The sequence below is a fragment of the Lissotriton helveticus genome, chromosome 1_1 (genome assembly GCF_964261635.1).
Source record: "Lissotriton helveticus chromosome 1_1, aLisHel1.1, whole genome shotgun sequence".
Classification (NCBI taxonomy): Eukaryota; Metazoa; Chordata; class Amphibia; order Caudata; family Salamandridae; genus Lissotriton; species Lissotriton helveticus.
Window position 1 is genome coordinate 2060389309 of NC_136057.1, and position 144179 is coordinate 2060533487.

Genomic DNA, 144179 nt, shown 5'->3' on the forward strand with positions numbered 1-144179 from the left:
TTAATTTTACACCAGTAGCCATATTGTTAATTATTCCCGCAAACCGCCTGCATAAGAGGCAGCAGTTTCTCTCAGATCTTTGTTTAGTAACACGGAATAGCCTTCTCTCACTCCCTCAAGATTGTTCCAGCCATTCTATTCCAAATATGACTTTCCGTAAGTTTTATCACTTCCTGTTCAGTACCTATGATTATTTTGTGACGCATATTAGAGAGCTTCTAAGCTGCCTGACTGCATTCTGCTCCTTCCATATCTTTGAAAGCAGTTTGTGATGTATCCAATCTAATTTTCTAGCCTGTTTTCTCCATGGCTAATAGTCCAGCCAATCACTCATACTGCTGCATTGTGTTGATTGTAATTCTGTTGTTGACTGGTCTAGTCTTGCTTTCATGGGGTCCACTTACTTTACTGTGCCTCCGTTCCACTGATTCCCATGTTTCCCTTACCTTTTCACCTTTGGGTAGAGATTAATATGCCTTGGTATGCTAAACCTGACACAGGGACACCAGGGTGTTGTATATCTTCTCGTCATTGTTTGCACAGACATATGCCATGGTGACACAAATGACAGAAAATTTAGATTTTTCACAGCCTGCTGGGCAGAAAATCTGGATTTTATTAAAGACACGGAGGCTAACATTATGCAAATTCTCCTTTATTGCCGCCACAGCTCAGCAGTAACAATGAAGAGAATAGAGAACTTATGAACATTCTAACAAAAGGTATATAGCACGTGAGCACACAGCCATCTTCCTTCTTTGTCCAATGCTGCGAAACAAAGGATAAGGCCAAGAAGAATTCCAGACGCCAAACATAACATCTTCATCTTCATAAAAACAGGAGGTGAAATTCTTTATTCTGAAAGAGGAAGTAATATAAAGGTGTTAAAATATAACCCCATGGGAGGGGCGTATAGAGGAGGGATAATATTAGCCTCCGTGTCTTTAATAAAATCCAGATTTTCTGCCCAGCAGGCTGTGAAAAATCTAAATTTTATGGCATGACACGGAGGCCAACATTATGCAAGTTCAAAGTGAATTGAGAACATTATCAATCACATTATTAATAGGTCTAAAATAACATTTTTTAAACATAGTCTCATTAGACCAATCTGCGGCTCTTAAAATATCTTGGAGCCCTCCACCAAGCATAAAAGCTTTAGAAGCTGAAGCACCTCTGAGAGAGTGAGCACCAAAAATCGAAGTGTCAACACCACATTCACTCATCACTTCTTTCACCCATCTTGCGAGAGTAGGAGAGGAAACTGGTTTGTAAGGAGATATATGGGAGATCAGGAGTTGTGTCTCAGAACCCCTCAAGTTAACAGTCCTTCTTTCATATTCCTTAAGACATTTAACAACACACAATCTTTCATTTTCGGGAAAGAAAGGATAGAAGATAGAAGAAGACATAGTTTTAGTCCTTTTTTTGAGATAAAAACAAACTCCCTCAGGTTGAAAGGCTCTGTTTGAAATGTCTAAGGCTTTAACGTCTGAAGTCCGCCTGAAGGAGACTAAACAAAGCAAAACAGTAATTTTATAAGAAATACGTTTGAGAGAAAGGACATCGTTCTCTCCCCATGAAGAGATAAGATACAAGATGTTCCTCACGTCCCACAAGGCTGAATATTTAGGAGTTGGAGGATTGAGAACACGCATGCTTCTCATAATTTTTTTGGTCAAGAGATTTTGACCAACAGAAACACCGTCGACTAAGGAGTGACCCGCAGCAATCGCTGACCTATAAACATTAACAGTTCTATAACTGAGGCCAGAAGCGAAAAGTTCTGAGAGGAAATTAATCACTTGAACTAAATCAACTGAAACGGGATCGTGATGTCGTTGGAAACACCAGCGAACCCATTTGTTCCATGCCAATCGATATGCCTTCCTTGTCCCAGGAGCCCAGGATTCGGATATGAGTCGGAAAGCATTGTGCGAAAGGCCAGGGATTTGCCATTGTCGCCTGAAATCTTCCAGGCCGTCATTACCAAGATGCCTCGTTCTAGGAGGGGGTGAGATTCGTCCTGAGGGCCCAGGAGAAGACGGTTGAAAGATGGGATCAGTATTGGGAAGTCTATTGCCATCTCCAAGATGAGGGGAAACCATGCTTGAGACCTCCAGAGGGGGGCTACCACTATCATACTCTGAAGGTATCTGCGAGCGTGTAGGAGGAGGCGCGGGAGCATTACAAATGGCGGGAAGGCATATGGCTTTAAGTTCTGCCAATTCTGGAGGAAGGCATCCACTCCGGATGCCTGAGGGTCCGGCCTCCAGCTGAAATATTTCGTTAACTGGGTGTTCAGCCTGTCTGCAAATAGGTCTGTCCCGAAGGGGCCCCATTGTTCCTGAATGCTCAAGAAAATCTTTCTGTTCAGTCTCCAATTGCTGGAATCCTTGAAATTCCTGGAGAACCAGTCTGCCACACCATTGTTCAAACCGGGAATGTGTTCTGCCGTGACTGACAGTCCCTTGTTCAGGCAATAATCCCAGAAAAACTTCGCTATTTCTGTCAGACCTTTCGAATGCGGTCCTCCTAGTTTGTTCACGTACCTCACCGCAGAGACATTGTCCATGCGAAGCAATATAGAGCATCTCATAGTTTTTTGTGTAAAGCTTCGAATCGCAAAGGAACCAGCTAACAGTTCCAGGCAATTGATGTGCATGCTCTTCTCCCCACGTGTCCAGCGCCCCCCTGTCGACAGGTTGGCGCACGTTGCCCCCCAACCTTCTAGACTCGCATCCGACTCTATTATCATGTCTGGGGATTCGCCGAAGATCGCTTTCCCGTTCCATGCTTCCGCATTCTTCAGCCACCAAGAAAGTTCTTCCCTCGAGTCTACGTCCAGAGTGGTTAATTGAGTATAGGATTGTGACGCCCTCAGAGTCTTCGCTTTGAGTCTCTGAAGAGCCCTGTAATGAAGAGGGCCGGGGAAGATCGCTTGAATGGTCGAAGAAAGGAGACCCAGGATTCTCGCTAAAAGTCTTAAGGGAAATGAATCTAGTGAGAGAATCTTTTTTAACTCTTTCCTGAGTTTCTTTATCTTTTCCTTTGGTAATTTTAACTCTCCTGACAGCGTGTTCACCATGAAACCCAGGAATTGTGTCTCCTGTGAAGGAACAATGCAAGACTTCTTTGTATTTATGACAAATCCCAGATATTCTAGGAGCCGGATGGTAAGATCCGTGTGTCGAGAAATGGTCGACTTGGTCTGAGCCATAATGAGGATATCGTCTAGGTAGATTATGAGCCTCACACCCCGTTCCCTTAACCAAGCTACCACTGGGCGTAATACTTTGGTGAAACACCAAGGAGCTGAGGATAGGCCGAAAGGGAGACTGGAAAACTCCCAGAGTTTTCCCTCCCAAGTGAACTGCAGGAATTTCCTGTGAGGGGGCCAAATAGGGATGGTCAGGTAAGCGTCCTTTAGATCCAGGCGCGTCAGCCAGTCGCCCTTCCTTAATATGTCTCTGAGTAGGTGAATTCCCTCCATTTTGAAATGGTGGTAGGACACCCATCCATTTAAGCTTTTTAAATTTATCACGGGTCTCTGGGTTTTGTCCTTTTTTTTTCCACTAGGAAAATATTGCTTATGAAGCCTTTTCGAGTGCTTTTTCTTATCGCCCCTTTGGCGAGGAGGTCTTGAACCTCTTGAGAGACAAGTTTCTCCTGATCTTGAGAGAATACAATCTCTCGTGGGTGTTTTAATTGAAAGGGAATGCCCTGGAAGTCTATTTTGTACCCTCTTACAGTTTGTAAAACCCATGGGTCCTGAGTAACTAGTTTCCAATTGCCAGAGAAAAGGGCTAGTCTGCCGCCCACCTTTACAGGGGTATCTAAATGGTCTCCCATTATAGTTACCTGTTGAGAAGGTCTTGTTTCTTCTATCGCCACGGTTAAATCTTCCTCGGCCACGTTGTCTCTGGGGGTAGAAGGATTGATTCCCATAGAACGAAGATTGTTGATATCTTCCTCCTCGTCCGAAAAAGGGTCTTGAAGATGATTGTGTACGGCCGGGGAATCGACCCCCGCATTCTCCCGGCCCGTCCAAAAACTCTGTCCTGGAAGACCTTTTTAATCTCGCGTTGGGATTTCTGGATTGAACTAAAGGCTCCCACGTATTTGGCCATGTCACGAATGAACTCTTCTCCAAAAAGAAGTCCTTGCGAGCTAGGTCCCGCCTCTTTATTAGCTAACTCAATGAGTTTGGGGTCAATTTTTAGAAGCATACTCTTCCTTCGCTCATTAGATATAGCGGTATTGGCATTGCCCAAAAGGCAGATTGATCTTTGGACCCATTCTCGTAATTCTTTGGGGTCAACGGGAATACCTCCCACGTAAGCATTCTCTGCCAGTTCAAATATTTTGGTCAAGGGACCAACAATGTCTAGAAGGCGGTCTTGGCATGACCTTAACCCCTTGTCCAAGCCTTTTCTTGGGTCTTTTGCCCCTTTCGCTATAAATGCAACCACCTTTGGGTCTAGTTCAGGAGTGAAGGTGATTTTATCTGGAAGTGCGGGTCGAGGGCATTCTGATCTTAGTCTTGCTCTGACTTCTTTTGGGATTTCCCTTCTTAACCAAAAGGATATATAATCTGCGACGTGTTGGGATGGTATCCATTCTGGAGAAAGTGGATGTTTAATTAGTAAGGGGTCAAACATATTATCTCCAAACGGGTCAGTGATACCCATCTTAGATCCTGATGCCTTGTTTGCCTCCTCCGAGTCTCCCATTGACTCGTTTTCCCGGACCTCAATGTCCGAATCAAAGGTAGAAGAGCAGGAGAGTTCTATCTCCGCGTCATGATGTTCGTCGCTATCCACTTGAATAGGGAAGTCAGGACCTATTTCTTGTCTTTCTGTGGTGTCCGAGACACCGTTCTGGTCTCCGCCCTGATGGCGAGTTTGAGCCGGTTTAGATGATGCCTTATGTTTCTTAGATGCCAGGGTAGATTGTTCTCCTGCGGCTCTTTTCTTTGGGGCCTTAACCGCCCCTTCTTTAGCGCCTAAGGAGCGAGCACCACTAGTGGAGGGCCATGTCTCAGTAAGCATTTCAAAATTTTTATTGATTGTGTCCATAAACTTTTTATTGATGGTCTCATTGAACGAGCTCATGGCTTTATCCATGGCTTTAGCGACCATTGATTCTAATTTTGAATCCAGTGAGGCATCAGAGTTAGTAGACATACTTTAATTAAATGTAGGTTCAGCAATTGGTTAAAAAACGGTCCTACCTCTAGTGCGTTCGGTCGTACGTCGAGTAAGCTCACTTTCTCCTTAATCTGTTAATTTCCCCCTTTTTTTTATTTTTTTTTTTTTTATTGTTAATTAATGGTTCATAATATGGGGAAAAAACGAGCTTAGATAAATAGGTTCGCGATGAAAACGGTGCCGAGCCAACTGCCGAAAGCTTGTGGGTAGCCGTGACAACGACGTAAAAGTCGTGTCGGCAAAGGTCCTTTCCTCTAATGGACGTCCCCTCCGCGGCGCGTGTCAGAGCGGCGCCGCGGAGGGGAGAGAAAGCCGAAAGGAGCGAAGAATGAGTCGGGGATCACAACCCCAAATATGCAGCCGCGAGAGAGCAGGTAAGGGGGGGGGGGAGGCGGTTCAACGCGCCTGTCGGGTCGCGAGCGGGTTACTAGCGGCCCGCGGCAAGGTCCAGGAGAGAACGCAGGTAAGCGTTCGCGTTCAAAAGACGCGAGCGCTGAGGCACGGTGTACGATAATCCAAAAGACACTCCGGGGAGGGAAATAACAGACGGTGCCAAAGGTGTCAAGTGAGAAAAAAATACAGGCTCGGTAGGGCGGAGAGAGCCCTAAAGAGGGGATATAAGGACAGATACAGGACACATAGACCAAGAGTATGGTATAAATCAGGCACTCAATAACAATAGTTCACAAAAGGCGCATAGTAGGGTCAAGTGGACCCAAATATGCTAATAGCATAACAGAAATATAGGTATCAGTAAGCACGAGTAAAGGGAGTACTTATCTGAGTGAGCAGCAGCAACAAAGAAGGAAGATGGCTGTGTGCTCACGTGCTATATACCTTTTGTTAGAATGTTCATAAGTTCTCTATTCTCTTCATTGTTACTGCTGAGCTGTGGCGGCAATAAAGGAGAATTTGCATAATGTTGGCCTCCGTGTCATGCCATAAAATCCAGAATGTTGTTGTATAATATACTTTGCTTAACATTTGAAAATGCCTTTAAAATAGAATGTTACAAAGCTTTGGGGATTTGTCGAATTAATATAGTTTTTTTTGTTTGTTCTGCTATTTTAAATGACATGGGGGGGGCAAGATTTTAATTTATAAGCCACTTACTTCTGATGGATAATTCTAAACGTATATTTCTTAGCTTGATAATATTCCTCAGGGGCCAGACAGGATACGGAAACTTTTCATAACAAGGCTCCCGTGTGCCTCTATGTTGTGTGGTGCGGCTTATAGTAGACTTTGTGCCACCCCAGAAGTGACAGAGTGCGCAGAGAGCGGCTGATAAGTTGCATGATTGTTTTACCACTCACAATTCCCCCTTCCTAAACGGATTTTTGCATAACTCATATTCAGCAAGGCAGCAGGCGGACTTTGTGCATGGTTGAAAGGGTTGGTAGTGCGTGCACCCCCCTTTTTATGCAGTAAATCACTGGGGCATGTGTCAATGTGTGCATGATTATATTCTTGTTTCAGGCACAAGCCTAACCTTGCTTACACCCAGTTTTGCCAGTCACTGTCTTTGTTAGAACAGATTCACAATTGCTTTGTTAACCTTCCTGCTTTCTCAAATTTGCTTGAAAATGCACCAGTTGCCCACTATTTTTAGGTCTCGGCCTGCGATGGCTGCCCACATGCGCAGTCTCACTGGCGAGATTTAATGAGATTGAGTATTTTCACTAGCGAGGTTAAGCCCTGCCCCTCTTTTCCATTGGCTGGCGTCACCGTTCATGCTAAACGGTGGACAGCCATTGGAAAAGAGGTCCTAATGACATACTCTTTTATCTTTTGAAGCCGTCCCACATGGACTAGCTTCCTTGACTTACTGCTGTAGTAAAAGCTTTCTTATCTTCTTTAAGGGTTCAAACAGATGGCCCCATAAAGAAGATAATGAACCTTTAACGTCTCGCTGAGGCCGTCCGAATGGTACGGCTCTAAAACAGAAAACTCGGCGTCATGGCGAAGACAGACTGTCGGGCCTCTTGTCCGTTGCTCCACCTCTAGGTTTTACAGAAACTGGGGAGACGTTGAAATCCGATTAATGGGCGATGTTGTTCTTTGGATGAAGCTATCTTAGGCAAAACGTGTCCTGCTCTGGGCAGCTGCCCGTGTGCTATGTACTGGGGCTCTGGCTGCTGAGGTGCAGCAGCTCTTGAGAGCCATGTGAATAAAACATGCTGACCGCGGGGCGTGCGTGTGCCCGCCTGTACAGCGTGTATTCACTGGGAGGCGGAGGCTGTGGCTGCACAGGCGGTGTGTGTCTGGTAGGGTTGTGCTGTTGGCTGTGAGGAGGAGCGCCCAGGCCTGGCCTCGTCAGCGGCAGCCGGAAGGATCGCAGCGCGAGCTGCTGCAGTACCTCTTTCAGCTCCCACCGGCATCCGCACGCATCGCTAAAGCGGAGCCAATGTAGCGCTGGGCCTGGGGAGGGGACACAACAAGATGGTGGGTAGGTGGCTAACGGCTGAAAAGGGGCCCATGGCGCTTCAATCAATCAATCAGTCATTTGTTAAGCGCACTACATACCCGTGAGGGTCTCAAGCCACTGGAGGGGAGGTGGGCGCCGCTACTGATCGAACAGCCAGGCCTTTAGTATCCTCCTGAAGGTCAGCAGGTCTTGGGTCTGTCGTAGGCTCAGTGGGAGGCTTCTGCCTAATGCCCTCGGGTGTTCGTAGTCGCCCCAAGGATTTCCCTTGCACATACAGTCTGTTGCGCCCTGGATGTAGTGCGGGTGTGTGTCAGTTTACTGGGCTGTGGGGTTGCCTGCCCTCTGGCTGGAGGGGTGCTTACTGGGCATGGATGGACTGTTTGTACGTGTCTGCTTATCCCCTGGTCTGCCTGTGTCCATTTATGAATGTCTCGCTTTTGTTTCCCATTTCAGATTTGTCGTTGCTGCAGGAAGATCTGCAAGAGGATCTGGACGGATGTGAGTACTCTGTTTGTTGTGACAATGCTGTGTGTTTTGGGGTGAAGGCTGTGATTTCATCTACCTCGACACCCTTTTTGCTTTCCTCCGTTTACTTCCTCTCTGGAACCCTGACTGGTGTGCAATTACACTGGGGAACTCTTCTCTCCACTTAGATTAAAGGTCTTCCTGCACCCCCCGGCTTGTTTGACGAGGCAAGCATTGCTCCTATCCTGTCAAAGTTAAAACAGTTGTACTTTGACATAGACGTAGTGGTGAAGCGTGACATTTGAATAGTGTTTAACAACACTGTTGGATGGGTATTTGTGTGTCCGGTAAGGCTGTGCTGTTGGATGTGAGGAGGAGCGCCCAGGCCCGACCTCGTCAGCGGCAGCTGGAAGGAGCGCAGCGCGAGCGGCCGCAGCACCTCTTTCAGCTCCCGCCGGCATCCGCACACAGTACTGAAGTGGAGACAATGTAGCGCCGGGCCTGGGGAGGGGACACAACAAGATGGCGGGTAGGTGGCTGATGGCTGGAAAGGAGGCCTCATGGCGCTTCTGCCTCATGCCCTCGGGTGTTCGTAGTCGCCCCAATGATTTCCCTTGCACATACAGACTCTGTTGCGCCCTGGCTGTAGTGCGGGTGTATGTCACTTTATTGGGCTGGGCTGGGTTGCCTGCCCTCTGGCTGGAGGGGTGCTTACTGGGCATGGATGGACTGTTTGTACGTGTCTGCTTACCCCCTGGTCTGCCTGTGTCCATTTATGAGTGTCTCTCTTTTGTTTCCCATTTCAGATTTGTCGTTGCTGCAGGAAGATCTGCAAGAGGATCTGGACGGATGTGAGTACTCTGTTTGTTGTGACAATGCTGTGTGTTTTGGGGTGAAGGCTGTGATTTCATCTACCTCAACACCCATTTTGCTTTCCTCCGTTTACTTCCTCTCTGGAACCCTGACTGGTGTGCAATGACACCGGGGAACTCTTCTCTCCACTTAGATTAAAGGTCTTCCTGCACCTCCCGGCTCGTTTGACGAGGCAAGCACTGCTCCTATCCTGTCAAAGTTAAAACGGTTGTACTTTGACATAGACATACTGGTGCAGTGTGACATTTGAATAGTGTTTAACAACACTGTTGGATGGCTATTTGTCACAATTGTTTACTTTTTTTTGTTAAATACTAGTGTCCGACCCCCTTTTCTAATTATACTTAATACTTTTGCTACTTTTTTTTAACTAATGTAATTTCGTTGCTGCTAGCCCGTGTTCTCCATCCTCCGTGGGTTGTGCCTTTAGCAGACAGTGTTTGTTGCTTTACATAGTCTGTTACCGCATTTTCTTTTTGCTCTATACTGCGCTTCAAACATCGCTGTTAACCAATTTTCACTTTGTCAATGTATGTTGGTTTTTGTAAAACTTTATTGTTTGGGACTAACAGTTACCTTACCCCTTTCCATGGCACCCCACTGAGAACAAATGCTCTTTTCATCCGGTTATAGCAGTTGTGTAAGTCTAAATGAGAAGAGTTAATATAACACCCAGGATAATGTGCTGCATGGCTAAATACTTTAACGTTTCCTAAAGGTGAGACCGTTGCATTGCAAATGCTTGTTTCAAAATGTTCTCGGGGGGGGGACCCTCCCCCCCACTTCCCCCGGGCGTGCTCGCGCGCATTACCATGTCGCAAGATGAACATTGTCTAAAAGGTGTGTCACCAACATGAAAAGTTTGGAAAGCTGTGCCCTAGAGCAACAGTGATTCAGTCACTGTGACTCTGTCACTGAGGTCACATGAACCTTGAGCAGGTTAGGGTGGTGCGAACGGTGTGACCGCACTGGGTACCTACTTCGGGTGGGTGCGTAATGTTTGCAAGTATTTTATGGTTAAAGAAAACGTGCTGCCTCCTTCCTGGCCTCCAGCAATTTTCAGAAACAATAAAAATGTCATGATAACTTCGGTGATTAATGTTCTTCCTAGAGAGAGATCAGAGATTTGTCTAGTGGAAGGGCTGACTCCTGGAAAGTAGCACAGAGGGTTAATGTGCCTGCTGCAAAGAACATGTACCATGCAGATCCCAAAGTGCACTGCTTTAATGGGGGGACCATGATGAATGGTAATTTAATGTCAGCAAGGGTGTGGAATTTATTAAAATATCTACTTGTCCATGGGGCAGGTTGCTTCATAAATCTACTTGTCCTGTAACAAAATCCACTTGTCCCTTTGGTGCTATGTAGTGTGGCAACACATTATGGCGGCAATCTCATTATATAAGAGCTCCTATATAGCCTCTCTGACTGTGCCAGGGCTCATACCATAGTAGTGTTTGAATACTAGCAATCACTTTATATTGCCACGTTTCGGCAAATCTACGTACTGGGACTGAAGGTAGTGGTAAGCAATAGTTCCAGGGTTGGAATGCCCTTTTGAGTCTGTGCAAACCTACTAACTTGCATGTTTTAAGGGTTTTCACCAACTCTTCTCTAATATTTTCCAATACTGAGAAATGTTGGAAATGTACTCCTGATAATGGAAGACGTAAACCTTCTTCTAGAGTTGGGAAAAAAGTTGTTGGAGGGAAAATGAACTTGCATATTTGCTCATGCTAAAATGCAGTTCACAAATATTTTCTAGGAGTACAATTTCTTGCTCTAATTCTGTAAACTCTTGTGAATTTACGAAAGCCATATAGCTGCACTTAATGCAAGGACATATACCAACGTTACACTTTTGAGACTTTCTTTAATAATTGGGATCCTAGTATGGTCTGGCGTTAACCATGACCTTTTGGGTTTATTAAAATTCTCTCTCTGTATCGTCTGCCTTCACTGTGAGTGAAAGCATTCTGCTGTTTCACAAGGAGCAAATCGGCACTCAAAGTAGTTTTGTTCAGTGCCAATAACTAATGTGACTGTGCTTTTTTTTTTTTTTTTTTTAAAGACGTTTATTAAATATTCCAGTTGTACACAGCGTCTTGCACACAACCCTGAGGCTGGCCGCTATTTATCATATGCAATTATCACGACAGTAATGCAATGTTAACGACCATCCCCGCTGAGTCGCAGATCGTGGATACATCATTTGGATACATTCGGATAGTAACATTCACAGACCTAGCCCGTCTTATTTTATATTAAACAACCATAACTCGTCTCTATCAAAAGTAGGATTAAAGCATTCAATGTCAACATCCTATAGGGTTATACAGCACAAGCATTTGCAAATGGGTCCCAAGTACATCTATCATACTATGGAAACATTTCCTATCAGAAGCTATACCCCCCGCCTTGTGTGGCCCCCTCTGCGCCTCCTTCCGTCCAGCACGACATACCTCGTAATTCCATCTACGAACCCCCCCAGGTGCATTCCAAGTCACACACGCTATATCGCATTTTCCTTAACCACTTCTCAGCATACGTATTCCCAAAGAAACCCCCCTCCGTGCCCCAAAACACATAGAAGGCCATAACAGAGCAAAGTCACTGTAACATCCTCTCTACGGGTCATCATCAGGTTCTAGTAGTTCCTCCGGGGGCTCACATAAGTTCCCTCGATATTCGTTCCAGTTATTCCATATTCTCGACCATTTCTTAGGGCACCCTCTATGCACATATACTGCCTTTTCCGCTACCATTGCAGAATCCATATCATTACACCACCGCGTACATGAGGGTTTCACACCAGATCCCCATCTCCTAGCAATGTTACGCTTTGCAATGGCCATACCCAGTGTTGCCCAGAGTTGTAATCCCTTGTTCATATCAGTAGGTGACCAGATATTCAGTATACAACACTTTGGTTCATTCTGCAACACAACCCCCGTTGCCTCCGATATCTCAAACAAAACCTCCTCCCAATATGATTGTATTTTGGGGCAATCCCATAGGGTATGAAAGAAGGTCCCTGGGGATCCACAACCTCTGAGGCAAGTAGGTTCCAGGGTGCGCCCTAGCTTGTGTAGTAGAGTACGTGAATAATACACTCTATGTAGTATTTTTAATTGTACCAGTTTCAGTCGCGAAGGTATGGTGGTCTCTCTGGGCGATGCCAGTGCATGTAACCAATCCTCATCCGCTATGTCTCCCAGATCCACCTCCCATCGACTGCGCAGGACCACCGTGGGGTCAGGGAGATTATTGACGAGCTTCCGATATGTAAGGGAGATCGCCTTCTTATCCAAGTGGTCAGTGAGGAGTCTATCCTCTAGGGGGGAGGATGCGGCAAGAATTGTACCAGATGGGATTGCCCCCTGCAGGGCATGTTTGATTTGTGTATATCGAAAGTGTTCATAGTCTCCCATTCCATACTGCTCTTGTAGGGCTGGGAATGAAATAATCTCCCCTCTTATCCATAGATCTCCAATTGTCGAGATGCCAATTAGATCCCATTGCCTGAAACCTTTCGAATTCGACAGCGTGCCAAGTTTGCGGGTATCCCAGAGTGGCGTGGCTAGCGTAAGGACTCCCTCCCACCCTAGAGCTCTCTGCGCAGTGTGCCAGATCTTGATTGTGTGAGCCGTAGGGCCCGTGAGTGTGTGCCGGCGTTTGTCTGAGTATAGCGCCTTCATAAGTTTGTCTGGGGGGAGGACGGTCCTGTCAAGAGCGTAGGCCGGATCTTGTTGCGGGGCATGTAACCACTGATTCACCACCATAAGCTGTGCTGCCCAGTAATATAATTTGACGTTCAGCAAGGCAATGCCCCCATCGTACCAACTACGTGTCAATTTAGCCTGTGCTATACGGGCTGGTTTACCGTCCCATAGGAGCGCGGTGATCTCCGCATCAACCGACTTGAGGTAAGTGAGAGGGACCGGAAATGGGGTGTTTTGTAATACATAGAGGAGTCTAGGAAGTGAGAGCATTTTAAAGAGGGCCGCCCTGCCCAGTAAAGTCAAAGGAAGGGAGCGCCAGTGCTTCACATCCGACTTTAGCCTCTGTAGAGGTTTCAGTAGGTTTTCTTCCATAAAGACTGTGTCCTGTGGGGTGACGTATATACCGAGATATTTAAACCCTCTGGTCACCGTTTGCAAGGGGCAACCATGGGGTAACATGGGCGTTGAACCGCGCAGGACATACAAGAGCGACTTGGCCCAGTTAATTGTATATCCCGAGACTTCTCCATAGGTCGTAAGTATGGCCATTAGTGTCGTTAGGGACGGGGTTGGTGACATTAAATACAGCAGCACGTCATCAGCATAAAGGGAGATGCGGTCTTCCCAGCCCTCTCCCCACGAGATGCCCCGGATCTGTGGATCCATACGGATTTTCACCGCCAGTGGCTCTAGTAGGAGGGCGAATAATAGCGGGGACAGGGGGCATCCCTGGCGGGTGCCGCGACCCAATGTGATCACGCGTGACGTGTGCCCATTCGCAATGATCTGTGCCAGGGGTGCTGTATAAAGGAGCCTAACCCAGCCACAGAATTTAGGGCCAAAGCCCATTTTCCTGAGCACCGCAAAGAGGAACGGCCACTCCACCAGATCGAACGCCATGGTTGCGTCTAATGAGAGAATTGCGGCATCCTCCCTGATTGAGGGAATGCGGTGCAGTATCCCATTTAGTCGTCGCAAATTAAGGGAGGTGTTTCGCCCTGGTATAAAGCCTGATTGGTCTGGATGGACAAGTGTTGTGAGGTGAGGTTGCAGACACAGAGCCAGGAGTTTCGCTAGCACTTTAGCATCTGCGTTCATCAGCGAGATCGGCCGGTATGAGGATGTCAGGTCAGGTGGTTTACCCGGCTTGTGTATAGTGACAATAGTGGCCAACCTCTGATCCGGCGAGAGGGAGCCCCGTTCCAAGCAGTCTGCATACATGGGAAGCATATGTTGGGTAAGGGTTGACGACATCGTCTTATACAGTTCGATTGGTAGGCCGTTAGGTCCCATTGCCTTCCCAGTGTTTAGGGCTGCTAGGGCCACACCCAGCTCTTCCCCCGTTAGGTCATCTTCTAGTAACTGTGCGTCTTCCTGCGAGAGTGTGGAGAGAGGAATGTCATGTAGGAAGTGTGTGCATTCGTCTTCTGATACTTCCGCACGTGCTGTGTACACTGATTCATAGTAAGAAGCGAGTTCCTCCACTATTTCAGGGGGAGAGGTTGTGTGCGTGCCATCTGAAAGTGTTAAGGCGGCTATCCATCTACTCGCCCTTTCCTTCCTCTCAATCCATGCAAGCATTTTCCCCGTCTTATCTCCTAATTCATAGACCCTGTGTAACGTATCAGTCAACCTTGACTTTGTCATGTCCTCTGCATACGCTCTGAATTCCTGAGATGCTAACGTCAGTGTGTGTGCTGTGTCCTCCGTGGGGTCAGAGGCGTGTGCCAACTCCGCGGTCTGGACCGCTGTTTCGAGCGACTCAATGGTTGCCCTCTGTGCTATTTTATCCCTAGTGATAGTGGAGATAGCTTGTCCCCGGATCACTGTTTTGTATGCCTCCCATAGTACCGACGGTGAGTCGACCGAGCCCACATTGTCTTCGAAGTAATTCGAGGTAGCCGTTTTTAGCGCTTTAGCAATGGTACGATTTTTAAGATACCCAGGATAGACCGGGTAAATCCGTTGTCGTCTGGTGGGGTGTACTGTGTAGGTGAGTAGCACTGGGGAGTGGTCAGATATCCCCCGCGGTAAGTGTTCAATGGATGCAATCTTTTCTGGGGGGACGGCTAGTGTCAGTAAGTAATCTAACCGGGAAAGACTATAATGTACTCCCGAAAGAAATGTGTAATGTCGATCCCGGGGATGTTTGAGTCTCCATACATCTAACAGACCCAAGGCAACTAAGAATTCTCGGAACAGGTGGTCCGCTCTGGTAGCCTCTCGAGGAGGCTGTCGATCCATGGCAGCGTCTAGCACCGCATTGAAGTCGCCTCCAATAATTAATTCCCCTTCCGGGAGTCCTAGCAGTAGGTTACCCAGGTCTCGGAAGGCCCCTTGATGCAACGCCGGGGGGGATGTATACCGTCAGTATATTATATGGCCGTCCCTCCCATTGGCAACTGATCGCAGCAAAGCGTCCCTGGTCGTCAGCCCATGTGTGCTTGATAAGTAGGGGTGCATTTTTGGAAACCAGGATACCAACCCCACGTGAACCAGAGGAGAATTCTGCGTGAGTGACCATTTTAAACCCCCAGCGGTTAAGGGCCTTACAGGCTGTACCCACCAGATGAGTCTCCTGGAGCAATACTATTGTCGGTGCCTTTCTCTTAAGAAATTGGAGGACCAAACCCCGTTTAATTTTGTGGCCCAGCCCATTGACATTCCAGGAGATGATAGTAAGCGGGGGAGCAACCAGTGATTGTGAGTGGTGGCGAGGCGTTAAAAGGTTTTGGTCAACCATGGCTGTAGGTGCTCCTGTGTGTCAGTGGCGCTGAATATAGCATTCGGACCGGGGTCCAACAAAAGTGCGTATGGGAAGCTTTGTCTGTGGTGATGAAGAGTGCCTGGCCTTGCTTAGAGGCAATACAGAGAGTGTTCTGCGCTTGTGTGTAGAGCTAGCCTAGATAGGAACCTGAGACTATTGGAACATTGGGACCCAATTACTGAACAATCATTTTTTACTAAGTGCCGGGGCGTCAATGCCCCCGAATAAGACACTCGGACCAGGGTCCAACACCATCTATCATATCGTGTATTGCACTGAGCGGTTCCAAACCCCTCCCCCTGTCTAGCTAGATGGTCCATGAAGAATACTAGGCTCACTAGGAAGCCTCGTCTGTGGCGGCGTTGAAGACCCAGCAGTGTGTACTGGTGCCAGAGTAAGTGCCCTGTGGTCGTGTGTACAGATAACCCTAGGAAAAACATGAGACTCAAAAGGGAACAATAGAACTTTGCAAACAATCCCCCCTGCCCACCCCCCCTCCCTGCCTCCCTGCTATACGGACACATAACCGCCCGCTTCCCCAACTTAGCAGAGTGCCTACTCCCATTTCCCCCCAATGTACTTGCTTGCGGGGTAAGTGTTCCGTGGTACGAGTGACCCCATCAGTCACAGTCTGCTCTTCTCGTTCATAGTCCAACGGCAGCCCTTTCACCTCTCGTTGCCACCGATGGATCTCACTGTGCCAGTAAGAAACTCATATTTCAAGACATCGTTCGTCGGCATCCGGTCCCTCTTCCAGCTCCTTGCCACGATTTTCCCCGGTCGATGCTGGTGAAGTTTCTGCATTCTCGAACCGTTGGTTTCGTTGGCCTCTGCCCGTGCGTCTAGTTTCTTCCACCCGACGCCAACCGTCCAGCCAGTCCCACGCCGCCTCCGGGGTATCAAAAAAATAAGCTTTATGGTTATCCACGACCCTCAGTTTCGCCGGGAACAGCATCGAATAGGGCAATTCCTTTGCTCGCAAGGCCTTTTTAACCTCCATGAAGGTTTTGCGGCGCCGGGCCACCTCGGCAGTATAGTCAGGAAAGAAGGCCAACGTGGAGTTTTGTATTTTGATGGGTGGGGTATTCCGAGCCGCTTGGAGAATGACATCCCTGTCCCGGAAATTAAATAGCCTGGCCAGGACAGGCCTTGGTGCTGCTCCCGGTTTCGGTGTTCCACCTGGGACCCTGTGTGCCCTCTCCACTGAGAAGAAGTTCGATAGACCTTTTGGTCTCAGTTCAGTCTTGATAAGGTCTTCTATGTAAAGGTCCATCGCCTGTTTGCCTTCCGATTCCGGTAGTCCAAGGATACGGACATTGTTACGCCTAGCCCGCCCCTCCTGATCGTCCAGCTTGTCCTGCAGTTTCTTAGTGACCGCCTCCATTCGTTCCATGGCCAGCTGTAGTTCGGAGGTGTCCTCAACCAGGGATTTCGTGACCACCTCAACCTGCGCCACCCTCTCGGTCATCTTGTGAAGGTCTGCCCACAGTAAGCCGACATCCGAGGAGATGGCCCCCACTGTAGTTTGGACATTAGTGAGCGTCCTCATTAAGTCCTCGAGTGTCACCTTTGTTCCTCCGTCACCTTCGGGGCCCTTGCCCATGGACGAGCGCCCTTCTGGGTGTTGCGAGGGGGTCTTCTCGAACGCGAATTTGTCCAGTTTCGACTGAGCAGCGTTGTGGCGCGTTCCTTTTCCCGCCATTCCGCCGTTCCCTCGTGGGCCGTCAGGCGTGTCCGCTCCGGCTAGTGCCTCGATAGTGTCTTGGCCCCCTGAGGTTCGGGCGTGCAATTAGGGCGGGCCGTCGAGGAGGCAGGCCCGGTCAGGTGTCAGGGGTAGGCTCTGAGAATGGCTCAGCTGGAGGGATCCCCCAATTCCGAGGTCGGCCAATGTAGTGAACAGTGACAAAACGGGGTGAGACGAGGCTCGGGCAGATGGGAACCCCAATGCCGAGCGTCTCGTGATTTGCAGGCCTCTATGCCACAGCGTTCTCACAGTCACCCCGGGCGACCAATGTCTCTGGGGGATGAGGGTGCACACAGTGGCCAGTACTCGCTCTCCACGTGGTGGGAAATCCTCTCTGGGCCAATGCACCCCTTCAAAGCTGTATCAAGTCCGTAGTGTGGGTAGGTGCCCGTGCCACAGTGCCTATACGTCGGCGGCCCCGGTCTGGGGCGTATCGTTACCTGCTCGTCCTCAGGCACAAGCCCGGAAAGCCGTCCCCTCACCTGCGCGGTCCCTGGACTAGCAGCAGTGCGGGCGAGGTCGGCGCCGCAGGAGGGGCGGCACGCCTGGCAGCAAATGGTCGGGGTCGCCCCAGCACCGTGGCAATGGAGGTCTCACCTCCCTCCGGTAGTACAGGCGGTGGCAGGTGTGGCGACGGGTGGATCGGGTGCAGGCTCCAAGCCACAGCGGCAGCCTCACCCGTCGTCACTGACGTCGTCGATTCCCCCGCCTCAGGGTGTTCTCCACCGGCCCCCTCGATCACAACCAAGCCAAGGGAGGGGGGGGTGTGGGGGAGCCGCCGACCCACCTCAGGAGCGCGCCAACACCGGTGTTCTCGTCCGTCGTCCGAAGCAGGATATTTCCTCCGGGCGATGGTCGGAGTCGCGATGCGGGAACTTCCGGTCCGGTCACCCGGCGGCCTTTCGCTTCCGGCTGGATAGTGCTTCAGGACAGGCCGGTGCAGCCACGATGTGAGCAGGCCGCAGGCAGGCACTTCACCGCGGGGCTGATGCCGGTGTCGGATCAACACCGGGATTTCGGCGGGGGATGCCGCTTGGAGTCCTTTCGCGTAAGCAATCGCCTGAGCAGCAGAGATCACGGATTAATGAGAGGATACAGAGATGGGGTCTCGTTTACCACAGAGCTCCTCTGCTAGGCAGCCATTCCAGTCGTCTCCTAGCCACGCCCCCCCGACTGTGCTTTTTTGAGCCCAAAATATTTTTTTATTTTTGCCAATATTTGTTATAATGGTTAGGGCCCGGCAGCTCTCACATCGATGAGGTTTTACAAAAACCGTGCCAAAACAAGTCACACATTGCCAAAACTAAAAAGCTGACTACCAATTTCAGAGCTAGTGGCTTTGCCAATGCTGCTTTGTTTTTAGGTTTCCCATAATCTTATTGAAACTGGTTACATTGATTTTACAATATGAATGTTTGGGAAATACTAGCATGCATCAACACATTTTACTAAATGATGCTGCAAAGAAATGGTACCTGAAATTTTAAAGTAGTTTTGCAAAAAAAATGTTTTCCTACTTTCATTTTTTTAGAAACGAAACATTGTATATTGAAAGCAAAGAATCAATCTTGCTTTCATGCTTCTGCAAATATTTGCATTCTGGCAGCATTATGTATAGCCTCATATTGCTAAACTTTGAAACCATGTGTACACATTTTTTTTTACTGCAACCACTGTCAGTAGTGCAGTCAGAATTTATATTTACTTAGAGCGCTCACCCTAATAATAAAGGCTTTAAATTAATGAACCATAAATACAAATTTGAACAGCATTAACATATGCACACAAATATTAACTTAACTGTAGGCAGTGCCCTTCCCTGACCCTTAATGTGGTACTGCAAACTGGCAGCCAAAGGGTTTGTGCTTCCGGGTTGAGCCTACTTGTCCCAAGGACAAAATACACATTAAAACTTGTTGCCCTTGACCCCAAACAATATGTCCTGGGCGTCGGGCTATATGAATTCCACATCCCTGTGTCAGCTGTAGATGATGGATCCCTGAACAGTGTCATGTATGTGCATGTTTGCATTGTGCTGAGGGGATTACAAGGTAATTGTTCACACAGCTCTCTGATGGATGTAACATGCGGTTTTTCTGAGTCCCCAGATAGATCATGCAGTCTGTGTGTTCTCTTTTGTACTGCCAGTCACCGATGTATTGAACTGTGTAGCCTTGGACCATGTCATGTATGTGCATGTAACTTGCATGATAGAGGTAACTATTAGCGACGATACTACGTGTATCTGGGACCTGTTTCAAGTGCTCGTCATCCACGTCCCCCCACCTCTCTCCCCCCGCACTCAGGGACGGCAATCTGAGGGATAGCCCCGGGCGCCACAAGTCTAGCTACGCCTCTGCTTCTAACAATGACTTATCCATACCCTCTTACCTGGTTTTGGCAGCAAAATCCTTGGGGCAGCAGGAGAGAAGGCCGACACCGCCAAGAGTCACCAGATTCAGAACTACTCGCACAGCCGCCCCGGGACTGCATTTCCCGGCGGGCCAAGCGGCGGCGCGTCCTCCCACACCTCAACAGCGCCAGGAGGCGCAGTTAAACAGCACGGCCCCGGCAGAGCGGGGGGGCCCTCTTACCTGGTTTTGGCAGCAAAATGCTTGGGGCAGCAGGAGAGAAGGCCGACACCGCCAAGAGTCACCAGAGGCAGAACTACTCGCACCGCCGCCCCGGGACTGCATTTCCCGGCGGGCCAAGCGGCGGCGCGTCCTCCCACACCTCAACAGCACCAGGAGGCGCATTTAAACAGCGCGGCCCCCGCCTCGCGGGACACGAGCGGGATGCCGGGCGAAGCCCGGGCAAAGGGCGGGCCCTCTGTTGCCCTCAGAGGCCTGAAGAGACTGGGCTGGGCCATAGACTTTGGTCTTTTAACGAAGGACTGTTTGTACTGAAGTGAGACTTTATATTTTAACTCTTGGTATATGTGTTAGGTGCGCAGAAAGTTTTAAGATTGTTCCATTACATTAGCCTTCATTGTGAGTGTAGCAATAAGCCGACTCGATGTCTAGAGGTAAAACTGACAAAACTGCTTCTGGGTAGGGTACTATGGATAACTACTTGGGTAAAACAGTAAATCAGATTAACAACGATCGAAGGGCCTCTCTAGGTCGTGGGAGCCCTCCATTATTACAGGAAGAGGTGCCTCTCCCAGTGGTGGACACAGCTATGTCCAATAACTCAGTTATTAGTGATAGGGATACTATAACGGCTATAGTTTAGGTGCATGCAGAGAGGCAGGAAGATCAGTCAGATACCTCTATTGAGCAAATAGAGCAGGTACGGCTAGCACCGAGACCTGTAAGAAACTTCAGAAAAGTACAATTGAAACGTGGGGGAGGCATAGCAAAAAAAGAGCTGACACAGCTGAATTAGCCAGTAATCACTCTGCCACGGGTCCCTGTCTATCTGAGGGAAATAATGAGGGTGGTATTAAAACACATTTTGAGCAACTTGCCCTACTGATTAGTCCCTTAGAAAGTAAAATTGAGGGAAAAATGGAAGAGCTGATAAGACCTTTGATAAGTAAGCTGGATACTTTGGCTTTAGAGGTCGATAGACTAGGCAGACTGTTTTCAGCACACCTGGCATCAGCCTCGCCTGCCAGACCTAAGGCAGTGGAAATGGGGCAGGGACTTAGGAGAGAGATGGTACAGCAGACTTGTCAGCAAGTTTCTGTAGTGGAAAACGCTCCATCTGAACCCCCATCAAAAATTGATCTGACTACACAGCCCACAGCAGATCTCGATGGTAGATCTGATCTTAGACAAATAAGGAAAAGTCACTATGTTAATCTTCCACCCGATTGTGCACCCTATGTGCTGTTTTGACTAATTTCCCAACTACTGATGACCATTCTGACCAGTCCCATGGGGAATCCCATGAATCATTAAAAAATAAAACAGTTGCTTGGTTGAATACAAATTGTGGATTTCCAATCGCGTACACCGATCAAATACTATCAGTTAGAAGGGTAAATTGGATTGGCCCATCTAGAAAGACAAATAGTGGGGTTTGCATTGTTGTTAATTTTAAACATCCCCAACATGTGGCCACAGTATTATTAAGAGCATCCTCATTAGTGTATAATGTGAATAGTATATGTGTTCGTCCACTTGGATACTTTTACACTCATTTGATTAAAGCTCCGCCTAACTACAGGAATTTTAGGCCACTGATCCAAACCCAGGCTCCGGCTCCGACAGCACCATATCTATATAATGTTGCTAACCATAGTAGGAATGGGTTTATTGTGGAAACACAGAATAGATATGATTTGCTTTCAGGCCTTGAGGCATGTGATTGACGTGAGGAGTTTGAGGGCCAGGAAAATGTAAGATCAGATGAAGTGAGCCATATGGAAATTGCACAGATGAAAACAAGTGGAAATAATGTAATTTCTTGAAACATTGCGGGACTGGGTACAAAGACGGTGGATTATAACTGGATCAGGTATATTAACAGGTTTCAGATCATTTGCCTACAGGAGACCTGGTCAGTGGATTGTGACCTCTTTCTTGAAGGGTACAAGGCCTTCTATGTTCCTGCAACAGCATCCAGCAGGGGTAGACCTAAGGGGGGCCTGGTCACGTGTATTTCTGTTGCACTCTCCTGTAAAATACGCAGAGTTTTAACAGGCAATTCAGGAATTATTGGTTTAGTATTGAATGGAGATAACTGTTTGGCTGGTTTGGTGAATTTTTATAATGCTGTCAACCTATACTCAGTTTCTAGCCCAATATCAGCACTAAATGTATTTATCAGTACTTCAATGAAGGAATGTCTCCATAACCTCATGATTATGGGCGATTTTAATGTCCATTCTTGCGGTGACCCTCTGCTGAAAAGCATCACGGATTTGCATTGTGACCGCGCCGAGGGCTTGCATTTGGAACATACGGCAGAGGGGGAAGTTTTTAACGATTTACTGAATGACTTAGACTTATCGTTAACTATGACATTGAGGGACCCTTTAAAGTGTTTTGAGATCCCAACCTTTAAGGGTCATGGGAGGGGTACCTTCATTGATTATGTCTTACTCTCTCTGTCAATGCAGTCTTTTGTGGACTCTTTCACTATTGAACATAGTGAATTTAGTGTTCATAACCCACTGACTGTACACCTGAAGGGACCCTGGATGGCTAAGGAAGGTCGGAATTGTATTGCAGGCAGGTTGAGCTCAACTGATGGGAGACGGCGTCTTAAATGGTCTATGATTACCCCAGACTTGTTGTATAAAAACATCAAGGACAATTGCATAAAGGAAATTGTAAATTGCACTTAAGTAGGGTCTGACCCGAGCCAGGTCCTTAGTGCTTTTCAGAGTCTATCGGACAAGGTGTCCCAGATGATGTTAGTTCCAGCAATGAATACAGAGATCAGGGGACCAAGATGGTTTAATCATGACTGTTCTGAGGCGGCACGCAATCTAAGGTTAGCCCAGGCAGCTAATCCCAGAATAAAGGAGAATGTTCAACAGTGCCGGAAAGAATACAAATCTGTTATCGCAATACGCAAGGAATTTTTAAGAGAAGAGGCATGGGGTGAGATTCTTGACCCCTCTATCCTGAAGTGTAGCTCTAGATTCTGGGCGATAGTAAAGAGACCTTTCCTGGTGCAGGACCCCGGGGATGGTCTGGAATGCTGCATAACAAAGGAGGAGTGGGAAACACATTTTAAACAATTGCATTGCTGTACGACGAATGATAATTGTAATATTTCTCCTTGCAAAAGTGGAGATATTATCAGGTTTGATAGAGGTGAGATCACTGAGGGTATAGTGGGACTTACAGCCGGGAAAGCTCCTGGCCCTGATGGGATCCCTCCAGATTTATACAAGTCTGAACCTAGTTTTTGGGGCACCCATATTAGAGTCGGTCTTTAACGCAGCTGCTAAAATTGGCTGCCCACAATCATGGGGGCTCTCCACGATTGTCCCAGTTTTTAAGAAGGGGGACAAGGGCAGCCCACTTTGTTATAGACCTATTTCATTAATTGACTCTATGGTTAAAATAGTGGGCAGAATTCTACTGCAGAGACTTTCTGACTGGGCGCTGGAAAACAATATCATGTCTATCTCTCAGTATGGCTTCTGCAGTGGTCGCTCCACTATTACGCAGTGCCTCAACCTCTTTTTAATATTAAGCAAGTACACTGTTGTTCAAAGGGGTACTGTCCACCTTGCCTTCATGGACCTGTCATCTGCTTTCGACTGTGTAAACAGGGGAAAGCTGTGGCAGTCCATGAGGGATAAGAGTGTTGACAGTGGGATTGTCAACTTCCTTGTCGATTTACACAGCAACACTAGTGCTGATGTTAGGTATTCCCAAGATCTGTGCATAACTAGTAACTTTGCCATCAGAAAGAGGGTGCGTCAAGGATGCATTCTCGCCCCCTTTCTTTTTAATTTTTGTATTAATGAGCTTGATAATGTATTGCAGAATGTGAAGGCTGACTGTCCCAGAGTTGGCAGGCGGGGTATTCCTGTTCTTTTATACGCAGATGATGCGGTTCTAATTTCTAGAACCGAGAGGGGACTTCAAGCTTTACTAAATGCTTTTAAAATGTTCATGACGGACAGAGACCTCCTGGTCAATAACTCTAAATCTTTCGTCATGCAAGTTGGCCAACAACCAAGAAGGAACTTCTTATTTAAAATAGATGATGTAGCAATCCCCATCGCTAAATCATTCTCGTATCTTGGGGTACTTTTTGATAACAAACTCAGTTGGGGTCCCCAGCTTGATAAAAAGAAAAGTGAACTGGTAAGGGTGAATGCCTCTATCTTCAACTTTGCATCAACACTGGGGAAAAAACCTAATAATGCCATGATGAAACTGTACAATGCAAAATCAGTGGCAACTGCCGTTTATGGTAGTGAATTATGGGGCTATGTGCCCGGTGAGCAGCTGCAGATTGCCGAAAACTCTTTTATGAAACGCCTCCTGTGTGTCCCAGCAGGTACATCTAATTTTGTAGTACATGAAGAGTTAGGGGCGCAATATTTAGGTGACAATTTTTCTTTACGCCCGCTGACCTGTTGGCTAAAATTGTGGCTGAATCAGGATATACCATTGACACACTTGATCGTGAGAGATTATCTGTCTCAGGATAAGGCAATGGGTACCCCTTGGTTAAAATATTTGAAATCTAGTTTTACCAGGCTTGGCCGTTTGGATTTGTTTGAACACCCGAGCAGGATTGTAAAGGGCGATGTAGAGGTAATCAAGCAAGACTTCCTTATGGACAGAAAGGTTAAAAGAGGAGGAGAAGAGCTCCTGAAACCTAGTGTAAGAAAATTTGTTATGCTAAAAACATGTGAAACGATGGAGCCCTACTTGATGGGCTCACTGACAACCCAGGAAAAGTTCCTGTTAACAAGGATTAGGTTAAATCTCTTCCATCATCTGCTGATTAGACCAAAAAATGATATTTTTAATAAATCTGCTGTATCCTGTGGCTGCGACGGAAAGTCTATATGCTGCATTTTATATTTTTATATAAATTTTATGAATACCCGCGCTAACGCTATCTGGCAGATCTTTTAAGGAAACTCAATTTTAATCAGATCAGACGAGCACTAATGTACCTGCAACTTTTACATAGTGACAGCATTCTCCAAGTTTCTGAATTTTTTAAATTGTCTGTTAAATTGAGAAATTGTTTGGACCAGTGATGGTCCTTGCTGACTGAATTGTCTTATAATGAACCTATATGTATGGAATATGCTTTATTTTTTGCACTCCTGCACTTTATTCATCATGTTTTAAAACTATTGTGTTTTAAATTGCTAATATTGTGTATGTACTTTTGTGGTTTGAATCAAAACCGAAATAAAGTCTCTATTGAATTGACTTATCCATATTTTCTGTACACTCTTTGTCTAATACATTATACAACTTCTTTTGGAGTCAGTGGAAATAACCTAGTTACGAATGTATTTTATTAATGAAACAGTAATTCTTTCAAACATCCTTTTACTCTCACCAATACAGGAAAGAACGTAATACTTTCAGATAGAATTAAGCTAATATCTACGCTCTAGGAAACAACTCTTAACATATGAAGGTCTGCAGCTAAGGACAGCATTGTGTTACAAATCACGGGACAGGAGTACGTGAACACATCCCCTAATATTCTGAGCCCTGCATTTATTTAGTAAAGGAATTAATACATTCTAAAGAAATCCTACTCTATACTTTTTCAAAGAATAACACATTTTTCCTTGTAGTTTTAATTTCTGCAGTAAGAAAGACAAAATGACACACATTACATGTAATGTATATTCATTTCATTTAGTCCTCACTATGTTTTTATTTGTCTAACTAAAATAGTGCATATTATGGTGCCTTGCACATTTCTCATATTATACACTAATTTTATTAACTTTAGTAGTTATCGTTTTTCAAACATTTGTATTTATTTCACACCAACAGGTGGATTTCATCAAGCAGATTTTATTACAAAAAAAATGCTCCATCAGTGTCACTCATAGACGTAGAATGTCACTCATAATTACACTGAAATGATGAAAGTGTCACACATATGCAATCTGAAACCTTGGTAGCTAAGTGACCCCTTCAGCCCTGCCAAGTATCACGCATCAGGTGTGACGCTAACGCATTTCAGTATGGTGATCCGCATCACCGCACTGAAATACATAGTCACGCATAATAGCGCCTCCTGAACTGTCAAGGAGGCTTGCTAGTAATCATAAGTAATGCAAGCTGGAGAAGTGGTAGCAATCCCTGCACGCTGCTCCCAGCACCTGGGTCAGAGTCTGCCGCTCTAGCTGCTACTCTAGTTATAATGTATCAATAATATTGGGATTCACATGACGCCCCATGACACAGCCTGTGCGCCCTAGGATATTCAATACATTTGGTTACTATTGAGACAGAAGAGACTGCAATTGGGGTCGGTACTAGTTTGTGGCACACACTTTAATAGGCGCCACGGGACGGGACTTCTGGCAGTTTGGGGGTTGAATACAGTTTTGGCAAGCTTTCTTAAGGCAGCGCTTCTCGAACTGCGTTGTGCTGCAAAAATGTAGATTAAAATGAGCCTACAGCTGAGTGACCCCCCACAACCACCCAACCAGCCCCCACCCCCACACCAACGGCTGCGATGCCGGACGGACCGGCTCAGCCCAGAGTATGCCTGCGCCAGTGACTCTTCACGAAGCTGCTGAGCTCAAAATCGATGCAGTCTGGTGTTTACTGCCGGAGTCGTTGTGGCCACGATGTATGAATTTTGCGTGCCCCTCACCTCAAAGCAAAGTAAGTGCTTGAACTGTCACTCTGTTGGAGCTAAAAAAACAACCTTTAAATGAAAAGTGCCAGTGCACGCTGGCCATACTGTGGTGGTGGTCCAACAAATTAATTTCAGCACGGGCAGTGGCATCACTTAGGAAGTCTGCCCGTGAGATCTGGTGCCCTGTTGCTGGCTGTGTAGGCCTGGGCAGGTACTAGCGGCGCGCCGACCGGGGAGGACACCACTCAGCTGCTCTTTAATCAATTTTATAAGAGTTGAGCACTACTACTACTAAAGTCTATTGGCTGATAAGATCAGTGTTGGGGGCCCCACACATCCTGTAGGCTCGTGCCGGGTCCCATGAGCGACATAGACAGCGACCTGGAATACAGAAATGCATTGATTCTTCCTTTTACAATGATCATTTAATGGCAGTTTCTTGCCCGTTAAGCTCCCAAGTTTTTCAGTTTTTCTGTGTCTGGTACTGCGCTGGACTGCTAGCTACCTAGTTCGGCCTCGGCCCCTGTTGGATCTCCCTTGTCAACCTGCTGGAGGTGCGCCTTGCAGGGGGTTCCGGCGGCAGCTGAAAATGTTTTTGAAACCTTTTCCCTCTTTTTATATCTGGAGGCCCTGCTGGTTGCCGTCTGTTGGGGACTCCGTACCGGTGTGCCTGATGTGCGCAGAGAGGTGAGGGGGCATGGGTTCAGACTCCGCTGTGCTGCCCGCAGCAGAGAGCAGGGAGGGGAGAGCGTTTTTGTTGTGGGCAGAGTGTGTTTCTTATTTGTTCGGTGCTTGGTTTAGGCTTTAGTGCTGGTTTTGTGAAAAGTAGACGTAATGGCAGTTGTTTTGCCAAGGCAGCAAGTGATGCTATGGTGTACTTTTTGGGGATGTTTACATGGCACCACCATTACAGTTCTGAATCCCCTGTTATGTTGTGAATTGTTTAATTCTTCTATCATGCATTAATTGAAAAACACACGCACCTCTATTAATACCATATTGCTGGTAATTACAATGTTAGTCATGTTAAACGTTTCATTGCCAGAACTTTGCTTGCCCATCCATATAGCTGCACTGTACAACTGCATATGCCCAGATACTTTGAGCTGCTCAATTGTTAAGACTTTTTGGAAGCTGTTCTTCCTATGATTGCATTCCATTGGATCCTTCAGTCCTTTCAGGGGTCTCATAGGGCGTGTATTCAGAGGCACAAAACCAGTGGCAGCAATAAAGCTTTCTCACACCCCTCTGCTTCTCTCATAACACCTGAATCTGGGGCCAGCCTCCAAGCAGCACGCCCATGCATGTATCCTTCTCACACCACCTCCTTCCATCACAACCCATGAACTTGGTGCCTGGCTACAGCAAAACACAGCCTCCAGACAGCCCCCTAAAAAAGGACACTAGTTAAGTACCCTTCAATTTCTGGTTCTTTGCGCAGTTTGAAGGTTTGTTTAGAGTTTCACGTTGCACAAATGAGTGCAATTTCTGCTATTTATATGCTTCCACCGTCTTCAATGCTTGATTTTACTTGCCAGAAAGTGTCACTCATAGTTGTTGAATGTCACTCATAATTACACTGAAATTATGAAAATGTCACACATAGGCAATCTTAAACCTTGGCAGCTATGAAGTAAACAATTACAGAAAAGCTATGTTCAAAATTAATAAAGACGATTTTACGTAAAGTTGTATCATCTTAAAAAGTGGATAAGTGGACGGTATTTGTCGTTGGGAAAACTGGCAAACATAGCTTGGTGTCACTAAATTAGAGCATTAGAAAACTCGATTACGTTCGTCTTCTAGACCGCAGCAGTTGCTTTATCTGTAGCTAAAAACTAACGTATTTGTGGATTGGCCATGAAGCGCTGGTGCTAAGATTGCGGATTAATCTATGGCGTATTTCCCTCCAACCGGGAGCGTTCAGAAGTGCGCCACCATTTTAGCTCTTCTCTAGGGGTCTAGCTAACTAAAGATTTCTATTTTACTGGATCTGACCTACCGTCCTCTTTCTATTTCAACGTAAGACTTACTTGTCTGCCTACTCTTTTACGTCAAAGGCTAATACGGATAGCGATTGGGCAGTACACATCTCGTCCGTTTCTGTGCCGCGTCGCGAGATTGGTTCACGTCGTCTCGTCGGAATGTGTAGGGCGGCTAGCATCCGCCATTTTATTCCTTTCTTCGCAACGCAGTGAGAGAGGAAGGAGCTTAGCTGCTATGTCTGACTATTCCACCGTTCCACCACCCAACGCCAACTCCGCCGGACCTCCAGGGGGAGTTAATGACGCCTTCAAGGACGCGCTCCAGCGGGCTCGCCAGGTGTGTTGGTTAGTGGGGGCTGTTAGCGCACGGAAACGTGTTCGCGGCCCTGCCAAAGGGCTGTAGATGGGGAGAAGAGGGAATACAATACGCATGTGCGCTGAAACGGCTGGTGTAGATCGCGAAGGCTACCAGGCGGCCTGTATCGCTGTGTGGCGAGCCGGGCCCTTCTGCGTGTATACTTAAGAAGGGAATAAGCCGCAGTACGGCGTCATGCCTCCAATGGGTTTGGAGAAGTGTGCTGATTCGTCCACGATTCTTTATGTACGATGTCCTTATTTTTAGTAGGCCCTTGCCTAATACGCATAGACCTTTTTCCTAGACCCTGCGTTGTCGTTTTGGGCGGGGTCTGGTTTTTGCTCACTCCGCGTGTCTTTCTCTACGTAATTGTGCTTCAAATCCGGACCTTTTTTGGCGTAGATGGACACGTACAATATACTTTTCGGCTGATTTTAGGGGTAGATTATTCGTTTTGAAGTAAGCTGGAGGTGGGTTAACAAGGACTTACTTGAATGGCCCTTCTCCTGTTCTGAACATATTGCAGCAAGTTGACATATTTCTAGTAATATCTGAATGAAAAACGACTGTCTTGATTTGACTCAGCGTGTACATGTCTTCCTATTGACCGCAAACGTTCGAGTACTGATCGGTGTTACTTTTGTTTCCTTTATTGATGGTGGAAACCGTTCCCTTGGGATGGTCAACTTCCCACAGTAGTAAACGATAGCTAAATGAACGCCTAGTGATCCACGCCCACCCGGTTCATTTATTTTGCCCTCAACTGTTTTTACTGTGGTTGGATGCAACATGATTGGCTTATACCAGTTGGTGGCGTGAATTTAAATGATAACCCTCTACACATATGTATCTAGCGAGTGTGTTACCAGCTTAATCTAGGTCAGATCTGTACAGGGAACGTTTGCTTATGATCTTACCCATAGTTACTTAACGCTTTTTAATGTTCATTTGGATGTACTCGCCTCCCCCAATGAGCTACCTTGGCTATATAGTTTTCCTTTCTCCTGCTTTGTTCTTGTATCTTACATCTGTACTAAAGGGCATGTTATCAAGACAGGCTATAAAATTATAGCCGCTTTAGCGGCAGGAAACTGCCGCTAAAACGGCGCTAATGGGCTTGATAATATGCTCTATGGAATTCCAATTGAAGCCCATGCTAGATGTGAAGGACATCTAACATGGGCTTCAATTGGAATTCCATAGAGCATATTATCAAGCCCATTAGCCGCGTTTTCTGCCGCTAAAGCGATCATTTTATCGCCTGTCTTGATAATATGCCTCTAAGTTCGGTGTATCTTAGAAAAGCGGCACACGTTCACTTTGAGAGATGTGTCCTGTCTCCCGTTCAGTCAGCTCAACTTTGTTTTTCGCTTTCTATTAGATTGCAGCAAAAATTGGTGGTGATACCGGAAGTACTCCCACTGTGAATTCCAACGATTATGGCTACGGCGGACAGAAGCGCCCCCTTGATGATGGAGGTACACATTGAAACACGTTGTTGAAAGGGGGTGGGTAAGCTTAGCGATCACAATTTCGTTCTACGTAGTTTTAACTGGAACTCTTCCATTAAAATAAGGATATGGTCATTAAAAAGACACTTAGCGATACCTTTTCTTCAACATTGTTTGGTATAATTTTCCTAATTATTGACTTCATCCCTTTTGTTGCCAACGTAAACTGCGTTTATGATGTATTTCCAATTGTCACTATTTTTTAACCCGTCCTTTATAGAATATGTACTGTACTTCAGTTCATTGGGGTAGTTGTCTCTCAGTAAAATCTCCCATTTCGTTTCGCAGATCAACCCGAGCCCAAGAAAGTTGCACCTCAAAATGATTGTAAGTACTTTTTGTGTTGATGTTTAATTCCAAAACGTTGTTTACATTGAAACTGGTCGAGGAATAATTAGTTTCCTGGTAATTACAGTAGTGTGAGGTATGGCTGTATTGTAACAGCTGCTTATCTCTTCAGATTCATTGAGTGGCAGATCAGTTTCTAATTATGCTCGGTTACTTTCTGGCAAATCTCGTTATTCGTAGTCCAGATTACCCTAATCAAAGTTTAAGAGGTGGACCCAATATAAGCCATAAAAGAACAATGGGCAGTGGATAAGTAACCACACCCGACTGATGACAACCGTATGGACTAATGAGGTTTACTGGTCAGTAACCGGCATTCCTACGTTCGGGGTTACCTGTGAGCGTTCTTTAGCTGGTCGACCCCTAACAATATAAATTAGTCATGGTTACTCCTCTTTAAACAATGCACCAAAACCAACTCCAATTACGCTAAAATGTCAGAATTTGTTTGACCTATACTTGTGCTGGAAAGTGGTTTATTGTAGTGCCATGGCAAATATGCATTTAAGCCCACTTGGACAAAACCCTTACAAATCTACTGGTACTACTCCAGGCTGGGGGTTCTTTGTGATGATCATGTGTGCTCTGTTAACCTGTGGCTTGCAGGGAGTCCACTCTTGAGTCATTTTGAAGCTGGTTTGGTCCACATGGCTGTAGTTTCACATGGTGCAAAAGGCATAACAATCAGTGCCGGCTTGGTAAATGCATATCAAATGCTTCAGCGTGGGCCCTTCTGCTTCACTTGGGTTTCAAAAGCAGATCAGAGGCGCATTTCCCCTCCCAGATACTGTGTGTTCTCTGGCGTCAAGCGGTAGGGCACCCCTGTCCAGTGAGGTGCAGGGCACCACACCAGTACATGACCACTTCCTCCAAACTGGCAAAACGCTAACACGGAAACCACTATTCTCCCAAAATTCAATGTCTGATTTTTCAGCAAAGAGAATAGGTTGCTTAACACACCCATAGGATGTCCAGTCTCCGTAGTCTCTCCCCTTGCATTTTAAGCCTAGGATCTGCCTTTCAAAGAGGAGAGTTGTAAATGAAACTGTCTTTAGCTTGTCTTCCCCTTCCCTTGGCCACTATTTAGTGGCCAGTCAGTCTTATAACTACTTGTCTGTACATTTTAGTATACATTAATCTTTACCATATTGATGGATTTATAAAATTCATATTCCTTTAATTTTGACTTTTCTTTCTCCAGTTAACTGATAACATTTTCCAAAGTAACCTATGGGCTGGGGATCTGCAATGGAAAAATGAACAGGACAATTTCTCCAATTCCAGTGCCTATAAAACTAGTTTCATAAGGACTGCTTATATCTACAGGACCCCCTCACCCCAGGAACACTGTGGGGAGTGACGTGCAAATTCACTAACCCAGGGCATATAAACCTTTTTTATAAGGATTCTCCTTACAAGTATCTGACCCATGAACATCTAGGGGAGACCCTGGGTGTACCTTCAATGCCCAAACATTGTAGTTTATACATTTTTAAGTGCTCCAAACAAGTCTAGTTTAAGGTCAATTTACATTTTAAGAACAGTCCTGCAGGGCTGTCTTTAAACTAGCATCAGGCTCCAGCAGTGCACACATGCAAGTGCAGAGAAGGATGCTGGCTTCCTAACTGACATGTCCTATTCCATAATAGGGATTCCTTGTAGGGGAATCACAGGGATACCTTAACCCATACGATTTCTCTGTATTTGTGTGCCTTCAGCATAGCCCTGGGCCTGGTTAGGCAGAGCACAGGGTCAGTTAGTTACCACAAGTACCAGTCAGCACAAGTTAGGGGTGCCCAGGATGACTTTACAACATGTTTCTAGTTTTATGTTTTTTTTTAGATTTTTTTTTTTTTTAGGGTCTCCTCTAGATGTTTAGGAACTTGCTCTTATGACCAGTCTCAGGTTTGGTAAACAATTTGAGTTTAAATCGCACTAGGAGCACAGACCACCGTCGTGTTCTTGACCCTTTCCAAAGGTAGATTGGGGGGTAGAGGGCACATGAGGGTGGGGTTATTTATCCACTTCCTGTATTTCTTTCACTGATGTGAGACCACCAGAAAATGAATGACTATAGCACCCTATTAAGTAGATACCTTAATAGGAGATTTAAAGCCAGAGGAACAGCAGAAACGGTGGGGTGAAATGCAGGCAGGGATAAGGCTCCTGAGTCTCCCACCCTCTTTCCATCCACCATCACCACAGGTCATAAAGTTTTATGTAGCTCAAACATGATCCCAAAGGATATTGGAGCTTTTTATTGACCCTTTTTATGTTGTAAATGTTTGATGTATTTACAACATAAAAAGGTCAATAAAAAGTAAAGCAATGAGTGGTACAAGGCGTCGTGCTCCTACTTTAAAAGGGAGATGGGATGTGTGCTGTGGATCTGCAGAATACCTAGTTTGATGGACCGATCTGCAGCACACAATGGAGTTTCTTTATTTCATACCGTTGTCATTTACTTTTTTGTTCTTTCTTCATAGCTTTTGGTGGTGGGCAGATGCAGTCAGCACACCAACAGAGGTACGGATTGTTTATTACAAGTAAATTAAAATTGCGTGACATTCAGACTACACGATAACCAAAAATGGTTGTCCTAACCAATTTATAATTGTTTGATAGTTAACCCCCATACTTTCTTTACACTCAGGACTGTTGTGACTGAAGAGTACAAAGTTCCAGATGGAATGGTTGGATTCAGTAAGTGTATATGAAAAATACAGCTAACCCTGTGGTTTTATGTGTAACAGCCTGCTTTCATGGTACAGCTGTTCTTACCAGTTTCTTTTTCTCATTAGTTATTGGCAGGGGAGGTGAACAAATATCAAGGATACAGCAAGAGTCGGGTTGCAAAATTCAGATTGCGCCAGGTGAGATTGCTATCTTCTATTAAACTGTTGCCCTTGTAAAAAGTTTCATCAGATTGTGCAGCCTTGTTATTTCTGAAAACAATTGAAGTTAAACAAGTTTATAAGACAGTTGACCATAAACAGTGCAAGTTTAGCAAATTGCTTCCATGTACTGGTAAAAATCAAGACCCCATATATCTGTTGGAGGCATGTGTGCTGTAGATACACATCCCCATCTATTGTTGGGCTTGGGTGATTACAATTTTTGTTCCTAGAAGTTTTTTGAGTCTTGAGGCTGTGACTCTTCTTGATACTGCTCATGGTCATCACCGTACTGTGTTTTTCTCTCCAGCCCATGGGTTTGTATGTAATCGTTTTGCGCTTGGTTTGAGACTCCTTCGACCTCTGGTTATCTAGTATATCTCCACTCAACTGTATTGTCCCCACAAATGGATCTGTTCGAAACTAAACCAAATGCCTCATGGATTGTTAGCTACCCTGAAAGCATTGAATCTTGGCATGTAATGTTCTAGATTCACATGTGCCAACCCTACTCCCCCAAAACTCTGTAGGTTGCAGTTCATAAGCTTTGTATACTTGCAACATACTACTGCATGGACATCACATTGCTGATGCATAGCGCATCTATACATTCTCACCTACATACTGCAAAACAATCTGAAGATGGAGTTGATGGCCATGTTCAGTATTACCTGTGGAGTCGCAGCACAGCCTTCTGACTCAAACTTCGGAACAAAGACAACTTTAATTATGTGAGCCCAACATCAGATGGTGGACTTGATGCAAATCTTGTGATTCTACAGTACATGCCAAGAGCAGAAGCTTACAGGCTAGGTAACATAATCCTGGTTAAATGTCTTTGATTTGAGGTTGTTAGCATGCTTTTTGTCCACCCTTCCTCCAAGCATGCAAATGTACTGTTCAAAAGTCTACTTGGAACTAGTTAATTGCTTTTTTTTCTTCATTTAGATAGTGGCGGCCTTCCTGAAAGGTCATGCATGTTGACTGGATCTTCCGATTCCGTTCAGTAAGTAAAGGCGTTTTAAATGATCAGTCTGTTTACAGTGTTTTTTCTGTAATGGGTGGCATATCTGTGCCCTGCTTTGTGTGCGAACTCTAGCTATCTAATTAAAAATAAGTTGTATATATTTAGAATACTTGAAATGGCTATACTGAACTGGTGTATACCTAGATACATTTTTAGTATCTTCATAGTTGATGGACATAAGCAATGTGTATGCGAGCATCAGTGTTTTTTTACGTGCAAGATTTAACAAACCACACTTCATGCATTTGAAACTGATGGCTGCATTTATTTTTTTGCCTCACTGATTGCCTTTATTTGATCCAATTTGGACACTTGCATTATTTGAATACTTCGATGTCTGATTTTGCTGAACTGTTAACCGTGATGGTCTGAAAAGGCAACTTAGATTATTGCTTTGTCATAAAACAAATTCAGTAATTTGAATGTTCACAATTCAGTAAATCTGACAACGTCACTTTACAGGGCTGCAAAAAGGCTTCTTGATCAGATAGTTGAGAAGGGAAGACCCACACCTGGGTTTCATCATGGCGATGGTCCTGGAAATGCTGTCCATGAAATGTTAATTCCGTCTAGTAAAGCTGGTCTTGTTATCGGCAAAGGCGGGGAGACTATCAAACAACTTCAGGTAGAGTAACGTTTAATATTCCCTATTGAAATTCGAGTCGGCTAGTAGTTTAGCTGCTTATGGTACATATTCTTATGTCCTCAAAAAGGAGAGAGCAGGTGTCAAGATGGTGATGATTCAGGAAGGACCACAGAACACCGGTGCAGACAAGCCTCTACGGATCACAGGAGACCCATATAAAGTTCAAGTAATTAGTTTGCTATGTTTTTAGAGCTAATTTTCTGTACAATTGCAACGCGTTATTAAATCTAACCATAAACATTTATTTTAGCAAGCTAAAGATATGGTGATGGAGTTAATAAGAGACCAACAAGGGTTTCGGGAACCACGCAGTGAATATGGCTCAAGAATTGGCGGAAATGAAGGAATTGATGTGAGTGGACCACTAAATCTGCTAGCTAGTTTGTTTTTCATGGTTCATTTTAGCCCAAACATTAATATTCCTTTCTAAGCTAGTATCCCGTCTTTGTGATGGAAACGGCCACTCTTGTCATTGATCTTCCTCCCTTCTAATGCGACCCTGTTTTAGTTCATACTCCACCTGAGACGGTGAGAAGTGTTTTTTTTTTTTTTTTTTTTTAGAACTTCATGCTGTGACCATAAAGCCTGCTGTGTGTAAGCAATCTGTTATGTCTTAGACGCTAATGGAGTGTGATGTCGTCCCAATATATGCTGGTGGTACGTGTAGAGTTGAATGGGTATTCCCAGCCAAGACATGATTAATTTAACTTTTTGCAATCGTACAAGAACCTTAGAACTCCCAAGCATACGTTTGATCGGCAAGTTACCTATTGTGCAGACCTCCAAAGACTTCGACTTGCGTATTTAGCAGCCAGTGTAGGACTTGGAAGCAATGAAACTAGCCGTGTTAGTGATATAAAAGTGGATTTCGCTGTCATTCTTTTTGCTTTAGGTCCCAATACCACGTTTTGCTGTCGGCATTGTGATTGGAAGAAGTGGCGAAATGATAAAAAAAATACAGAATGACGCTGGTGTGCGGATTCAGTTTAAACCAGGTAACGGTTTTATACCTTTAGTTGCTGTAGACGTGTTCTCTTGGGTAATTAAAAAGCAGAGTGAGTATCGGTGGTAGCCTGTTAACACAACCATTACTTATGCTCTAAGTACATGCTGTCCAGTGTCGGCTTTGATTATACTTGCGAAAAATACTCCGATCTGATTTTAACGTAGTGACTGGTGAAAGGCTGTTACTAATCTTAATATTGTAATCTATAGTTACACTGGCTTTTCACCTATTTTCTTGCCTGTAAACATACCTGTAGGTATTAGTAGCAGCAGTCTTCAAATACTACGACCCACCCATGTAAGGGAAAATGTCTCTCTAATCCCTAGGGTAAAATTGACTCCTGGACATTTATGCAGAGCTTTAGGAATGCTATTGGATTTCTGGCCAGTTCTACGTAGTCTTTTTAGGGGTAATTAAGCCGGGAAATGTTTCTGCACCTTTGAGTGTACACCAATTTTGTAGAATATCTTCAGCGGAAGGATTAAATCAATGCTGTTTTGGCACAGCCTTAATGTGTGCTACTCGTGAGTTTCTCTGTCATACTGATGGATAGGTGCACATACAATGTGTGGGTGTACTCTGCTCAATGTTTACCTATGTTCTTGCGGAGCCCACTGCCCCTAATGTTTCTATGTAGTGTTGCACGTTTGACTTTGTGCTTCCACTTTATAACAATGCATCTCTGTTCAGATGATGGAACCACTCCAGAAAGAATAGCTCAAATAACAGGACCCCAAGATCGATGCCAGCATGCTGCAGAGATCATCGGTGACCTCCTTCGAAGTGTTCAGGTATGGTCCCTGTTGGACTGCTCTAAATACTTAACTTTACTTTTGTAAGATACAGTGACTAAATCATAGTTCAGTAAACACAGAGTGAAGTTGAAGTTTGTTCTCCACATTCTACGCAAGATTTTGCTGTTGGTTTGGCCTTCGTACTCTAATAAATACCCCATCAATGTCCGGGGGGGAAATTAGTATTTAATTTGCTGTTTTGCAAGTGTTACTTACAGCACCTATTATAGAGCATGAAGGAGGGCTAATTAACATTGAATTACTTTCTCCTTGGGCGGATTTTAGAAGTGGATATCTTTGCTTATTTATTTCGCATTGGCGCTGGTAAAGCAAGGTTTACCTGGTTCAGTGTTTATTTAACTCACAATCCTGCCAGATATGGTGGAGCAAAAGATTACAAATTGTAACTTTTTTTCTTATAGCAAGGTAACTCTGGATCTGGACCTGGTGGTCGAGGAAGAGGTCGAGGTCAGGGTAACTGGAATATGGGACCTCCTGGTGGACTACAAGAGTTTAATTTCATTGTTCCTACTATAAAAACTGGACTTATTATTGGGAAAGGTAATGTATTTTGTTTAATATATCTCCCAAAGATGCTAACTTGTTTCTTGTGAGTGTTCTCCTGCTCCACCTAAGTTTAGACAGTTAATCCTATTACATTGTACTTAATTGCCGTTCACACATGCGGATCATAGTTACTTGTTTTCAAAGTCTAACAGCACCGTACAGTCGCACAGCACTTTAAACCAAAGTTGGTTGTAAGCGCAAACATGCACTTTAAAAGGATATGCAAGACTGCAGCTTAACTGGATAGTTGCTTCCTGCCTAGCTCCCCCTGATGTACATGCACCTTAGACCCGTTGAAGAGCACAATGCTCGTGTGTAGTTTTAAAACCATGTACGGTGACATTTTCTGTTTTGCCTATTGTATTATAAATAAGACATGTTTTTTAATGTCATGTGTGCAAATGTTTTAATTAATCATGCATTATAAAGAAATTCTAATTAACCATCCTATCACGAAATAGAGATCAGTTTTTTTTAATTGTAATGTCAATGGACCATCTTAGTAGTGTACTCTTGTGCAGCTGTTCTCACAAGAAATGTAGCACTATAGGTAAAAGAACAGGAATTGTTTTGTTTCTTAAGCTTTGTTTTTTAGTCTTCATGCTGTACTCTGTGCTTTCTGAATTGGGCTTGGTACTTCAGCGTCTAATGCCTTTGTAAATCAGTTTTAACCGATTTTGGGCAGGCACCCTAACACAACTATGACCCTCTCCCATCCTCCCGCCATTCTTATTTTTGCATAATAACCTTGTGTCTAACAAGTAATTCAGTTGCTCTTTTTGCTTCTGGAAGCAGGGGTGCCTAGAGAGATGTTACCCACTTGTGTGCCTTCAGATCTGAGCATAACAGCCACTACTGCATTAAATAGGCAGAGCAGCGTCTTACTCAGTAGCCACCACCCAACCATGCTCTTTTGAGTGGATATTTGAGGAGCGTGGTGGGAGGATGGGGGGCCTGCCAGTGCAGGTATGTGCTGCTGAGATGACCAAAGCCCAGACACTGCTGTGCCTGTTACTTCCTGGCCTGAAGGAATCGCAGAAAGGAAAGACCAGGGGGTGAAAACTAGTTCATTTGGGGTGCAAAATGTGATGTGCAGAATTATTTCCAAACTACTCTTAAGGGTCCTTGAACCTGAGAATTTTATGTTGGAAATGTAGTTAGCAAAGGAAATTTATTTCAAGGTGTTTAATATTTTAGGTGGTGAAACGATAAAAAGCATTAGTCAGCAATCTGGTGCCAGAATTGAATTGCAAAGAAATCCACCACCGAATGCAGATCCCAACATGAAGCTGTTTACAATTCGAGGGTCTCCACAGCAGATAGACTATGCCAGACAGATGATCGAGGAGAAGATTGGAGTCAGTACGGTAAGCTTTAGCATAACAGACTAATCTGATAGATTAATCATAGATAGTGTTAGTTTTCTATCATTTTGGGGTGTCTTCAGAAGGTTAGCAATTGTTCTGTTGATGTATTTAGACTTCATGTATTGTAATTGCCTTGCTGGGTATATTACTACTAATGTGAGATACAGCTTTGTAACGTTATGCACTGATATCAAAAACAAGTTGAACTTAAATGTTTTTAGATTTTCTCATTACCTTATATGGTTTGCCTCCTTCCTTCCACCCCCCCCTCTCTCTCCTCTTAGGGTCCAGTAAATCCTTTAGGTCCGCCTGTCCCACATGGCCCCCATGGTGTTCCGGGCCCACATGGACCTCCTGGACCCCCTGGCAACCCAATGGGACCCTACAACCAATCTCCTTACAATCCTGGTCCTCCTGGCCCTTCCCCACAGTAAGTACTTCTTAACTTTGGTGTTGTGCTCTTGTGCTTTGACTTAACAAACTTATTAAATTCACTTATCTCAACTATATTTTTCAGCGGTCCTCCGGCCCCATATGCGCCCCAGGGCTGGGGAAATGCGTACCCACAATGGCAACCCCAGAATCACCCGGATCCAGGTACTGCCTTAAGCTCGTTTAAGTAACCGTAACCACCAGTGGTATCTATTACAATGGTGATGAAACTAGATGGTTTTTTATTTGCAGTCTTTTAAAATGTGCCTGTGGAATGAATGCTCAAACTCCTCAGTCCCATTATGCAGTGTTTAAATCTTACGTCATTGGGCTCATTGAGCGAACCGTCCATAAACCCAATGATCATGTGGCACTACTTTAAAATCTGAGATTATCATGTTCTTGATTTAGGGCTAAAATAAGTCAGTCATCTAAATGCTGCGTAAGCCTAGAGAAGTAACAAAGTGGAAATATCTACTTAGCCGGAGGATAGAAATGTGTATTTCAGTTAATCGCAAGGGATATGACGGGTGATGTGCGGTCACTGGATTATTAAATTCATACAAATAAGTTTAATAATAAACTGAAATTTAAAGTGATATGCCAAGCAGGCAAACAAACGCTTCAAATATTTAAGATTCCTAAACTTGTAGCACATCTGCCATTGAGGAAGGAGTTGTGTACATATTGCATCTAGTTACTGTCATCAGCATGTACGAAACATGTATTCCAAGGTTTATAACTTGGTAACACCAAATTAAGCTGACTGTGGCTGCTTTAGGTACTCTGTAGAGGTATTAAGAAATGCTCAACCATGTGTTGTATAACTACTCGATGTCATTATGAAGATGCTTCATTTTGCCATTGTTTTCCTTCAAGTGGCTGGTAGACTCGTGTATCCTCCCCAAATGTCTATACAATAAAGCGTGTACATTTTTTTTAAAAAGGCTTCCCCCATCTGTTGGAGAAAATTACTATCTTTTTCGTTGTTGGAATAAATGTGAAGACCTCTTTGATGTCCCCAAACTCCCTTGATGAAAACTTGCGAAGTCTCAGTGCTGCTGCACGATGTCATTTCAAGTCATCTGTAAGGAGTCCAAGAAGACAATAGTGGGGAAAAGAAAATTCCCAAGAACCTGCCGAGCAACCTATGGGTGATTCACTTGTTTGTCAAATTTGGCTATTTGCTTGTCTGCAGATATTGTGACAACACAACTGGTTATTTTATAATACATTTTTTATTCTAAAACAGTGGGCACTCGACCATATTAATGGCAAACTATTCAAGCCTCTTTGCAGCCTCACATTTTAGGGTACATTTGAGTTGTCCTGTTAAGGTCCATACTTCTGTGATTATTGCCTTTCTCCTAACGACAGTTCTTGATACCGTTTTAAACTAGCTTGTGTTGTTCCTGCCCTTAAACTTGGCCATTCGATGTGATTGTTTCACTCATTCAAGGTACATTCTCTAACGAATATATTCTGGTATTAAACCGAGAGTACCTACTCTTAATTTTTCCAATCTAGATTTCGTGACCTTGTGGAGAAATATACTGCTCAGCGGAATCTAGTGGAGTCAGGAGGGGAAGGGTTGGCTGCTGGAGCTAGAGCACTAAACTGTCACTGTTCTGAGGCCATAGAAGTTGTTTAATCCACAAAGGGTCAATATTCAGCTCTTATAATCTTGGCCATATTACGTCGGTTCCATAAAAAGGCAGCCACCAGATCTACTGACAAACGTGTTAAGTCACTTCACCGTTCTCGGAGTGCATATTTGTGGTAAATGCACATCTGACTTCGATGGGTTTCCCAACAGTTGCTTCAGTTACCATGCTCTTTGTGGAAGAGATATTTGCTCCTGTCGGTCAAATGTGGGTACCATGTTTCAGTTCATAGATGGGACTGGCCTATTTCGGCACGTAAAGCCTTTCCATTTGTGTTTCCCCTTATTTATTTATTTGAATTTTATATAGCGCGGACAAGATCTTTGCAGATATCAGAGCGCTTTACAAAGAGGGGTACATGAGGGAGCATAGTCAGATAGATATATCAATAGATCAAACGGTATAAGTAGGTGGCTACAATGCCAATCAAGTGGGTAATAAGATAACAATACAAATAAGCAAAGGGATTTTACCCTTAACGCTTTGCAAGCTTGCAGTCTTACAGCAGGCCTATTCTACTGTAGGGAATTTATACCTAGTCTGTGGGTCAGTTTTTATGCCACCTAGTTCTTTATAGAACGAAACCGACTTTTTTAAAAAGCAGGTAATCGGAATAAAGTCCTGATTCAGATCCGGTTGTAAATTAACAGCAATTTAAAAGTGGAACAATTATGCCTATTTGAGGGGTGGAATGTGACTGCATAATGCGATAAAAATATATAAATGCATTCCTTACAAACATCTTAAATGGTGGGAATCGAAACTACGTTCGAAAGTGGTTATGCTCTGAGGTTTTTTTCTTTCAATACCCATGCCCCAATTTCTTTGGAGCAGCTACAGGGCGGAATAATGTGACTAAAAATATGTACTTGGATCAAGTTTGTGTCGTATGTAGGATTAACCTGTCATACGGGTATGTAAACCATGGGCAGTCTATGCTCTTAGCTCAAGAATTAAACTTATTTTTAAAAAATGTGGTATGTAGTGTTATAATCAAAACTTGTCAGGGCAGCAGAAGGGGTACGATTTTAAGAGCGAAGTCGTGTTCTCTAACGCATCCTTGTTAAAAGGTGTGCGTGGGAAGTAGTACTCCAACTGAATCTTATTGTCGTCTTTAGAATTGGGTAACTGTTGTAAGTAACTGCAGACGCTTTCTTTATAAAGGTGATTTATTCTGGAGAGTAATGACAGACAACCCAAACACCTGCTGGCCAAGCTCTAACTGACTCATAGAATTCCAAGTAGTCGGAGCATCAGTATTCTGGAATGGGTGTAAAGGGCATAGAGTAGAAAAGGTCATAGTTATACAATGCAAATAGTTTACAACAGTAACCTTTTCTGTGAAGTGCCACGTCAACCAAGCAAGAGGAGCATTTTCTAATGCTTTATTTGGATTCATAAATGTACTGTAGTCAATAGCTTGATGGGGTTGGAGAAGTATTGTGATGAGGGGGGAGTGGGTTGTTGGATTTGTTTCCCCCCTCCTTTCATCTTAGGTGGATACATTTGCCATTGTTAGCATTACTTTGTTTAATGTTATAAACTATCACTAAACATATTGTCAGTGTTTATAGACACATGTACAGAATTTTGCTTTTTAGGAAAATGTTCTGAACAATACCTTACACTATAAGAGTGTGATGTTTAATTTCTTAGGTAAACCAGCAACAGACCCTAATTCGGCAGCATGGGCAGCTTATTATGCTCAGTATTATCAGCAGCAAGCGCAGCAGCCACCTGCAGCTTCATCTGGTGGACCAAGTACAGCCCAAACTAATGGACAAGGTAGCAAAATCCTTTTATTAAAAGGAAAGCCTCGTTCCCTTCACTGGCTGAGAGTAGTGGGCTATGTCATACCTTTAACCCTTTGATGCCATGTGTGCAGAACATTTCGGTGTGTTGATACTTTTACCATTTAATATGGACACACTTCCATTTATGGCGCCAAACTGTTAATAGTTTTAACGTAAAGTGAACATTGCTTCAGACTAAAGGTTCCATTGACTCTAGAAAGAGGCTTGCTTTTCCGTTGGTGGGTGATTCCAACAGATGGGGGAAACGCCTTAACCAGAAACATGGTCTTGTAGAGAAGTTAAATTGGGTTTGCATGTTTGTCGTGATGTAATGTGAAAATCTAGTAAGAAGTATAATCACATGTGGGTGGTGCTTACCTAATTCATGAAAAAATTATTCCTTTCCTCATCTGATGCATTTCTTTGTTCAGGAGATCAACAAAATATGCACCAACCTGGTCCGGTTGATTACACAAAAGCGTGGGAAGAATACTACAAAAAAATGGGTATGTTAAACAATTTCGCATTTTTTTTTAATGAAATTCTTTTCAGCACTTCTGTTTGCCTATCCCTTCTATTTGGGTCTTGCAATGAGCTTGTTTTCATCGGCGCTGCACCATTATTTTCTGATTCTTCACTAAATCCCTATGTGGCTGCATTCTCCAAATTTATTAAGCTGAAAGCATAATCGCTTATTTGCGAAATTCGGCTTGTAATCCATCAAGTATCTGCTTCTCTTGAGGGAACGGGCGGCACAACATTGTGCTGTTGTAAATAAATGCACTAATTTGACTAGCATGTGGACCAATGTGTATACCTAGCATGTGGACCAATGTGTATACATATGTTTAAATATTTTGCGGCCTATGCTAGTTTCATTTGCTTTGTAAAAGTATACCTTGCCAAACGTGTAGGGAGGTGAGTCGTACATGGTAGTGATACCGTATAACAAGCCATGAAATTGTCACTTCGTCCATCTGAGTTGCACCTTTTGGCAGTCTTTATGATCCTAGTAGAGCATTATAACCCTGACGGAAAGTGCTTCAGATTAGTTTACTACACGCAGTTTCAAGGTATAGTTGGAGGGAGATTTGATGTAGATTCTCCTTTATGGAGAGGTTATGTGAAGTCGAAGGCCTACACCTAACATGCCTCCTGATAACATGGATTCAAGGATCTAACCTAGAAAAGTTGTTTGTCTTCCCACCAGGAGTCAGGGTGTGTTCAGTGAAAAATGTGTGGAATTGCACAGTTTAAGTTTTCGGAGTATGTGGTGTTTCAGACTGCTGGCTTGAATCAATAGGTCTGAAGACTTCCTGCAAAAGCCAATCTCCCACAGGCAAAAATGGAATAACATTTCATTTATTAGAATCTTGATAGCGTAATTAAATGTACCCATGCCTAATTCGGAATTCCATGTAGTGAAGCAGTCACGTATAAAGTAAGTCATTTTGCTCTTTCAAGATGAGGGAATACTAAGGAGATGAAAGCTTCAGCTGTGGTATGAGAATCTTGTGAAGGCATCCGATCATGTAGATTAACTTGAATACTTTGTCTTACAGTATGTAAAAACTCCCATGTTCACTACTCGCTCATTCTTTCTCAGCTTAGTGGGAAGGTGGGATGTCCTAGAACTTGAGGCTAGATTGGAGCTAAAACGAGGGTGTATGGGACTGAGGTAAGCGTTGAACAAGTGGTGGTACTGAGTCATCCCAGCTGATTTGGTTTTAACCGTTCCCAAAGGCTACGTGCTTTTGTGTTTTATACTCCATTCTTTTGGAAAAAAGGCAACCATTGAGGGTCCGCTGCTCTCCGTGCATCAGCCATCCTGATTTCCTCTAGGGATCGCTTGATTAGAAGTGGAATGAGGCCTATGAAAGAACTGTTAGTCAGACAAATGTTTGAGGAGGTGAATAGTAGATTGCAAACTGATAGGGCCAGTTTCCATGCACGATCTGACATGATTTTGGTGGTTAGTTGGTCGCCAATGTTAGGTGCTATGGGATTGACCAGCTGAATTTAACAAAATTGCAATTGAATTTATAAAGCGCTTACTACCCTTGACTAGGTGTCTTGCTGATGATGCGTTGGCAAATTTTGTATGCACATTGGTATCAGTGAGCCCAGTTGTCCTTTGCAAAATCTTAATTTTTTTTAGATCGGAGAGTAGGCTTAAACAATTTAACAAGACCAACTTGTCAAGATGTATTGTAAGTGTCCATAATCTGGAGGGTTAGGATACTGTGCAGTAGTCCAAGCAATGAAGTGCTCAGCAAACTCCACGTTGAAGGTGGGTACCTATAGAATGATGTGTTGGGCGGGCAGAGATTCCTATTCATTGTTTTCTTTCCGTCCAAATGGCTGTTTTATGAACAGTTGTTTGGTTAGACGATTTGACTTTAAAGATCTATATTGCTGGTTTCATGTAAAGTAGGTGGTACTTTATTGCTTAAGCCGTTCCCTTGACACAGTAGTGCAAGAATGAACTGTTATATAGCAGATCTCGACTAATCTTATTCATTGGTTTAACTTGAGTATACATGAGAGCAAGTAGATTAGTGAGTTCTGTAGTAGGGGATCTCTGTGTATAGTCCTAATCTAGTGAATAGTCCTGCTCATGTGCGTGGACCCCGGAGCAATCAAAAATCTCTTAAAGTGTCAAAATGCAGACCTGCACAGACACTTGAGAGAATTAAAGACAGATAATGCAGCCTATAACACAGGCTACACTGTCCAGTACTTCAACTAGAAATTCCACCAACAAAATCCACAAAACAGCAAAGCCTGTACAGATTTCCCTTGCTTCAGCAGCAAAAAACCCTCTGGAATGATAGAGAGGAGGATCTGGACAGACAAGCCCCATAGGCTGCCATTATGTGGCTCAAAACAGGATACTGTGCCTTTAAGAACTTTCAAGAACTTCACAGTATCCCAGAATGCACTGCAGGTCCCTTTTTTACTTTCAGTTCTTTTTTCCGGCTCCTGCAAGCAGGACCCTGGAGCATTGAGCTCTCCCTTTTCAAGGGTTTATTGGTGATTTTTCACTTCATTTTGAGTGCTTCTAAAGTACTTTAGTGCTGTTCTTCTTGGCTTTTGCTCCTTTTTGATGTCAAATATGCCTGCATTATTTGACAAACGCCCGGACACCAATCAGATCCCCATGAGGTGTGTATCCTCTGCCTTCCCTCTTCCCATGGGAGGCTCGTGAACGTCCCAGGCTGGTGGATCACCGGGCTCGGTGTATTCCGAGGTGTATACGCCGTCGCAAGTTACGCCTTCGCCGCCGTTGCCGAGGGGTCCCCCTCCGAGGGCTCCTACCCCTCCTCCTTTGCCTCCGCTTCCGCAACCCGTACCTCAACCTCAGGTGCCACTGAAGCCGCCTCCGGTTCCTCCGAAGTCGTTTTCATTACCCAGGTTTCCGACCCCTCCCAAGGGGACTCCTAAGCCGCAAGCCCCGGCCAAACCTAAGACACCCGCTCCGGTGGAACCGGCGGATCGCCCGAGGCCTAGGAAGTCAAGATCACGCTCCGGACGGAGAGGGAGATCTATGAGTCGGCGCAGATCCTCCACTAGATCTAGACGCCGCCATAGGAGGCGAGGATCCAGGTCCTGCACGGACTCCTCCAGGACACGATCCTATTCGCCGACTTCGTCGGATTCCCCAGGGACAAGGGTGTCTCCGGTGGACGACAGCATGTTCCAGGAGGTTCTCCTGAGGGGGGCGACAAGGTTAGGCATCACGGTGACGGCACCTACGACGTCCGTGATATTTGAGACCCTTCACAAGAAGCATTTCTCGCCCCCTGCTGCCGTTAGTGCCAGGTTTGGTAGAACCTGCGTAGGAGCTGTTCCTTACGCCAGCGGTGGTGAAGGCCGCTCCCTCCCGACTTCTGAAGAAGTACAGGGCCCCGGATTCGGACCCGGCTTTCCTGCGGATGGATCCAGTTCCCGAATCCGTTATATTGACGGCGGCCAGGAAGTTAAACTCTACCTCCCCGTCCTCCACCGTGCCGCCTGATAAGGAAAGCCGATGGATCGACTCTGCTGGGAGGAAGGCTTGTGGGACTGCTTCCACTACCATGAAAGCCTCCAGCGATTCGGCTTTCCTGGGTCGGTACGACCGTGCCCTGTGGGATTCCCTGCAACAGTTCACGGAACTTCTACCACGAGACAAGAGGGAGGACTTCCTAGAGATCCTTAAGGAAGGGATGCTGGTTTCGAACCAGGTCATCAGCGCGGCTGCGATTATCTCTTTTGAGAGCCCATGGTTACTGTCATGGGATCAACCAGCGCCGTCATGCTTGGCTCAGGCTCACGTCACTCAAGCCGGAGGCCCAGCAGCGGGTGGCCAATCTGCCGTTTTCAGGAGAAACACTGTTCGAAAAACATGCCGATGATGAGATGGCCCGCATGAAGGCGGAGGCAGAGACCCTGACGGTGGTGGGCTTGGAGAAGCCCAAGGAAAAGAAGTCCTACCGTCCGTTCCAGAGACGGTTTGGTGCACAGGGCAGAGGGCGAGGACAGTCTTGGGACAGCAACAGTTCTGGAGACCTTTCCAGAAGCGTAGAGGTGGACAGCAGTCCTCTACAGCTAACAAAGGCCCGGCCGGGTCTCGACCCTGAGCAGTTACTTCCCTTCATCCGTTACCCGCTCCGGTGGGGGGGGGAGCGTTCAATTTTTTCTGGCGAAGTGGACAAGTGGGTGCTGAATATTGTTTGCAATGGATAGTCTTTGGTTCACCAGCCCTCCTCCATCGATTCCTCCGGTCAGCTCGCAGTGCCAACTGCGCGAGCTCCTGGCGAAGGCCGATATCCTGTTAAGGAAAAGGGCGATAGAAGATGTACCTCTGTCTCAAAGAGGAAGAGGTCTGTACTCCCGGTTCTTTCTGGTCCGCAAGAGGGACAAGAACGAGTTCAGGCCCATTCTGGACTTGCGACAGGCAAACAAGTGGATTCGCAGAGAAAAGTTTCGCATGCTGTCGTTGCATCAGATTTATCCTCCGTTGCAACAGGGAGACTGGCTTTGTGCTATAGACCTACAGGATGCGTACTTCCATGTGCCCATTGCACACAAACACAGGAAGTTCCTGCGATTCCAAGTCGGCGCCAATCATTATCAGTACACAGTACTGCCATTCGGGCTGAAGTCTGCGCCCAGAACTTTCTCGAAGTGCATGGCAGTGGTAGCGACACACCTGAGGAAGAACAAGGTGTTTGTCTACCTGTACCTGGACGATTGGTTGATCAAGGCCTCCTTCTCGGAAGCTCAAGCGCACTTCCAGAAGACGTGCGTTCTATTGAAAAAGCTGGGGTTGCACATCAACATGTCCAAGTCTGTCCCGACTCCGGTCCAGTGCATTCAGTACTTGGGGCCACCATCGATACGATGTCAGCAAGCGTGTCTCCTTTGGAGGAGCGACGATTATCTCTCCTTCGGAAGGCTCAGGCTCTTATGACCACTCCATCTACAACAGTGAGGAAGGTGTCTTCTCTACTGGGATCGATGGCCTCTTGTATCTTCCTGACGCCATACGCGCGGCTGCACATGAGACCGCTGCAGGAGTGCTTGGAGGATCAGTGGGACCAGAGGAGAGTATCTTGGGACGACAGGGTACGACTGTCTCGGCATGCTCTTCAGTCTCTGAAGTGGTGGTGTTCAGCGGAAAATCTCCTCAGCGGAGTTCCCTTCTGCAAGGACATTCCCACTCAGACTATCGTGACGGATGCTTCTCTCCAGGGCTGGGGAGCGCACTCCGGAGATTTACAGATTCAAGGGACGTGGTCCCCGACGGAGTCCACGTACCACATCAATCAATCAATCATGCCATTTGTATAGCGCACTACTCACCCGGGAGGGTCTCAAGGCGCTTTGGGGGGAGGGGTATGCTACTGCTCGAACAGCCAGGTCTTGAGTTGTTTCCTGAAGGCGAGATGGTCCTGAGTCAGCCGAAGGTGGATGGGGAGGGAGTTCCAAGTCTTGGCAGCCAGGTAAGAGAAGGATCTTCCTCCGGCGGTGGCTCTTCGGATGCGTGGAACGGCTGCGAGGGCGAGGCTGGTGGACCGTAGCTGGCGGGTGGGCGTGTAGAAGGTCAGGCGGTTGTTGAGGTACTTGGGGCCCAGGTCGTGGAGAGACTTGTGTGGGTGAGGAGCCGGAACGTGATCCTCTTGTCGACGGGGAGCCAGTGCAGGTTCCTCAGGTGGCTGGAGATGTGGCTGCGTCGGGCGACATCCAGGATGAGTCGGGCGTAGGCGTTCTGGATGCGCTGGAGTCTTTTCTGTAGCTTGGCTGTGGTTCCGGCGTAGAGGGCGTTTCCGTAGTCCAGTCGGCTGGTGACGAGTGCCTGGGTGACAGTCTTCCTGGTCTCGGTCGGGATCCAGCGGAAGATCTTGCGAAGCATACGCAGGGTGATGAAGCACGATGAGGAGACGGTGTTGACTTGTCTGGTCATCGAGAGGGAGGGGTCCAGGATGAAGCCCAGGAACTCAGAGCTGTTCACTTGGCTCTGAAAGCCTTTCTCCCGTCCTTCCAGACCAACTCTCTGCATGTGCAGACAGACAATACGACCACGATGTATTACCTCAACAAGCAGGGGGGCTCGAGGTCACGCACTGTCGCAGAAAGCGCAGGCGATCTGGCTTCTGGCCCGAGGACTGTCGATAACGGCCACCCATCTGCCAGGTGTGCAGAATGTTCAGGCAGACGCACTGAGCAGACTGATTCAGGAAAACCACGAATGGGTCATAAACGACAAAGTACTGGGAGAAGTCTTCGCAAAGTGGGGAACTCCAGACGTAGATCTGTTCGCCACCGCAGAAAACAGCAAATGCCGAGACTTCGCCTCCAGGTACTACCAGCCGGGGACACTGGGGAATGCGTTATGGATCAACTGGTCGAACAGCTTTCTGTACACTTTTCCACCCATTCCCCTGATTCCGACGGTTCTCATCAAGCTGTCCCAGTCCAGGGCGCGGATGATACGGATTGCCCGGGAATGGCCCAGGCAGTGGTGGTTCACGGACCTGCTTCACCGGTCTCTCCTTCCTCACATGAAGTTGCTGTGCAGGCTGGACCTTCTCACGAAGTTCGGGGGGCAGATGTTGCACCCCAACCTCTCGTCTTTGAGTTTGGCGGCATGGCTCCTGAGAGTGCAATATGGTCCTCTTAATCTCCCAGAATATTGCATGGACATATTGAAGGAGGCTAAGCGACCTTCCACTAGGACTTCTTATGCTTACAAGTGGAAGAGGTTTTGCATCTGGTGCAAGTCCAAGGACTATGACCCGACGACATGTAAGGAAGATGTCATTCTTCCATATCTTCTACATCTGGCGCAGTCTGGCCTTAATGTCCATTCCATTAAGGTCCATCTGGCTGCATTGACTGCCTACAGGAAATGCCCTTTCAGACTTCCTTCTTCCAGATCCCTGTGATCAAAGACTTTTTGGAAGGCTTGAAGAAAGTTTCCTCCTGTCAGGCTTCCTTCGCCTTCATGGGAACTGAATGTGGTGCTGTCCAGATTGATGAAGGAGCCTTTTGAACCTATTCATAAGGCTTCGTTGCAGCAATTGTCCTTGAAGGCGGCGTTCCTCGTGGCCATTACATCGGCCCGCAGGGTGAGTGAAATTCAGGCGTTGTGTTGCCAAGAACCTTATACTGTATTTCATGCTGCTAAGGTTGTTATGCGTACTCACCCTAAGTTTCTTCCCAATTTTGTTTCTGATTTTCATATCAACCAGACTATATCTTTGCCTACGTTCTTTCAGAATCCTTCATCTCCAGCAGAAAGGTCTTTGCATTCCCTGGATGTTAGGAGGGTGCTGAAATTTTATCTGGATAAAACCAGGGATATTCGTAGGTCAGACCAATTGTTCATCAATTATGGATCAGTCAGGACGGGTCTTGCTATCTCTAAACAGTCCATCTCGCGGTGGATTGTGTCCTGCATACAATTGTGTTACCAAAAAGCTAATAAGACCGTAGGAGGTAAGCCTAAGGCTCATTCCACCAGGGGCAAGGCTGCCACGAAAGCATTGCTTCGTAATGTTCCGATTGCAGAAATCTGCAAGGCGGCCACTTGGAAGTCGGTTCATACCTTTGCTAAGCATTACTGCCTGGACACTGATGCTAGGGCAGATGCTCAGGTTGGACAGGCTTCACTGCGAAATCTGTTCGCAAAATAGTGGTGTTGATTCTCGTTTCTCCACCGCCGCTTTGGTGTGGGGATGGGCTTGCCATTCTATTCACTAGATTATGACTATACACAGAGATCCCCTACTACAGAAGGAGTAGTTTCTGTCCTGTAACTCCAGTTCTGTAGTAGGGGTATCTCTGTTATAGTCATAAGCGCCCGCCCTCCTCCCCGGTGGAAAGAGATATTCATGTAAGGAATGCTACAGGTCTGGCGTGTTACGCCTTCAAAAAGAACTGAAAGTAAGAGGGATCTGCTGTGCATTCTGGGGTACTGTGAATTTCTGGAAAGTTCTCTTAAAGGCACAGTATCCTGTTCTGAGCCACATAATGGCAGCCTATGGGGCTTGTCTGTCCAGATCCTCCTATCATTCCAGAGGGTTTTTTGCTGCTGAAGCAAGGGAAATCTGTACAGGCTTTGCTGTTTTGTGGATTTTTTTGGTGGAATTTCTAGTTGAAGTACTGGACAGTGTAGCCTGTGTTATAGGCTGCATTATCTGTCTTTAATTCTCTCAAGTGTCTGTGCAGGTCTGTATTTTTCGACACTTTAAGAGATTATTTTTGATTGCTCCGGGGTCCACGCACATGGGCGGGACTAGTCACTAGATTATGACTATAACAGAGATACCCCTACTACAGAACTGGAGTTACAGGACAGAAACTACTCCTTATGGGCAATATTAAGCGCCTTTGCTGCATGGTGATGGTTGTGTTGCAGACTTCATGCTATCAATCACGTGGTTGCACATGAGACTATGGAATTGATTAGGCTGACTGCCACGTCTAGGATAGACAATTTAGCAGTACTACCACTTTCACAATGCAGAAGGTAGCCAGGCTAGATCTGAATAGTTCGCTAGTCTCCATGACCAAGAGCTGGCAACTGTTTAAAGGACCTCCTGCTATAGTAGATAAAAACGTTAATGAGTGCAAGGTCATACCTTTTTAGCAGATTAGTATGCAGATTTTACAGGGACTAACAAAGGCAAATATAGTTTCAAAAGACCGGTGTTGAGGGGATTGAGAAAAGGGAACATACGGAAGGATTTATAACCTGAAGCAGACTAATTGGATGGTAAGGCTGGAATACTGGCATACCTATTGTAAGCCTGTAGACTAGTACAGTTGTCATGGCTCACGAGTCATTGATCACTGCTACATCTTCCATCGCTGTCATGGTTCACGGTCAGATTGAAGTCGACTTTTTCAGTTCTGCCAACGAATTACAAATCTAGTTTATTCTATGTGGCTGATGGAGCAGACTTGTCATAGTTCCAAGAGAAACGGTCCGTGGATCAACATCCCAGTTGAGATCAGTGTTACATTGCTCAATAGAAAACCGGATTTGCTTGATGTGCATGTATTGTTTCCTTGCACATGTATATATTTTAATACGCTTCTATAGGATCATATCGATATCAACGTGTTAAATTGGATGGGTTTGATAATGCATCGCTGGATGTGCTGTTTAACATTCAAGAGCTCATTTGGACGCTAGTTTTTATCATTCTTGTGCTGTATTCGAAGACCATGCACCTAAATGGTCTATTCTAGTATCGCTCACCAAAGGTTGTGAAATTCTGGCCATCACCTTTCAGTCTACTAGCAAACACTACTTTTGGTCTGGCTCCGTGATGAAAGTACATTTGATATGCTTTGCGTGGGGCCAAGCCCCTTATTGTCTTGTTTGTGAAGGAGGTAAGGGTAAAGTGCGGAATTGATATTTTTTGGTTCAGAGAAGGTCTGCATGTTTTGTGTGCCGAAATCTCAGCCATGTACTAGCACTGTGGAGTCATGCATTCTCTAAAAAGCTGGCCTAAAGTGTTACATGTTATCTCTGGGGCGAATCATTACCTATGAAAACTGACCCAAATTGTTAAGTGGCTTATCGTGTATTCTTTCATTTTGCTGTTCGTGTATGTTGGGTGTTTTGCACGGTCACGTTCGCATACTAGTAGCAGTGTAAAGCTATCTAAATACATCCAAGACAATAGCCGCATTGCCTGCGTATTGCAAACATTAATCAAAGTTATTTGGTGAATATTTGACCTCTCTTCATAGACTTTGGAAACTTAAACAGGTTTCTAAGTGTGGTGGTCTCAATTCTGAACAGTGCTCCAGAAGATTATTTAGTTGGCGATCTCTTCACCTGCATTTCTGATTATCCAGTAATACAGAATAAATTACCTTGAAGTGTTTTACGGACTGTTAACATTGTAGATTGTCATCCAAACTAACCTTCATAAACCTGCAAGATTACGGATGTGGTCACTCTGATCCAAATTAAGGTTCAAGGTCTAATGCACAGAGAACTAGAATCTGAGGCGGCCTTAAGGAGGGCTTGGGCAAAGTGAAGTTTGATTCAAATATTTTGCCTCACTCTTGTCTGGTTATTTGCAACCACTATAAGGTGAATGCACTCTGTAATGCTCTGTCAGCTGGCTATACCTGCTTAAATGTTGGAGTAGCTCCAGTATGAGTGAACACGTTGCATTAGATACTTTAGAAACCTAATTTGTCAGCAGGCATTTTGACCACAGATTTCCGAGGCTCACAGGGGAAATACCATAAATTACAGTAGTTTATAGTAGATATAGATATCTATCTCAAACTAGATTTAAACATATCCGCATTGAAGCACTTCACATGAGCACCTGTTCCGTTACAGACGGACATATTCATTTTTGCTATGCACAGGGAGATGAGATAATTTGCCCAGATCACAGGATTTTAAGCGTCCTTACCGAGACTTGAACCCAGTTCCCCCAGACTCTAAGTCAACCGCTCTAGCCGCAAGAAAGTACAGAGCTGTGTCTCTACCAAATGAGTTATTTGATCAGCATGAATTGTTGTAGCTACATGTAATAGGCCTGAACCATACTTCCCAAATCTCTTATCTGAAGAGTAGAATGCACTACAGTGTGACCATTTAAAGGACTTAGTTTACTAAAGTGGAACTGTGCCTGTCCCCTTACAGGCTCCCTGCCTAAATCGTGTAGTTTTGGCTGAAATGTAATTTGTTGTTACTACTCTAGAAAACATGCAGGCTTTGGTTTATTTGGCTCACATGTAAGACAGATATTTAAGTAAAACTAAAACAGTTTGTATAGTTACAGTGCATAGAATACCACCATTTGACTTGGAAATACTGCAGCATTTTACGTTGAGCCTACCAGACCGTGCATGCAAGACCAGTTTTGCAGCGTGAATCTTTCTGGATTCACTATGCTGTGCATTATTCCGCGGTCTTGTGGTTGGGTCCGGATTCGTAGTCTTTTCTTTGTTTTTTTTTTTTTTTTTTCTCTTTGCCCAGGTGGGCGTCGGCGTCACACCCCCTTTGGGTGTATTTCCGGTGACGTCGGCATGCTTCCTGCGGAAGCTCCCACTCTTGGGCGCCATCTTCAGATTCTTTTTTTCCGCGGTCGGGTCTGGATCGTTCCCGTTTGGGCTCCAGACATTTTTGGAGAAAGAAGAAAGAAAATACAGAAAAGACGAGGAGAAGTCATCTGAAGACTCCAGGGGACTTCACCGACGAAAGACAAGCAAAGATAAGGCGTTTTCCATCCAGATCTTCGACGACCGTCGACGAACACGCGACCAGAGAGGCCCTGGACGCTCGAGGATGGACAACACGCCGTTCAAGTTCTGCCGTAACTGCCACCACAAGTACGCGCAGAAGGACCAGCACCCGGTATGCAACCTTTGCCTACCGGTGGACCACGAAAGCGGAGACTGCAACGCCTGTTCCGCCTTCACCCCGAAGACCCTTCGTGTGAGAGAGAGGCAGAGGGTAGCACACGCCGCCCTGCAGGGGAAGGCCCCGACCCCGTCGCTCTACGAGCTGGGGATGTCCTCCGAGGAAGAAGACAACGCTGCCGCCGAAGACGACAGCTACACGGTCGTAGAGACCGATTACACGAAGACTTCTGACAAGGTAGGAGACTCTTCGGCCCCCAAGAACCCGAGAGACTCTGAGTCTCGAAAAATCGAGGGCAAGACCCCGAAAGCGCCGACGCCAAAAAAGGCGGCGTCCGCGACTACTCCCAGGCCCAGCGGATCCTCAGAGAAGGAGTCCCCGGCGCCGAGAGCTGCTGATCAGCAGAAGACGTCGAAAATCGTCCCCGAAAAGGATCGATCGACGAGGGAGAAAGACCCGAAACTGTCGACGACGACCAGAGACCCGATATCCGGTTCGACGTCGAAAACTTCGACTCCGAGAGGCACGGCGACGAGCCATCCGTCGAAGAGAGCGGCGGAACCATCCGACGCGGAACACGCGGCCGAGATGGAAAAGAAAAGAAGGCGCCTCGAGGCAGAAATGGAGAACTTCATGCAGCGGAAAAAAGATTTCGACGCAAGGATGAAGGCCTTCACGATCCCTCACAAGACCAAGCCACCAGTGCTGGAGGCGGTCGAGGAGGAAGAAGAAGAGGTCGCCGAAGTCACCGAGCAAGACCAGGACGTCGAGGTGTTCGACGACCAGGAGGAGTACGAGAATCCCCACGAGAGCTACAGCTATGGGGAGGAAGATGAGGGCAGGACAGACACAGAGTCGGCGCCCTATGACCTTCAGGAGGTAGATTACATCGATGTCGACACCGACAGCCCGGAGGAGGTGGTCGACACCTACCCCTCGAGGCCCTCGCCGCCGGACGACATCGGGGCCTACAACGCGGTGATTCAATCTGCCGCAGCAGCTTTCAAGCTCAAGCTCGACGAAGAGAAGCAGAAAGCAGACTTCCTTCTGGAAACATTGCTCCCAACACAAACGAGGAGCCAGTTCCTCCCGATGCTCGAGAGCGTCTTGGCTCAGGGGAAGGAAGCTTTCAGGGAGCCCGCAACATGCAAGGCAGTAACTCCCAGAACTGAGAAGAAGTACAAGCATGCCGCAAAGGACCCGGCCTACATTCAGGGCACGGTCTCCGCAGACTCCATTATCACGGCCACAGCAAGGAGGAGGGCTAACGTACCCACTACCTCGGGCCCGCCACCGGATAAAGAGAGCAAAAGGATGGATCTGGTGGGCAGAAGGATCGAACGGAATGCCGCGACCCACTGGCGCATGGCTAATTCCAACGCCCTGGTAAACAGACACATGTACCAAATCATGGAGGGACTGGGGCAGTTGGTGAAGGACTTGCCCCAGGATGCCAAGCAGAAAGCCGAAAAGCTAATTGAAGAGGGGAAGAATGCTGCAAATTCTTGCCTTAAGACGGCCCTGGATGGGGCAGACACCGCCAGCAGGCTCATGATGATGGGCGTCACGGAAAGGAGACACGCCTGGCTCAGGATATCCGGTTTCAAACCGGAGGTGCAACACAGCATCCTGAACACACCATTCAACGGCAGTACGCTTTTCGGACAAACAGTTGATGAGCAACTCAGCCAACTTAAGAAGGATAACGAAACAGCAAGATCCATGGGAGCATTGCAGTTCAGAGGGAACAAGAGGGGCACCCCGTCACGGAGGCCCGGCGGGAGAGGCGGAAACCAGCCAGGTACATCACACCAGGCTTTCCAGCAAACGCACCAGGCAGACTCGCAGGGTCAGCAGGGCCATCAGAAACAGCCCTGGCAGTACCAACAAAGAGGCCAGTCCTTTCGAGGGAGAAATGGACGGGGACAAAATAGAAGAGGGGGCCAGCAGCCCACCTCCAAGTGACTTCAAAAAAATCCGTGTGCCCACCCACAAAAAAGATCCCAGGGGGCAGCACGTACAGATGGGTCAAGACAAACTAGACACCTACGACCACAGGACACCAGTGGGAGGAAGATTAAGATTCCACCTCCAGGAGTGGAGAGGAATCACATCAGACAAATGGATCCTCAACATTATCCAATTCGGATACTGCATAGAGTTGGAGGCGAGGCCAACAAACAGAAAACCAAGAAGAAAGCCGCTAGCAAGCAAGCAGCTGCAGTGCCTTCAGGAAGAAGCAAAAGAACTCCTGCAGAAGCAGGCCATAGAAAGGGTACCCTTCAAGGAAAGAAACACAGGAGTATACTCAACATACTTCCTGGTACCAAAAGTAGACGAGACAATGAGGCCCATTCTCGATTTACGGTTCGTGAACAAATTCATAAGAACGCAAAAATTCAAAATGACCTCCCTGCAAGAGGTGCTCCCACAGTTGCAGACCGGGGACTTCATGGTCACTATAGACCTCAAAGACGCATACCTGCACATCCCAATGAACAGGAAGCACAAGCACATGCTCAGGTTCACCGTCGGAGAAAGCCACTACCAGTTCACGACACTGGCCTTCGGTCTAAAATCGGCACCAAGAGTTTTCACAAAGTGCCTCGCAGCAGTCGCAGCGCACCTAAGAAGGCAGGGAATACATGTATACCCTTACCTGGACGACTGGCTGGTGAAAGCAAACTCATACCAGAAATGCAAGCTGCACGCACATACAGTGACCAGCACGCTCATAAACCTGGGGTTCTCCATCCATTGGAAGAAATCATCAATGGAGCCGGAACAAGTGAAGATCTTCCTGGGAGCACAGATCAACACCTTACAGGGCAAGGATAAGGAAATGGGTTAGTTGAAAGGTTCAACCGGACCCTGAAAGGTATGATTATGGGCCTAGCGGAGCCCATGAGACGTAAGTGGGACGTCTTGTTACCATGCCTGTTGTTTGCCTACAGGGAGGTGCCTCAGAAGTCCTTAGGGTTCAGTCCCTTCGAACTCCTGTATGGCCACCCTGTTAGAGGACCTCTCTCACTGGTGAAGGAGGGTTGGGAAAAGTCCCGTGGGAAAACCCCCCAGGATGTGTTCAGCTATGTGCTGGCCATCCGCAACCAGACACAACGCTTCAGGAAGCTCGCTCAGGCGAACCTGGAAGCAAGCAAGGAAGAAATGAAGAGATGGTATGACCAGAATACCACTCTGGTCGAATTTCAACCTGGGCAGGAAGTGTGGGTGATGGCACCAGTGGAGCCTTGTGCGCTCCAAGACAAGTGGACTGGGCCATATGAGGTGGTGGAAAGGAAGAGCGAGGTAACCTACCTGGTTGACATGAAGACTCCCAGGCAGCCCCTGAGAGTCTTGCACGTGAACCGCCTCAAACGTCTGGTCATGGTCATAGAATGGACAGTAGATCTTTCCTCCTGCTGAATCTGTGGGGTGCACACTGTGTCATCTCCATGATCTGCGAGTACCAGGTCTGCCTCGCCCACTGCGGTGCGACCAGTATCAGTGTCATGTTGCTCGCTCTGCACTTGCTCAGTACTCTGTGCATCAGTGGTATCGGGGGAAAGGCGTAGGGAAATGTCCTTGACCAATCTATCCATAGGGCATTCCCCAGTGTCCCCTCCTCGGGCTGCCTGGATGCGAAGTTTTGGCATTTTGCATTCTGGCGTGTGGCAAACAGGTCCACCGATGGTGTCCCCCACCTGTCGAACAGGTATCTTGTCTCCTGAGCATTGAGCTCCCACTCGTGGGATGCCGATGTCTGCCTGCTGAGCCAATCGGCTTGTATGTTGTCCTTCCCTGGTAGGTGTATGGCTAGCAGGTCTATCTTGAGAGGGATGGCCCATCTCCATATCTCCTGCGCCAGCGTTGAAAGCGGTGCGGACTGTGTGCCCCCCTGCTTGTTGATGTAGAACATCGCAGTGGTGTTGTCTGTTTGTATCAATACCCTGTGCTTGTACAGTCTTGTTTGAAAGGCCTTCAGTGCAAGGAAGATTGTCTTCAATTCTAAGTAATTGATGTGCTTTGTGGCATCCGTCGGTGTCCACAGTCCCCTCACCTTGAGCTCCTCCATGTGAGCGCCCCATCCCTTCAGGGATGCGTCTGTGGTGATGGTCACTGTTGGCGTTGGGGGCGTTAGAGGCTTTCCCCTTGCTATGTTCTCCATGGTCCACCATGTCATCTCCTTCTGCACTGCGTGCGTTACAACCACTAGATCCTCCCAACTGCCTGTAGCTTGTGACCATTGCTCCTGTAGCCATTCTTGAATGGGTCTCATGTGGAGTCGTACATTCGGTACCAGGTGGATGCATGATGCCATCATCCCCATGATCTTGCTCGCCGTCCTCACTGTCCGAGCTTGTCCCTTCCGGTAGAGGCGAGTTTCCTTCACCAGCGCCCTCGCCCTCTTCTCGCTGGGGAACACCTTGCCCTGTAAGGTGTTGATCTGTGCTCCCAGGAAGATCTTCACTTGTTCCGGCTCCATTGATGATTTCTTCCAATGGATGGAGAACCCCAGGTTTATGAGCGTGCTGGTCACTGTATGTGCGTGCAGCTTGCATTTCTGGTATGAGTTTGCTTTCACCAGCCAGTCGTCCAGGTAAGGGTATACATGTATTCCCTGCCTTCTTAGGTGCGCTGCGACTGCTGCGAGGCACTTTGTGAAAACTCTTGGTGCCGATTTTAGACCGAAGGCCAGTGTCGTGAACTGGTAGTGGCTTTCTCCGACGGTGAACCTGAGCATGTGCTTGTGCTTCCTGTTCATTGGGATGTGCAGGTATGCGTCTTTGAGGTCTATAGTGACCATGAAGTCCCCGGTCTGCAACTGTGGGAGCACCTCTTGCAGGGAGGTCATTTTGAATTTTTGCGTTCTTATGAATTTGTTCACGAACCGTAAATCGAGAATGGGCCTCATTGTCTCGTCTACTTTTGGTACCAGGAAGTATGTTGAGTATACTCCTGTGTTTCTTTCCTTGAAGGGTACCCTTTCTATGGCCTGCTTCTGCAGGAGTTCTTTTGCTTCTTCCTGAAGGCACTGCAGCTGCTTGCTTGCTAGCGGCTTTCTTCTTGGTTTTCTGTTTGTTGGCCTCGCCTCCAACTCTATGCAGTATCCGAATTGGATAATGTTGAGGATCCATTTGTCTGATGTGATTCCTCTCCACTCCTGGAGGTGGAATCTTAATCTTCCTCCCACTGGTGTCCTGTGGTCGTAGGTGTCTAGTTTGTCTTGACCCATCTGTACGTGCTGCCCCCTGGGATCTTTTTTGTGGGTGGGCACACGGATTTTTTTGAAGTCACTTGGAGGTGGGCTGCTGGCCCCCTCTTCTATTTTGTCCCCGTCCATTTCTCCCTCGAAAGGACTGGCCTCTTTGTTGGTACTGCCAGGGCTGTTTCTGATGGCCCTGCTGACCCTGCGAGTCTGCCTGGTGCGTTTGCTGGAAAGCCTGGTGTGATGTACCTGGCTGGTTTCCGCCTCTCCCGCCGGGCCTCCGTGACGGGGTGCCCCTCTTGTTCCCTCTGAACTGCAATGCTCCCATGGATCTTGCTGTTTCGTTATCCTTCTTAAGTTGGCTGAGTTGCTCATCAACTGTTTGTCCGAAAAGCGTACTGCCGTTGAATGGTGTGTTCAGGATGCTGTGTTGCACCTCCGGTTTGAAACCGGATATCCTGAGCCAGGCGTGTCTCCTTTCCGTGACGCCCATCATCATGAGCCTGCTGGCGGTGTCTGCCCCATCCAGGGCCGTCTTAAGGCAAGAATTTGCAGCATTCTTCCCCTCTTCAATTAGCTTTTCGGCTTTCTGCTTGGCATCCTGGGGCAAGTCCTTCACCAACTGCCCCAGTCCCTCCATGATTTGGTACATGTGTCTGTTTACCAGGGCGTTGGAATTAGCCATGCGCCAGTGGGTCGCGGCATTCCGTTCGATCCTTCTGCCCACCAGATCCATCCTTTTGCTCTCTTTATCCGGTGGCGGGCCCGAGGTAGTGGGTACGTTAGCCCTCCTCCTTGCTGTGGCCGTGATAATGGAGTCTGCGGAGACCGTGCCCTGAATGTAGGCCGGGTCCTTTGCGGCATGCTTGTACTTCTTCTCAGTTCTGGGAGTTACTGCCTTGCATGTTGCGGGCTCCCTGAAAGCTTCCTTCCCCTGAGCCAAGACGCTCTCGAGCATCGGGAGGAACTGGCTCCTCGTTTGTGTTGGGAGCAATGTTTCCAGAAGGAAGTCTGCTTTCTGCTTCTCTTCGTCGAGCTTGAGCTTGAAAGCTGCTGCGGCAGATTGAATCACCGCGTTGTAGGCCCCGATGTCGTCCGGCGGCGAGGGCCTCGAGGGGTAGGTGTCGACCACCTCCTCCGGGCTGTCGGTGTCGACATCGATGTAATCTACCTCCTGAAGGTCATAGGGCGCCGACTCTGTGTCTGTCCTGCCCTCATCTTCCTCCCCATAGCTGTAGCTCTCGTGGGGATTCTCGTACTCCTCCTGGTCGTCGAACACCTCGACGTCCTGGTCTTGCTCGGTGACTTCGGCGACCTCTTCTTCTTCCTCCTCGACCGCCTCCAGCACTGGTGGCTTGGTCTTGTGAGGGATCGTGAAGGCCTTCATCCTTGCGTCGAAATCTTTTTTCCGCTGCATGAAGTTCTCCATTTCTGCCTCGAGGCGCCTTCTTTTCTTTTCCATCTCGGCCGCGTGTTCCGCGTCGGATGGTTCCGCCGCTCTCTTCGACGGATGGCTCGTCGCCGTGCCTCTCGGAGTCGAAGTTTTCGACGTCGAACCGGATATCGGGTCTCTGGTCGTCGTCGACAGTTTCGGGTCTTTCTCCCTCGTCGATCGATCCTTTTCGGGGACGATTTTCGACGTCTTCTGCTGATCAGCAGCTCTCGGCGCCGGGGACTCCTTCTCTGAGGATCCGCTGGGCCTGGGAGTAGTCGCGGACGCCGCCTTTTTTGGCGTCGGCGCTTTCGGGGTCTTGCCCTCGATTTTTCGAGACTCAGAGTCTCTCGGGTTCTTGGGGGCCGAAGAGTCTCCTACCTTGTCAGAAGTCTTCGTGTAATCGGTCTCTACGACCGTGTAGCTGTCGTCTTCGGCGGCAGCGTTGTCTTCTTCCTCGGAGGACATCCCCAGCTCGTAGAGCGACGGGGTCGGGGCCTTCCCCTGCAGGGCGGCGTGTGCTACCCTCTGCCTCTCTCTCACACGAAGGGTCTTCGGGGTGAAGGCGGAACAGGCGTTGCAGTCTCCGCTTTCGTGGTCCACCGGTAGGCAAAGGTTGCATACCGGGTGCTGGTCCTTCTGCGCGTACTTGTGGTGGCAGTTACGGCAGAACTTGAACGGCGTGTTCTCCATCCTCGAGCGTCCAGGGCCTCTCTGGTCGCGTGTTCGTCGACGGTCGTCGAAGATCTGGATGGAAAACGCCTTATCTTTGCTTGTCTTTCGTCGGTGAAGTCCCCTGGAGTCTTCAGATGACTTCTCCTCGTCTTTTCTGTATTTTCTTTCTTCTTTCTCCAAAAATGTCTGGAGCCCAAACGGGAACGATCCAGACCCGACCGCGGAAAAAAAGAATCTGAAGATGGCGCCCAAGAGTGGGAGCTTCCGCAGGAAGCATGCCGACGTCACCGGAAATACACCCAAAGGGGGTGTGACGCCGACGCCCACCTGGGCAAAGAGAAAAAGGAAAGGAAGCTTATCTTTATTGTTTAAATCTTTTATTACGTTTATAAACAAATTGAAAATATTAAACACTATGCATCTTTTTGTGGCTACCCTGGAACAAACCCTCTTTACTATTTCCACTACTCATTATTAGACCACTTTGTTTTTTTCCCTCATTTGCTGAAGTACTCCACGAGGGTGCATGTGATTCCAGCTGTGTCCCTCGTGTTTCTCCCACTCTGTTCTTGGCTGCTGCACTCTCCTGAATGGAGAGCTCACATCGGACGATCATCTTGGATGGGATAACGTTACCTATCCTGCTGCCCCCACGAACACTACTAGCAGTAACTGCACTGTAATACTTTTGACCGCTGTCCCCTGAGCATGTCTGCCGTGGTCCCTGTGTTTTACATTAGCAGCTCTTCTAGCTCTGTGCTTGAATGCTTAAAAGGGCAAAGAAGACTTATTTGAACAGAATAGTCGTGCAGCTAGAGTAAGATGAGTCTTAATTTTCCTACCGCCACTAGGAACATAATTTATATTTGTTTCATGTAGTAAGTTTAACTGTAGCTTAAGTAAGCTTGTTTGTGGTAGTGCTGTGGTCCCTGTCCTAATTTGGTGTTTAGCAGCCCCCCTAGTTATGTTGTGATTAAAGAACCTTTAAGTGTAAACCGACTAAACCCCATTTACACGATACTAGTGCTGTTTTTTATTAAATTATAATGTGTGTGTGTGTGTGTGTGTGTGTGTGTGTGTGTGTGTGTGTGTGTGTGTGTGTGTGTGTGTGTGTATATATATATATATATATATAATTTTTTTTTTTTTTTTTTTAATCCTTTGCCTTGCATCAGCCTAAGCACTTTATACTGTTGTGGCAGATTGAATATGTAGAGCTCACTTCCACCACACTTTTTTATATATATACTTTTTCATTATTTAAAAAGGTTCACTTTCTGAACGTGATCAAATGTGGACGACTATGGAGAAACGTGTTCCTGCAAATAACAATGATTATTATTTTTCAACAGGCTTAATTCTAAACTAGCCGCCTGTCAAAAATACAAGTATGTCATGTATGAGCATCTAGTTACATGACGTGCTCTTGGAAAAGAAGAACAAGTGCTCACTTTCCAAAATGTCCTCAAGTGGTTAAAGGACAATAATCCAGATCTTATGAAGACCAAGCGTTACTGGCAGCATTCTAGTCTGCTCTTAGCAACACCTGAGTATCCTACAAAGCCATCCAAAACTCAAAGTGCATTGAAAAGGTACCACTCCCCTCAAGTGGACCTTGGAGCAGTTAATTCATAGTCACAGTATTGCACTTCTATCACTTCCTTCGAACATGAGCACAGTCCTATTTCCCTCACGACTTTCAGCTTGACCCTAGGCAAATCCTGAGTCCGACCTCCCTCAACTAGTACAATGTTGTGTTCTTGCAAGTTGTGGCCCTCGCCAGAAATGACGACAATTACTTCTTTCCCATTGCTGAGCCGTACCCGGGCACACTTGCGGTTAGCAGAGTTGGGTTTCTTCGGTTTGCGGATCATGGTTTTCAGAACCACTCCTTTCAGCTGGGGGCAGCCAAATGTCGGGCCAAGCTTTGGCTGTGCAACTTTTGGCCTGCCCTTGTGGTGCATCTGGTTCAGTGTAGCCATGGACCGGGCCTCTTGGTAGGTCACTGCCTGGTGCAATAAACTGGTTCTTGCCATGAAGGCTTGCGACACCATGGATGCACCCCACTTCCTAGAAGCTGTTACTAATCCAAGTAAACTGCCACCAGACATTGTTTGTTTTGTATCCAAATTCTATCACACCGAATGACTCCTTCAGTTCCCACTAAAGACACTCAGGGCGCCGCCATCTTTGCAGCTTTAGCGTGTCATCCAGCCTACTATCATTATTTAATCCTGTATGTGCTGCCTAATGTAACTGTTTTCTATTCTGGCCAAATCTGTGCAACTGTTAAAACCTATGCAGACTTTTGCAAAGTCATCCTGTGCCCTGGGCACCCCCCAACTTTGTGCTGACTGGAACTGGTGGTAACTGACTGACCCTGGGCTCTTTAACCAGAACCAGGGCCAGTGCCAAGCTTAAAGGAACACATTAGAATGCAGTTAAGACACCCACCATACACTAGGGTACACTGTGGTATAGTTTGGTACCCCTGTAATTGGCATGACCTACCTCATAAGCGGTATGTAATAGGGCTGGGGATTGAAACTATCTAGAAGTCTCCAGTATCCCGGGGCATGACAGTTTAGAGGCCAGCAGATTTTCTGCACCAGCATGTGTGCAGTGCTGAAGCCTGAGGTCAGTTTAAAAGCACCGCTGGTTGCCAGGACAGCTTTTAAACCTTAAATTGAGCCCAAACTCAACTTTAGGGGTAGGGGCCCTTAAAAATAAAAAAATTGCAATGTTTTTGCATATTGGGGACCCCCCCAGGGGTGGGGGGGGGTCAGTTATCTATAAGGTACGCCCTTATAAAATTAGTTTTTATATGCCTGGGTAAAGTGAAATTTTACATTTCACTCCCCACATTGTATGTATTAAAGAGCTGTACAAATTCGACTTAGATGTTAGACGAACTGGGTATGGAAGATCTGCAATATTTCTGCCGATTCAGAGCCCCAGAAGTCTCCCCTAGTTGCACAGGGGATGAGGGTCCTTTAGAAATTAGGGAAATACTTATAAAGTATGGTTTTATAATCCCTGGTGCTAGAAAGTGGCCCAAGTAATTTTCCCCATTGCAAACCCCATGGCCCGTAGGTTAACATGGTAGGAAGTTATTGATTAATAAATATTGATAGGAGAGGACTAACCGGACCATTCAAAGACTTCCCAGAATGGTAGTAGTACATTCAACAATATTATATTGTTGAATTTCTCCTAAAGTGTACATACAAGAAGTTGAGACTTTATTGTTTGTAAGTCCAAATTCAGCCTTTCAGTGGTCTGCCCTGATTGGTCAGTTAAGTGGATTAGCCAGGTTGCTTTGAAGAGGTGATAAAGAACCCCTCTGCTTGGAGGGCAGTTTGCTGGTCTATAGGAATGCCAGGCCAGGGGGGTGGAGTCGTAAACCATCCTAGTCAAAGGCATACGGCAGGTCTGCATTTCAGTTTCAATTTGAAACACTTGACCCAGAGTCTGGGCTAGGCTTAAGGAAGGTATGTGCAGATGGTAGGGGGAGAGTCCATGGAAATAAGCCATCCCGTGGGGCGTGTTTAGCCAGCTCTTGACCTCCTTACCGGAAAATCAGCCATTATGGATTTGGAAGAATTATGCACTCCGGGACAAACTAATGCCACACACCACAGGATGTGGTCATAACTGAGGAGTTGCCCTGCTCTCATTGGTCAGCAGTGACCTGGTGCTTGACCCAGAGAATTTTGAATACGTTTCTGAGAGGGGCAGAGCCCTCCAGATCTGCTGCTTGAAACTGAATGAAGCAAGAAGTGCCCTGCTGAAAAGATTTTGCTGTGCAAGTAACTCTTAAGGCCTGACCTCTGAAGACTGCACAAGTGAAATTGGCAGCAAGGTAATCCACAGGGCTGCAAAGTATTCAAGAGTTGAACTCCCTGCAAGCTACAGGTTAACGGAGCTCACCTGGACAGCCCCACAAAGAATTCAAAGCCTGGAGTACCAGTGGATTTGTAAGGGTTTTGTTCAAGTGGTTTCACACTCAAGGGCCCTCTTGGAGATTCCAGAACCTTGGATTGTGTTGGATACTGTGGGACCTGCAAGCAGAACTCCAGGAAGGTGTTCTAAATGGACTTGCTGAAGAAGGCGGCCCACCACAGTGGTGAGAGAATTCTTCTGAACAATTTATAACGGTGTGACCCTGACAGTGAAAACGAAATGACTAAAAGTTGGTTTCTAAGCACTAGAAAGTGACTAATCTTTAAAAATTCATATCTCTGGTTCCCTACAGTGGATTTTTTTTCCGTTTTGGTGTCATTTAAAAGATGAAAATATTACCTATTTTTATAAATCGGTGTTGGATTTTGGTGGAGCCCGCAGGGAACCTGCAGTGGTTGGGAGCAAACTGTCATTGGCCAGAGCTGGAAAGAGCCGGAGCGAGCAACGGCTAGCGCCCACCACAGGACTTCGGAGAAGTTACCTGAGGTGGCGAGGGAAACATCAGCAACGCTGCCTGGTGCTCTGGGGTTGTCCTGATCAGAGGTGGTGAGTTCAAGGGCTGTCCCGAACACCCGGCTGACTGCACAGAGGGCCGGGGGACCAGGGACGACCCCTCGGCAAACTGAAGGCACAGAGTTGAAAAGCTAGCGTGGTCTGTGCTGCTGGGCATCGATCACCTGAGACGGTGAAAAGGCCACAATAAAAGTCAGTTTAGTCTCCCGATACGGCAGGAGACGTTGGGAGTAAGAAGGGGCAGGTTTGGGGGCCAGATCTTTTTAAGTGAACTCAGGAGCAATTTTTTTAACTTTGCCTGACCCTAAGATTGCGGACATCTGATAAGGCCACTTTGACGGAGGTTTGGAGGAATTTTTACCAGTAGAGACTAATTGATCCTTGAGGGGCAATTGTGGTCACACTGGACCCCGGTGACTATCCCAGAGGTTGGTTAAATTGGCCGGGTGTGGAGAGGGCCTATAGGCGGACACTGTAGGCACCCGGAGGCAAACTTATGCGGTCGGTTGCTACAGATATGAATGAAGGGGTTGGCTTCTAAATGGCATCCAGGTGGTTAGAGCTGACTGCTTCCGCCCAAGAACTGAGCTTCATCATGGCTGAGACCAACTACCACCTCAACGCCTACACAGGCCTGGACTTGACGTGCCTGACCTTAAAATGGCGTCTGCCTCCGCTTTAGTTTCCTCTGCAGTCTAAATGGCAGCCTCCTGCTCCTTCTCTCTCTCGCCTTCCCCTCTTTTCCTCTGTCCTCTAGCGGGAACAAGTTCTTCCACTCTGCACCATGCAACTGTAGCCTATGTATCTGTTCAAAACTGTTTTTCTTGAACTCTGAGACCGGAGCAACATGTCTGATTCCCGGTGGAGCTGCTAGACAGCTATAGAGGAGATTGGCCTTGGTTTCCCCATGACTGTCGCCTACCCAGCCGGACATTGGGAACAGTTCTTCCTCGTCTCCCTGCTATGGCTCCTACCTCCCCTCCCTCGAATTCTCGCAACATTGTTGCTGAGATCTACCTGTTTACTGGCTTGTTCCCCCTTTACCCCCCCCCCCCCCCCTTTTCATGCTCTCTATCACCCTTCCCTACCGCTTTACCTCTTTCATTCTTTGTCTACTTCCTCTGCTTCTATCCCCTCTCACCATAATCTCTCCTAGCCCCTGTCCATTGTGCCCTTTAACTAAGCACTCCTCCCTTAGTTGGGGTAAGATCCAATTATACTGTGCAAAGGGAGCCACTCACAGTTGAGGTATGGTATGGCGCCCCTTGCCAAAGCACTCCCTCTCCCCTTTTTGGGGTAGGATCCAGTAGGTAGGCCTTGGAGTCTCAGACCCCTCAGAGTCCACTGCGTTAGGGGAGCCTCTCGCAACGCAGTTGGGGGAATGATACCACTTCCCCCTGGGATCACAGCTTACTGGACTTTGAACTGAACTATTACTCGTCTACCAGTTTGTGACCCAGTCACCCTTCCCCTCTACTTTCATGCTGTGTTTCTCACCCTCCACCTCCTCTTTCCCTCTTTCTTTCGCCGTCTACTTTCCTTCTCCTACCCTCTCCCTTGAATCTCTCCCCTTGCCTGCTTTTTCCCTTACGGATATTTCCTTATTGTTTCTCTACCTAACATGTAACTATGTAGCTATCCTCCAACAACTGTGTAACCTTTGTAATAGATTTATCTTATACTCCTGTAAAGCGCTCTGATACCTCTAGGTCTAGCCTGCGCTATATAAAACCTTTTAAATAAATAAAAATTATTTACTGAAATCATGTTTGTTAAATGCTTTACATACCTATCTTTGAAGTTAAGCCTGTCTGCTCGCAGCCACGTCACCAAGGGCTGAGCATAGGAATAATTTTCTAAGACCTATGCTGAGTCCTAATGTGTTAGTGGCCTTATTGCCAGTGGCAGACCTACATTTGCCCCTACCAATTACCCACTTTTCAACACGGACCTTTAATTCAAAACAATTTTGACTTAACATTCACTTGTGCTTTATTTTAGTATCCGCATTGAGGGTCCTTTACCTTTAAATCTCTATTTTTAGATTTAAAAAATACTATAGACACTTGCACTTTATACTGGGTTATCTAATTAGCATATATTAATCAAGCAATGGGTCAGCTTTGCACACCCTTTTAAAATATTTGGCTTGCAGTTTAATGGATGGGATTGAAAGGTTTTTCGAACTGTTGCTCTTTTTGGTTTAGCAGTCCAAGTGCATGTTTTCCTTCTGCTTGCCTATTTCTCTGCCCTGATATGAAATTGGTGTACTTTTTCGCTCCTCCCATCAACACAGCTTTCTCACTGCTTTTCTCTTCCACCCCGCACTCCTGTTGCTTTCGCTTGTATTTCAGTGGGGTCATCTTCCGCATGTGCTCTCGCCCTACCTGCTCCCCCGTTACACTTCTAATTTTTTAGTTGGTCCATTTTTTGGACTAAAATATTTTGTTTGCCAAAATGAATCCGTAAATAAACAAACAATTAAAGCAAATCGCACCATTCCTTTTGCAGGTATGCATATTTAATTGGGCATGTGCAGTCAGTTGACAGACATCGTACTTTTTTATTAGTTGACGCTGACAAAAGCAAATGGGTCCCAAAGGCAACGCCCGTTGGCTTTGCCAGTGCGTGTTCTTGGCCTGTGAAATCTTCGTAGATTATTCCTTGCGAAGGATAGTTGATTAGAACATGCAGCAAAAATCTGTCTCCTTTTGCAAATGTCTTGCTTCTGATCGAAGGATGAGTGCTGATGGTGTTAGATGTGACTTTCTTTATGATCCCTGATCAGAATGCTGATGTAATCAATGTGAAGCGCTGTTAACATGTTTAGAAAAACTCAAGTACACATCAAATGTGCGGGGTCCTGAATAAAACAACTCTTGCCACGGCAGTACTCTACCTTCTTTTCTGTCTCCCTCAGCTCTTCCCCCCCCCCCCCCCCACGTTGTCCCACCTCTCGTTTTTAAACATTTTCCCCACTTGCACAGATGAGCCCGAACTAATTGTCTGATAATACCCGTATCAAGTTAAATACGTTTTGTATCTCTGGCAGCTGCTTTAAAGACGGAATACCACCATATTGGTCCTTCACGTGCTCGTGCTACATCAAAGTTAACATTGGCCACATGAAAGGGTCCCTCGGGAATTTGGGGCGGTTTGAAAGTTACTATGTATTCTCGGAGTCCAAATTGAAACTAAGCTCATTTAAGTTAGTCTCGAAATAAAAGATTTTTGAAACTGATAGTGTGCTGTAGCGCAGCTAACTACTAAAATCAGACTTCACCCCTGGCCCTAGAGCTAGAATATGTGCCACACTTGCACAAAAACGCTCCTGAAGTGGTATAAAAAGCTTTTGGGCTAAAACTGGTTGCTTCTTTGACTGGTACTGCCACATGTGAAATTATTCCAAGCGTTTTTGTCGCACAGGTGGTATTTTCTGCCCCGGAGTCAGATTGGAGGGGCTGAAGTTTGTGCCAACAAAAGTTACAATTCTGTGACTTTGAAGCGCTTTTTTAAGCATATGACCTATTTTTCTTGCTAGGACAACAAGGTCAGCAGCCACAACAAGATTATTCAAAAGCGTGGGAAGAATATTACAAAAAACAAGGTAATTCCCTTTTTTCAATTTGGTGGTGTTTGACTTTTCTTCAATCCGTACTTAAGCAGTTCTTTGGTATGGTATTTATTATAGTGGTAATTTGGCAAGCATTTTGCCAGTATATACTCTTTTTTGCAGTTCTAGTAATAGTTAAAAACTGCAAAAATTGTTTAATGCACAACACCGGTCTGGATGGTTACAAGTAGACCTGCCCACCCCCTTGTTAAAAAAAGGCATAGACCTTTCATACTTTTCCTGCCTGATTCCCGGCTGTATTTGTCTTAAAGGGAAAAATGTAATTCCCAAAGGCCATTTTTACAGTAACCTCAACTGTAGAAATCCACTTGCTTTTTACAGCAATTTTGGTGATGGTTCTTACAGTCCTGAATGGTTTTATTGGGTACACTCTCTTAGCATTGGGGAGAATTTCACTGGATTATTTTTTTTTTTATCCTCGGGTAAGGACTCCAAATATATGCGTTACTGCCGCATAGGCTGTTGCTCCAGCTCCGTGTGCTTGTTGAAGCTATTAAATATAGTTTGTTCAGGCTGGCTATTAATCATGCAAATGGAATATTTTTTTTCCCCTGCTGATTTTTGAGTGCAGAGTTTTCAGTTTGCTATCCCAGATCATTTTTATCGCTAATCTTCAAGCTCCTCATAACATATAGATACACATTTAGTTTGTGTGTTACTGTTCTTTACTCTAGAAACGTGTGCATATATTTGAATCTGGGCACCAATGAGTCAGGATTGTGAAAAGGCCTGCCCAAATTTGGACTGCTTTTCGGCATCTGCTGGTGCCTTGGTTCATTCGATAACCAAACTTAATTGATTATGACAAAAGGATGGCCTGGATGAATGCAATTCAAAATTCTGATCCTTTGTTTGACAATCCTATATGAGCTGAGCCAAATCCCGTTTTTGTTAGTCGGACCAAGAATGCATCCTTTATATGATGTGCAAGTGTTTGAATTGGGCATAAAGCAATTTTATTTTGGAGCATCGCCACAGGAGCAGCTAAAGAATCATTGATAAAGTAATAAAAGTTGGATGATCCAAATTTGTGCAGTAGTACTAATTTACATACACAATGCAGTTTTAACTGACCTGTGATAGGTGTCCAAGCAGGTTTGGTTTTAGTTTGACTACGTTACTGCTTTGTAGATCTTCATAAAATGTCCATGTGAAATTTTGTATTGGAAACCGGCAATCCCTATGGAAAAGTCTGTTAGTAAGAAACGTTAGTTAGGCTCACTGATGCTCAACTATGACATCAATTACCGTATTAAAGCTTCTTATTGAACTTTTAGCATAACATTATTTTTTCCTCTATAGTAAAGCGTGGAAAGTGCGCTAATCTACTTCAATTTATGCTTTAGGCCAAGTTGTTCCTGTCCCAGTTCCGGCTCCAGCGCCTGCTCCAGCTCCCGCCCCTGCCCCTCCAGGTGCCCAACCAGACTATAGTGCTGCGTGGGCGGAGTACTACAGGCAACAAGCAGCATATTATGCACAGACGAGTCCACAAGGCATGCCACAGCACCCTCCAGCCCAGCAGGTATAAATATTTGTAAGTTGAGCAACTTTTTTACCTACTTATTATTTTATTTTCAAACTAACTTGCTATTAGTCATTTTTTTAATGTTATTTTTAATTAGAGGTGCAGTTAAATAATTTCACTTCCTACACAAAGTTTCAAGCGCTTCTCATTACATACATTCCATACTCTTATATCCCACACTCCCTCCTCCTCTATCTCATAGGGCTTACGGTTTAACAGGCTTTGCTGCATTTCTGTTAACCTCAAGTATTTTTCTTTTAGGATTCTCTCCTGAGTTAGCTTGCGTGTGGAGGTTGTTAATGTTTAACTTTTTGTGTATCTCTTATGTATTTCTTCTGCACAGGGCCAAATGTAAGAAGTGGACAATACAGTATTTGCTACATTGTGTGGGGAAATACCTTTGTTAATGTATGGATGCAGACGCCTTGATGAAGATCTTAATTTTGTTTTGGTTTCAAAGTGTTTTGAAAATGTACAAATATCTATCACTACTGATAGGAGGTGATATTTCTGTGTAGAAATGCAAAAATGGTTTGTTTTTAGTATTAGTGTAGATGTACACATTCCAGCAAATGTATTTGCAACTATTATGTGGTCAATGCTTTGTGATACAATGTACTTTTTCAATGTATACTTTATCACTTTTAAAAAAAATGCCTGTTTGTGCTTTACAATAAATAATATGAAACCTCCTGTGTCGGTAAGTTGGATATGTGAGTATTTAAAGAAGTTGGTGGCTTCCAGTCAACTTCATTGGAAGAGTTCAAAATTTCCCCGCCAGCGTTGCTTATATTTAACTTTGTTCTGCAGAATACATTGTAGATAGACAGTACACTTTATTTTTATATATTTAGCATCTAGTGCCGGTAACTGTAATCTTTACGTTAACTTGTTTGTTCTCATAAATGACATTTTTGCATAATCTACCAGATCTCATTGTATAAGAGTAAAACAATTTTATACACCCCTGTATCAGTCTAGTAAAACTGTTTTTCTAAATCTTGTGTTTTTTTTTTATTTACTAAATGTTTGTAAAAAAAATTTTTTCATTGCGCTGCTTATTTTAAATCTTTTTGCTTTTTCCTTAAGCTACTATTCCTATATTATATATTCAATGTAGAATAGTTTATTTACCTTAACTTAACCCGTTGTCTTTGTTTTGGCTGGATGAAATGGGATTTTTTCGTTGGAAATTTTAGATTAAACGGTTTTAAGATTTTTATATATGCTTATTAGTTCGCATTAGGCTTTTGCCGCCATACATATTTGAATTCCCATGACCAATATGTTTATGCTTTTGCATATTTACTGGCACTTTGCATACGTTAGTTCACATGCAACTTCAGTCTGTCTTGCCATTGTCTGTTGAAGTGCAGGTTTGATCCAGCCAGTATAGGACTAGCTCAGTAGGTGAGGAGGCCTGTGCTGTGTTACAACCTTGGTTGTGTTCCTTCAAGGAGCATTGCACTGTAAGTACATCAGATTGACAAACTGTACTTTTTTGTCAGTGTTCAATTGCCGTGCTTTGTGTGAATAATGTTGGAATACAGTGCTTACCAGGCAACTTACTATGCAATAAACTAGTTTTCATATCTATCTGTAGGTAAGTATTTGAATGCTTAGAAATAAGTGTAGCAAACAAGTGCTTAAAGTTAGGAATCAAGTGAGTTTAGAGGTTCCTTTAATGCATTTTTTCTGAAATTCCAGATTAGGTAGATTCTGAAGTGGTTTTTGTTTCTCTTGTAGAGAAATTAATTTTGCATCGCTTAATCCTTTAGACATGCCCATATGTATTGGTAGTGCTTTTGTTTTGAAATTCTTTTAAACAGGCCATACAGAGAAACAGTGGATATTTGTTTGGGCTTGAATAATTATTAGTTCAATGCAGATTTGTGCTCGTTACACCTGGTCCCTCTAAGAACATTTTCATATTTGTAAAATCTATTGCAGCCACATTGCAAAACTAGCATGGGGGGCTTTTACCATTTCTCGATAACGCACTGCTAATCAAGTGTATTTAGATATTTTGCATGTCACTGTTTTAGTAGAGTAGTGTATAAACTATTCAACCGACAGCACAATTTCGGTTTATTGGAGGCTGAAAACGTAAACCAGTGTAAAACTTAATTATGAACCTTGCAAATATGTATGCTTCAAGGTGCATTTCCAGACATTCCACTTTTTTTGATTCTGCTACAAAAAGCAACAGGTAAGCACAACCCAGGGAAGCATACAAGTACATATTTCAGTACATTAATGTTGTACCTTTGAGATTTGTGGTTGTGTTCACCAAGAAATCTGTTGCTTAACCATATGTATTGTCATTTTCGGTCCTTTCATCAACAAAAGTGCCAGTTGCCAAACCTACATAAAACTCTTGCAACTATGACCAAGTTTTTTTGTACTTGATTTGCATTTTTTTCTAAAACTTGTGCAGTATTTATCTGAACTGAGACTGTTCTTATGCTTCTACTTTACTGTGCAGCCAAATTGTGTCCATAATATAGCAAGTTACTGATACAGAAGTACTAAGCTTCATAAAATATATGGTGGAAAAGTTTAACTTTAAACCATAATGCATGCTTGTTTCTCACTGAGACGGCTTAATTATAATTGATTGCTAATATATAAAACGTTTTCAGTCTGGGAAAATTGCAGGAATAACAGACTATTTTTCGTTTGAAATGTTAAAGCAGTTGATTGGTAATTTTTTGTTTGAGCACTGCAAGGTAAATGTTTCAAATGTGATTTGTAGCCTAAAATCCATCGATTTGCTTTTTAATTAAAGAACCAAGTGGCGCTGGTTCTGTTAATGCCTAATTTCTATCTTGCATATTTTTGAGAAATTCCTGTCTTTATTCTTGTTAATTTAAAGAAATCAAAACTCCTGCCTTCATTTTCACACACAGTGCTGAAGATGCTGCAAGCACCAAATCATAGCTCATAGAATTCAGGTCCTGAGATAGTTACTGCCCATAAGGAGGAATCCTTTCAGTGTATGCCATTGGTGAGCCGATGCGCATGGACCATAGAAGGGCTCCATGTAGAAGGTAAAATTGGCAAACGCATATCTGACTTATGAATTGTCTTTGATATACTTAACTGTAGGGTGTCATTTTCCTGTCTTGATCACTAAGTGCTGTTCTTTTGACCATAATTTCATGACCTGTTGATATTTGAAGTCAAAATTGATGGCTTTGTTTTTCCTTGTCTACTGAAGTTCTGAAATAGTTTTGATATTTTTTTTGTGGAACAATGTTCCTAATGCTTTAATTTGTAGCTTAGTTGTAGGCAATGTTTGAGTGTAGCACTTTATTTTTGTGCAGTTTTTAATTTCTAGGTTTGTTAATTGTAAATAATTTCTTTACTCTTCCATTACTGAATTTATTGTAATTGCAACAGAGGGCATACATGAAGATTGAGTCGCTAAGCTATAATAGTAGTCTTAAAGTAATATCAAAAGCTTGCACTGTACCTTACACTGACGTTACATGCATTTCAATTCAGTATGGAGATGACCTGGCACTACCAGGCCAGCATTAAGTGATTTACTTTTTACAATTCTTTACAGACCTTCAAAATGTTCAACATTTTTGAAAGAGTGCGATTTTGTATGCCTTATGATCACTTTTGAAAAAACATTTAAAAAGTCACACTTGATCATAGCTTTCAAAAATTGAAGTAAATGTGTTTTTGCAGTTATTTTGCAAGCACATAATGATTATCCCTAAAAGGTGTAATTATTTTTATTGTAGTATAAGTCTTCAGGACTTGCAGCAAGTCTATTTAGATGTACATTAACCTTTGGCATGTTATGCTTAATTGGTGATGCCAAGATTTGACATTTGTAATCCATAGTCATAAAGAAAGCTGAATTCAAGTTCAGACAGTTGCAGGTACCTACTTCTTTCTAGAGTATGTACTCTTTAAAAATGTTGAAGTCTTGCTGTCTGATTTTTGAATGTTAAAGTTCAGTACAAATAACATTTAAACTTGTGGTTCTGTGAAGGAAAAATTGAGTGAAGCAAAACGTGTAGTTTAATATTTATCTTCCAGTTTTTGATCTCCTAAAGTAACATTAAAGGTGAAGTATAGTGAAAGTCAGCTTAATCATACCATGTTAATCCTTATCGCTAACTGTATTAGTTTTTATTTTTAATGCTCCATTTTACCTTTAATGTGTTGTCTCTAAAATGGGGTTAAGTCTATTTGGCAAAGCTAGCAATGTAAGAAAAATGTGATCGGTTTGTATTAGTAATTTTGATATACACATCTCGAACATGGTTAAATTTTTGTTTCTTGTGCTATATTCATCTTTAAGTGTAGTTGTAAATTTGTCTTATTTGCACACAACTTTTTTTTATTAAGCTCTTGGAACACATGTCCATATTGGGATGTTTTCTACTTCCTTATCACACCTTAGTGCGGCCTGCAGGAAGATTACTGACACACTGATTATCTGCAATGACCTCTTGAATTAATTTCTGCTTGTTTCCGAACAGTTGCTCTTGTTTGCCCAAGTTCTAGTTTTGATTTTAGTTGTCAGGATAGGTTTTGTTCCCTGACCTTAGTTATTGCTCTGCCATTACTCCTGTTGTATTAATCATTGCGTCCTTTAAAGTTCTTAGGTTTCTCATTCGTAATCTGCTAAATCCTGATCAGTAGAAAATATTTTGTTTATCAGCGGTGAGGAAAATGATTTTTTTAACCATATTTCATCAAATCAAGCTGAAAGAATTGAATGATCTCCACATGAGCATGGCAATTGCTAAGAGCCTGCGGTGATTAGTTGCCTAGGTAGAAGTTTGAGATGGCTGTTTCCATGCTGATTATAACTCAGTGATGTAAACTAGTCTCTAACATTCAATTCTTTCAGCTTTTCCAAAAGTATTCTTGATTCCTGTTTTTGTTTTAATAACAATGAGAACCATTAAGATTCCTTAGTAGTTTAGTTTATTGTACACAAAGCATATTTAACTGTACTGTTGGCTGACCCAGTATATGCAACAAACACCCCAAAATCTTTATCTGCTGTACATGTCATAAAATCTCACCTGCTTCGCTTAATTTGGATAGTCTGCTGTTTTGCTCATTGGGTATGTTGGAAATTTTTGGTGTGGTGCACTACATGTAAATTCAAGTCAGTCTCACGTTTCCTTTTGTCTCAAACCTGTGTAAGTGCTAAAATATTTATTCTTTATTGCACTTACAAGTGTTAAAAGGTAGAACATGCTACAAGTAGTTTATCAGAAAACCTTCTCTTTGTTAGGTTTGTTGTAATGGTGCCCCATAGTTATACAAATAAAGTGTGACGGGTAATTATGATCACAAATAGTTAGATTTTAGAATAAACCAACGTTAAGCAAATTTTATGTAGTAGTTTTGCTATTTGGTGTAAGAGTACCTTAATATTAAACTGAACGTTTAAAATGTTCAATTTGTAATCGAAGTTTGGGGTATCAAGTAAGGTTCATTGGCACAGACCACTTTTTTTTGTTAATTCAGGTTTGTGTGTGATGACGTGGCCTTTTCAACATAATCCTTTTTACAGTCATCCTTTAAAGCCTGCCAGACTTGCCTAATCTGTATTTTACAAGAACAAGTGATAACACATTCTGAAATCTGCCTTTTCATATCTTTCAACCACTTAGTATCACCAAATCCCAGTAGTGGGATTATCTCAATGAGTGATTTGAGGATTTTTTTTTTATAGTGCATTCTGGTATGGGGTTAAAACTGCTTTGACCATGTTTAAAACATTGATCCTTGCTGCCATCGTATCTCGGTTTTTACCTTTCTTTCACTTTTTTTCTTTTTCATATTTCAAGCCCACAATGCTTGCAGTTGGTTAATTGTCCATACTAACCTTCACCATATGTACTTCTCATTCCTCCAGCTTAATAGCTCATACTATTGCATTGAAAGCTTTGCATCAAAGCTAGGCATCTGTATTAAGTAGTAAATTGTGCCCCTTCTTTGTGACACTTTATAAAGGAGTCTACAAAAAGGCAACATTTGTAAGCAGTAGGACCGATTTATCGAATGTCCAGATATTGGTAATAAAAATCTAGACAGCTTAGTGCCATTTTCCTGTATAGACATGAGATGCATTTTTGGATGCAAAGTGTTCTTTGCAGAAATTACCCGTGTAACAAAAGAAGATTGGCTTTAAGAGGCTACTGTGATGGGACAGCACAGTGACATAGAGATGGAGCTTGGATTTGAGGTAACCATTAAATCCTTTCAAGTGTGGATTTGAAAGTGCAGTAGCTTGAAAAATTGTAATTAATATGGTAGTTAATCTGTGTTTTGTATCTTGATGCTATATATCAATAAATGTAAACCAATAAATGGCATAATAGCTTCTGGTTGTGTTTTTTGTCCAAATTTGTAAAGTTGTGAAATTAATTGCCATTGGTTTGTACATAGGCTGAGTTGCATAACCATATGGAAATGCATGTAATGCAGCAATTCAGTTAAGTGTACATTTCACACCAGCCATAATGAAAATGTTTCACTTGATTTGCCTTTTTTGCAAGATAACACAAATTATGTAATGCTTCCTCATTTCTTGCAACGTTTGGCATAGGCTGTTAATATCTGAAACATGTTTGTGTAATTTATAAACTCAAAATTTTAGAGCTGAAAAAAGGATCGGAGAAGAATTCAATAAGCATATTTATTTGATACACTGGTATAAAAAAACGTATAATGGTTAGTTAACATTAAATTGAAAATGTTCTGCCCTGCTTACTGTTTAAGCAAGATTGCAGCAGTTGAAATACATGCCAGTGAAACCTGACTTGGGTGATTCCGTGCGCCTTTGTGTGAATAAATCTCTAGTTTACACATTGCTTTGTGCGCATCAGTACTTGCATTTATTTGCACACTGACACATAATTTCAGTACAGTCTGGGCTATACTGTGGTAACAAGTTTATTTTTAAGTAGTGTATGTTTGGTAAAGTCATCTTTCAGTTTGCTAAGCTACATAATATGGTAATGCATAGCAAGGACTCCAGCTTCATGAATGTATACATCGTTTGTCTAATCTGGTAGTACTTGAGCCAAAAAGTGGTTTGCAAATGGGAGGTTTTAAATGCAAATAAGTACTGGTTTTGTCCTGCCCTTCTACTCCCGAACTGATTGGGAATTCTGCACTTGCAAACTAAAAAAAAATATTTAAAAGTAATGTCATTAGCCCTCTGTTTCCCCTGGACAGAGTGAGGTGGCAACTGCATTGTTCTAAATATTTAATTGTGTGTATTTGTTGGATTGACATTTTACAATGGTCCTATGTTTTATGTCTGTGGACCTGGCATATCCCCAAATGTCACTGTTTTATTGTGCTGTTTACTCGTCACTCTGTTTTGGTTGATAAGGTAAATATTATTTATATACCTATTTAAGCATTATACCCATGATGCTTTCTACTTACCATTGGATTCACTTTCTTGTATGCCTCTCATGTGGTACTGCATCCTTTTGTAAATCCTAGTGTTTAAATGTACAGCCCGGAGTAAGCCCCAGGCCAGATGGCCACCTAATGGTGCGAAACACGTGTTGGCTGGCTGTCACTACTTTGCACACCCAACTCCGATGTCCTTTAGGAGTGACAATACCTATATAAAATAAGTATCACAATGAATCTGGCTTATTGAAATATTTTCTGCACTAATACTGCTACCTGGACTTGCCCTGACCCTAAACTTGGAAATCTAGAGATAGGACTGAATTAATGCTTTGTTGTTAAGATACTCAAACGTGTCCTCCTTTACCAGACGACTTGTTAATTCCTCAGCGGTACCACAGACCTTTGCTTCTGATTGTATTTAAAAGCTATTTTTGTACAATATATTTAGAGCTAGTTATTTGATCAATGGCAGCATGGAGTACTTGTGAATCTCGAATTATTGTAATGCAAAACTTGCCCCTTCCATCCAGACCCTGTTGCGTGTAAGTAATTAAAATGTAGTTCTTTAGATGCTAGAACTCCATATCATCCTTTGGTTGCTTGCAGCTGACGAGTGAATCTAAAAAAACAGTGCTGTTAGCCTTCTAAGATCTGATACTGAATCAAATTTTTAGTAGGGCAGCAACATAGTTTATTCTTTATGCTTTGTATAATATTGTGTGGTTTCTGGTAGAAAGCTATTCCATTTTACAACCTTTACCCCGAACATCATTGGTTTCCCCAACCAGTTGGAGAGGAAAGCAAGTTGGACCAGAGTATAGAACATTTTAAAGCAGTCCTACTGTCCCTACTTCATGGTAGACACCTATTAGTGACTGTAAGCAGAACCTGTTCTGCCGCAATTAATCTTTGAATACACCTATTACCTCCATACCATTATTGGAAGGTGGCAGTTGGGTAGGAACTGTATGTTTTAGTTGGTGACTGATTAAACCTCCTGGATGGACAAGTACTCGAGAACGGGGACTACCTTGCATAAGTAATGTTTTTGTGTGAAGCATTTTCAGTCCTGTTTCCATTGGTAGAATTTCAATAATTTTTAGTAGAGGTTAACGGTATAGGTCAATTTGTATTGCCATTGAATCTGTAAATGCTACTGTGTTCAATTACGGCCTCTAGAGATCCATAACGGCTGCCGTCATTACAAATCCATTTATTGCAAAGGGTATAAAAGTCTCAGTGAAAAGTGTGCCATATGTATACCTGTGAATGTACCCACACGAGGCAGTAATGAAATTTCACTTCAAAAGTGATTAATGGCTACATTCAGTGCTCTATATAGGTAGCACTTCAATTATCAGAACCATAGTATCCACACCCCAATATGTTGATGTAATCAGTCCGCATGCAATACCAGTTATAAATACAACCAGTAATTGCAATTCAGATGACCACCATCCTTCTAGTGGCTGGCAATCCTACTTTTAAAGAATTGTGTTAATGCAGGTATTACACATCAGTCGGAGGAAAAACTCATTAGTATTTGTATGTAGATTTAACAGACAATTCCTTGTGCCTGGAATGCATGTACTTTGAATTCCCTTCACTAGGTTTCTGCCAATTCTGGAAAAAATTGTTTTCCTAATCTGCAACTACTGTGGGTATCTATCCGCTGACCTCCTAAAGCCCCCCCCCCCCCGTTTAGTGTACCATAAGTCCCTTCCAGAGAGTCTTAGTGCCATTGACAGTCCAAGTATTCTTGCAATGCAATCAGCAAGCATTTCCCAACCGCTAAAGCCGGGTGTTTCAAGGAGTTGTCATGTAAATTACTTAAAATATGTGAGCAAATTCCCGTAGAGTATTGTCTTGTGAAATAATGGTTTGGGGAGTGTTATTTTTTTTTGCCATTGTGGATTGGTTTGTGGAAACGTAATTTGTTAAACTGCAATATGAAAGTTTAGGTAGTTCTCAATTTGAATCTGCTGCATGTACTAAGATGCATCTGGATGTTTTAGTGCATATTTCAAGCAATAAATTATACAAGTGATGAAACAAATTCGAAAGTCTCTATTATATAATCGGACCAAGAATTGCTTCTTTTCAATCGGCATTGGGAAGCTTAATTGGTGTTCTTCAGGTCATGTAAATCTACCCAGCATTAGTAATGTCATTGTAAAATATTTGTGTACTGTGATAGAAACCCGTTTGGAACTTGGGGGGTGGGACATGCTAAAAATAGTTTGAAGATTCTAATGATTCCCTTTCTCCTCCATGTCTAGACAGTTCTTTAAAAAAAAAAACTCCTCAGTGTGTGAATACTGGGGCCACCGGGCAAAGTGCATTAATAATTGTAGCTTGTGTGGCTGCATACAATGTGTTGAAAATGGGCATTTGTTACTTTAGAGGGGTGGGAGGGGCCCAAAGCCCGCACTGCACTAGGTCTGTTGGCTGCGATGATTCCATCTAATTCTTGCTGTACGTAGAGCACGTCAGAGTGTGTAATTTAGGCTTTTCACCTAGGAACAAGGCAGCTGCAACCTAACCATTTTGATGCAAAAAACACAACATAATATCTAAGGGAGAGGCTCTAGGCACGCTACAAAATATAGCACCTGGAGGATCCTGACGTCTTAGGTTGGAAGATGTTTTTATGGGTGGGGGAGAATCGGGCCAATCTCGTCTCTTGGATCTGCAGCAGAGCCACTATTCTGAGGCTCTGGCGCAGTAGTTTCCGGAGACTGCCTGGTCCAAAAATGAGCACACAGATGGAACTATCCTTTCTCAAATACGTGAGGGACCCACTACCACACAGGTGTATTAGAAGTAAAGGCAGGGCACGAGGACTGGAGTTTTGGCCCCCCGCCCTTTAAGGGGTATTTATCAAAGTCTGTCAATTAAGAGCAGCCCTCCATTCCAAGTAAACCACCTGCAAAACTATATCCCTTCAGTCAGTTTAAGCCTTGAAACCGCTTTCTGTATGCAGAAGCTTTCAGTCGTTTTTTTTTTTACCTGACATGGAGATGCTTACCAGGCTGCGGAGAAAATAGAGCTGCAAGGTAAGAGAAGCCTACCAAAAACCTCGAGGACTTGGGTAATAAAAATTAATATTGTGTGAGTTGGCAACTGAGTAGTTTATCTGTGGACGTAATACTGTTTTGCAAGTACACTTTTATTGTAGTAAGTACACTCTTAGGTTATTTGAAATGTGTGGGCACGGAGCAGAGTGCTTCAACCAATAATTTTAGTTATAAAGGAAGAGGTAAGATGATCTACACATTCTAGAGCACCGGTTTATGCATGGGAGCCTACTTGTAAATAACTTTTTTAATTTGGAAAGCTGTGTGAAAGTTGTGATGTACTCCATATATTTTAAATTGATTTGGAATGCAGTAAAAAGATTTAAAATACATTTGTAATGTGTGTCAAAGAAAGCGTCTTGTGTAACTTGTTCCTTGGCAGTGTTTACCATATATGCGCCTGTTATTAGACATTAAAAAATTCATTGTACTACAAGTCTTAGTTCAAATATGCCACTCTGCTCAAAATACATCAGTGATACGGTTGTAATGTAGTTTGATTAAAAAGAGTTTTGAGGAACACCTAATCACTAGACAATTCAACAAAGAATGTGGCCACAAGATACTTGATTATGCACCAGCTAGGGATTGAGCTCTGTGATCCTTCTGGTAGGGAATTTTGAATGTCATAAAATGCTCTACATTTCCAACATGAATGGGGCTTAATATCTTAGAAGCTTTGTATCCCTGCCTTAATGTCCTGTTATCACAGGCCCCACCCGCACCAAGCAGTTATCTACAGGAAAAATTTCCATGCAAGTGTCATACGTTTGTGGTATGCTAGTATTTACCAGTGGATGTATTATGTAATTGGTTTAAATAGCTAAAACATGACAGACCCCTAAGTATGAGTGTGCGTTGATCAGTTTAATGAATGTGGAAGTGTACAGTTTTATAATTTCATTTACGTGCAAAACACAAAAATAATTAAGGATGAATACAGATGGAAATGTGGGGGGGGAAACGCAGTCCCTCTTATATCTGGGGTGACAACATTAACAGGCTTTTTCCTACCTATGCTATATAGGGAATAGTTCTACATATATTAAGGATTTCTTTAGGCACAAGTGCACTATCTTCATGTTCACTACAGCTAGCACTGATTCTTACAGACGAAGTAGCATATAAGTGAACATATTGAGAAAAAGGAAGTTCTAGCAAGTAATTTATTTACAAGAACAACTTAGGGGAGAGGGGTTGGCCTAACGGCTAAGGCGCTCGACCTCGGACCTGGGGATCTGGGTTCGAGTCTCGGTAACGACGCCAAAACCCCCCTGTGATTCTGGGCAAATCACTTAATCTCCCCGTGCCTAAAAAAAAAAGAAAGTGTCCTCATGTAACTGGTGCTATGTAAAGCGCTCTGATAATTGGTTCGGTTCTAGTTCGCGCTATATAAAACTGCAAAAAAAAAAAAAACTTATTTGAGTTAACCATGAACTGCAAAACAGATGCTCTGGTATGCTTCAGTACAGCTACATGTGATGCATTATTGCAATTAGTAACCTGTGTACATGGTTCAGAACATTCTGTGTGAACTGGGGGGTGGGGGGAGGAATACATTGGGGATGAAATATATGCACATGATTGGAGACTGAAGGTTTGTGAGTTGCTGAGCTTTGAAGGCGTTTGTCACTACCTGTTGTTACTACTCACTTGTCCCCACAGTGCAGCAGCATGATTGCTCCATGTTAGGTTTATTCCTGCATTGAGCATGGAAAGCTGCTCTGGAGTTGAAGGGTCAAACATATGGACATGTCATTTATCTATGGGTCCAGTAGTTCAAGAGAATGACAATCGCCTATTGAGCAGCTGTGTACTTTATTGCTGTTGTGTTTATTTGATGGGCAAAGTTTTGTCAAAGAGCTCGAACACACCAAAGACTGGAATAATGCTAAATATGCTTGGTCTGACTCCACAGCATATGTAATGTGTTCCTTTCCCAGGCAGGGTGGGATGGAGTCCAGCTGTAAGCCCTGTCCTAGTTCTTTTGTAAGACCGAAGAACGCCTTACATTGAAGACATTCAGGGTGTCTAAAGTATCTGCTACTAACTGCTAGAGGCTCATCATCAGCTAGGCAAATTAAGAGCTGGAGGACTTCCCCTCAAGGTTTGAGAAAGAAGAAATGTTATTGCTACTGCACCGCCAAGAGTTGAAAACCAAGTTGATGTCTCATGCCTTGGTGGAGCATACAAGTCCCAAAGCAATGTGCTGTAGTAGAAAAGCACTGCTCTCTGGTAGCCATAGCTTGGGGTTGAGCAAAGTAAATTTAGCTGATCCTTCCCATGCTCCTACAACACTGTGGAGTGCTAACAAACCACCATTTGTGTTGAAGCTGCATGCCCCCCCCCCCCCCCCCCCCCAATATCAAAACTGAAAGCATTTCCACCGTAGGGGTTGAAACTGCTGCCACCCCCCCCGACCTGCTGTTGTGACAAACTTTCACCCCGAAACCCATGTCAAGGCCTACTTTGAACACCTAAGTTAGTCTGCAGAGAGCTCGATATTAGACTTGTGTAAGCTGGGAAAAAAAGTATTCACTGAGACATTTGGGAGGACTGCCCCAAGCTCTAGGCCTCGGCACAATTATCATCTGCAACCACCTACTCCCAAGAGGTTTAGCATATGCAAGAGCAGCTCTTGGTATTACTAGGTGTATTGGTGCAAGCCATTTAGTTAAAGTACACTGCCTAAGGGTATATGGCGTGTAAGGTGCAGATGATGTAGGTAAAGTTTGTGTGCAGGAGCAGCCTGAGATTAGGCCCAACATAACACTTAGGATACCACATCAGAATTTGTACATGGCATGTATACCAGATTGTGTGCTATGACATTTGAATACATGATGCTTCAATTTATGAGGCCTGGACTGCCATTGATTTGCAATTGTTGTGGTAATACAGGCCATAAGGTAAAGTGTATGTGCAATGAGCTGTGATTCATAAGGACCAGACAACAGAGTAGATCGAAATGTGTTGATAAAATCATGAAGTGCCTGGGATTGTACAGCTTTTATAAGTGCAGGCATCAAAATTTTGTGGAGGAGCAACTCTAAAGGTCGGACATAGTCCTGGGATACCATAGAAGAATAAGTAGCCACATTATAAATACTGCGAGAAGTCTAGGCAGGGTGTGTTGTGACAAAGAACGCCCGTCAAATGGGTCTGTATTGACAGATTGTGGGCTTGCATTATAAATTCCCCAAACTTGGCCATTTCTGCCACTGATGGACCGGATGCCTAACTGCAAAAAGATAGGCCTAAAGATCTGATTGGCATGTAGCAGAGTAGTATATGTGCTAAGGATTCCCTTCTATAGGTTCTGATTGAAAGCTGGACTAGTCTTGCTGATAAATTTACGTTTAAAGCTTATTTTCCCCACTGCCTGGTTGAGGTGAGGTTTGGCTGAGTTCTGTTGCGGTGCCATTAGTGATTCACGAGGGGAATGTGCTAGAAAAGCTTCCATAGCAGTACTTGTGAACGATAGTTGTTGCAGGGTTGATGCAAGTATAGTTAAGATTTATGTCTTGAGTTTTCCACTGTGAGTTGCAAATGTTCTTCACTACAGCAAGATCTGTGCTTGTGAAAATAGTTTTTGTTAAAACCTTCATAGTGTTGGTGGCCATTACCAATGAGGTGTTCCTTGTGGGAGGGGGAGGTTAAATATCTTGTAGGCTGTACACTGGATCATTTCTAGGTTACATCCCAACATAACTGGTAATGTTTGCTGGGCGTAATTGAGTGCTTGGAGCAATTTGGCATGGACTACCTTCTGAATGGGGTTGGGCTGTCATGTGTTTTCATTTGTACATTGTCCTAGATAGTTAGTGTTGTACACAATTCACCCGCTGTAGCCACCATCTATTGGACATCTACCAAACATCACTACTTTTGTTTTCCTCCTGTTGTCCACATGCTCATTTGTGTTCAGGACATTGCATATGGTCAAACACAATCGGCTGCAAGATTGAGATTTGTCTGTTGCTGATTCTTAGGGAGACTAGGGTGACTCCAGCTGGGCCCAAATATGTGGTGTAAAGGTTGCTTAACATGAGGGCCAGCACACAGTCTTGTTTTAATCCTCGATCTGTATTCATCTTAGCAGTGGATGTCCCCCTGTGAGTTTAACTCTTACCCAAGTCATGGTGTATAAGGAAATTATTGCTTTGTAGCAGTTTGGGGTACATGTTCCACCTCGCTAACGTCTGCTATTACATGTTCCGGGCAATTCTGTCAAAGGTGGCTGAGTAATGCAAACAGTGGGAGTGATAGATTGGCTACTACTTAATGGCCAAGTAGGGCAACAATTTGGTCCACCGTTGACCCTCCTATGTGAAACTGTTTGGTAGAAGGGTAGTAGGCCTTCTGCACAAGCCCATTTCGGTAGCTCCTGGAGCAGTAAGCTGCTGTATGCTTTGTGTCACTGTGAGTGGGATGGGTATGCCAAATACGTTTCAACATGAGCAATGAGGTTTGTTTTATTTATTTAAATTACTCTGGTCGGCCATGAGCCGAAACTTACTACCCACCCTGCCCCGTGGCAGTGGCATGAGCTGCTACTGTTCATTTGAGTGACTCTAGTGCCTAAAACTGATGGGTGCAAGCTCAGTTTGTCCACAATGTCATGGACATGTCTGAGAAAGTGTGCCCATGTTTTCTTGCTGTATCTGCCATGGCTGAGGCCATTGCCTGGAGCATGTCCATCTGCTATTTTTAGCTTTTGTGATTGACGGCAGCTATGCATGCCTTTACATGTCAGAGAGGCATTAATAGGCACAGGCTGCTCTGCACATAAGAGCGCTCACAAGATGGAAAGGCTGGAGATAGTTATAAAGGGTTGTTTAGTTGTGACTGAGGAGTTTAAAGACCTGCTTACTCCCCTGTTTGGAGGCTGCCACAATCCGATTGATCCCTCTTGCCTTTACTTTCCGGCAATCTTCTTTATGTCCTCTTCTTGCACCAGGGGCATATGATGGACTTGTGCGGTTGCTCGCTAACCTTCAAGTAGTTGTACTATGCACTTGCTCTTTGTACTTAATTGGCATTTAGATGCGATTGTAGTAGAGAAGAGCACTTCAGTGTAAGACCAACTGCCTCAGAGCCTACTTTCTGTCTTCCACTAGCACCCATGTGCATAGGTTTGAGTGCATTATCCTCTGTGGTGGAAGAAAGGTAATGGATGCATATTGGCAGTAATACTTTTAAGCCCTGTATGTTGCATACAAGATGTACCTCGTAACCAAAACGCAAATGGGAAGACCTGTGGACATTACCTTATGCTTGAGATTGTACTGCTACAATAAAAATGTATTTTATGAACGCTGCAAAACAGTTGCTGGCAAATTTTTGTGCTGTTCTATTTTAAAAATGCCAATTGCCCCCTAAATTTTTTTGGGGATGGCTGAAAAATAACCAGCAGGAATCTACAAAAAAAATCTGTTGAAAACAAGGAAGCCCAGCTACTGTGTCTCTGTTTAAGACCTATGTTCGAGGCATATGGGCTGCAGACCACACAGTATTGCATAGATGGCCATCTGGTGGTGGGCCTTGATGATTACACTTTGTTGTCTTGAAAGAGTCTTTGTCTGTTGGATGAGTCGTCCTGTAGATCGTAGTCCGCAGGGGCATTGACTCCATTGTTTTTTGGGGGGTTTTCCCCGCCCTCGGGGCTCGGGTGTGTTTATTGTTCGGTCCATTACCGATCTCCTTTTGACTTCCATTTCTTCATCATACCATTGGTATATTCTTCAACAGTAGTTCGAGTTACCTGTGTCGAAGAGAGGGTTATGCTTCTCGATTCCGGTGTTGGGCCCAACATGGAAAGAAAGAACGCCCTTCAAGAAGTGCCCTCAGTCTAGACTCAAATTTCCTCGCACTGATCATCATGAGGTTTGCAATCTGTGCTTGTCTCCGGCGTACGAGAGTTTAGACTGAGGGGCCTGTGCTTCGTTGCGGCCCAAGAACACCATCACAGAGCGTTGAGCTCGAAGAGTCATGTCGCAGTCATCTTCATTGACACCAGTCCATCATAGACAAGGCGCTGATTGAGGTGGAGTCTGGAGAACAACAGCAGGATGACATTGTTTCTGAAGCAGAGGATTCATCTTATGGAGCCGAGGAACAATCTGAAATGAAAAATTACACTTGTATAGTGCGTAACTACCCGGTGGCCTCGCAGCTGATCTTCCAGCTAGTCAACATGTTGTGAGTACAAGAGTCGACCCTGTTCACCTCCCCAATACCGGGACGGGCTTCGGTTCCACCTCCGGGTCCAGGTGCACACCAACCAAAACCTTCCAATGTCCTGCCTATTGGCTCAGCAACGAAGAATCCCAAAAAGCCTCCAGTCGACTCCGGCTTGAGTCTGTCGGTCGCGATAAGCAGAAGGTCCTCAAACCTAAAATAACTTCAGCACTGAGGCAGCCCTCGGCACTGAAACCGGTCAAGCCAAAAACAAGCTCCGCACCGAAAGACGTTCCCAAGTCTATCGAACTGAAGACCTCTGGTTTTGAAAAAAAAGTTGACCCAAAGCCTGCTACGGCACCGAAACACACTTCAGCTCCGAAGGTTGGTGTTTCGAGACCAGTAATTCCGGATCCAAAAATCTCTGCTCCGAGAAAGAAATATGCTATCAAGTCTTAGGAACCGAAGCCAAGATCTGCTCCAAAGACAATAGACACTGTAAAACCTAAGCATTTTGGTGCCAAGCAGGAAAAATCGGCACCGAAAAAGGATATTTCCCCAGATCCAAAGCGAAGGACTCTTCGTATTAATCCAAAGACTTGACATGTAATTACAGTGCCCGAAAAGAGGAAAATGGACTCTTCCCAAACCACCTCCAGTTCCTCTCAAAAAGCATGCTCAAACTTCCCTCATAAGAATTCCTTCACCATTGCTGGATATACCAATAGATATTTCTCCTGCACACTCACCAGCCATCACACATAGCCCTATACCACAGGATGATAATGATGAATATAATTATTCACATGGAGTAGAAAGTGAACAGCACATAGATGACCCAGACAATATTCCTGGGCCGTCAGTTGATCCCTGGGAAGATTATAATTGCCAGATGCACCACATCTGCCACAAGATGACGCATACCCTTCTGTAGTAGGGGATCTCTGTGTATAGTCATAATCTAGTGAATAGTCCCGCCCATGTGCGTGGACCCCGGAGCAATCAAATAATCTCTTATAGTGTCAAAAAATGCAGAAAAGCATAGACACTTAAAAGAGAATTTAAAGACTGATAATGCAGCCTAAAAAGGCTACACTGTCCAGTACTTCAACTAGAAATTCCACCATAAAATCCACAAAACAGCAAAAGCCTGTACAGATTTCCCTTGCTTTACCAGCAAAATCCCTCAGGAATGATAGAGAGAAGAACCTGGACAGACAAGCCCCATAGGCTGCCATTATGTGGCTCAAAACAGGATACTGTGCCTTTAAGAGAATCTTCTAGAACCTTCTCCCAGTATCCCAGAATGCATAGCAGGTCCAACTTACTTTCAGTTCTTTTTTCCGGCTCCTGCAAGCAGGACCCTGGAGCATTGAGCTCTCCCTTTTCAAGGGTTTTGTTGGTGTTTTTTCACTTAATTCGATTTTGTGTACTTTTGAAGTACTTTGGTGACTTTCTTCTTGGTTTTCTGCACTCTTTTGTTGTCCATAATGCCTGCATTATTTGACAAATGACCGGAGTGCTCCAGGAAGAAGGCCAAGTCTGACCCACATGAGGTGTGTATCCTCTGCCTTCCCTCTTCTCACATCCCAGAGGAGTGTGATCTGTAGAGGCTTCTCTGGCAGGACCCTGAAGGACAGGAGGAATATCAGACTTCAGGGACTTGAAGACTGAAGGCTCAAGGTGGGTCTGGAAGGGCTTCTACTGCCCATGCTGAGGCCTCGGGGGGGGGGCTCCCCAGGGGCAGGAAGTCCAGCAAACGTCCACTGTCTCCGTCTGGGTCGGTTGCACTGACCACGACGTTGAGAGGAAGGTCCACGCCCAGTTCCCGGTCTCCCCAGGGCTCTGGGTTGAGAAAACGTCGACGTTGAGGGACTTACACAGGCCGCCGTCGATTTCCTCGCCGTCGAGCGGACGGCATCTGAGGGCCCGGCGTCGGCGCTCGCCGTTGAGGCGACGCCGCCGTTCGCCGTCGAGGGCGAGGCCGGCGTCGAGGGGATCCTCGTCGTCGAGGCCGCTGTCGAGGACGGCAAGGTCGCTGTTGAGGTGGAAGAGGTCGCTGTTAAGGCGGAAGAGGTCGACGTCGAGGCGATCGAAGAGGTCGACGTCGAGGCGATCGAAGAGGTCGACGTCGAGGCGATCGAAGAGGTCGACGTCGAGGCGATCGAAGAGGGCGACGTCTAGGTTTAGAGGTTAGTCCATTCTGGTCGGGGTCGACGTCGAGGCATAGAAGCCGGTCGACGCCGAGGAGTGCGAAACGGTTGACGCCGAAGGGCTGCTCGACGTCGAAAGAACCCCGGTCGACGTCTGAACACCGGTCGTCGACGTCAGGGGGTCGTAAGGACAGGCCGAGGACTGTGGGGGGCTCCCCTCAGTCAGAACAGGATGGTGGCTCGCCGGGAACGGTGTATTCGGAGGTGTATACACCAAAGAAGGCTGTTATACAGCCTCCTCCCCCTCCTTTGCCTAGAGGGCCTCCTCCGAGGGCTTCGACGCCTCCTCCATTGCCTCCTCTACCTGCTCTTACGTCAGGACCGCAGGCCCCGGTGCCGGGTGCTCCTCCTCCGGTTCCACAGAGATCGGTGTCGATGCCCAGACTTCCGACGCCTCCGAAGAAGACTCCTAAGTCGAAGGTTCCTCCTAAGCCCAAGACGTCCGACCTGGGGAGGCCGGCGGAGCGTCCCAGACCCAGGAGATTGAGGTTACGCTCAGGAAGACGGGACAGATCTAGGAGTGGACATGGATCCTCCTCGAGATCCAGACATCGCCATAGGAGGCATCGGTCCAGGTCCCATTCGGCCTCTGGGACCCGTTCATATTCACCTACGTTGTCGGATTCACCGGAGATGACATTGGCACAATCCAGGAGGTTCTCCTGAGAGGGGCGGCAAAGTTGGGGATCAAGGTGATGGCCCCTACGCCCACAACTTCTGTGATCTTCGAGACCTTGCACACGAAGCACCTGTCTCGCCCCCTACTGCCTTTGGTGCCGGGACTGGTTAAGCCGGCTGAGCAGCTCTTCCTTACGCCGGTGGTGGTAAAAGCTGCTCCCTCCAGGCTTGTCAAGAAGTACAGGGCTCCAGAGTCGGACCCGGCCTTCTTGCGGAAGGACCCAGTGCCTGATTCGGTGATTGTGACGGCGGCTCGGAAACTACATGCTACCTCCCCGTCCTCCACTGTGCCTCCGGATAAGGAGAGCCGCTGGATTGACTCAGCGGGACGGAAGGCGTGTGGGACGTCTTCCATGACGAAGGCCTCCAGTGACTCGGCGTTGTTGGGACGATACGACCGTGCCCTGTGGGATTCAATGGAACAGTTTGCGGACCTTGTCCCGCGCGACAGGGAAGAGGACTTCATGGAGATTGTCCAGGAAGGGATGCTGGTTTCGAACCTGGCCATCAGCGCTGCGGCGGATATCTCCCTGCTGGCCGCGCATGGATACTGCCACGGTATCAATCAGACGCCATGCTTGGCTCCGGCTGACGTCGCTCAAGCCTGAAGCGCAACAACGAGTGGCAAATCTGCTGTTTTCCGGCGACACCCTCTTCGGGAAACACGCAGATGATGAAATGGCCAGGATGAAGGCCGAGGCTGAAACCCTGATGGCTGTGGGCTTGGAGAAGCCAAAAGACAAGAAACCCTACCGCCAGTACCAACGGCGGTTCGGGTCGCAGGGTAGAGGAAGGGGACAGTCTTCTGGGCAACAACAACAGCAGCAATACAGAAGACCCTTCCAGAAATGTCAGAGGGGTAGAGGTGGACAGCAGTCCTCTACCGCGAACAAGGGCCCGGCTGGGTCTCGCCCCTGAGCGGTTACTTCCCCTTCATCCGTTACCCGCTCCGGTGGGGGGAAGCGTTCAATTTTTTCTGGCAGAGTGGCGAAAAATTACTCAGGACAAGTGGGTGCTGAATATTGTTTGCAATGGATACAGTGTTCGGTTCATCAGCCCTCCCCCATCGATTCCTCCGGTCAGCTCGCAGTATCAACTGCGCGAGCTCCAGGCGGAGGCCGACATCCTTGTAAGGAAAAGGGCGATAGAAGATGTACCTCTGTCTCAAAGAGGAAGAGGTCTGTACTCCCGGTTTTTTCTGGTCCGAAAAAAGGACAAGTTCCTGCGATTTCAAGTCGGCACCAATCACTATCAGTACACGGTACTTCCGTTCGAGCTGAAGTCTGCGCCCCGGACGTTCTCGAAGTGCATGGCAGTGGTAGTGGCACACCTGTGGAAGAACAAGGTGTTTGTCTACCCGTACCTGGACAATTGGTTGATCAAGGCCTCCTCCTTCTCGGAAGCTCAAGCACACTTCCAGAAGACGTGCGTTCTCTTGAACAAGCTGGGGTTGCACATCAACATGTCCAAGTCTGTCCCGACTCCGGTCCAGTGCATCCAGTACTTGGGAGCCTCCATCGATACGCTGTCAGCAAGCGTGTCTCCTTCGGAAGAGCGACGTTTATCACTCCTTCGGAAGGCTCAGGCTCTCATGTCCGCTCCATCCACGACAGTGAGGACGGTGTCTTCTCTGCTGGGATCGATGGCCTCTTGCATCTTCCTGACACCGCATGTGCGGCTGCACATGAGACCGCTGCAGGAGTGCTTGGAAGATCAGTGGGACCAGAGCAGAGGATCTTGGGACGACAAGATACGACTGTCTCTGCATGCTCTTCAGTCTCTGAAGTGGTGGTGTTCAGTGGAGAATCTCCTCACCGGGGTTCCCTTTCACAAGGACATTCCCACTCAGACTATCGTGACGGATGCTTCTCTCCAAGGCTGGGGAGTGCACTCCGAAAACCTACAGATTCAAGGGACGTGGTCCCCGTCGGAGTCCACGTACCACATCAATTTCCTGGAACTCAGGGCTGTTCACTTGGCGCTGAAGGCTTTTCAACCGTCCTTCCGGACCAACTCTCTGCTTGTACAGACGGACAATACGACCACGATGTATTACCTCAACAAGCAGGGGGCCTCGAGATCACGCACTCTGTCTCAGGAGGCGCAGGCGATCTGGCATTGGCTTCTGGCTCGAGGACTGTTGATAACGGCCACCCATCTGCCAGGTGTGCAGAATGTTCAGGCAGACGAGCTGAGCAGACTGATTCAGGAAAACGACGAAGTACTAGGAGAAGTCTTCACAAGGTGGGGAACTCCAGACGTGGATCTGTTCGCCACTGCTGAAAACAGCAAATGCCGAGGCTTCGCCTCCAGGTACTACCAGCCGGGGACGCTGGGGAACGCGTTATGGATCAACTGGTCGAACAGCTTTCTGTACGCTTTTCCGCCCATCCCCCTGATTCCAGCAGTTCTCATCAAGCTCTCCCAATCCAGGGCGAAGATGATTCTCATTGCCCCGGAATGGCCCAGACAGTGGTGGTTCACGGACCTGCTTCACCGGTCTCTCCTTCCTCACATGAAGCTGCCGTGCAGGCCGGACCTTCTCACGAAGTTCGGGGGGCGGATGGTGCACCCCAACCTCTCGTCTTTGAGTTTGGCGGCATGGCTGCTGAAATAGTGCAATATGGCCATCTGAATCTCCCAGAGGATTGTATGGACATACTGAAGGAGGCTAAGCGACCTTCCACTAGGACTTCTTATGCTTACAAGTGGAAGAGGTTTTGCATATGGTGCAAGTCTAAGAACTATGACCCTATGACATGCAAGGAAGATGTCATCCTTCCATATCTGCTACATCTGGCGCAGTCTGGCCTTAATGTCCATTCCATTAAGGTTCATCTGGCTGCTTTGACTGCCTACAGGAAATGCCCTTCACAGACTTCATTCTTTCAGATCCCTGTGATCAAACATTTTTTGGAAGGCTTGAAGAAAGTATTCCCTCCTGTCAGGCTTCCTTCGCCTTCATGGGACTTGAATGTGGTGCTGTCCAGGTTGATGAAGGAGCCTTTTGAACCTATTCATAAGGCTTCGTTGCAGCACCTGTCCTGGAAGGCGGCGTTCCTCGTGGCCATTACATCGGCCCGCAGGGTGAGTGAAATTCAGGCGTTGTGTTGCCAAGAACCTTATACTGTATTTCATGCTGCTAAGGTTGTGATGCGTACTCACCCTAAGTTTCTTCCTGATTTTCATATCAACCAGACTATAACTTTACCTACGTTCTTTCAGAATCCTTCCTCTCCAGCGGAAAGGTCTTTGCATTCCCTGGATGTTAGGAGGGTGTTGAAATTTTATCTGGATAAAACCAAGGATATTCGTAGGTCAGACCAATTGTTCATCAATTATGGATCAGTCAGGACGGGTCTTGCTACCATCTCGCGGTGGATTGTGTCCTGCATACAATTGTGTTACCAAAAAGCTAATAAGACCTTAGGAGGTAAGCCTAAGGCTCATTCCACCAGGGGCAAGGCTGCCACGACAGCATTGCTCCGTAATGTTCCGATTGCAGAAATCTGCAAGGCGGCCACTTGGAAGTCGGTTCATACCTTTGCTAAGCATTACTGCCTGGACACTGATGCTAGGGCAGATGCTCAGGTTGGACAGGCTTCACTGCGAAATCTGTTCGCAAAATAGTGGTGTTGATTCTCTTTTCTCCACCGCTGATTTGGTGTGGGGATGGGCTTGCCATTCTATTCATTAGATTATGACTATACACAGAGATCCCCTACTACAGAAGGAGTAGTTTCTGTCCTGTAACTCCAGTTCTGTATAGGGGTATCTCTGTTATAGTCATAAGCGCCCGCCCTCCTCCCCGGTGGAGAGAGATATTCATGTACGGAATGCTACAGGTCTGGCGTGTTATGCCTTCAAAAAGAACTGAAAGTAAGTTGGACCTGCTATGCATTCTGGGATACTGGGAGAAGGTTCTGGAAGATTCTCTTAAAGGCACAGTATCCTGTTTTGAGCCACATAATGCAGTTAATGTCTGGAGAATTGTTGTAAGCAAGGTATGATAGAGCTCATTATGATGAGCTAGAAACACTCGTGCAACATTTACCAGAACAATATAAGACCAGAGCTTCTGATTTAAGGCAAGGATATTACCTCAATTTGCTGTGCATTAGATGCTGTCGCCGCCAGAGCATTAAATACAGGAGTACTGTTGCGTAGACATGCCTGGTTACGCATCTATGGGTTCAAACCAGAAGTACAGGCCAGTATCCTAAATCAACCCTTTGACCAACAACATCTCTTTGGTCCAACAGTTGATAATGCACTAGAGAAAATGAAAAAAGATACGGATACAGCCAAATCCATGGGAGCCATACAAAATCCTGCGTCCTTTCGTTGCTCCTCTTACAGGGGCGCCTCTAAAGGTTTTCAAACTAACGCCTCCTCTTCTGATAAAGTGCCCGCCCAAACCTCGCCCAGTAGAGGGTATGAGGAGGGTTTAAAGGTAACTGCAATGACTCTACTCCTAAACAGTGACATCCCCCCCAGACCATGCCACTCCTGTTGGGGGGGCGTGGAGATTACAACAGTGCCTACCTGTCTGGAATTCCATCACCACAGACAGGTGGGTAAGACAAATAGTTCAGTCAGGTTATTGATTTGAGCTCACTTCCACTTCTCCAACAATACCAGCCAGACAAGGTCCCATGTCACAGGAGCATCTCACTCCTAAAACAAGAGGTTGCATCTCTACTTGAAAAGAATGCAATAGAAGCAGCCTCAAAACTCAGGAGTTTACTCCCTATACTTTCTCATACCCAAAAAGGACGGTTCCCTCAGACCTATACTAGATCTGAGACCTCTAAAGCTTTACATACAATCTGACCACTTCCATATGGTTACACTACAGCAGGTTCTGCTGCTGTTTAAAACAAGGCGACTTCCTTGCCACATTAGATCTCGGGCGCCTACTTCCACATTCCTATCCATCAATGTCACAGAAAGTACCTTTGATTCGTACTAGAAGGTAATAACTAACTATTTAAAGTACTCCCTTCTGGAGTAACTACAGCACCTCAAGTTTTCACAGTGTCTAGCAGCAGTAGAAGTAGTAGCAGCACACTAAAGAAAGGACAACATTCATGTCTTCCCATACCTAGACGACCAGTTAATAAAATCCAAGTCATACCATTAATGTGTACAGCACGCATCAGACCATCTGCCTGTTACACAAGCTAGGATTCACAGTAAATCAAAAGAAGTCACATCTCCTACTGTCCCTGTCTCAACAGTGTCTAGGTGCCACATGCCACAATAGATACGGCCAACGCAATTGCATACCCCAATCCAACAAGGATACAAAGTATGCAAGCTCTTATACAAAATACCAGCTCCAGTGTTCATGTAATTAATCGGAATGATGGCATATTGCATTTTCATAGTACCACACGCAAGACTACAAATGCTCCCCTTTCAAGAGTGCTTAGCAAGTCAGTGGAATCCTGCTCAGCAACAAATAACAGATCTGGTGGTGGTGGACAACTGGGCACATCGCTCCCTGCAGTGTTGGAACACCAAAAACATTTCTTAGGGCTGGCCGTTCATAGAGCCTGTTCCACAAGTGGTGCTAACCACAGACTCCTCTCCCACAGGATGGGGAGCGCATTTGGAAGAACACACAGTACAGGGCACATGGGCACCGCAACAAAAGCTACTCACATAAATCATCTGGAGTTGCTAGCAATTTTTCTAGCTCTAAAATAGTTTCAACATTACCTATTAAGCAAGGCTGTACTAGTCCTGACCGACAATATGACAGACATGTATTACATCAAAAAACAAGGAGGAACACACTCCTTGCAGCTAAAACAAACCTGAAATTCCTTCCAAAGGTGATTTCTTCGTTCCACCTCAATCATTCTATTGAGTTGCCAGTATTCTTTTCTCAACCACAAACAGTTGCGGAAAGAGCTATACATGCATTAGATATAAATAAGAGCGCTCCTCTACTACATTGATAGGACAAAACCATTTCACAAAACAATTTTTTGTGTCCTTTTCTCCTCCACATAAAGGTAATCACCTTTCAAAATCTGGGATTGCAAGGTGGATTGTTAAGTGCATTCAAATCTGTTACCGAAAAGCAAAACAGACTGTCCATTCCCCCTAGGGCTCATTCCACCTATAATTTAGGGGCATCTGTAGCATTCCTATGAAATATACCCTCAGATGATATCTGTAAAGCGGCTACTTGGTCTACACTGCACACATTTACAAAACACTTCTGTGTAGATGTATAGGCAAAACAACAAGCTAGTGTGGGCCAGGCTGTACTCAAGACAGATACTGGTGGTTGCTGCTAAAGGAGAAAAACTCCTGTGCAATCAATGCAATAGTGTGTGGTCTGCAGCCCATATGCCTTGAACGGAAAATGCTACTTACTAGTATGCATCTGTTCTTGGCATGTAGGGCTGCAGAGCCACACATGCCCACTCGCCTCCCTGGCTGCGTATATCTGTTCCAGTAATATCTTAATTAGATGCTAAAGACATGGACAACTTTTTCTGTACTCCTACAACTCCATTTCCCCAATGGCGAAAACAATCTGACGATGGAGTTGATGCCCATGCGCACTACGATCTACAGGAGGAGTCATCCAACAGACAAAGACTCTTCCAAGACAACAACAAAGTGTAATCATCCAGGCCCACCATCTATGCAATATGCTCTGCAGCCCCACATGCCAATAACGGATGCATACTGGTAAGTAGCATTTCATTTCTGTGCTACAGCCTTACAGAGGAAATTAACATGTACCTAAATAGGTTTACATCTCACTGCAATTGCAGCACACCTCCAAAGCAAGCAGCATGCTTCAGTTTTCTGTGTACCTGTGGTGAAGCATTTTTTTTAAAGAGCATTTCAATTAATCCACCCGCGTGGAACTCAAGTCAAAAAAACATTCTAGCATTTTAAATTCTATTCGGCATTGGAGGTGAGGTTTATGCTTTCTCTTTGCTGTTAATTGCCAGTTTTTTTTTCTTTCCAGACGCCAATTCAAATGAAAGAATACTACAGAAAACTACATTTCTCCCTATGCCACCCACGATGTCTTCTGGCATCCAATCAGGACATTCCTGTGATTTGAACCCAACTGGTTATATGACAGCCAAATTTGACCAGAAGTGCCTGTCGGAACATACAGAGCAGACATGAAATTGGGATTATTCCGCTGATATCTGCTTATTTTGTTCAGAACCTGGGAATAAAAAAAAATTTATAAGATCTAAGAATAATGGAACAGGGCTATTGTTCCAGTAAGTCAAGTTAACATTGCAAGAATTTTCCATATTCACAATAACTCAGTATGAGGATGGGCAATAAACATCGAACAAACCCGTGGTTTAACTTGGAAGATGGAGCAGGTGGGATGATCCTCACCTATGAGTCACTACGTGTTGGCTAGAATTGGTTTTTCTATGTCAGGGACATGAGTCTGGATTATGTTTGTTCAAAGCCGATTCAACGCCACTGAGGCTACATCCAAAAGGTTTACAATAAAATGTTTTAAAAGTAGAATTGGAGCCAATCAGTGGCCGTCATAATTTCTTGGAAGTTGTGAACCTAGGGAAAAGGTTTGGGAGGCCATTGCTCCTCTGAGTGGGCCACAAATTTACTTGTATCAATTCCCACTAGCTACGGTGGCAGAAGAGACCGCTTTGAAGGGTAAATTAAGGAAACCAAACAAAGCAACTCCGTCAACTTTGCTGATAGCTGTTTTATTTTAAGATCAGAATTGGTCAGCCATTTTCTGTAGGAAAGAAAGGATGATATTCATGTCCCACAGATTGTCATGTGGGTTTTAAGGGAATGGTCAAGTGAATACCCTGCATAAATCAGCACATCATAGGATGATCCCCCACCAGTTTGCAATTCACCAATGTGTGACTGGCTGAAATGACAGAATGATGGTTATTGACCGGTTTATATGTCAGTCCGGAAGACGCTACCCCTGCTAGGAAATGTCTTATGAAGACAATGGGTGCCCCCAGGGGATCCAAACCCTGTTGGTTGCCCCCGCTCAGCCATCCTCACCAAGCAATGATGTCTGACCAGGATCGGAGCAGGAATTATCCCTAAAGGCAGGAGCTAACGGTCCCTTAAATAGGCCACACCATGAGATGTAGATGGTCCTGCTTCAGTAAGGGATGTCGAGCTCCCAAGGGATCCAGAAGAAAATCTGGGAATCGAGCAATTTGAGACTTATCACACAAGACATCTCCATAAGGATGGGGAACCAGGGTTGGGATTTCCACAGTAAAGTAATCTGAATGAGTTCCACCTGCTAACTTCAGTTTTGAGTAGACTCCCTCAGATTCGGGAGAAAGGTAGGACCGGCATAATGAAGAGGGCTGTGCCAATCCTTATCCAGCGGACCCATGCATCGGTAAAATAATTTTAGAAGTTGGAAAGGTGAGGCAAAATGATTTGTGTTGCTTGGGCCCCATTGTGTCTGAAGCAACTGGTATACAGCTGCGTGCAATTTTCATTCGCTGGTGTTTCGGAAATAATGAGCGTTCCAGTCCGCCACAATATTGTCTCAGCCTGGGAGATATTCTGCAATTACAGAGATGTGGTGTTGAAGACAATAGTGCCAACATTCTTTGGCAATTCCCATCAACACCTGTGACAAGGTCCCACCCAGTCTGTTGTACTTGACTGTGGAGACGTCCATCCTTCATATAACACATCTGGAAGAGGGGGGGGGCAGTTTTTTGATGACCAAGAGCCAGCCAAAAGCTGCTAACACAGAAAGAACTAGTCCCTACGCTTGTTACCGAGCGTATTGTACTAAGACTGAAAGGCCTTTAAAGAATTGGCCTGCCATGTTAGTGAAAAAGTATAAGCAATTGTCAAAGAATCTGCCATACATCAGGGAGAATGGAAGTGCAGCCTCCATCATCAACCGTCTTCAGGGGAGCTAATGCCCCACCAACCTCCGGACCCCCACTGGATAAAAGGATGGAGATAAAGGGCGGCAAAGCAGAGGGATTGGCAGCAGTATAGCTTGCAAATTCGAATGCCCTGAGCCGCTTCAACACCAGAAGTGGGAGTAGATCAATGAACTCCTGCAACACAAGCCATAGCTACCAAGCAAGGGCCAAGACCATAGCTGCGGTCACACAACAAATTACCTCATCCACTGGCCTTGCAACCCACACTGCCCCTCAAGTTCTGACGTTGCAGTGGCAGTACCCCCACCGCAGAGAGGGAACACTTTTGGGGCAGGGCCACAAGTAGAGCCACCTGCCAAATGAAGCAGCGCCCACCAAAGTGGCCCCCCTTCTCAAAAGTGGCATAAACTGGGATTTCCTCAAAAAATGGCAAACTATCACCTCCAGCAAGTGGATCCTAGACCTAATACAACATGGATGCTACATAGAACTGGTAATATCACCCCAAACATAACACCAAGGGCCTGCTATTTAAGGGGACAGGGGGTGTCTTCCTACTTTTGGTACCAGGACACCCTAAGGCCCATCCTGGTTTTGTGCACCGTAAGTTCATTAAGATGCAAAAATTGAAAATGGTAATGCTGCAGGAAGTCATAGGTCTACAGCAGGAAGACTAACACTACTATAGACCCAAGGGCACAAACCTACATGTCCCAATGAACCCAAAACACAAGGAATTATTGCAGCTTGAGCAATGGAAAACATTACCAATTCAAAGTGCTCCCATTCTGACTAAAATCACCTTTTGTGGGTGTCCATTATGTGTTTTGCAGTACACCTAAGGAGACCATTTCCAATCCTACCTTTGCGACTGGTTACTGAAAGCAGAATCCTTCGCATGTCATTGACGGTCTTGCTTGACTATACAACTTGGGTTTTGCAGCATGAATCTTTTCTGGATTCACATGCTGTACATTATTCCGCCATCTACTGGTTGGGTCCGGAATTGTTGTATTTCCTTTTCTGATGGATACATCTGCCAGTGGATGTGGATTCCTCACCTTGTGACTATCCCCTGCGCCAGCAACATTCGGAAAATTCTTTTGTAGTTCCTCATGCTGACAACGTCACAGAAGCACGGCATCGCGCGTGGCTCCTCTGACGTCACTGAATCCATAATAGTACTCCGTTGGCGTAATGACATCAGTTCCCTTTTTTCCGCGTCTTCGATGCTAACGGATTTTCTTGGGATCCTCAGTAAATCGTTTGTAACTTTGTTACTGTTGTCTTTTTTGAGTAATTTCTTGTTTCTTTAGAAATGTCTTCGAGGAAATCTGGGTTCAAGCCTTGTGGGGAGAGCGGTTGATGTCCATTACGGATCCGCATGAAGACTGTGTGTGGTGCTTGTTATCGGACCACGACGTCCAAGGATGCCCCTGTTGTAAGAAGATGAACCCAAAGGTGCTTTGAGAGAGAGGCGAAGCTGCTTGTTGCGAAGTTGAAGGGGAAGAAAGGAGACGTTCGAGGTCCCGCTCGAGGTTGGCTTCGAGGTAGTCTTCGGGGCATGCTTCTCGATCTAAGAAGAAGCAGCACGGGTCTTGACGTCATTCAGAGAGAGAGTCTGATCCGAAGTCAAAGTCACCAAAACGTCGACATCGGAAAGACTATGTGTCTCCTTCACCTATTGCACCGAATCTGGAAGGTGAGCCTTCTCCTTTGGAGTCTCTGGAGCAGTCTCCGGCGTCGAATCCATCCCCGAAGCCCTCTCCACCTCGAGAGGAGGAAGAAGCTCCTTTGCCTGAAGAGTCTTCGACTCCGGTGCATCTTCCATCTAATCCGATTGACCCGTTATCTGCTGTGCCTCGTCAAGAGCAGAATCTGGGGCCTCATCCTTCTTTTCCAGCCCCAGGTCAAGACCCGACGCATTATTTCAATGCAATGTATGGGGTCTTTCAAGAGCCAAGTACCCCTCTGGAGCACCATCTGGTCCCATGGGTCCAATGGCCTTTAATCTGGGCGTCCCGCAGACATATGCTCTGGTGCCGTTTATGCCCTTTATGATGGCTATGCCTTCTTGGCATTTCTCGGCGCCGAGGTCATCAACGCCGATTCCATCATCACCGGCTCCGGTCCCGACTCAACCTCATACGCTTCAGGTTGTTCCTCCGGATCCGATCACGGCGCCTGTGCCGGCTCCGTCGGAGTCAATTGTGGCTCTGTTGACGCCGATCCCTAGAATGAGGTCTAGGCGAGAGGCTCAAAGGTTGCTGGAAGAGCAGATGTATCTGGCAGAGGAAATGGAGGAAGGAGAGTTGCAAGATACCGATGACTGGTTTGATGAGCTTAAGGAAGCAAGTGGCTTGGAGTTATATCTGGAGTGGCAGCTTTCCTCTGCTCTTGATGTTCCATCAAAGGATGTAGCACCATACCACATGGTTATTAGAAAAGCTGCGGAATTGGTAGACTTGGAACTGCCGACTGCTTAGTTTAAATCTAACATTTTAACGGAGGTTCTCCATTCTCCCTCTTCAGTGGTGGAGCCTATGCTACCTTTTAATGAGGCAATCACAGAGCCAATAATAGAAGTGTGGCGTGAGCTTTTTTTCGTCTCCTGCAGTTTCAAGGGGTGTTGCAAGGAGGTATAGGGTGGCTCCTGAGGATTCTGACTTCTTTTCAACACATCCGTCTCCCGAGTAGTTCAGGCGGCCTGCTCCAAAAAAATCTACTGGTGCTTTTCCTCAGGTGCCTGGTGACAAAGAGTCAAAGAGACTAGACCAGACAGCGAAAAAAGTTTTCTCTTCGGCCAGTATGGCCCTCAAATCCACAAAGGCCACATGCCTTTTAGGGCGTTATATTCACGCTCTGATGGACTTTGCGAAGCAGTTGGTGCCAAAAATACCAGAGCAGGACAGGAAGAACTTCAGTGAGGTTCTGTAGTAGGGGATCTCTGTGTATAGTCATAATCTAGTGAATAGTCCCGCCCATGTGCGTGGACCCCGGAGCAATCAAAAATAATCTCTTACAGTGTCAAAAAATGCAGAAATGCATAGACACTTAAGAGAGAATTTAAAGACAGATAATGCAGCCTAAAAGGCTACACTGTCCAGTACTTCAACTAGAAATTCCACCATAAAATCCACAAAACAGCAAAAGCCTGTACAGATTTCCATTGCTTTAACAGCAAACTCCCTCAGGAATGATAGAGAGAAGAACCTGGACAGACAAGCCCCATAGGCTGCCATTATGTGGCTCAGAACAGGATACTGTGCCTTTAAGAGAATCTTCCAGAACCTTCTCCCAGTATCCCAGAATGCATAGCAGGTCCAACTTACTTTCAGTTCTTTTTTCCGGCTCCTGCAAGCAGGACCCTGGAGCATTGAGCTCTCCCTTTTCAAGGGTTTTGTTGGTGTTTTTTCACTAAATTCGATTTTGTATACTTTTAAAGTACTCTGGTGACTTTCTTCTTGGTTTTCTGCACCCTTTTGTTGTCCATAATGCCTGCATTATTTGACAAATGCCCGGAGTGCTCCAGGAAGAAGGCTAAGTGAGATCCCCATGAGGTGTGTATCCTCTGCCTTCCCTCTTCCCACATCCCAGAGGAGTGTGAGATCTGTAAAGGCTTCTCTGGCAGGACCCTGAAGGACAGGAGGAAGATCAGGCTTCAGGGCCTTGAAGAGAGAAGACTGAAGGCTCAAGGTGGGTCTGGAGGGGCTTCTACTGCCCATGCTGAGGCCTCTGGGGGGCTCCCCAGGGGCAGGAAGTCCAGCAAACGTCCACTGTCTCCGTCTGGGTCGGTTGCACTGACCACGACGTCGAGAGGAAGATCCACGGCCAGTTCCCGGTCTCCCCAGGGCTCTGGGTCGAGAAAACGTCGCCCGTCGACGTCGAGGGACTTACACAGGCCGCCGTCGAACCCTGTGTCTATTTCTTCGTCGTCGGCATCGAGTGGACGGCATCGAAGGACCCGGCGTCGGCGCTCGCCGTCGAGGCGACACCGCCGTTCGCCGTCAAGGGCGAGGACATCGTCGTCGAGGCCGCCGTCGAGGCGGAAGAGGTCTCCGGCGCAGAAGAAGTCGCCGTCGAGGCGATCGAGGTAGACGTCGAGGTCGCCGTCGAGGCGTAAGCGCTCGCCGTTGAGGTATAGAGGATCGTCCATCTGGTCAGGATCGACGTCGAGGCATAGAAGCCGGTCGACGCCGAGGCGTGTGAAACGGTCGATGCCGAAGGGCCGCTCGACGTCGAGGGGACCACGTTCGACTATTACACCTCCTCCTCCTCCTTTGCCTAGAGGTCCTCCTCCGAGGGCTCCAACCCCTCCTCCATTGCCTCCTCTACCTGCTCTTCCGTCAGGACCACAGGCCCCTGTGCCTGATGCTCCTCCTCCGGTTCCACCGAGATCGGTGTCGATGCCCAGACTTCCGACACCTCGGAAGAAGACTCCTAAGTCGAAGGTTCCTCCTAAGCCCAAGACGTCCGTCCCGGGGAAGCCGGCGGAGCGTCCCAGACCCAGGAGATCGAGGTCGCGCTCAGGGAAGAGAGACAGGGAAGAGAGACAGATCTAGGAGTAGACACGGATCCTCCTCTAGATCCAGACATCGCCATAGGAGGCATAGGTCCAGGTCCCGTTCGACCTCTAGGACCCGTTCATATTCACCTACATTGTCGGATTCACCGGAGACGAGGGTGTCTCCAATAGATGACATTGGCACGTTCCAGGAGGTTCTCCTGAGGGGGGCGGCGAAGTTGGGGATCAAGGTGACGGCCCCTACGCCGACGACTTCTGTGATCTTCGAGACTTTGCACAAGAAGCACCTGTCTCGCCCCCTACTGCCTTTGGTGCCAGGACTGGTTGAGCCTGCTGAACAGCTCTTCCTTACGCCGGCGGTGGTGAAAGCCGCTCCCTCCAGGCTTGTCAAGAAGTACAGGGCGCCAGAGTCGGACCCGGCCTTCTTACTGATGGACCCAGTGCCTGATTCGGTGATTGTGACGGCGGCTAGGAAACTACATGCTACCTCCCCGTCCTCCACTGTGCCTCCGGATAAGGAGAGCCGCTGGATTGACTCAGCTGGAAGGAAGGCGTGTGGGACGTCTTCCACGACGATGAAGGCCTCCAGCGACTCGGCGTTGCTGGGGCGGTACGACCGTGCGCTGTGGGATTCCATGGAACAGTTTGCGGACCTTGTCCCGCGGGACAGGAAAGAGGACTTCATGGAGATCGTCCAGGAAGGGATGCTGGTTTCGAACCAAGCCATCAGCGCCGCGGCGGATATCTCCCTGTTGGCCTCACATGGATACTGCCACGGTATCAATCAGAGACGCCATGCTTGGCTCCGGCTGACGTCGCTCAAGCCTGAAGCGCAACAGCGAGTGGCAAATCTGCCGTTTTCCGGCGACACCCTCTTCGGGAAACATGCAGATGACTAAATGGCCAGGATGAAGGCCGAGGCTGAAACCCTGACGGCCGTGGGCTCGGAGAAGCCCAAAGACAAGAAACCCTACCGCCAGTTCCAACGACGGTTCGGGTCGCAGGGTAGAGGAAGGGGACAGTCTTCTGGGCAACAGCAGCAGCAGCAGCAATACAGAAGACCCTTCCAGAAACGTCAGAGGGGTAGCGGTGGACAGCAGTCCTCTACCGCGAACAAGGGCCCGGCTGGGTCTCGACCCTGAGCGGTTACTTCCCCTTCGTCCGTTACCCGCTCCGGTGGGGGGAAGCGTTCAATTTTTCCTGGCAGAGTGGAGAAAAATTACTCAGGACAAGTGGGTGCTGAATATTGCTTGCAATGGATACAGTCTTCGGTTCATCAGCCCTCCTCCATCGATTCCTCCGGTAAGCTCGCAGTATCAACTGCGCGAGCTCCAGGCGGAGGCCGACATCCTTTTAAGGAAAAGGGCGATAGAAGATGTACCTCTGTCTCAAAGAGGAAGAGGTCTGTACTCCCGGTTCTTTCTGGTCCGCAAGAAGGACAAGAACGAGTTCAGGCCCATTCTGGACTTGCGACAGGCAAACAAATGGATTCACAGAGAAAAGTTTCGCATGCTGTCGTTGCATCAGATTTATCCTCAGCTGCAGCGGGGAGACTGGCTTTGCGCCATAGACCTACAGGATGCGTACTTCCATGTGCCCATTGCACACAAACACAGGAAGTTCCTGCGATTTCAAGTCGGCACCAATCACTATCAGTACACGGTACTTCCGTTCGGGCTGAAGTCTGCGCCCCGGACGTTCTCGAAGTGCATGGCAGTGGTAGCGGCACACCTGAGGAAGAACAAGGTGTTTGTCTACCCGTACCTGGACGATTGGTTGATCAAGGCCTCCTCCTTCTCGGAAGCTCAAGCACACTTCCAGAAGACGTGCGTTCTCTTGAACAAGCTGGGGTTGCACATCAACATGTCCAAGTCTGTCCCGACTCCGGTCCAGTGCATCCAGTACTTGGGAGCCTCCATCGATACACTGTCAGCAAGCGTGTCTCCTTCGGAAGAGCGACGTTTATCACTCCTTCGGAAGGCTCAGGCTCTCATGTCCACTCCATCCACGACAGTGAGGATGGTGTCTTCTCTGCTGGGATCGATGGCCTATTGCATCTTCCTGACTCCACATGCGCGGCTGCACATGAGACCGCTGCAGGAGTGCTTGGAAGATCAGTGGGACCAGAGGAGAGGCTCTTGGGACGACAAGATACGACTGTCTCTACATGCTCTTCAGTCTCTGAAGTGGTGGTGTTCAGCGGAGAATCTCCTCAGAGGGGTTCCCTTCCACAAGGACATTTCCACTCAGACTATCGTGACGGATTGTAGGAGAGTAGGGTCTGCAATCCTATGATCACCCAGATTTTTGCTTTTTGCTGCACTGGTTTACGACTTTCCCTGGCTGTGGGCCTGCTAATCAGACCCACAGCCTAGCTGTTCTCTCTATCCAAATTGTACTCAGGTACTGAATTAGCACTGGGCCCTCTCCAAGTCCCTGTACCCAGGGCTGAGGTGTACCCAGAAGTCTCCCAGGGGCTGCAGCATGTATTATGCCACCCCTGGCTGGCCATCCAAATCTGACACAACTGGCTGCACGACAGCTGGGGCAAGGTGGTGTAATCACCCTTTGCTTTAGATATAGTATACCTATATCTAACCCTAAAAATGGACACACAGATCTCCTATCAGTCACTCCTATGGCAGGCCTTAACAATCCTGAAGGCAGAGTGCTTGGAATCGTGTGAGATAGTGCTCTGGCATGAGCTGAGCCTGTCTGCGGCTTTCGAGATCCATCCCTTAGCCGTTTCCATGATATCGCATACCATATACTCTTAAGTGCATTATAATCCTCGCGGTTATATGCCAACTCTGGTATCGCTTTATCAAAACATGTCGAGTAAGGTGTCATACGAATTGGAATACTAACCCCTCGCCAATTCTGGCGACGGGGTTAGCATTCCACCCTTCTAGAGGGACACGACATGTATGTAACCTGTAACCCCGGTTAAAGTCAGACAGAGCCTTAGCATCCACAAAATGGATGCTGCCACCGAGACACAAGTCTGCCCTCCTGCTGCTGGGAGTCCTCCCAGAGCAGGAGGCAAGGACAAAGGGTTTCCTGCCAGCGGCGGTGCTAGCACCGTCCCAGACAGGGTTTTGTGTATTCCAGGTAGGCAGGGCTACAGAGGAAGGTGACTGCAAGTGGCACCCCGGTGCTCACTGTGCATAGGCCGGCTGAAACCAGTTCCAGGGGCACTCCAGCCCCTGGCCTGGGGAAAGCCCGCCAAAGGAGAGGGGTGTAACCACCCCCCTCCTGGTCCCACCCATAGGGCAGGACTTAGTCGCGTGCCAGCCCCCTTTTCCAAGATAAAGGTAGGAGCAGGCCCCCTTCCAAATTAGATCATCTTCGAATCCTGAAACTACTTTCCACGAAAGGAACTCAAGACTTCTTCCTAAGATTTCTCCCTTGTGACTAAGGAGTAGTCACCCTGCATCCGCAGGCACCATCTTAAGAACACTGCGGTCTGCTGCAAGTCTCTCCTCCGGATCAAGACTGCCCAGCTCGACAAGAACCGGCTTCCCTGGCACCTCTGACCTCTACCTACATCATCAGTCACGCTGAGATTCGTGGGTGTGACGAGACCTCGAGGGACCGGCCATCTTCAAGACTGCACGACGCTTGCCCAGCACGACTCCCGAGTGACCCTCGACTGAGTGCTTTGGGGTAAGAGAAGCCCCGACCCTGAGCAGCTCCAGCACCGAAGAGAAGCCCCCCAGCATCTCCACGATCGGCGTGGGGCCCTTCTGCTTTTTGCTGCTCACCGCGTTGTTTGGCTACTAGCCCGCTGGCTTGTGGCCTTCTGAACGACGCCTGACGACATCACTGCTGCTGGTCTGGTTGCTCCAGACTGGCCCTTGCTCCCTTCCAGAAGAGGATCACCCGGGACCCTCCTGGTCCACTCAAGACGCCATTTTGAGTCCACCGCGTGGGCTTGAATTAGCCAAGGCTTGTTGCCCAATCCTGGGTAACTTCGACGCCGACAGCTACATCCATCGTGGGACAGCTCGCCTCTCCATCCTGGTCGCCGACAACGCCTCCTGGTCCGTGAGATCTGCAGAGCCAGCGTCGCCCACTCACCTAGTCGAGGTGACTACCATCCGGTGCCCTCCTGGTGCCCACTGACTACTGGCTAGTAGTCACGAACTTGGTCCCCTCTGCTTTCAGGTGTCATCCTTCTTCCAGATCCAGGCTTGGATCAACTCGAACAATCTTCACTGGTCGCCTGCCAGCATCTTTCTTCCAGGCTCCTGGTCCGGCAACGAGGATTCCCGACGTCTTTTGGGACCTATGCAGCTGCAGCCCCTGGGCTAGGTAACTTCGGCACTTCGGTGTCCCAGCATAGCCTCACTATCCAAGGGTCAGGATCCACTGTCGTTTTCTCCCTACCAGGTCGGGTTCGCCCGTGAACACTAACTTTACCTTTACTAGCTTCCATAGACTTTGTCCCGCATCCCGCGTGAGAGTGCACACTCTGCACCCGAGTCCCCTAGGTCTCCTAGAAGTAATCTAACGATTCTATAGTCAAGTCCTAGCGATCCCAAAGCCTATTAGTACTGTACTTACCTGCTAGTAATTTCGCATTCCACTTTTAGAGTATATGGTTTTTCGTGCCCCTCGGGCATTTGTATATACTGTGCTAACTTAAGTATTTTCGTAAGAGTTTTGTTGTGTGCCTAGCACCCTGTCCTCATAAAGAGTACAGGGTTGTTGTGATTCTAATAAATACACTGTTTATTTTCATAACACTTGTGTGGTGTCCTTTCACTGGGTGTTCAAGGGGTAATGTGATGGTAAAACAGCTGGCTTAACACGCCCTCTAGAGTCTTAGCCTTAGACTGCTCGTATCCATGCTACTAGGATAGCTGGTCTATAAGGTTGACTTACAACCAATCATCAATAAGGGTTGTTTGGACTGATATATAGTGATCACTAGAATAGTGAGCACTGCACATCAGGCCAACTTCTCACATTGGTGAGCAGCGGTTGGGATTTGAGCTTGCTGTTGTTTTACCACACATGCCCTAAGAATATCTTGTGAAAGATCACATAAGTACTAAAGGTACATATAACTTAGCTTAGAATACTCTGAGTTCTACTGAACCAGCTGTTGTAGCTCCTAGGGCCTAGCACACCCTAAACTACAACTCTAGCAAGGGATCAGTAGGCAAACATATAGTGTAGGTAAGTGCACCACTTACACCTCACTAGAAAAGCATGTCTAACCATGGAGAGTCCACTGAGACTCCCCTGGTAAGTGTTGACCCTCCACAGGTCACTTCCAGATATGCAGCTCTCAGTTTCCAGGAGATGAGACAAGTCTGTACCTCCAGGAAACTGAAGCAGGGGTCTAACCCCACCATTCCCTTTCTGATAGGTCTCTTAGAGACATATGATGCCAGAAAGATTTCTCAGTTACATGAGAACATGCCAGCCTTAGAGGGAACCTCTGGGGATCCAGACCTCCCCAACACTGCTACTGCAGTTGGAGAGGAGGAGGATCAGGAGGAACTCTCTGGGGATGAGGTAGACAAAGGTCTTGAGGTAGTCAGAAGGCTAACCAGGGCCAACTTAGACTTACTTGGGCTAGGATCTGGGGGCCCCCCAGTACTAACCCGAAGTGGGCCTAACCTTGGAGTTAGGAGAGATAGATCTCTTTCTAGGGACTCCAATAGGTCTCTGCACTCTAATGCCTCTTCCCAGAGGAGGAGGAACTCTCCACAGAGGAGAGTGACTTCCCCTCAGAGAATAGAGCATGAAGCTAGAATGAGACAGGCTGCTCTGAGGATTAAAAGGGAAGAACTTGCCCTGGCCAAAGAAAAGCTTGCTCTTGCTAGAGAGCAGCAGATGAGTGGGCTAGCTCCCACTGGTGGCAGCAATCTCCCACTGGTGGCAGCAATCTCCCAAGAGATAGAGAGAAGGGTTTAGATACTAAACACCTGACTAAAATAGTGCCCCCCTTTAAGCAAGGGGATGATATCCAGAAATGGATGGCTGCTTTGGAGAGGGCCTGCACTGTGCAGTGCATTCCCCGAAGTCAGTGGGCAGCTATACTGTGGCTCTCCTTTGATGGCAAAGGTAGAGATAAGCTCCTCACTACAAGAGTGGAGGATGCTAATGATTACCAGGTCCTGAAAAATGCACTGATTGATGGGTTTGGTTTAACCACTGAGCAGTACAGGTTGCTGTTCAGAGACACCCAGAAAACTCAGTCTCAGGACTGGTCTGACTTTGTGGATAGTGCCACTAAGGCTTTGGAGGGCTGGTTGCTGGGTAGCAAGGTTACAGATTACACAGGATTGTATAATCTTATGATGAGAGAACAAATTTTAAACAATTGTCAGAACCAGTTGTTGCACCAGCACCTTGTTGATTCAGATCTGACCTCTCCCCAAGAATTGGGAAAGAAGGCAGACAAATGGGTCAGGACAAGGATCAAGCAGAACCAGAACCAGGGTGGTCAGAAGAAAGCAGACCAGAAGGGTAATGCAAAGAGTGAACAAAATGACCAGAAGTCTTCACCAGGTCCCCAACAAACCAAAGAGGGTGGGGGTCAGGCTTCCCAGAAGAAGAAGACTCAAGAAGGCCAGTCAAAAAGGTGGTGCCTGTACTGCAAAAGTAAATCTCACTGGTTTAGTGAGTGCACCAAAAGAGGAGGACAAACTCCTGCCACTACAGCCCCTAAGGCAACTGCACCCCCTAGTACAGTCAGTAGTGGTAGTGTACCTCCCAAGGCATTAGTTGGGTTAACCTTGGGAACTGAGGGGTCTGACAACTTAGTTGGCACACTCACTCAGGCTGTCCTTGTCTGTACAGGGGATATGGATATAACCCCTGAGATAAGTCCCAATACTTTGGGCAAATACAGGCAGACACCTTTGATTAATGGCAAAATGGCTCAGGCCTATAGGGACACTTGTGCCAGTGTCACCATGGTGACACCTAACTTTGTGGACCCTGGACAGATCATGCCAGGTACTGATTTCCTGGTGACCAATGCCAGCAATGTCACTACTAGTCATAGTGTGGCAATTGTGGCTTTCTCCTGGGGTGGAGTGAAGGGACAAAAGAAAGTTGTAGTCAGTTCAGACCTCCCAGTTGATTGTTTGTTGGGCAATGATTTGGAGTCATCACAATGGTCAGAAGTGGAGCAGAGGACTCACATGGAAATGTTAGGCTTGCCAGCACATGTGCTTGCTGTGACTAGGTCACAGGCCAGAAAATGCCCCACTGAACAGGTGCTGGATCCTGAAATGATGGACCAGACACCTTCCAAGAAGAAGAGCAGTAAGGGTAAGGCTTTGCCTTCCCCCTTGCCCCAGGTTGAGGATCAAGTCTCTGAGGAGGCTGATCTGAGAGAACTGAGGGAAACTGAGCCTAAAGAGCTTGAACTTGATCAAGTTGAGTTTCTGGGCTCAGGGGGACCCACCAGAGCAGACCTGGGGAAGGCACAGTTAGACTGCCCTTCCCTTGAACCCCTCAGACAGCAGGCTGCTGCTGAGGCTGCAGGGAATGCCACAGGTGCCCACAGGGTATACTGGGAAGATGGACTCCTGTACTCTGAGTCAAGAGACCCCAAGCCTGGTGCAACCAGGAGGCTGGTCATCCCCTTGTCTCTGAGAGGTTTCCTTCTCACCTTGGCCCATGAGATTCCCCTTGCAGGTCATTTAGGTCAGACAAAGACTTGGGACAGGCTTGTCTCACACTTTCACTGGCCCCATATGAATGAGAATACCAAGGAGTTTTGTCGCTCCTGTGTCACTTGCCAAGCCAGTGGTAAGTCAGGTGGCACAACAAAGGCCCCCCTCATATCACTACCTGTGGTGGGGGTTCCCTTTGAAAGGGTGGGGATTGACATTGTTGGTCCAATGGAACCCCAGACAGCATCAGGGCACAAGTTTATACTGGTGGTAGTGGATCATGCCACCAGGTACCCTGAAGCTATTCCACTTAGGACCACTACAGCACCTGTAGTGGCAAGGGCCCTAGTTGGAGTGTTCTCCAGAGTGGGCTTCCCTAAGGAGGTTGTTTCTGACAGAGGTACAAACTTCATGTCAGGATATCTGACTGCAATGTGGAAGGAGTGTGGTGTGAACTACAAGTTCACCACACCCTACCACCCACAATGCAATGGGCTTGTTGAGAGATTCAACAGGACCCTCAAAGGGATGATTCATGGACTACCTGAAACTCTTAGGAGAAGATGGGATGTCCTGATCCCCTGCCTCTTGTTTGCTTACAGAGAGGTCCCCCAGAAGGGGGTTGGCTACAGCCCTTTTGAGCTTCTGTATGGGCATCCTGTAAGAGGACCCCTGTGTTTGGTGAAGGAAGGATGGGAGAGACCTCTCAAAAAGCCTGCAACCAACATAGTGGACTATGTACTTGGTCTCCGCTCCAGGATGGCTGAGTATATGGAGAAGGCATCTAAAAACCTAGAGGCCAGCCAAGAACTTCAAAAAGCTTGGCATGACCAAAAGGCTGTTCTGACTGTGTACCAGCCAGGACAGAAGGTGTGGGTGCTGGAGCCAGTGGCCCCAGCAGCTCTGAAAGACAAATGGTCTGGGCCCCACACCATCATTGAGCAAAAGGGAGAGGTTACCTACTTGGTGGACCTTGGAACTCCCAGGAGCCCTCTCAGAGTGCTCCATGTTAACAGGCTCAAGGCATATGTTGACAGGAAGGACATGAGCTTGCTCATGGCCACAGATGAGGGACAGGAGGAAGAGAGTGACCCTCTCCCAGACCTGCTCACTCAGAATCCTGATGATGGATCAGTTGATGGTGTTGTCTTTTGTGGCAGCCTCACTGAACATCAGCAACAGGATTGCAGGCAAGTCCTGCAATCCTTCAGACATATGTTCTCTCTGACACCCAGCCAAACTGATTGGTGTACCCATGATGTTGACACTGGGGACAGTCTGCCTGTCAAGAGTAAAATCTACAGACAGCCTGATCATGTTAGAGACTGCATCAAAACTGAAGTGCAGAAAATGATGGAGCTGGGAGTCATTGAGCCCTCAGATAGCCCTTGGGCTAGCCCAGTAGTTCTAGTGCCAAAGCCTCACACCCAGGGTGGTAAGAAAGAGATGAGGTTTTGTGTAGACTACAGAGGCCTCAATGCAGTCACTAAGACTGATGCCCACCCAATACCAAGAGCAGATGAACTTATAGATAAATTGGCTTCTGCCAACTTCTTAAGTACATTTGATTTGACAGTTGGGTATTGGCAAATCAGGTTAGCTGAGGAGGCCAAACCCAAGACAGCATTTTCTACCCCTGGAGGGCATTATCAGTTTGTGGTAATGCCCTTTGGACTGAAAAATGCACCTGCCACCTTCCAAAGGTTGGTGAATCAAGTCCTCACTGGGCTGGATGACTTCTGTGCAGCATATCTAGACGATATTGCTGTCTTTAGCTCCACCTGGGAGGATCACCTGGTCCACCTGAGGAAAGTGTTAGAGGCTCTGCAAAAGGCAGGCCTCACTATCAAGGCCACAAAGTGCCAGATAGGGCAGACACAGGTTGTATACCTGGGCCACCTTGTAGGTGGAGGCCAGGTTCAGCCACTGAAGAGTAAGATACAGGCCATCAAGGACTGGACTCCTCCAATCACCTAGACTCAAGTTCGAGCTTTCTTGGGCCTGACTGGGTACTATAGGAAGTTTGTCAGAAATTATGGGTCCATAGTGACCCCTCTTAATGACCTGACAAGCAAAAAGATGCCAAAGAAAGTTCAGTGGACAGCAAGCTGTCAGAAAGCATTCAATGACCTAAAGCAGGCCATGTGCACAGCACCTATCCTAAAGAGTCCAGATTACTCCAAGCCATTCATTGTCCAAACAGATGCTTCTGAGTTGGGTGTGGGGGCTGTTCTGTCTCAACTGAATTTTGATGGTAATGATCAGCCTATTGCTTTCATTAGTAGGAGGTTGACACCCAGAGAGAAAAATTGGTCAGCTATTGAGAGGGAGGCCTTTGCTGTGGTCTGGGCCCTGAAGAAGCTGAGGGCCTACTTGTTTGGCACTCACTTCACCATTCAGACAGACCATAAGCCCCTCTTGTGGCTAAATCAGATGAAGGGTGAAAACCCCAAACTGCTTAGGTGGTCCATTTCCCTACAGGGGATGGATTTTACAGTGGAGCATAGACCTGGTACTGATCACAGCAATGCTGATGGGCTCTCCAGGTATTTCCACTTAGAGCAAGAAGACTCACCTGGTCAAGGTTAGTTTATTGTCCCAAAGTTTGGGGGGGGGGGGGTCATGTAGGAGAGTAGGGTCTGCAATCCTATGATCACCCAGATTTTTGCTTTTTGCTGCACTGGTTTACGACTTTCCCTGGCTGTGGGCCTGCTAATCAGACCCACAGCCTAGCTGTTCTCTCTATCCAAATTGTACTCAGGTACTGAATTGGCACTGGGCCCTCTCCAAGTCCCTGTACCCAGGGCTGAGGTGTACCCAGAAGTCTCCCAGGGGCTGAAGCATGTATTATGCCACCCCTGGGCTGACTAACTAAACTGACACAACTGGCTGCACGACAGCTGGGGCAAGGTGGTGTAATCACCCTTTGCTTTAGATATAGTATACCTATATCTAACCCTAAAAATGGACACACAGATCTCCTATCAGTCACTCCTATGGCAGGCCTTAACAATCCTGAAGGCAGAGTGCTTGGAATCGTGTGAGATAGTGCTCTGGCATGAGCTGAGCCTGTCTGCGGCTTTCGGGATCCATCCCTTAGCCGTTTCCATGATATCGCATACCATATACTCTTAAGTGCATTATAATCCTCGCGGTTATATGCCAACTCTGGTATCGCTTTATCAAAACATGTCGAGTAAGGTGTCATACGAATTGGAATACTAACCCCTCGCCAATTCTGGCGACGGGGTTAGCATTCCACCCTTCTAGAGGGACACGACATGTATGTAACCTGTAACCCCGGTTAAAGTCAGACAGAGCCTTAGCATCCACAAAATGGATGCTGCCACCGAGACACAAGTCTGCCCTCCTGCTGCTGGGAGTCCTCCCAGAGCAGGAGGCAAGGACAAAGGGTTTCCTGCCAGGGGCGGTGCTAGCACCGTCCCAGACAGGGTTTTGTGTATTCCAGGTAGGCAGGGCTACAGAGGAAGGTGACTGCAAGTGGCACCCCGGTGCTCACTGTGCATAGGCCGGCTGAAACCAGTTCCAGGGGCACTCCAGCCCCTGGCCTGGGGAAAGCCCGCCAAAGGAGAGGGGTGTAACCACCCCCCTCCTGGTCCCACCCATAGGGCAGGACTTAGTCGCGTGCCAGCCCCCTTTTCCAAGATAAAGGTAGGAGCAGGCCCCCTTCCAAATTAGATCATCTTCGAATCCTGAAACTACTTTCCACGAAAGGAACTCAAGACTTCTTCCTAAGATTTCTCCCTTGTGACTAAGGAGTAGTCACCCTGCATCCGCAGGCACCATCTTAAGAACACTGCGGTCTGCTGCAAGTCTCTCCTCCGGATCAAGACTGCCCAGCTCGACGAGAACCGGCTTCCCTGGCACCTCTGACCTCTACCTACATCATCAGTCACGCTGAGATTCGTGGGTGTGACGAGACCTCGAGGGACCGGCCATCTTCAAGACTGCACGACGCTTGCCCAGCACGACTCCCGAGTGACCCTCGACTGAGTGCTTTGGGGTAAGAGAAGCCCCGACCCTGAGCAGCTCCAGCACCGAAGAGAAGCCCCCCAGCATCTCCACGATCGGCGTGGGGCCCTTCTGCTTTTTGCTGCTCACCGCGTTGTTTGGCTACTAGCCCGCTGGCTTGTGGCCTTCTGAACGACGCCCGACGACATCACTGCTGCTGGTCTGGTTGCTCCAGACTGGCCCTTGCTCCCTTCCAGAAGAGGAGCACCCGGGACCCTCCTGGTCCACTCAAGACGCCATTTTGAGTCCACCGCGTGGGCTTGAATTAGCCAAGGCTTGTTGCCCAATCCTGGGTAACTTCGACGCCGACAGCTTCATCCATCGTGGGACAGCTCGCCTCTCCATCCTGGTCGCCGACAACGCCTCCTGGTCCGTGAGATCTGCAGAGCCAGCGTCGCCCACTCACCTAGTCGAGGTGACTACCATCCGGTGCCCTCCTGGTGCCCACTGACTACTGGCTAGTAGTCACGAACTTGGTCCCCTCTGCTTTCAGGTGTCATCCTTCTTCCAGATCCAGGCTTGGATCAACTCGAACAATCTTCACTGGTCGCCTGCCAGCATCTTTCTTCCAGGCTCCTGGTCCGGCAACGAGGATTCCCGACGTCTTTTGGGACCTATGCAGCTGCAGCCCCTGGGCTAGGTAACTTCGGCACTTCGGTGTCCCAGCATAGCCTCACTATCCAAGGGTCAGGATCCACTGTCGTTTTCTCCCTACCAGGTCGGGTTCGCCCGTGAACACTAACTTTACCTTTACTAGCTTCCATAGACTTTGTCCCGCATCCCGCGTGATAGTGCACACTCTGCACCCGAGTCCCCTAGGTCTCCTAGAAGTAATCTAACGATTCTATAGTCAAGTCCTAGCGATCCCAAAGCCTATTAGTACTGTACTTACCTGCTAGTAATTTCGCATTCCACTTTTAGAGTATATGGTTTTTCGTGCCCCTCGGGCATTTGTATATACTGTGCTAACTTAAGTATTTTCGTAAGAGTTTTGTTGTGTGCCTAGCACCCTGTCCTCATAAAGAGTACAGGGTTGTTGTGATTCTAATAAATACACTGTTTATTTTCATAACACTTGTGTGGTGTCCTTTCACTGGGTGTTCAAGGGGTAATGTGATGGTAAAACAGCTGGCTTAACACGCCCTCTAGAGTCTTAGCCTTAGACTGCTCGTATCCATGCTACTAGGATAGCTGGTCTATAAGGTTGACTTACAACCAATCATCAATAAGGGTTGTTTGGACTGATATATAGTGATCACTAGAATAGTGAGCACTGCACATCAGGCCAACTTCTCACACGGATGCTTCTCTCCTGGGATGGGGAGCGCACTCCGGAGACCTGCAGATTCAAGGGACGTGGTCCCCGTCGGAGTCCACGTACCACATCAATTTCCTGGAACTCAGGGCTGTTCACTTGGCGCTAAAGGCTTTTCAACCGTCCTTCCAGGCCAACTCTCTGCTTGTACAGACGGACAATACGACCACGATGTATTACCTCAACAAGCAGGGGGGCTCGAGATCACGCACTCTGTCTCAGGAGGCGCAGGCGATCTGGCATTGGCTTCTGGCTCGAGGACTCTCGATAACGGCCACTCATCTGCCAGGTGTGCAGAATGTTCAGGCAGACGAGCTGAGCAGACTGATTCAGGAAAACCACGAATGGGTCATGAACGACGAAGTACTAGGAGAAGTCTTCGCAAGGTGGGGCACTCCAGACATAGATCTGTTCGCCGCCGCCGAAAACAGCAAATGCCGAGACTTCGCCTCCAGGTACTACCAATCCTGGGTCCAGCGACGTCGACAGCAGATATCTTCGTGGGACAGCTCGCACCTCCATCCTGGTCGCCCACAATGCCTCCTGGTCCGAGAGACTGCAGAGCTCAGCAGCGCCCACTCACCTGGTTGAGGTGACTTCGCCCGGTGCCACTCTGGTGCCCACCTAAATCACTTGCTAGTGATTCAGAACTTGGTCCCCTCTGCTTACAGGTCTTCCTCTTCCCGATCCAGGCTTGGATCCCCAAGAACTTCTTCACTGGTCACCTGCCAGCAACTTCTTTCTTCAGGCTCCTGGTTCATCAACGAAGAAACCCGACGACATTTGAACCCTATGCAGCCGCAGCCCCTGGGCTAGGTAAACCGAGTACTCCGGTGCTCCAGCATAGACCAACTCTCTAAGTGTCTAGATCCACTTTCGTTTTTGACCTACCTAGTCGGGTTCGCCCGAAAACACTAACTTTGCTTTTACTAGCCTCCATAGACTTTTTCCCCGCCTTACGCGTGAGAGTTCCCACTCTGCACACGACGTCCCTAGGCCTCCTGCTTGCAATCTAAAGGTTCAGTAGTCCAGTCCTAGCGATTCTAAAGCCTATGAGAATAGTTACTTACCTGCTAGTATTTCGCATTCCACTTGTATAGTATATGGTTTTTCTGTAGTAGGGGATCTCTGTGTATAGTCATAATCTAGTGAATAGTCCCGCCCATGTGCGTGGACCCCGGAGCAATCAAAAATAATCTCTTACAGTGTCAAAAAATGCAGAAAATGCATAGACACTTAAGAGAGAATTTAAAGACAGATAATGCAGCCAAAAAGGCTACACTGTCCAGTACTTCAACTAGAAATTCCACCATAAAATCCACAAAACAGCAAAGCCTGTACAGATTTCCCTTACTTAACAGCAAAATCCCTCAGGAATGATAGAGAGAAGAACCTGGACAGACAAGCCCCATAGGCTGCCATTATGTGGCTTAATTAGGATACTGTGCCTTTAAGGAACCTTCCAGAACCTTCTCCCAGTATCCCAGAATGCATAGCAGGTCCAACTTAGTTTCAGTTCTTTTTTCCGGCTCCTGCAAACAGGACCCTGGAGCATTGAGCTCTCCCTTTTCAAGGGTTTTTGTTAGTGTTTTACACTAATTTCAATTTTTGGTGCTTTTAAAGTACTTTGGTGACTTTCTTTCTGTGTTTCTGCACTCTTTTTTGTCCATAATGCCTGCATTATTCGACAAATGCCCTGAGTGCTCAAGGAAGAAGGCCAAGTCAGACTCCCATGAGGTCTGTATTCTCTGCCTTCCCTCTTCCCACATTCCTGAGGACTGTGTGATCTGCAGAGGAAGAAGATCAGGCTTCAGGGGCTTGAAGAGAGAAGATTGAAGGCACGAGGTGGGTCAGGAGGGGCTCCTTCTACCCATGCTGAGGCCTCTGGGGGGCTCCCCAGGGGCAGGAAGACCAGCCCTCGCCCAAGATCTCCGTCTGGGTCAGTTGCGCTGACCATGACGTCGAGGGGGCGATCAACGGCCAGTTCCAGGTCTCCCCAGGGCTCTGGGTCGAGAAAACGTCGCCCGTCGACGTCGAGGAACGTGTTCCGGCCGCCGTCGAAGCCGGTGTCGATCTCCTCGTCGTCGGCGTCGAGTGGTCGACATCGGAGGGCCCGGCGTCGGCGCTCGCCGTCGAGGCGACACCGCCGTTCGCCGTCGAGGACATCGTCGTCGAGGGGATCCTCGTCGTCGAGGCCGCCGTCGAGACGGAAGGCGTCTCCGGCGCCGAAGAGGTCGACGTCGAAGCATTCTAAAAGACCGACGTCGAGACGGTCAAGGAGATCGACGTCGAGAGGGTCCGAGAGGTCGACGTCGAGAAGGTCCAAAGGGTCGACGTCGAGGCGATCCAAGAGGTCGACGTCGAGGCCGGCGAAGAGGTCGAGGTCGCCGTCGAGGCACCATCGCCCGTCGTCGAGGTTTCGTGGTTCGTCGATCTGGTCGGGGTCGAGACGGAGACACGGTTCGACGTCGAGAAGTGTGAATCGGTCGACGCCGAAGGACCGTTCGACGTCGAGGGGCCATCGGTCGTCGTCTGCACGCCGATCTTCAGCGTCTGGAGGTCCTAAGGACAGGCCCAGGACTGTGGGGGGCTCCCCACACTCCGGAAGAGATGGTGGCTCGCCGGGAACGGCGCATTCCGGGGTGGATACTCCGATGAAGCCTTCTACACCTCCTTCGCGGCCGGCTGTGCCGAAGGGTCCGCCTCCGAAGGCCCCGACCCCGCCTCCGAAGCCGGGTCCGCAGACCCCGCGTACGGTTACTCCTCCACCCCCGGTTCCGCCGAGGGCGGTGTCGATGCCTAAGTTTCCGACGCCTCCGGAGAAGACGCCTAAGAAGCCTAGGACTCCTGACCCTGGGAGGCCGAAGGAGCGTCCGAGGCCCAAGAGGTCGAGGTCGAGGTCTCGCTCGGGGAGGCGGGACAGATCGAGGAGTGGGCATGGATCTTCCTCACGATCCAGGCGTCACCACAAGAGACGTCGGTCCAGGTCACGTTCTGCCTCTGGGACCCGTTCCTACTCGCCCACGCTGTCCGATTCGCCGGAGACTAGGGTGTCTCCGATAGACGATATAAGCACATTTCAGGAGGTTCTCCTGCGTGGAGCGGCGAAGTTGGGCATCAAGGTTGAAGCGCCTACGACTTCTACCTCGGTGATATTTGAGACATTACACAAAAGGCACTTGTCTCGCCCCCTGTTACCTTTGGTGCCGGGGCTCCTTGAGCCCGCCGAGCAGCTATTCCTGACGCCGGCAGCGGTGAAGTCTGCGCCTTCCAGGATCCTAAAGAAGTACAGGGCTCCGGACTCAGACCCAGCCTTCTTGAGGAAGGACCCGGTACCGGATTCAGTCATCGTGACTGCTGCACGTAAGCTTCATGCCACCTCCCCTGCGTCCACGGTGCCTCCGGACAAGGAGAGCCGCTGGATCGACTCTGCTGGTCGTGAGGCGTGTGGGACATCCGCCTCGTCGATGAAGGCCGCCAGTGACTCGGCTTTGCTGGGGCGTTACGACCGGTCCCTGTGGAACTCGATGGAGCAGTTCGCAGACCTTGTCCCTCGAGACCGCAAGGAGGACTTCATGGAGATCGTCCAGGAGGGGATGCTGGTCTCTAACCAGGCCATCGGCGCCGCAGCGGACATATCCTTGCTGTCCGCGCACGGATATTGCCACGGGATTCACCAGAGACGCCATGCTTGGCTCAGGTCCTCGGATGCTTGTTTCCGTTCTGGGAAGGACATGGCTTTTGTAGTTCGGACTGGACTGTTCCCATGGGGCAACAGGGTCAGCGCTGATTTGCATATCGCCATTGTCTAACCCAGGGTGGTGTGGAGTGGAAAAACGATGGATTTGGGCCCAGATCTTTTGACTGGGGTGAATGTGTGACATTGATCCACATTCTGTCCATCATTGTTGTGTTTGCAGTTACCGCTCTAAGTGTACTGGGGATGCTCAGACGTGAGTCCCAGACACTCCACACCACTGGAATCAAGCTAGCCGGGCTGATGAGAGGTGTTACCTCGAAACCGGGCCGGTCCTCGGATGCTTGTTTCCGTTCTGGGAAGGACATGGCTTTTGTAGTTCGGACTGGACTGTTCCCATGGGGCAACAGGGTCAGCGCTGATTTGCATATCGCCATTGTCTAACCCAGGGTGGTGTGGAGTGGAAAAACGATGGATTTGGGCCCAGATCTTTTGACTGGGGTGAATGTGTGACATTGATCCACATTCTGTCCATCATTGTTGTGTTTGCAGTTACCGCTCTAAGTGTACTGGGGATGCTCAGACGTGAGTCCCAGACACTCCACACCACTGGAATCAAGCTAGCCGGGCTGATGAGAGGTGTTACCTCGAAACCGGGCCGGTCCTCGGATGCTTGTTTCCGTTCTGGGAAGGACATGGCTTTTGTAGTTCGGACTGGACTGTTCCCATGGGGCAACAGGGTCAGCGCTGATTTGCATATCGCCATTGTCTAACCCAGGGTGGTGTGGAGTGGAAAAACGATGGATTTGGGCCCAGATCTTTTGACTGGGGTGAATGTGTGACATTGATCCACATTCTGTCCATCATTGTTGTGTTTGCAGTTATGGCTCAGGTTGACGTCACTGAAACCGGAAGCACAGCAGCGCGTGGCGAATCTCCCGTTTTCCAGAGATACCCTCTTCGGGAAACACGCGGATGACGAGATGGCCAGGATGAAGGCCGAGGCGGAGACCCTGACGGCAGTGGGCTTGGAGAAGCCCAAGGAGAAGAAACCCTTCCGACAGTACCAACGTCGGTTTGGGTCGCAGGGTCGTGGAAGGGGTCAGTCTGCTGGACAACATCAACAGCAGCAACAGCAGCAGCAGTACAGGCGGCCCTTCCAGAAACGCCAAGGTGGTAGAGGTCATCAACAGTCCTCTACCGCGACCAAGGGCCCGGCCGGGTCCCGTCCCTGAGCTGTTACTTCCCCCTCGTCCGTTACCCGCTCCGGTGGGGGGAAGCGTTCAATTTTTTCTGGCAGAGTGGAGAAAAATTACTCAGGACAAGTGGGTGCTGAATATTGTTTGCAATGGATACAGTCTACGTTTCACCAGCCCTCCTCCATCGATTCCTCCCGTCAGCTCGCAGTATCAACTGCGCGAGCTTCAGGCGGAGGCGGACATTCTGCTAAGGAAGAGGGCGATCGAAGGCGTACCTCTGTCTCAAAGAGGAAGAGGTCTTTACTCTCGGTTCTTTCTTGTCCGCAAGAAGGACAAAAACGAGTTCAGGCCCATTCTGGATTTGCGACAGGCAAACAAGTGGATTCTCAGAGAAAAGTTTCGCATGCTGTCGTTGCATCAGATCTACCCTCAGCTGCAACGTGGAGATTGGATGTGTGCCATAGATCTACAGGACGCATACTTCCACGTGCCCATTGCGTGCAAACACAGGAAGTTTCTGCGATTTCAAGTCGGCGCCAATCACTATCAGTACACGGTGCTACCCTTCGGGCTGAAGTCTGCACCCAGGACATTCTCGAAATGTATGGCAGTGGTAGCAGCACACCTGCGGAAGAACAAGGTGTTTGTCTACCCGTACCTGGACGATTGGTCGATCAAGGCCTCCTCCTTCTCGGAAGCTCAAGCACACTTCCAGAAGACGTGCGTTCTCTTGAACAAGCTGGGGTTGCACATCAACATGTCCAAGTCGGTCCCGATTCCGGTCCAGTGCATCCAGTACTTGGGAGCCTCCATCAATACGCTGTCAGCAAGCGTGTCTCCTTCGGAAGAGCGACGTTTATCACTCCTTCGGAAGGCTCAGGCTCTCATGGACACTCCGTCTACGACAGTGAGGACGGTGTCGTCTCTGCTGGGATCGATGGCCTCTTGCATCTTCCTCACTCCTCACGCACGGCTACAGATGAGACCTCTGCAGGAGTGCTTGGAGGATCAGTGGGACCAGAGGAGAGGTTCTTGGGACGACAAGATACGACTGTCTCTACATGCTCTTCAGTCTCTGAAGTGGTGGTGCTCGAAGGAGAATCTCCTCAGAGGGGTTCCCTTCCACAAGGACATTCCCACACAGACCATCGTGACGGATGCGTCTCTCCAAGGCTGGGGGGGCGCACTCCGGAGACCTGCAAATTCAAGGGGCGTGGTCCCCGACGGAGTCCACGTACCACATCAATTTCCTGGAACTGAGAGCTGTTCACTTGGCACTGAAGGCCTTTCATCCGTCCTTTCAGACCAACTCTCTGCTTGTTCAGACGGACAACACGACTACGATGTATTACCTCAACAAGCAGGGGGGCTCGAGATCGCGCACTCTGTCGCAGGAGGCGCAGGCGATCTGGCACTGGCTTCTGGCTCGAGGACTGTCGATAACGGCCACCCATCTGCCAGGTGTGCAGAATGTTCAGGCAGACGAACTGAGCAGACTCATTCAGGAAAACCACGAATGGGTCATAAACGACGAAGTACTAGGAGAAGTCTTCGCAAGGTGGGGAACTCCAGACGTAGATCTGTTCGCCACCGCCGAAAACAGCAAATGCCGAGGCTTCGCCTCCAGGTACTACCAGCCGGGGACGCTGGGGAACGCGTTATGGATCAACTGGTCGAACAGCTTTCTGTACGCTTTTCCACCAATTCCCCTGATTCCGGCGGTTCTCATCAAGCTGTCCCAATCCAGGGCGAGAATGATTCTGTAGTAGGGGATCTCTGTGTATAGTCATAATCTAGTGAATAGTCCCGCCCATGTGCGCGGACCCCGGAGCAATCAAAAATAATCTCTTAAGCTGTCAAAACATGCAGACCTGCATAGACACTTAAGAGAGAATTTAAAGACAGATAATGCAGCCTATATCCACAGGCTACACTGTCCAATACTTCAACTGGAAATTCCACCAAAAACCACAACAGCACAGCCTGTCCAGGGTTTTCCACAGAGAAAAACCTTGCTTTTAACAGCAAAACCCTCTGGAATGATAGAGAGGAAGGAGTGGACAGACAAGCCCCATAGGCTGCCATTATGTGGCTCAAAACAGGATACTGTGCCTTTAAGAGAACCTTCCAGAAGCCTCACAGTATCCCAGAATGCAGTGCAGGTCCCTTTCTCCTTCAGTTCTTTTTTTCAGGCTCCTGCTAGCAGGACCCTGGAGCATTAGCTCTTCTTTTCTGAGCTTTTTCTATGCTATTTTTGTGATATTTTTGGATTTTTGTAGCTTCACTCGACGTCTTTGGCCTTTATCTGCATTCTGCTGTGGTTTTTTGGCAGAATTTCTGCAGTCGTCTTGTCTTTAGACTATTTGTAGTCTGACATGTGCTTTGTCTGCAGCTGAGCTGAAGGCCGAAGCTGAAGCTCACAGGGTTTGTACTCTGTGCTTGCCTGTGTCTTCGGACACCTGTCTTCTCTGTACCTTCTTTTCTAGGGGGCTTCGGCTTCCAGGTTTCAAACAGAGGAGTTTGAAGGCATCTTCAGCCTCTGGGTGAGGTGAGGGTAGGTCCTCTACCGAGTCCCATGCTGTAATCTCTGGGGTTATCCCCAGTAAGGGCACGTCTGAGCTATGACGCGGTTCCAGTCGGCGTTGGGGCCGTCGTGGAGTGCCTGGACGTCATGTGGTGCCTCGACGTCGACGTCATGGAGTGCCTCGACGTCGACGTCATGGAGTGCCTCGAGTCATGGAGTGCGTCGACGTCATGGAGTGCCTCGACGTCGACGTCATGGAGTGCCTCGACGTCGACGTCATGGAGTGCCTCGACGTCGACGTCATGGAGTGCCTCGACGTCGACGTCATGGAGTGCCTCGACGTCGACGTCATGGAGTGCCTCGACGTCGACGTCATGGAGTGCCTCGACGTCGACGTCATGGAGTGCTTCGACGTCATGAGGTGCCTCGACGTCATGGAGTGCTTCGACGTCGACGTCATGGAGTGCTTCGACGTCGACGTCATGGAGTGCTTCGACGTCATGAGGTGCCTCGACGTCGACGTCATGGAGTGCTTCGACGTCATGAGGTGCCTCGACGTCATGGAGTGCTTCGACGTCGACGTCATGGAGTGCTTCGACGTCATGGGGTGCCTCGACGTCATGGAGTACTTCGACGTCATGAGGTGCCTCGACGTCGACGTCATGGAGTGTCTCGACGTCATGAGGTGCCTCGACGTCGACGTCATGGAGTGTCTCGACGTCGACGTCATGGAGTGTCTCGACGTCGACGTCATGGAGTGTCTCGACGTCGACGTCATGGAGTGTCTCGACGTCATGGAGTGTCTCGACGTCGACGTCATGGAGTGTCTCGACGTCATGGGATGTCTCGACGTCGACGTCATGTCTCGACGTCGACGTCATGGGGTGTCTCTATGTCATGGAGTATCTTGACGTCATGGGGTTCCCCGACGTCATGGGGCGCCTCGACGTCATGGAGCGGTGATGCTCGACGTCATGGAGCGGTGATGCTCGACGTCATGGAGCGGTGATGCTCGACGTCATGGAGCGGTGATGCTCGACGTCATGGAGCGGTGATGCTCGACGTCATGGAGCGGTGATGCTCGACGTCATGGAGCAGGGATGCTCGACGTCATGGGGCAGGGATGCTCGATGTCATGTGACAGTGAGGCTAGACGTCATGGAGCGGTGAGGCTCGACGTCATGGAGCAGTGATGCTCCTTTTGGGGCATTGGTCTCTTGGGCTCTGCCCTCTTCCGTTGGGTCCGGCCGTCACCGTTAGGGATGGCTCGGCGTCTTCGTGTTTGACACCTAGTGACATTTTGACGTCTGAGTGTTGGTTGTCGTAGAGACAGTCACTATCTTAATGATAGTGACGTCGTAGTGAGGTCGGCGTCATGGGTTACAGCCGCAGAGTACTGCCGGCTCTTGACGCCTGGGTCTGGTTCCAGGCCTCGCTCCTTGGTGAGCCTACCGTCGTAGAGGAGACTTTGTGTTCCCGGCACCTTCCACTCACGACGCAGAGCGGTTGATCAGCGTCGAGGAACCCTTCTGATGGGGAGTTGGTGGTTACTCACCACGTGTACGCGGTGGACGTTTGGCCTTTTGCTTAGTTTTGAGTGCTTGCATGCCTGCACGTCTGCTAGGTCGCCTCCTGCTCATCCACTACTGGTGAGACCACCGGGGATGTTTCAGAATCCTCTCGGTTCCCTCTTCCGTCCACCTCCCCAGGGGCCTTTTGCCCCTCCGTCTGCGAACCTCCGTGCCTTGATGCCAGGGATGCGTCTGCCATGAGTACGGGGAGTCCCTCTCCGACTCTTTACTGGTTGGCGGGACTTACCTTTCGTCCACTACCGCTTGGCAGGAGGTTCTGGCTCTGACCGTGCTCCTGACTTGGTCGCAGGGGTGGCGGCATGTGGACCTCGCGCTGTGGCCCGCTGTTGTTGGACCGTTGTTGTGAGATCCCTCTGTGGGGGGGGGTTTCTTAACCGATTTGTGGTTCCTCTGCCGAGAGACAGGAGGGAAGCCTTACAAGAGGTGGTCTAATGGCCTGATAGTTTCGGTTCTAGGCATCGGTGTCGGAGCGAAGTTTTTCTCTCCTGCCGACCCCCAGGTATTGTGGGTTTATCCTACGTTGCCATACTTTCTTCGCCTGACGTCTCTGCAGCCTGCGGCTCAGCAGTGTGCTTCTACTCTCCCGTTCTTTGGGCAGCCCTTGGGTTGCCATCAGAGTAGTGAGTGGCCCGCATGAAGTCTGAATCGGAGACTTTTGGACGGCTGTAGGTTTGGGGCGCGGTGAACGGCCTGAGGCCTTCTGCCCTTTCTAGCGGCGTTTTCCTCCCAGGTTTTGCCGGTGGTCCCGGGCCGCCATTTAATGCTTTACAAGTATGTTGTGCGCATATGCGGGAGAGCTTGTGGCTCCTCGGCGAACAAAGGCCGGCTGGGTCTGAGTCAGTCTTCGGTTCATCGGCCCTCCTCCAGCACTTCTTCCGGTCGGCTCGCGGTTTCAGCGGTGCGAGCTCGAAGCAGAGGCCGTTGTCCTGTTTAGGACAAGGGCGGTAGAGGGCGTACCTCTGTCCCAAAGGGGGAGAGGTCTGTACTCCCGGCTCTTCTGGTTCACGAGAAGGACAGGTACGAGTTCAGGCCCATTCTGGATTTGCGACGAGCAAACCAGTGGATTCGCAGTAGAGGAGTTTCGCATGCTGTCGTTGCATCAGGTTTATACTCAGCTGCAACAGGGAGATTGGCTTGGTGCCATAGATCTACGGGATGCATACTCCCATGTGCTCATTGCACACAGGAAGTTCCTGCGATTCCAAGTCGGCGCCCATCGTTCTCAGTACTCAGTACTGCCAGTCGGGCTGAGGTCTGCGCCCAGACTATATTCTCGAAGTGCATGGCAGTGGTAGCTGCACGCCTGTGAAAAATCGAGGTGGCTTCTCTAACCGTGCCTGGACGATTGGTTGGTCAGGGCCTCCTCCTTCTCGGAAGCTCAGGCGCACTTCAAGAGGACGTGCGTTCTCTGGAGCGAGCTGGGGTTGCACATCAACATGTCCAAGTCTGTCCCCATTCCGGTCCAGTGCATACAGTACTTGGGAGCCTCCGTCAATACGCTGTCAGCAAGCGTGTCTTCTTCGGAGGAGAGTCGATTATCTCCCCTTGGGAAGGCTCAGGCTCTTGTGACCGCCCCATCTGCGGCAGTGGAGACGGTGTCTTCTCTACTGGGGTCGGTGGCCTCTTGTGTATTCCTCACGCCACACGCACGGCTGCTCATGAGACCTTTGCAGGAGTGCTTGGAGGATCAGTGGGTTAGAGGAAAGGATCCTTGGGCGACAAGATAAGACTGTCTCCGCGTGCTCTTCAGTCTCTGAAGTGGTGGTGTTCGGCTGAGAATCTCCTAAGAGGGGTTCCCTTTCACAAGGACATTTCCGCACAGACTGTCGTGACGGGTGCGTCTCTCCACGGCTGGGGGGGGCGCTTTCCGGAGACTTGCAGATACAAGGAACGTGGTCCCCGAGGGAGTCCACGTATCACATCGTTTTCTGGGAACTCAGAGCTGTTCCCTTGGCATTGAAGGCGTTTCTTCTGTCCCTCCAGACCAACTCTCTGCTTGTACAACGGACGATTTGACCACAATGTATTACCTCAACAAGCAGGGGGATTCGAGATCGCGCACTATGTTGCAGGAGGCGCGGGCGATCTGGCGACTGACTCTAACGGCTACCCATCTGCCAGGTGTGCAGAATGTTCAGGCAGACGTGCTGAGCAGACTGATTCAGGAAAGCCACGAATGGGTCATAAACGACGAAGTACTAGGAGAAGTCTTCGGCGAATGCCGAGACTTCGCCCCCAGGTACTGCCTGTGGGGAAGCTGCGGAATGCGTTCTGGATTAACTGGTCGAACAGCTTTCTGTGCGCCTTTCCACCCTTTCCCTTGATTGCGGCGGTGTTCATCAAGCTGTCCCAGTCCAGGGCGCGGATGATCCTGATTGCCCCGGAATGGCCCAGACAGTGGTGGTTCACGGACCTGCTTCACCGGTCTCTCCGTCCTCTCCTACGGAGGCCTTGCAGGCCGGACCTTCTCGCAAAGGTCAGGGGGCAGATGTTGCACCCCAACCTCTCGTCTTTGAGTTTGGCTGCATGGCTCTTGAGATAGTGTGATATGGCCATTTAAATCTACCAGAAGTTTATATGGATATACTGAAGGAGGCTAAGCATCCTTCCACTAGGACTTCTTCTGCTTACTAGTGGAAGAAGTTTTTGCTTCTGGTACAAGTCCAAGGACCATGACCTGTCGACCTGTAAGGAAGATGTCTTCCTTCTGTATCTTCTACGCCTGGCGCAGTCGGGCCTTATGTCTAATCCATTACGGTTCATTTTGCTGCGCTGACTGCCTACAGGAAATGCCCTTCAGACTTCCTTCTTCCAGATCCCTGTGATCAAAGATTTTTTTTGGAAGGCTGGAAGAAAGCATTCCCTCCTGTCTGGCTTCCTTCGCCTTCATGGGAATTGAATGTGGTGCTGTCCAGATTGATGTAGGAGCCTTTTGAACCTATTCATAGGGCTTCGTTGCAGCATCCGTCCTGGAAGGCGGCGTTCCTCGTGGCCATCACATCGGCCCGCAGGGGGAGTGATATTCAGGCGTTGTTGCCAAGGACCTTATACTGTATTTCATACTGCTGAGGTTGTTACGCATACTCACCCTTAATGTCTTCCTAAGGTTATTTCTGGTTTTCATGTCAACCGGACAATAGATTTGCCTACGTTCGTTCAGAATCCGGCATCTCCAGCGGGAAGGTCCCTACATTCCCTGGATGTTAGGAGGGTGTTGGAATTTTATCTGGCTAAAACCAGAGATATTCGTGGTTCAGATCTATTGTTTGTCAATTATGGATCAGTCTGGACCGGTCTTGCTACCTCAAAACGGTCCATCTCTAGGTGGATTGTGTCCTGTACACTATTGTGTTACCTACAGACTAATACGACCTTAGGAGGTAAACCTAAGGCTCATTCCACCGGGGGCAAAGCTGCCACGACTGCTTTGCTGCTTAATGTTCCGATTGCAGAAATCTGCAAGGCCGCCGCTTGGAAGACGGTCCATACCTTGGCTAAGCATTGCTGTCTGGACACTGATACCAGGGCAGATGCTCAGGTTGGGCAGGCTTCGCTGCGAAATTTGTTCGCACAATAGTGGTGTTATTTCTCGTTTCTCCACCGCCGCTTTGGTGTGGGGATGGGCTTGCCATTCTATTCACTAGATTATGACTATACACAGAGATCCCCTACTACAGAAGGAGTAGTTTCTGTCCTGTAACTCCAGTTCTGTAGTAGGGGTATCTCTGTTATAGTCATAAGCGCCCGCCCTCCTCCCCGGTGGAGAGAGATATTCATGTAAGGAATGCTACAGGTCTGGCGTGTTGCGCCTTCAAAAAGAACTGAAGGAGAAAGGGACCTGCACTGCATTCTGGGATACTGTGAGGCTTCTGGAAGGTTCTCTTAAAGGCACAGTATCCTGTTTTGAGCCACATAATGGCAGCCTATGGGGCTTGTCTGTCCACTCCTTCCTCTCTATCATTCCAGAGGGTTTTGCTGTTAAAAGCAAGGTTTTTCTCTGTGGAAAACCCTGGACAGGCTGTGCTGTTGTGGTTTTTGGTGGAATTTCCAGTTGAAGTATTGGACAGTGTAGCCTGTGGATATAGGCTGCATTATCTGTCTTTAAATTCTCTCTTAAGTGTCTATGCAGGTCTGCATGTTTTGACAGCTTAAGAGATTATTTTTGATTGCTCCGGGGTCCGCGCACATGGGCGGGACTATTCACTAGATTATGACTATAACAGAGATACCCCTACTACAGAACTGGAGTTACAGGACAGAAACTACTCCTTCTAATTGCCCCGGAATGGCCCAGACAGTGGTGGTTCACGGACCTGCTCCACCGTTCTCTCCTTCCTCACATGAAGCTGCCGTGCAGGCCGGACCTTCTCACGAAGTTCGGGGGCGGATGGTGCACCCCAACCTCTCGTCTTTGAGTTTGGCGGCATGGCTCCTGAAATAGTGCAATATGGCCATCTGAATCTCCCAGAGGATTGTATGGACATACTGAAGGAGTCTAAGCGTCCTTCCACTAGGACTTCCTATGCTTACAAGTGGAAGAGGTTTTGCATCTGGTGTAGGTCTAAGAGCTATGACCCTACGACATGCAAGGAAGATGTCATCCTTCCATATCTGCTACATCTGGCGCAGTCGGGTCTTAATGTCCATTCCATTAAGGTTCATCTGGCTGCTTTGACTGCCTACAGGAAAGGCCCTTCACAGACTTCCTTTTTCCAGATCCCTGTGATCAAAGATTTTTTGGAAGGCTTGAAGAAAGTGTTCCCTCCTGTCAGGCTTCCTTCGCCTTCATGGGACCTGAATGTGGTGCTGTCCAGATTGATGAAGGAGCCTTTTGAACCCATTCATAAGGCTTCGTTGCAGCACCTGTCCTGGAAGGCGGCGTTCCTCGTGGCCATTACATCGGCCCGCAGGGTGAGTGAGATTCAGGCATTGTGTTGCCAAGAACCTTATACTGTATTTCATAATGCTAAAGTTGTTATGCGTACTCACCCTAAGTTTCTTCCCAAGGTTGTTTCTGATTTTCATATCAATCAGACTATCACTTTGCCTACGTTCTTTCAGAACCCTTCATCTCCAGCGGAAAGGTCTTTGCATTCCCTGGATGTGCGGAGGGTGCTGAAGTTTTATCTTGATAAGACTAAAGATATTCGTAGGTCAGACCAATTGTTCATCAATTATGGCTCAGTCAGGACTGGTCTTGCTACCTCTAAACAGTCCATCTCGAGGTGGATTGTGTCCTGCATACAGTTGTGTTACTACAAAGCTAATAAGACCTTAGGGGGCAAACCTAAGGCTCATTCCACCAGGGGCAAAGCTGCTACGACTGCTATGCTCCGTAATGTTCCCATTGCAGAGATCTGCAAGGCGGCCACTTGGAAGTCGGTCCATACCTTTGCTAAGCATTACTGCCTGGACTCTGATGCCAGGGCAGACGCTCAGGTTGGGCAGGCTTCGCTGCGGAATCTGTTCGCACAGTAGTGGCGTTATTTTATTCTCCACCGCCGCTTGGTGTGGGGATGGGCTTGCCATTCTATTCACTAGATTATGACTATACACAGAGATCCCCTACTACAGAAGGAGTAGTTTCTGTCCTGTAACTCCAGTTCTGTAGTAGGGGATCTCTGTGTATAGTCATAATCTAGTGAATAGTCCCGCCCATGTGCGTGGACCCCGGAGCAATCAAAAATAATCTCTTACAGTGTCAAAAAATGCAGAAAATGCATAGACACTTAAGAGAGAATTTAAAGACAGATAATGCAGCCAAAAGGCTACACTGTCCAGTACTTCAACTAGAAATTTCCACCATAAAATCCACAAAACAGCAAAGCCTGTACAGATTTCCCTTGCTTAACAGCAAAATCCCTCAGGAATGATAGAGAGAAGAACCTGGACAGACAAGCCCCATAGGCTGCCATTATGTGGCTTAATTAGGATACTGTGCCTTTAAGAGAACCTTCCAGAACCTTCTCTCAGTATCCCAGAATGCATAGCAGGTCCAACTTAGCCTCAGTTCTTTTTTCCGGCTCCTGCAAGCAGGACCCTGGAGCATTGAGCTCTCCCTTTCAAGGGTTTTTGTTGGTGTTTTACACTGATTTCGATTTTTGGTACTTTTAAAGTACTCTGGTGACTTTCTTTCTGTGTTTCTGCACTCTTTTTTGTCCAATAATGCCTGCATTATTCGACAAGTGCTCCTGAAGGAGAGGAAGAAGATCAGGCTTCAGGGGCTTGAGGAGAGGAAGCTGAAGGCACGAGGTGGGTCAGGAGGGGCTCCTTCTACCCATGCTGAGGCCTCTGGGGGGCTCCCCAGGGGCAGGAAGACCAGCCCGCGCCCAAGGTCTCCGTCTGGGTCAGTTGCGCTGACCACGACGTCGAGGGGACGGTCAACGGCCAGTTCCAGGTCTCCCCAGGGCTCTGGGTCGAGAAAACGTCGCCCGTCGACGTCGAGGAACGTGTTCCGGCCGCCGTCGAAGCCGGTGTCGATATCCTCGTCGTCGCTGTCGGCGTCGAGTGATCGACATCGGAGGGCCCGGCGTCGGCGCTCGCCGTCGAGGCGACACCGCCGTTCGCCGTCGAGGACATCGTCGTCGAGGGGATCCTCGTCGTCAAGGTCGCCGTCGAGACAAAAGGCATCTCCGGCGCCGAAGAGGTCGACGTCGAAGCATTCCAAAAGGCCGACGTCGAGACGGTCGAGAAGATCGACGTCGAGAAGGTCGGAGAGGTCGACGTCGAGGAGATCCAAAGGGTCGCCGTCGAAGCGATCCAGGAAGTCGACGTCGAGACCGGCGAAGAGGTCGAGGTCGCCGTCGAGGCACCATCGCCCGTCGTCGAGGTTTCGTGGCTCGTCGATCTGGTCGGGGTCGACGTCGAGACGAAGACACGGTTCGACGTCGAGGAGTGTGATTCGGTCGACGCCGAAGGACCGTTCGACGTCGAGGGGACATCGGTCGTCGTCTGGACACCGGTCTTCAGCGTCTGTAGGTCCTAAGGACAGGCCCAGGACTGTGGGGGGCTCCCCACTCTCTGGTAGAGGTGATGGCTCGCCGGGACCGGCGCATTCCGGGGTGGATACTCCGATGAAGCCGTCTACGCCTCCTCCGCGGCCTGCTGTGCCGAAGGGTCCTCCTCCGAAGGCCCCTACCCCGCCTCCGAAGCCGGCTCCGCGGGACCCGCGTCCGGTTGCCCCTCCACCCCCGATCCCACCGAGGGAGGTGTCGATGCCTAAGTTCCCGACGCCTCCGAAGAAGACTCCTAAGAAGCCTGGAGCTCCTGACCCTGGGAGGCCGAAGGAGCGTCCGAGGCCCAAGAGGTCGAGGTCTCGCTCGGGGAGACGGGACAGATCGAGGAGTGGCCGCGGATCTTCATCACGATCCAGGCATCATCACAAGAGACGTCGGTCCAGGTCACGTTCTCCTTCTGGGACCCGTTCCTACTCGCCCACGCTGTCCGATTCGCCGGAGACTAGGGTGTCTCCGATAGACGATATTAGCACATTTCAGGAGGTTCTCCTGCGTGGTGCGGCGAAGTTGGGCATGGAGGTTGAAGCGCCTACGGCTTCTACCTCGGTAATCTTTGAGACTTTACACAAGAGGCACTTGTCTCGCCCCCTGTTACCTCTGGTGCCGGGGCTCCTTGAGCCCGCCGAACAGCTATTCCTGACGCCGGCGACGGTGAGATCTGTCCCTTCCAGGATACTGAAAAAGTACAGGGCTCCGGACTCAGACCCAGCCTTCTTGAGGAAAGACCCGGTACCGGATTCAGTCATCGTGACTGCTGCTCGGAAGCTTCATTCCACCTCCCCTGCGTCCACGGTGCCTCCGGACAAGGAGAGCCGGTGGATCGATTCTGCTGGTCGCAAGGCGTGTGGGACATCCGCCTCGTCCATGAAGGCAGCCAGTGACTCGGCTTTGCTGGGACGTTACGACCGGTCCCTTTGGGACTCGATGGAGCAGTTCGCAGACCTCGTCCCTCGAGACCGCAAGGAGGACTTTGTGGAGATCGTCAAGGAGGGGATGTTGGTCTCTAATCAGGCCATCGGCGCTGCAGCAGACATATCGTTGCTGTCCGCGCACGGATATTGCCACGGGATTCACCAGAGACGCCATGCTTGGCTCAGGTTGACATCGTTGAAACCGGAGGCACAGCAACGCGTGGCGAATCTCCCGTTTTCCGGAGATACCCTCTTCGGGAAGCACGCGGATGATGAGATGGCCAGGATGAAGGCCGAAGCGGAGACCCTGACGGCAGTGGGCCTGGAAAAGCCCAAGGAAAAGAAACCCTTCCGACAGTACCAGCGTCGGTTTGGGGCGCAGGGTCGTGGAAGGGGGCAGTCTGCTGGTCAACATCAACAGCGGCAGCAGCAGCAGCAGTACAGGCAGCCCTTCCAGAAGCGACAGGGTGGTAGAGGTCGTCAACAGTCCTCTACCGCGACCAAGGGCCCGGCTGGGTCCCGTCCCTGAGCTGTTACTTCCCCCTCGTCCGTTACCCGCTCCGGTGGGGGGAAGCGTTCAATTTTTTCTGGCAGAGTGGAGAAAAATTACTCAGGACAAGTGGGTGCTGAATATTGTTTGCAATGGATACAGTCTACGTTTCACCAGCCCTCCTCCATCGATTCCTCCCGTCAGCTCGCAGTATCAACTGCGCGAGCTTCAGACGGAGGCGGACGTTCTGCTAAGGAAAAGGGCGATCGAAGACGTACCTCTGTCTCAAAGAGGAAGAGGTCTGTACTCTCGGTTCTTTCTTGTCCGCAAGAAGGACAAAAACGAGTTCAGGCCCATTCTGGATTTGCGGCAGGCAAACAAGTGGATTCGCAGAGAAAAGTTTCGCATGCTGTCGTTGCATCAGATCTACCCTCAGCTGCAACGGGGAGACTGGATGTGTGCCATAGATCTACAGGACGCATACTTCCACGTGCCCATTGCATGCAAACACAGAAAATTTCTGCGCTTTCAAGTCGGCACCAATCACTATCAGTACACGGTGCTACCCTTCGGACTGAAGTCTGCACCCAGGACATTCTCAAAATGTATGGCAGTGGTAGCGGCACACCTGAGGAAGAACAAGGTGTTTGTCTACCCGTACCTGGACGATTGGTTGATCAAAGCCTCCTCCTTCTCGGAAGCTCGAGCACACTTCCAGAAGACGTGCGTTCTCTTGAACAGGCTGGGGTTGCACATCAACATGTCCAAGTCGGTCCCGATTCCGGTGCAGTGCATCCAGTACTTGGGGGCCTCCATCAATACGCTGTCAGCAAGCGTGTCTCCTTCGGAAGAGCGACGTTTATCACTCGTTCGGAAGGCTCAGGCTCTCATGAAAACTCCGTCTACGACGGTGAGGACCGTGTCTTCTCTACTGGGATCGATGGCCTCTTGCATTTTTCTCACTCCTCACGCACGGCTACAGATGCGTCCTCTGCAGGAGTGCTTGGAGGATCAGTGGGACCAGAGGAGAGGTTCTTGGGACGACAGGATACGACTGTCTCTACATGCTCTTCAGTCTCTGAAGTGGAGGTGCTCGAAGGAGAATCTCCTCAGAGGCGTTCCCTTCCACAAGGACATTCCCACACAGACCATCGTGACGGATGCGTCTCTCCTAGGTTGGGGGGCGCATTCCGGAGATCTGCAAATTCAAGGGACGTGGTCCCCGACGGAGTCCACGTACCACATCAATTTCCTGGAACTGAGAGCTGTTCACTTGGCACTGAAGGCCTTTCATCCGTCCTTTCAGACCAACTCTCTGCTTGTTCAGACGGACAACACGACTACGATGTATTACCTCAACAAGCAGGGGGGCTCGAGATCGCGCACTCTGTCGCAGGAGGCGCAGGCGATCTGGCACTGGCTTCTGGCTCGAGGACTGTCGATAACGGCCACCCATCTGCCAGGTGTGCAGAATGTTCAGGCAGACGAGCTGAGCAGAATCGTGCAGGAAAACCACGAATGGGTCATAAACGACGAAGTACTAGGAGAAGTCTTCGCAAGGTGGGGAACTCCAGACGTAGATCTGTTTGCCACCGCCGAAAACAGCAAATGCCGAGGCTTCGCCTCCAGGTACTACCAGCCAGGGACGCTGGGGAACGCGTTATGGATCAACTGGTCGAACAGCTTTCTGTACGCTTTTCCACCAATTCCCCTGATTCCGGCGGTTCTCATCAAGCTGTCTCAATCCAGGGCGAGAATGATTCTGATTGCCCCGGAATGGCCCAGACAGTGGTGGTTCACGGACCTGCTTCACCGATCTCTCCTTCCTCACATGAAGCTGCCGTGCAGGCCGGACCTTCTCACGAAGTTCGGGGGGCGGATGGTGCACCCCAACCTCTCGTCTTTGAGTTTGGCGGCATGGCTCCTGAAATAGTGCAATATGGCCATCTGAATCTCCCAGAGGATTGTATGGGCATACTGAAGGAGGCTAAGCGACCTTCCACTAGGACTTCCTATGCTTACAAGTGGAAGAGGTTTTGCATCTGGTGCAAGTCTAAGAACTATGACCCTACGTCATGCAAGGAAGATGTCATCCTTCCATATCTGCTTCATCTGGCGCAGTCGGGCCTTAATGTCCATTCCATTAAGGTTCATCTGGCTGCTTTGACTGCCTACAGGAAAGGCCCTTCACAGACTTCCTTTTTCCAGATCCCTGTGATCAAAGATTTTTTGGAAGGCTTGAAGAAAGTGTTCCCTCCTGTCAGGCTTCCTTCGCCTTCATGGGACTTGAATGTGGTGCTGTCCAGATTGATGAAGGAGCCTTTTGAACCCATTCATAAGGCTTCGTTGCAGCACCTGTCCTGGAAGGCGGCGTTCCTCGTGGCCATTACATCGGCCCGCAGGGTGAGTGAGATTCAGGCATTGTGTTGCCAAGAACCTTATACTGTATTTCATAATGCTAAAGTTGTTATGCGTACTCACCCTAAGTTTCTTCCCAAGGTTGTTTCTGATTTTCATATCAATCAGACTATCACTTTGCCTACGTTCTTTCAGAATCCTTCATCTCCGGCGGAAAGGTCTTTACATTCCCTGGATGTGCGGAGGGTGCTGAAGTTTTATCTTGATAAGACTAAAGATATTCGTAGGTCAGACCAATTGTTCGTCAATTATGGCTCAGTCAGGACAGGTCTTGCTACCTCTAAACAGTCCATCTCGAGGTGGATTGTGTCCTGCATACAGTTGTGTTACTACAAAGCTAATAAGACCTTAGGAGGTAAGCCTAAGGCTCATTCCACCAGGGGCAAAGCTGCTACGACAGCTATGCTCCGTAATGTTCCCATTGCAGAGATCTGCAAGGCGGCCACTTGGAAGTCGGTCCATACCTTTGCTAAGCATTACTGCCTGGACACTGATGCCAGGGCAGACGCTCAGGTTGGGCAGGCTTCGCTGCGGAATCTGTTCGCACAGTAGTGGCGTTATTTTATTCTCCACCGCCGCTTGGTGTGGGGATGGGCTTGCCATTCTATTCACTAGATTATGACTATACACAGAGATCCCCTACTACAGAAGGAGTAGTTTCTGTCCTGTAACTCCAGTTCTGTAGTAGGGGTATCTCTGTTATAGTCATAAGCGCCCTCCCGCCTCCCCGGTGGAGTGTTGTTCATGATCATAATGCTACAGGTCTGGCGTTTCCTACGCCCTCGAAAAGAACTGAGGCTAAGTTGGACCTGCTATGCATTCTGGGATACTGAGAGAAGGTTCTGGAAGGTTCTCTTAAAGGCACAGTATCCTAATTAAGCCACATAATGGCAGCCTATGGGGCTTGTCTGTCCAGGTTCTTCTCTCTATCATTCCTGAGGGATTTTGCTGTTAAGCAAGGGAAATCTGTACAGGCTTTGCTGTTTTGTGGATTTTATGGTGGAAATTTCTAGTTGAAGTACTGGACAGTGTAGCCTTTTGGCTGCATTATCTGTCTTTAAATTCTCTCTTAAGTGTCTATGCATTTTCTGCATTTTTTGACACTGTAAGAGATTATTTTTGATTGCTCCGGGGTCCACGCACATGGGCGGGACTATTCACTAGATTATGACTATAACAGAGATACCCCTACTACAGAACTGGAGTTACAGGACAGAAACTACTCCTTCTGTAGTAGGGGTATCTCTGTTATAGTCATAAGCGCCCTCCCGCCTACCCGGTGGAGAGTTATTCATGTTCATAATGCTACAGGTCTGGCGTTTTCTACGCCTTCAAAAAGAACTGAAACTAAGTTGGACCTGCTATGCATTCTGGGATACTGGGAGAAGGTTCTGGAAGGTTCCTTAAAGGCACAGTATCCTAATTAAGCCACATAATGGCAGCCTATGGGGCTTGTCTGTCCAGGTTCTTCTCTCTATCATTCCTGAGGGATTTTGCTGTTAAGTAAGGGAAATCTGTACAGGCTTTGCTGTTTTGTGGATTTTATGGTGGAATTTCTAGTTGAAGTACTGGATAGTGTAGCCCTTTTGGCTGCATTATCTGTCTTTAAATTCTCTCTTAAGTGTCTATGCATTTTCTGCATTTTTTGACACTGTAAGAGATTATTTTTGATTGCTCCGGGGTCCACGCACATGGGCGGGACTATTCACTAGATTATGACTATAACAGAGATACCCCTACTACAGAACTGGAGTTACAGGACAGAAACTACTCCTTCGTGCCCCTCGGGCATTTGTGTAAATTGTGCGACTTTAAGTATTTTCATAAGAGTTTTGTTGTGTGCTTAGCTCCCTGTCTCATAAAGAGCCAGGGTAGTCTTGTTATAAATAAGTATACGTTTATTTTCATAACAACTTGTGTGGTTTCCTTTCACTTGGTGTTCAAGGGTGTAGGAGAGTAGGGTCTGCAATCCTATGATCACCCAGATTTTTGCTTTTTGCTGCACTGGTTTACGACTTTCCCTGGCTGTGGGCCTGCTAATCAGACCCACAGCCTAGCTGTTCTCTCTATCCAAATTGTACTCAGGTACTGAATTGGCACTGGGCCCTCTCCAAGTCCCTGTACCCAGGGCTGAGGTGCACCCAGAAGTCTCCCAGGGGCTGAAGCATGTATTGTGCCACCCCTGGACTGACTAACTAAACTGACACAACTGGCTGCACGACAGCTGGGGCAAGGTGGTGTACTCACCCTTTGCTTTAGATATAGTATACCTATATCTAACCCTAAAATGGACACACAGATCTCCTATCAGTCACTCCTATGGCAGGCCTTAACAATCCTGAAGGCAGAGTGCTTGGGATCGTGTGAGATGGTGCTCTGGCATGAGCTGAGCCTGTCTGCGGCTTTCGGGATCTATCCCTTAGCCGTTTCCATGATATCGCATACCATATACTCTTAAGTGCATTATAATCCTCGCGGTTATATGCCAACTCTGGTATCGCTTTATCAAAACATGTCGAGTAAGGTGTCATACGAATTGGAATACTAACCCCTCGCCAATTCTGGCGACGGGGTTAGCATTCCACCCTTCTAGAGGGACACGGCATGTATGTAACCCCTAACCCCGGTTAAAGTCAAACAGAGCCTCAGCTCCACAAAATGGATGCTGCCACCGAGACACAAGTCTGCCCTCCTGCTGCTGGGAGTCCTCCCAGAGCAGGAGATAAGGACAAAGGGTTTCCTGCCAGGGGCGGTGCCAGCACCGTCCCAGACAGGATTTTGTGTATCCTAGGTAGGCAGGGCTTCAGAGGAAGGTGACTGCAAGTGGCACCCCGGTGCTCACTATGCATAGGCCGGCTTGAACCAGTTCCAGGGACACTCCAGACCCTGAGCTGGGGAAAAGCCCGCCAAGGAAGTGGGTGTAACCACCCCCCTCCTGGTCCCACCCATAGGGCAGGACTTAGTCGCGTGCCAGCCCCCTTTTCCCAGATAAAGGTAGGAGCAGGCCCCCTTCCAAATTAGATCATCTTTGGAATCAAGATACGACTTTCTGCGAAAGGACTTCAAGATTTCCTTCTTCAAGATTCTCCCTTGTGACTAAGGAGTAGTCACCCTGCATCCGCAGGCACCATCGCAAGAACACTGCGGTCTGCTGTAAGTCCTTCCTCCGGAATCCCACTGCCCAGCTAGACAAGACCCGGCTTCCCTGGCACCTCCGACCTCTACTCACCTCTACAGCCAAGCTGAGAACCGTGAGTGCGACGAGACCTCAAGGGACCGACTATTGCCAAGACTGCACGACTTCTGCACAGCAAGCCCGCCGAGTAATTTCCTGGCGAGTGCTTTGGGGTCCGAGAAGCCCAGATTCTGAGCAGCTCCAGCACCGAAGATGAGCCCCCCAGCATCTCCACGATCGGCGTGGGGCCCTTCTGCTTTTTGCTGCTCACCGCGTTGTTTGGCTACTTGCCCGCTGGCTTGTGGCCTTCTGAACGACGCCCGACGACATCACTGCTGCTAGTCTGGTTGCTCCAGACTGGCTATTGCTCCCTTCCAGAAGAGGAGCACCCCGGACCCTCCTGGTCCACTCCAGACGCCATTTTGAGTCCACCGCGTGGGCTTGAATTAGCCAAGGCTTTGTTGCCCAATCCTGGGTTCTTCGACGCCGACAGCTTCATCCATCGTGGGACAGCTCGCCTCTCCATCCTGGTCGCCGACAACGCCTCCTGGTCCGTGAGATCTGCAGAGCCAGCGTCGCCCACTCACCTAGTCGAGGTGACTACCATCCGGTGCCCTCCTGGTGCCCACTGACTACTGGCTAGTAGTCACGAACTTGGTCCCCTCTGCTTTCAGGTGTCATCCATCTTCCAGATGCAGGCTTGGATCAACTCGAACTATCTTCACTGGTCGCCTGCCAGCATCTTTCTTCCAGGCTCCTGGTCCGGCAACGAGGACTCCCGACGTCTTTTGAGACCTATGCAGCTGCAGCCCCTGGGCTAGGTAACTTCGGCATTTTGGTGCCCCAGCATAGCCTCACTATCCAAGGGTCAGGATCCACTGTCGTTTTCTCCCTACCAGGTCGGGTTCGCCCGTGAACACTAACTTTAGCGTTACTAGCTTCCATAGACTTTGCCCCGCATCCCGCGTGAGAGTGCACACTCTGCACCCGAGTCCCCTAGGCCTCCTAGAAGTAATCTAACGATTCCCTAGTCAAGTCCTAGCGATTCCAAAGCCTATTAGTACTGTACTTACCTGCTAGTAATTTCGCATTCCACTTTTAGAGTATATGGTCTTTCGTGCCCATATACTGTGCTAACTTAAGTATTTTCGCAAGAGTTTTGTTGTGTGCCTAGCACCCTGTACTCATAAAGAGTACAGGGTTGTTGTGATTCTAATAAATACACTGTTTATTTTCATAACACTTGTGTGGTGTCCTTTCACTGGGTGATCAAGGGGTAATGTGATGGTAAAACAGCTGGCTTAACACGCCCTCTAGAGTCTTAGCCTTAGACTGCTCGTATCCATGCTACTAGGATAGCTGGTCTATAAGGTTGACTTACAACCAATCATCAATAAGGGTTGTTTGGACTGATATATAGTGATCACTAGAATAGTGAGCACTGCACATCAGGCCAACTTCTCACATTGGTGAGCAGCGGTTGGGATTTGAGCTTGCTGTTGTTTTACCACACATGCCCTAAGAATATCTTATGAAAGATCACATAAGTACTAAAGGTACATATAACTTAGCTTAGAATACTGAGTTCTACTGAACCAGCTGTTGTAGCTCCTAGGGCCTAGCACACCCTAAACTACAACTCTAGCAAGGGATCAGTAGGCAAACACATAGTGTAGGTAAGTGCACCACTTACACCTCACTAGAAAAGCATGTCTAACCATGGAGAGTCCACTGAGACTCCCCTGGTAAGTGTTGACCCTCCACAGGTCACTTCCAGATATGCAGCTCTCAGTTTCCAGGAGATGAGAAAAGTCTGTACCTCCAGGAAACTGAAGCAGGGGTCTAACCCCACCATTCCCTTTCTGATAGGTCTCTTAGAGACATATGATGCCAGAAAGATTTCTCAGTTACATGAGAATATGCCAGCCTTAGAGGGAACCTCTGGGGATCCAGACCTCCCCAACACTGCTACTGCAGTTGAGGAGGAGGATCAAGAGGAACTCTCTGGGGATGAGGTAGACAAAGGTCTTGAGGTAGTCAGAAGGCTAACCAGGGCCAACTTAGACTTACTTGGGCTAGGATCTGGGGGCCCCCCAGTACTAACCCGAAGTGGGCCTAACCTTGGAGTTAGGAGAGATAGATCTCTTTCTAGGGACTCCAATAGATCTCTGCACTCTAATGCCTCTTCCCAGAGGAGGAGAAACTCTCCACAGAGGAGAGTGACTTCCCCTCAGAGAATAGAGCATGAAGCTAGAATGAGACAGGCTGCTCTGAGGATTGAAAGGGAAGAACTTGCCCTGGCCAAAGAAAAGCTTGCTTTTGCTAGAGAGCAGCAGATGAGTGGGCTAGCTCCCACTGGTGGCAGCAATCTCCCAAGAGATAGAGAGAAGGGTTTAGATACTAAACACCTGACTAAGATAGTGCCCCCCTTTAAGCAAGGGGATGATATCCAGAAATGGATGGCTGCTTTGGAGAGGGCCTGCACTGTGCAGTGCATTCCCCGAAGTCAGTGGGCAGCTATACTGTGGCTCTCCTTTGATGGTAAAGGTAGAGATAAGCTCCTCACTACAAGAGTGGAGGATGCTAATGATTACCAGGTCCTGAAAAATGCACTGGTTGATGGGTTTGGTTTAATCACTGAGCAGTACAGGTTGCTGTTCAGAGACACCCAGAAAACTCAGTCTCAGGACTGGTCTGACTTTGTGGATTGTGCCACTAAGGCTTTGGAGGGCTGGTTGCTGGGTAGCAAGGTTACAGATTACACAGGATTGTATAATCTTATGATGAGAGAACAAATTTTAAACAATTGTCAGAACCAGTTGTTGCACCAGCACCTTGTTGATTCAGATCTGACCTCTCCCCAAGAATTGGGAAAGAAGGCAGACAAATGGGTCAGGACAAGGATCAAGCAGAACCAGAACCAGGGTGGTCAGAAGAAAGCAGACCAGAAGGGTAATGCAAAGAGTGAACAAAATGACCAGAAGTCTTCACCAGGTCCCCAACAAACCAAAGAGGGTGGGGGTCAGGCTTCCCAGAAGAAGAAGACTCAAGAAGGCCAGTCAAAAAGGTGGTGCCAGTACTGCAAAAGTAAATCTCACTGGTATAGTGAGTGCACCAAAAGAGGAGGACAAACTCCTGCCACTACAGCCCCTAAGGCAACTGCACCCCCTAGTACAGTCAGTAGTGGTAGTGTACCTCCCAAGGCATTAGTTGGGTTAACCGTGGGTACTGAGGGGTCTGACAACTTAGTTGGCACACTCACTCAGGCTGTCCTTGTCTGTACAGGGGATATGGATATATCCCCTGAGATAAGTCCCAATACTTTGGGCAAATACAGGCAGACACCTTTGATTAATGGCAAAATGGCTCAGGCCTATAGGGACACTTGTGCCAGTGTCACCATGGTGACACCTAACTATGTGGACCCTGGACAGATCATGCCAGGTACTGATTTCCTGGTGACCAATGCCAGCAATGTCACTACTAG

The 144179-nt window shown here is 47.5% G+C and overlaps 1 protein-coding gene and 1 pseudogene across 8 annotated transcripts; one reads left to right on the plus strand and one right to left on the minus strand.

Moving 5' to 3' along the window:
* The first annotated feature begins 28611 nt into the window (after positions 1 to 28611).
* Positions 28612 to 72693, plus strand: FUBP1 (far upstream element binding protein 1). 8 transcript variants are annotated; one of them, XM_078645028.1, is made up of 21 exons: positions 28617 to 28795; positions 30195 to 30291; positions 30613 to 30651; positions 33159 to 33198; positions 33326 to 33375; positions 33474 to 33545; positions 34515 to 34572; positions 35056 to 35218; positions 35307 to 35405; positions 35490 to 35591; positions 36132 to 36234; positions 36936 to 37036; positions 37462 to 37600; positions 38804 to 38973; positions 39258 to 39403; positions 39491 to 39570; positions 42726 to 42854; positions 43294 to 43368; positions 70077 to 70142; positions 71516 to 71703; positions 72038 to 72693. In XM_078645028.1, exons 1-20 carry the CDS (start codon positions 28694 to 28696, stop codon positions 71695 to 71697), a joined length of 2013 nt encoding a protein of 670 aa, XP_078501154.1. In that variant the 5' UTR covers positions 28617 to 28693; the 3' UTR covers positions 71698 to 71703; positions 72038 to 72693. The 8 variants fall into 8 exon arrangements, with proteins under 8 accessions (XP_078501207.1, XP_078501154.1, XP_078501190.1 ...); XM_078645020.1 differs by having other exon boundaries at positions 28627 to 28795; positions 71516 to 71691; XM_078645064.1 differs by lacking the exon at positions 42726 to 42854 and having other exon boundaries at positions 28620 to 28795.
* LOC144755811 (small ribosomal subunit protein uS12m pseudogene) lies at positions 63714 to 64300 on the minus strand (annotated as a pseudogene).
* Positions 72694 to 144179: the final 71486 nt, after the last annotated feature.

Excerpts from the sequence above, each read along its gene's own strand:
- FUBP1 (XM_078645020.1), top strand. The coding sequence starts at position 28,694 with ATGTCTGACTATTCCACCGTTCCACCACCCAACGCCAACTCCGCCGGA. Across the intron at positions 30,292-30,612 it reads GCGCCCCCTTGATGATGGAG|ATCAACCCGAGCCCAAGAAA; the intron begins GTACACATTGAA and ends TTCGTTTCGCAG. Across the intron at positions 70,143-71,515 it reads AGAATATTACAAAAAACAAG|GCCAAGTTGTTCCTGTCCCA; the intron begins GTAATTCCCTTT and ends TTTATGCTTTAG.